General features: G+C 45.0%; 1 protein-coding gene across 3 annotated transcripts; it reads left to right on the plus strand.

Moving 5' to 3' along the window:
• The first annotated feature begins 14,567 nt into the window (after nucleotides 1–14,567).
• LOC144791336 (telomerase protein component 1-like) lies at nucleotides 14,568–93,361 on the plus strand. 3 transcript variants are annotated; one of them, XM_078666009.1, is made up of 15 exons: nucleotides 14,568–15,202; nucleotides 15,514–15,687; nucleotides 30,235–30,419; nucleotides 31,562–31,889; nucleotides 32,890–33,017; nucleotides 38,748–39,339; nucleotides 39,482–39,590; nucleotides 39,949–40,082; nucleotides 42,874–43,065; nucleotides 44,564–44,773; nucleotides 45,517–45,717; nucleotides 75,354–75,575; nucleotides 76,544–76,639; nucleotides 76,981–77,069; nucleotides 91,987–93,361. In XM_078666009.1, exons 1-15 carry the CDS (start codon nucleotides 15,095–15,097, stop codon nucleotides 92,105–92,107), a joined length of 2,889 nt encoding a protein of 962 aa, XP_078522135.1. In that variant the 5' UTR covers nucleotides 14,568–15,094; the 3' UTR covers nucleotides 92,108–93,361. The 3 variants fall into 3 exon arrangements, 2 of the variants coding, with proteins under 2 accessions (XP_078522135.1, XP_078522136.1); XM_078666010.1 differs by lacking the exons at nucleotides 44,564–44,773; nucleotides 45,517–45,717; XR_013602363.1 differs by lacking the exons at nucleotides 76,544–76,639; nucleotides 76,981–77,069; nucleotides 91,987–93,361 and having other exon boundaries at nucleotides 45,517–45,974; nucleotides 75,354–75,461.
• Nucleotides 93,362–144,179: the final 50,818 nt, after the last annotated feature.

A 144,179-nucleotide genomic window follows, 5' to 3' on the forward strand; every position in this document is an offset into this window, starting at 1 on the left:
GACTTAAAGCAATCTTTAACAGCTAGAGTATTAGGTTCGGGTGGTAATTGGGTCAAACACTCGTATGGGGTGCAGCAAGTCCTTAATAATTTCCCAAGAAGTCCTTTAGTGGGTGGCACTCCTTATGAGGTCCTATTTGGAACGAGAATGTGGGCACTTGATCTCGATTATGAAAGCACAGTGGTGGATAAAAAAACATTTGACATCAATAAACGTTTGACTGTTTTTTACAGGATCTAACTTAATCCCCGGCACTTCTAAGGCAAGTGCAGGTCAAACGCACGCCACTTGGGAAGTCAAATCAGTCACGGCAGCACCTGCCTGGATCCCAAAAGTCTGGGATCTGGTCAGAGAAAAGATCGAGGACAAGAAAGAATTTGGGCCAACATACAGAAAGCCTGTACCTGTCCTGACTGTCGAAGGAACAAGAACAGTACTTCTTCTGCCTCTTGATTGAAAAAAAAGGAAAGAGATTTCTTTCCATTGATCTGATCAAACAACACTATGTGGCTGATAATAAATAGCAGGCTTCGTGGGCTCCTGGGTAGCCAACACTCTTCTCTCGCTACCATACAGGAAGTTCAGACAGAAAGACTCATAACATTCGAAGAGTCACCAATACAAAATGATAGAATTTCCAACAATTAAATGGACCTCGTTTCTCTGGAAACAGAACTACAAATGAAAGACAAATTTCAATTCAGCCTACCAACAGTTTCTACATCAATATGCATCAAATTTGGATGAAGAAGCATTGTCCTTTGTAGATGATATTTATCTGATGGATGATGATTTACAAGATCACTTGACCAGGGTGAGCACCATCATTTTGCGGTTCGCCTCTGAGGGCTACAAATTCAAATTTAAAAAAATCTAAAACAGCCCACTTCAATGTGCTATTTTTAGGATACAAGTTATCAAGTGAAGGAAAAAGCCTGGCAGCTAACTTTTTAGGAAAGCGGGCACTGCTCCAACCTCCCAAATCTTTGAAAGACTTACAATCCATTTTAGAGTACTCAAAAAGATGCAAAACCTTTCTACAACTTAATCAGACCTGATTTCTCAGTTAGGCATTGGACACAGGAACACACAAATGTCCTTTGTTCCCTACAAGCTGACATGTTAGCTTCAAAACACTTGCAGACACGCATTAACGTACTTGATCCGTGTTATAGAGGGTCAATCTGGGTACACTTACCTAACCTTCAATGAAGGCGAAACGGTACCCATAGCATACAAATCACATTTGTACACACAAGCTGAAATGCACTTTGCTTCTACAGAAAAAATACTGACAGTAGTACAGACCGCTGTAGTAAGAGAAAGAGCACTGGCTCAGGGGAAACAAATAATTGTCGTAACTCCAGTACCAGACTTAGAGGCAGCTACAAAGGCAAGCGTTCCTAATGCTAAAGCCTTACATTCCAGATGGATGCAATGGGCTAATTCTTTCACTGCAATGGATGTAGAACACAGATATGACCCAAGGCTAAAAACACAAGCATTACTGCAATATGAACAAGACTATCCTCTACCAAATGAAATTATGCCTCTAGATCAGTATGAATACATTAGTTACATTGATGGATCTGCTCAGCCGGCCATAGGAAGTAAACCACAATACAGTGCTGCATGTGTTATTGTAAAGGGTAGTATGCAGGATTTCAAGTTCCATCCCAGCAATATGAAGACAGTCTCTAGGAGACTGCACGGCTCAGCTGGCAGAAATTAAAGCCCTTTTATTGGCACTTATAAATACAGATCGGGAATTCCCCACACTCATCGAGTGCGATACCTTTGACTGTGTCCAGTCATACAACGAATATCTCCATTGCTTGGTTCAGAATGATTTTAAAGACTCAATAGGTGGCACAATTAAGCATAAAATGCTATGGGAACAGGTAGCCGAGTTGAAAAACGAACTACCAAGAGCTCACATGATATACACGCTGAGTCATCAACGTGATGGCGTTCACGTTGAAGGGAATTTATTGGCCGATGAAGCCACAAAGGGGGCAGTACGTACTGCTGCCGTAGCTGCAATTACTTGTTCGAAAACAAGACTAGACGGACAGATAATGGTAGCTGACATTGCTTCACGCAAAAACAGTCCAGCCTTACCGAAAGGTTTTCCACTCAAGTACTCCTACAAGTTAGATGCAAACAACATTCCGTATTCTCAGGTTCCAGGAGTGGGGGATAGAGTAATACCAAACATGGATCGCAGATTAGGCTTAATACTAGCGGCACACAAGGGTCTAGGTTCTGCACATACAGGGATTACAGCAACGGTTTCATTAGTGAAACAACGGTATTGGTGGCCCGGTTTAACTAAACAGACAAAGAATGTTGTCTTAAATCGCGACATCTGCCAGCAAATGAAGGGTTCCACTGTTGTGCGTCCAGCACAGACACCGCTACTGATATCAGACAGACCACTTGCATGTGTCTATTTGGATCACTGCAGCCCCCTATAATCAGATGGGGCTTACAAGTATATCATGGTGGCAGTGGATTCATGCTCGAGATTCCTATGGGTATGGCCTTAGCGCTCAGCTGACGCTCGAACTGTTATAAAAGATTTGCAAGTCTTTATGGGGACATTCGCAGTTGGCACATTACATTCTGACTGTGGCCCCGCATTTAGCTCTAGGGCTTACAAGAAAGCCATGTAAGGTTTGGGTTTAGCATTGGGGTACTCCTCTCCGTAACATCCCACGGGAAATTTGGTTGTGGAGAGGAAAACCGGGACTTAAAACAATCTTTAACAGTTAGAGTATTAGGTTTGGTAGTATTTAGATCAATCACTTATATGGGGTGCAGCGAGCCCTTAATAAATTGCCAAGATGTTCTTTAGGGGGTGTCACTCCTTACGAGGTGCTATTTGGGACAAGAATGTGGGTACCTGATTTTGATTATGAAAGCAATGTGGCAGATGGAAAACAATTTGACATCAATATATGTTTGGCTGTTTTACAGGATCTAAATGAGTCCTGGACACTACTAAGCAATGTGCTGGTCAAACACACCGCCACTGGGGAAGCCAAATCAGTCACAGCAAGAACTGTTTGGGTCCCAAAAGTCGGGGATTTGGTCAGAGAAAAGATCGAGAACAAAAAATAATATGGGCCATCATACAGAAAGCCTGTACCTGTCCTGGCTCTCGAAGGAACAAAAACAGTACTTTTGTCCGCCTCTTGCCGGAAAAAAAGGCAATGTTTGTCTCCATTGAGCTGATCAAACCACACTATGTGGCCGATACTGAATAGTAGGTCTCATGGGCTACTGGGTAGCCGACGCTCTCCTCTCGCTACCATACAGGAAGTTCAGACAGAAAGACTCATAACATTCGAAGAGTCACTAATACGAAATGATGGAATTTCCAACAATAACTTATTCCTCTGGAAACAGAACCTGAAACTACAAATGAAAGACAAATTTCAATTCGACCTACCAGCGATGTCTACATCAATATGCCTGATCAAGGGACACCTGCCAGTTCTACACAACCTGCCACGCTAGCAAAGATTGATCGAACTGCATCTGGCTACTTCATCGATTTTGATACCTTCTCTCTTGATCCCAGTGAACCCGAGACTACGCCAGCTCCAGTTTCCCATAAGCAAGCAATTAGTGAATTCTACACCTTTCTGAAAAAGACTTACTTAGCCTCACTTTGGCTCCAGCTCTGGATAATATCCGCAATGTTGTTTTTTCTGTTCTGGATTGGCCTGGTGACTGTCTTTTGCCTGCTAATAAATGGAAAATAATATCTCAGAAACGCTCTGCATTACCAAATGTGAACTTGGTCCTAAAACATCATACATCATTTCATCCTGAACAAAGAGACTTGTTTTCCAGAAACGTTACAGCTGTTCCAATTCCTGATGGTATAGTTCGGGACAATGTTGATTGTGATGTATTTGGCCCAACTGAACCTTTGAAAATACCACATTGATTTAAAATTTCTGTAAATGATATCATTACCTCCAGTGCATTTTCTGATGATTGGGATTTTGAAACTGTAAATAATATGTTGTCTGATTCGGAAAAATCCGCTGCATTTTCAAACAATGACATGTTAGAGGATGCATCTGACTTTGATAGCTTGTACTGATACCATCATTATGGTCATCACTTTTTACACAATCCAGTATCCCACATAATGTTTTCAGATACCACCAATGGGAACATTGCCTGACATGACCAAAAGTTAGTTCGAAGATATTTTCACAGCAATTCTCATATTTTTCAGGGTTTAACACTTCTGACCCGGCCTCATATTACTATAAGGTTGCACCTGCACAGAAAAATATGCTAAGTAACACCAAACAGATTTTTTCTGCAACCTTTACTTCCCAACTGTCTGTTCAGGGTTTTGACTTATAGAAGGGCCCTTTAGACACAAAATCAGCCTGGGGTTCTAAAAAATGTCAAGTTCAGGAGGCAGAAGCACTATTTAGCCTCATTCCTCATCAAATAATATTTCTGAATGAAACTATGCAACAGACTTTCTTGGACTAGCCAAAAACAAGGATTTCAACACGCCTCGTGTTCCTACACTTTCACACAACAATTTTACATCACGCAGAGGGGATACAATAGATGACATCATGCAGTACCATACTTCAGACCCCAATTAGAAGGGATGGTTAGTTTAGCCCACAGACACCAACAGATATCAATCAAGATTCAAGGGTACAACCGAAGGGTTTAGTATCCATAGGCCGCCCCACGATATGTACAAAGAGAACATTCGGGGATAGTGACATCATACACTGTTGGGAAGTTGTGCCTTGATTGGATAAAAACCTCAACACTGTCCTAGGTGAAACAGCATTTATCCTTACTCTCAGATGAGGTGAATCTAAGTGATTTTTTATTGGGTTCCCGAAAGTCACATCAGAAACGTTTCTATTATGCTGTTTATAAAGAAATCTGGAAAATCACTCAACAAGCAGCTGCAGAGAGACTTCGTGAAATAGATAAGATTAACCAAGATAAGGTATTAGCAGTATTTGACAACGGTCTGACTACATTAACATCCAGGCTTTATTCACTGGGCAACATTGTATCTTCTTCCATAGATATACAAGAAGACTTGTCCATACTACAGCACTAACAATTGCAGTTACGTTCTATTATGCTTTTAAGCTGGACGCTGCAATCATTGTTCTCCGATTATGTTCCTTGGCGGTTTATCAACAGTAAGTCACTCTTTTCAGCATATAATCTAACATAAAAACAGATAAAAATGGCAAAAAGAGGTGCTACATCCACCCAATCTTTTTACACTCATTAGGAACAGTTGATATTAATGAATTTCGTTTTATTTATTTTATTGTTCCTTTGTCTTCTTTCAACTGTATGAGTTGGATGAAAAGAGGCACCAGTATATGCTTCTCCATCTGGGGCACATGCAAGTAGGCCAACTCCACCTCTTGATGTTTGTTTTATGTCCTGTTTTGTGACCAATGACGAGTGCCAGACCTGACACCACTGACTAAATAGTGACATTTACATGCAATAGGAAACGAGGATCAACAATCCACCCCGATGAAAGCCTGGGGTCCTGTAGAGGCCATGAGGAAGGGATGATACATGTTGACATAGTATGAGGGTATCAGGTATTAACCCTTCCCTTAATTTACCTGAGCAATTTATTCATATTTTAACCATACCAGTAGCACCCAAAATAAGGGAAAATAGGGGAGACCACTAGGTATTTAATATTTATATTCCTCTGCAAGATTACGACATCAAAGTGCTCCCTGGACCATGGTTGACCTCTCCCTAGGTTGTAGGGGCCAGGGTGCAACCCAGTGATGAACCATAACACCAAGAAGGCATGAAGGTCCAAAATAAAAAAAAAATATATATATTTTTTCGGGTCAGGAGGACAAAGTTACAATATACTATTACAAGTAGGATACCTGTTGTCAAGGGAATTCTAGATAGGGAGATGGTATCCTGCATTTCTCCACATGAAAATGTCTCCTCTTCCCACATGGCTGTGTGAATTGTGGTTGCACGTACAAGAAGAAACATAAATCCAAGCAGGACTTTGCTACTGCTACTGTTCCTCTTCAGAGAAGGTGCAAGGGCATCATCATGTCTCAATGTCTGTAATGGTCACATTACACTGAGGAGCTAGTTCCGTCCTTAGTCTTATGCATCCAGAGTTTCCAGAGACATTGCAGCAGGTCGAATCTTTTGAAAGGCCAACCTACTCATCTTTGACATGCTTCTTGCTCTCACTGGTGCACCTGCGGGCAGTAAGGATTCGCAGGGGCCTTCAATCGGTTTACTGTTGGTAGATCCATCCTCGCAACCATCTGTGCCCTTTAAACATGCTTTGAGTTTTGCACTGGCATCACTGCTGACTTTGGGTCCAGCGTGCCAGCCCCTCAAACACAGACACCTGCACTAACACCGCTGGTGACACAGGCGGAGCCTCAACCCATTGTGGTTGCTGATTATGTCTCGACCACGGCCACACCAGGATCCTGATGTGGCACAGCCAATACTCAGTTAATCAGATCTCGGATACTATTCCACTGCTTTGCAGCAGCGCAGAGTCAGCCATATGGATACAACAGTGGTGGGGGTGTGGAAAAGTTTGCCCCACCTTATGATGAGGACAGTCGGTACATGGACCTACAAGATGCCAGCAGGTTGGACATCTCGCCTTATACTGGGTTGGTCACCCCTGGACCAGAAATGGAGGAAAGTATGCCTTTGACTACTGTGATTAGGAGCTTTGGTGAGGTCCTTAATCTCCACCTTCCTTCTAGAGAGCTGAAAAGAAATGAGCTTGTGGAGGTTCTTCAGCCTTGTCAACCATACCTCTCCTGCTCTTCAACAAGGGCCTCACGCACTTGGGCTAAACCATGCTTTGGAGCCCTGTCAATCAACAAGTCTCCTGCTGCCAGTGGTGGGCTCAGCTGGGCGCAGTGTACAGATCACATGAAACCTTTAAACTCGTCTAATCTGTGAACCTGGCTCCAGTGAAAGCAAAAGCTGGTCAAGAACACTTGGAAGAGTGATTGAAATATTTGAATAAAGGCGATGCTCTGTTGGCTGTGGTGGCCTAACTTTGCCACCAGAGGAGCTTAAGTAATACTCCCTCCCACCACCACCAGGTTGTTGATTCCCAACATAGGATTTTTTGTGGGTCACCCTTTATTTTCATCTTCATTATTAAACACTTGGCAGCTACAGGCATCAGCCCACTGAGCTATCAAGTGTAGTACCCAAGGTTGGACAAATACCAGATTTGGCCCTAAGTCCCTGCTTCTGTATCCCTTGCACAAACACGAATCGCTTGTAGGAGAAGAGCTCTTGGAATAGATTTGAGAACTGCATTTTTCAAACAGCGCCTGAATGGGCACATCAGTCAGTGTTGCAGAAAATCTAGTGCGTAATGGAACTACAATAACATTTGGGGTTGTATCACGGTCTAGTTAGGCGCAAGCACATTTTGGTTTTATTGTTTCCATTTTGCTTTACTTAGATCTACTGGTTAATAAAGATTGTTCTCTTCTCATACTACATTACCTGACTGAACACTGAAGTTATTGATGGGTATTATTTACTATGCAATATTCTATCTGTATTTCTACCCCTTTTACCTCCCGGAATAATTGCTCACTTTTACTACCTTGAGCGCCTGGACGCCCCTTTGTAGGCCTGCGGTTTATAAATCTTTCTTATCCATTTATTTGTTTATTGATGACGTAACTTGGTTATCCAGTTGTAGTTCAATAGGATTGTGGTCTTGGGACATCTGAAATGAAATACAGCACCCCCACAAGATACTGCTCAGTAGCCTCTGATTGCCCAATGATACCAAAACAATGCCTCATCATAGTGTGCCCATGTGCAAGCTGGAAGGAGGCTGTGTGATTAGGACTAAAGGGTGGGTAGTGTGGTAGCTAGGAAGGTTGTGACTAGGGGGGCTGTCAATACAGGGTCTGGTATTGATGGGAAGGAATCGGTGACCGCTGGTGAGCCATATGGCAAAATGTTCCAATGGGCTAAATGGGAGTGTCTGCTGATAAGCTCCATCATATTTGCTGGGCAGTAAGGATGATTTTGGCAACATGATGTAGTGCAACCTAGCAGGCAGTACAGGCCTGTAGTACTGGCCAATGGCTGCTGGTAGGTTGTGTGGACAGTAGCTTAACGAGAAAGCGAAATAATACCCCCCCCACGGTTGCCTCCTCCCCCTCCTCAGAGGTTGCAGAGGACTGTATTACGCAACTGAACGTCGATGATGCTGGTTGGACACTGGAGGTGTGATGCACACTTTGCACAGAATCTGTATGTGTGCAGATATGGAGTGTGGCCTCAACGCCCCTTGCTTGGCTTAATTATTGGTTTGTAGGAATGTCTACCGGTGGAGGTGGACAGTAATTGTAACGGTCTAGTGTTTCGCGGGTCTCGGCTGAGACCCGGAAACACTCTCACAAAATGTAACACCTTCTGGCCAGGCGTGGCCAGAAGCCTTTAAATAAAGGGACGGAGGTCGCTCGAGGCTTCCGGTCCAACCCAGCAACCAAGTGTGTGGTCTCCCATTATTTCATACCTGTAGCCCCCACGTGTAGACATAATCCACTCCCCTACACTGGCGACGAGGGCGGTGAAGGTGATCAGGCGATCATTTCAGGACCCGGACGGTGGAGTGGAAGTATCCCTGCTGGTGTCGGTGCTCCGGTCCGGTGTGCGTGCTGGGAAGCGGCAGGCCTTCCGCGAGTGAAGCAGGTACCAGCGGTGCATTCCGAGGATGAACAGCGCGAGGTGCGCTGCGTGGGAGCTGGTTTGCAGTGAGACCGTGTGAGGCGAGGTGTCGCTGTCTCCCTCCGTGCTGCGTGTGGGCCCGGCTGTTCGCATGGTGGTGTGCGCGCATGCGCATTGCTCGAAGCCGGCCCCGGCGAGGGAAGTCGAGTGAAGAGGCCCCGATCCCGCTGAGCGAGAGCTGCGATCTCCGCGGAAGGAGAAGGTTTCCTGGGGCGCCTGTGGTGACGGCGTGCAGCAGGTGGTGGGGGATGCACGAGCGAGTAAGCGCCTCAGTGTGATGAGACAGGACATAATCAAGCATTGCTACCTGCAAAGAGAAAAAAAAACATCTGGTCTGAAATACAGGTGGTGGAAGGACAATCACAAGCAGAGTAACACAATCCGTTTGGCTTCACAAGCACGCATGCAGAAGGACACTATTTCATGACCAAGTGCGTTAGGAAGAGGACAGTGTCACGCACACACACGGCCAACAGGAAGTAGCCGGCGACAGCGCGCGAGAGTCACGCGCCAAACTCCAAGCTGACCACGTGGTGGGTCGGAGACCGCCAAGGACGACACAGTGATGTCGGTGGTGCAAGATGCCACGGGGGCGGGAGGAACTCAGCAAGCAGCAGCCCCACAACAAGGAGCAGGACCGGCAGGAATACAAGTAGTTGGCACAGTGGTACAACAGTCGCCACACTCACAGATCAACCCAATCCCGCCATTCAGTGCGCTGGCGGACCCAGGTACGGCGGCGCCTCGCTGGGCAGTGTGGCTGAGTCGCCTGAATAACTACTTTACGGCAACGAGGGAAAAGGACAATGAGGTGAAACGGTCTTTGCTACTTCACTTTGGTGGTGATGAACTGTACAAGCTATTCTTACATCTACCAAATACCGGAGCAGCTACAGATTACAATGCCGCGGTGCAAGCACTAAACGCACACTTTGATCCACAACTAAATCCACATTATGAGAGGTTCAAGTTCAGACAGTCCCGACAAAGGGACGGGGAAACGATGGACGCTTTTCATGCTCGGCTGAGGGAGCTGATAAGCACGTGCCCGGATGATGATCAAGAGAAGGAGGTAACGGCACAATTGATTCAGGGGTGCAAGAACAAACATCTCAGGACACTGATCTTGAGACATCCCCGCATAACGCTGGACGAAATATTGATGCTAGCCAGGTCACATGAGCTGTCCGATGCGCGAGCCACAGCCATGGAGTCAGCCATCAACCCATCGTCGAGCACTGAAGCAATTGTGAAGACGGAAAGAGTGGATGCCATGAGGACCAGTAACCGCGGAGGCAGAGGAAGAGGGCCAACCAGAACACAGCAGCGGGCACAGTGCGGCTCCTGTGGGTATGAAGAGCACAACCGAGACAGCTGCCCTGCACATGGCAAGACATGTGACAAATGTGGGGGAGCGAATCATTTCGCCAGCGTATGCAGAGGAGGTGCGAGAGGAAATTCACGAGGACAAGGTTCGGCGGGGAAGAAAACACCCACCAAAGCGGTGAGGCAGCTGGCCTTGAAGACACACGGCACACGTACCAGTCGAGAGGGAACAGGACGCCATCCCGCCACCCACAACGGCTGGATGACTCGTCGACGGACGATGAGGAAGAATGCTATTATGTCTCCTTTGTAAGCGAGCTCAAAAGGCGGAGAAGGCCGCAACCAAAGTGTCAAATCCAAATTGATGGATCAACAGTCACCGGAGTCATAGACACTGGAGCTACGATCAATGTCATGGGCATCCAGCATTATAAGGCACTACGACCAAGACCCCAACTCGTACCATCCAAAGCTCGCATCCTCACCTATGGCAGCCAAACTCCACTACCCCTGAGAGGAAAGATGACGGTGCAGGTAAAGGCCGAAGATCAGGAGCTAACGACAACGTTTCATGTGATTGACAAAGAAGCAGACTTGCTAGTCGGCAGCCATACGGCGGAGGACCTAAAGTTAATTGCATTCGCAAATGCAGTCAAGGCACTACACACGGAGGAAATCCTTCAGCTATTCCCATCGTTATTCCAGGGATTAGGTACTATCAAAAGACCACCTGTCAAATTACACATTGACAAAGCAATACAACCTATTGCGTTAAGGCATCGAAGGATACCATTTCATCTACGATCGGCAGTTGAGCAGGAACTAATCAAACTAGAGGAACAGGGAGTTATAGAAAAAGTGACAGGACCGACACCAGGGGTGTCCCCGATGGTGATCCCTGAGAAGCCTCGGCAACCTGGCAAGATTCGAATATGCATTGACATGAGGATGCCCAATAAAGCAATCAAGAGGGAGAGGCATCTCACACCCACGGTGGATGACATACTCACGGATTTGAACGGAGCACAATGGTTCTCCAAATTGGACCTAAATGCTGGTTACCATCAATTAAAATTAGCGGAAGAGAGCCGGTACATCACCACATTTTCTACTCATTTAGGTCTGAGGAGATATAAAAGGCTCAACTTTGGCATCACGTCGGCGGCCGAAATCTTTCAGAACACTATCAAAGAGATTCTGTCGGGACTGAGTGGTGTATTGAATGTCAGCGATGACATACTCATCCATGCCAGAACCAGTGAGGAACATCATAAGAGACTGAAAGCCACCCTCAGAAGGTTGGCAGAATTTGGGGTCACACTCCATAAAGAGAAGTGTCAGTTCTTCAAACAATCAATAGAGTTCTTTGGATATGTGTTCGGGTCAGAAGGAGTCAAGGTAGACCCTCGGAAATCAACGGCTATCAAGAATGCCCCAGCCCCAACAACCGCATCAGAGGTGAGAAGTTTCATGGGCATGGCCCAGTACTGTGCCCGGTTTATTCCACAGCTCGCCACCATAGCAGAACCGCTGCGGAACTTGACCAAAAAGGAGAACCCATGGAAGTTGTCCCGGGCGGAAGCGGAGGCTTTCGACAAAATAAAGACAGCACTGCTGGACAGCACGACGATGGCGTACTTCGATACAGCACGACAAACGGAAATACTGGTGGACGCTAGTCCAGTGGGGCTAGGTGCGTTACTGATGCAGGAGGCGGAACCTGGAGTGTGGGTGCCCTGGCCTTTGCAAGTAAGGCACTCACCGCAACGGAAGCCAGGTATTCACAGATTGAGAGGGAGGCGCTGGCTGTGAAGTGGGCCTGTAATCATTTCCACTTATACATCACCGGACAACCCTTCAGAATGGTCACAGACCATTAGCCTCTAGTACCTTTGTTCAAAGGCACAGCCCCACACCGACCGCCGCGGATTGAAAGATGGGCCATTCAAGTCCAGCACTACCAGATGGATCTAGTCTACAGGCCTGGAGCGAAAAACCCGGCGGATTTTCTGTCACGGCATCCCCAGGAGGAGATAAAGGCAACCCCAGATCAGGAAACTCGGACTGAGGAATTCATAGACATGGTGTCCCTGCTGTCGTGTCCCCAAGCACTGGCTCCGGAAGACATTGTAGCCCAGTATGGGGATGATGCTGTCATCACGAGGGTCAAGGTGGCGATAGACACTGGATCTTGGGAAAACTTCCTGCGAAACGTGAGTGACTGGGACGAAAATGACAGGGTTCGGTTGTCCCAGTTCTGGAAGGTACGCCATGAGCTCAGTAGAGCGAACAATGGGCTCATACTTCGGGGGTCAAGAGTGGTGATTCCCCACAATCTCCAGGACCGTGCAACGTCCCTGGCTCATGAAGGGCACCAAGGCACAAAGCGGATGAAAGCACGGATGAGGGAAAAGGTGTGGTTTCCTCACATGGACGAAAAGGTGGATGCGCTGGTAAAGAACTGCCGAGCCTGCCAGTTGACCAGTCTTCCGGAAACGCCGGCATCCATCATCACGGAAGAGCCATCCCCAGCGCCCTGGACATGGATCAGTCTAGACTTTGGGAGCTTTCCAGATGGGAGGGTGACTGTAGTACTGGTAGACAGCTACACGAAATACCCAGTGGTGGAAGTGGCTCCATCCACCAGCTTTTCAAACATCCAGCCGATCCTCAGCAAGGTGTTTGCGATGTTTGGTATTCCCAGAGTGATGAAAACGGACAATGGGCCACCGTTTCAGGGACATGAATTTAAAGAATTCTTACAGGGACTCGGAATAAAACACCAGCGGATCACGCCTCAATGGCCCCAGGCGAACGGAGAGGCGGAGAGATTTATGAGGACTGTCAATAAGGTTCTGAGGATCGCATTAGTAGAGGGGGCAGACCCAGAGGCAGCGTTACAACTGTTTCTGCGGGAGTACAGGAGCACCCCCCACAGTACCACTCAAAGATCTCCGTGGTCGCTGATGTTTGCAAGACCACGGCATGACCTACTGCCAACAGCAGAACACTGGAGGCCTGAACCGTATTCATCGGCTGCCACCCAAGAGAGAAGGAGAAGAACGAACGAGAAGGCAAGCCATAAGAGGCGGGCACGAGACAGAATGTTAGTCCCGGGGGACGCAGTGCTGGTGAGGACACGCAGGCCAGGAGGAAAGTTCAAAACTCCCTACGAGGTTGAACCATGGACAATCAAGGCTACTAACGGTACAGCAGTAACGGCACAAAGGGGTGGAGAACAAATCACCAGAAATGTGTCGTGGTTCAAGCGTATCCCATCTAGACATGAGACACAAGAAGCATGCGACGGGCCCGTCGCAGAAGTTGCTAGCCAACCTGACAATGAGGACGAGCCTGTTGAGACTAATGACACTGCCACCCCGTCATCCTCTCCTAGGCGAAGAGAACCTGAACCGATGCTTACCAGAGGTCGAGGAGCTCACAACCTTCGACCGAATCCCCGACCCAGTCAGAGGTTAGCTGATTTTGCTTGTTGACTGATTAAGACTATTATGAAGGAAAGAGAAACAAATACCAACTTGGGATGGGATGTAACGGTCTAGTGTTTCGCGGGTCTCGGCTGAGACCCGGAAACACTCTCACAAAATGTAACTCCTTCTGGCCCGGCGTGGCCAGAAGCCTTTAACCGCATGCGTGCGGGCGGAATTCCGCTCGTACGCTGAGTTTTCCGAAACCGCATGTTACGTGACGAGCTGGGCTCGTCATGAGCGTGCGAGGAGGCTACCTCATGACGAGCCCAGCTCGTCATCAGCGTCGAAGGGGTTAAATAAAGGGACGGAGGTCGCTCGAGGCTTCCGGTCCAACCCAGCAACCAAGTGTGTGGTCTCCCATTATTTCATACCTGTAGCCCTCACGTGTAGACATAACCCACTCCCCTACAGTAATGATGCCTACAAGTAGATAGTTTGATGGCCGGCAGCCCTGCCCAGTGTTTGCAGTGGGTAGAACGAGGAAGTGCTGATAGCAGTATTGTGACCGCTGGTGGGTACTGGGGGGGGGGGGGGCGGGGGGGGGGGGGGCGAGTGTATATTACTGCTGACAGAGGAAAAAATGTTACTCTGTCCGTTGACTTGTGCTGTAGTAATGGATATTATTGGAGGAAGGTGGTAAAAATATGATTAACATAAATTGTTGTGGTTGAATAATCTTATCTCCTCTTAGTGGTGGGCTTTTCTTTTGAATGTTTGAGTACAATCATAGTCGCGTGCTGGTGGGCGCTGTGATGAGGACAAATGCTGGCAATGTATGACGGCTGCGGGCTCTCCAAACACTGACGCACCTGCTCTCAAATTTCTTTTCCGGGTTTTGCATAACCGGTATCGCGCCGTCTCTATGGGAACCCGTGTAGCTGCCCTACCCATGCTGCTGGCCGAACCCTTCCCTTCACTGCAGACCGTACCCCCTCGCAGGAGACAGTCTATCCAGCTTCCTTTCACTTGCGTCTTCTCTCTGGCTCCTCCGCGCAGCCTGTGCTCACTGCGCACCTGACGTTGCCAACTGCTGTTTCCCCTCATACTTCCGTGGTTTTGTCTGAATACTTAGAGGAACAAAGTAACTGTATAAGCCCTTATCGCCTGTCTTTCTTCGGTTCAGACGGAAAAGCCCTCAGTCTGTCCTTCCTCACTTTCCCACTAAGAAGCATGGAGTCTGTCTTTCCTCAGAACAGTCTACTCAGTTCACAGCCTCTTCTCTGTTACTGCCCGCCTGGAATGATTTGACTCCTGCAATGCATTGCAGGCTGTTCAGTTTTGACATCTCACTTCCATGCACTTCCTCACCTGTCGCACCGCTGTCGGTCCATCCCCACAGCCACATTTTACGTTGTTACATAGAACTCAGTGCTTCCCAGTCTTACTATATTGCCACTAGTCTTTTCTCAAATTGGAGTGAAAACTCTCAGAACTGTTATTGGCCATTTTCTTTGCCTGTTTAATCCTCCCTCTCTACCATGGGGTTCATGATTTCTCGGCTTGTCAGAGCTGCCCAGGTGAGCGGCCTGGCCCAGCCAGTAAATGAAAGAACCAGAAAAGATGGAAAATCAGGCTGCAGTGGACAGGTAAATAATCTTGGAGTGGGTACCAAGGCTGGTAAATGACCTAAAACCATATGGCCTATACTTAAGAGAGTCTAGGGCCTGTATCTCAGCTCTTTCTAGAAACAAAGTTTGATGGGCCACACTGATGGGCATACAGCAAATGTGTTAGGCAAGCCATATCCCTAAGCATCGCATAGACTTAATTTTTCTCTGTTCCTTCACTGTCCAGCCTGCTCTCACACTGTAATGGTACTGTATTTTTCAGGTATCTTTCTATCTGGAATGTTTACTCCGAGCTTCCTACTGATGATACCCAATGATTTGTGTCTCAGGGTTTCACTCCAGATTTTGCTCACATGTGGAAGATGGTGGACACCTTTCCCCTAGATCATCCGTCACCCCAACATCCCGATACATCACTCCCTGGAGAATGGAAGACTGTCCGAGTCTTTGTGTCTTCCACCTTTGATGATTTCTACTCGGAACGAGAAGTTTTGGTGAAAAAGGTAGGGGGATTTGATTGCAATGTTTTCTCTCACAGACTACTAATCCCAAATGTTGACTGCGTTAAAGAACGTATAATGGTGTGTCTCCATCTCTTGCTAAGGTCTTACTATTACTCAGCAAGGTGTGATGCACCCATGGATGTCTACCTGTTTCTTTTATAACTGTGACCATGGCTTGGCCATCACACCATCAGTGATGTATTGTGAAGCACCGATATGTTCTCGTTGTCATTCTGTGGCTATTATTTGATTGAGTTCTGTGAAGCTCCTGGATAATTCTCATTGATCAGTGACAACTAAATTCCATCTTGGCCATCACTCCATCATTGTTTTTTGTGTGAAGCTCTCCGCTTCTTGTCGTCACCCATTGATGTGTAATGCTATCTTTTCCATCACTAAGGTGTTCTAAAGCCCCAATACTCTCTCCCCCCTTATTTGAGTAGTCTAATGCTCCCTTGGTCATCACTTCATCACCAAGGTGAGGCATAGCAGTCTATTGGCCATCAACTGAAGTTTTATTGAAGCTCTAAGAGCCAGAGTTACTAACTTTTGTGGCGGATCCATGAAGCAAAATACTGATAGATATTTACAAAGCCACACAAGGTATTTCCTTGTAACTCAGACACCCTACACAATGGTGCAGGGGTGCCTGCTTTGGAGCTAGGCTGCCTGAAGTGTATCAGTGCAATGAGAGATCAGAAGTGCACCATATCTTGATAGATATGGTGCATTTCTGCTCTCTCATTTTCAAGCAACGCAGCACAGCACGTTGTGTTGTAAATCTGGCCTTTAGTTTCTCGTCCTCAACAACATGTACTTTTTTTTGGCCATTACTTCATTGTTGAGATGCTGTGAAGTTCTCAGCTTCTTGTCACTCAGATGTACAATGCTTTCTTGTCCATCACTCATGTAACGAAGTTATTTGACGCTTCTAGATTATCGTTGGCACTCACTGATAAGAAGCTCTGCCTTGGCCATAACTCATTAATTGAGATTACATGAAACTCCATTAGCTTCTCCACATTTCTCAGAATGGTGTAATGCTCCTTTGGCCATCGCTACATTGTTAAGGTGACATGAAGCTCTCATAAATTCAAATTGCCATTCTACGAGGAATCACTTCATTGTTGAGGTTGTGGGAAGCTCTCTTTCTCATTTCTCTGATAATGATGTAAAGTGCGGCTTGCTTCTCTGAACATGTGCAGATAGTAAAGAAGGAACAATGCACTCACCTGTATGATAACTGAAGTCTGCTCCTCTCCTCCCCATAGGCTGGGATATACCTGCACATCTTGATTAGACCAAAAACCATAAGTAAAAGTTACAGGGGTTAATCGTTTTCCCATATACCAAGGTTACTGTAGGTCCCTTTTCAGAATTAGAGGAAGACACCAGAAACCCCAAACTGTTCCTTGCAAGTGTAATGACCAACGGTGCCTACTCTGCTGTCCTCAGCAAGTGTCAGGTGGAAAGAGACGAAATAGAAGTGTATTCAGAAAGTAGAGAGAGTCCAAGCTGAACTGGAACTTCCCAGCTCGAGAGTGGAGCTTTGGCCTGTGCAGGCTTCTCATATGAAAGAGGAGGTGACAAGTTGGATATCCCCTGTACAAGCTTGGGTCCTTTTTTTGTAGTTTTATTTCTATATAGCGGGAACTTGAGCCAAAGGTATTGGAGCGCTTTACATGAGCACCAGTTACGTTACACAAGGACGCATTCCTTTTTCGGTAGGCACGTGTGATTTACCCAGAATCACAGGTTGTTGATCCGACGCCAAGACTCGAACCGGGATCCCCACTCCCTAAGTTGGCAGCTCTGGCAGTTACCCACATCCTCTTCCCAGCAATAGCTAGTTCTCGGTTTGAACGCTGCGTTTAACATTCATTCCAGGCCTTGCACACACCCCAGAACTAAACAATGCCTTTCAAAGACACAATTGCCTTTTATTGAGCCAGGGAACAGCCAACGTCATCACTTAAGCAGGGTAAGCAAAGCGATCGACTCTGCAGCAGGACTTGTGGCGGAACCGAAATCATATGTGCCTCCGTGTGCTTCTCAGGTCTGGTGTGAGTTATCATACATCCTGAGCTGCCATCGAGAGTGCACATCTATTCCAAGTTTAGCGTCACGACTAGTTAGACAAACACAATCTCGTGACCTCAGAGACACCTAACTTAATTTCTGACACACCAATCATGTCTGTCAATTTTGAGGATCGAGGCCTTGCCAGGGACTTAAGACGGTTCCACTAATGGCTAAACCTATTCATATTCTAAAGTAGGAGGGAGATTGGAGGGGTAGGGGTTGCTTATTGTGAGTTCCAATGGTCAAGACATACCGACATAACCTCCCAGGTGGGCGAGACCCTCAAGTTCCACGGCCAAGACATGCACCCCACTTTCCCTTGTGCTCACAGATTACGCAATTCGGTCGTGTTGCAAAAAGGCCTCAGCTTTTATTTACATCCATACAAAACAAGCAGTCTATTTGAAACCAGTCATGTTTATTCCCATCTCCTTGCTTGGAGTTCAAGTCCATCCTTAAACCTTAACAGCACAGCCCTTGTGTCAGCGACCTAAGCGAATGTCCCATCTCAGCAGGCCTAGCACTTTTCTTGCGGCCTCTAAGCTACACTTTGCTGCCAAATGCTGTTGGTGTCCTTCCTGCCTGACCCGGCTGCAAGTGCTCTATCCGCCATGTTATGTTATGTTATGTATGTATTTTTGTAAAGCGCACAAATCACCGGGGGGCATCTCGGCGCTGTATACCGCTGGGGAACCTGTCCTAGCTTTCCCTGTGGGATGGTCCCTGCTGGGAATCCCCAAGGTGGAGCCAAGCATCCCCAGCGTTGGGGGGGGGGGGGGCATGTGGAGATTAGGCAAGCTAATGCCCAGAGTTGCCGAGTGGGACCCCTGGTTAGAGTGGGCACCGAGGCGAGAATTATCGAGTCCGCTGACCCTGGTCCGAGACCCTGCCGCGTCAGGAATCGAACCCTGGTCCCGGCCGACTTCTGCTCCCGGGTCTGCCGCCTCTAACCAGTGAGCCACACCACTCCATCTGCTGACCTGCAGCCTGCTCCCTGCCCCTCCGCCAGGCATCCCAAGGGCACTGGTTTGAGCGGCTCCCCTTTGGCTATTGTGCTCTGTCTGCTGTCCCTCTGTGCTGTCCCCACCGGACTCTCCTGGACTTCTTTACTTTTTCTTTTGTCCTGGCTGCCATTTTGCTGCTGCTCTCGGCCGCTTTTCCCTGGACCCTGACCCGCCATCTTGTCCATTCCCTCGTCCTTTAACCCTTTCCCCTTGTTTCCCCCTTGACGATCCTCAAATGTTTCTTCCCTTTTCTGATTTGCCTTGTAACCCTCCCTTGGTGCTGAGACGGCATCCCCCCTCCGACCCCACTTAATGGAACTCTGCTTTTCTGGGTTTTTTTTTGTGGGTCTTGACCTGAGAAAATCTACTATGTGTTTATATGTATATAGAGATAACTCTAATCACTAGTATATGCAGTAGACCTTTGTACTCTACTATTCCTATGTGACTCTTAGAGTATATCCATTCGTATCCCTTCCTTATGTATATAGAGATAACTCTAATCACTAGTTTATGCAGTAGACCTTTGTACTCTCTACCATTTCTATGCGACTCTTATAGTATATCCATTAGTATCGCTTCCTTATGTATATAGTGATAACTCTAATCACTCTTATATACAGTAGACGTTTGTACTCTACTATTCCTATGTGACTCTTAGAGTATATCCATTCGTATTCCTTCCTTATGTATATAGAGAAACTCTAATCACTAGTTTATGCAGTACACCTTTGTACTCTCTACCATTCCCTTGTGACTCTTAGAGTATATCCATTTGTATCTCTTCCTTGAGTGACTTTACTATTTGTACTTTTGCAATTTTTCTTTCTGTTTGTATCTCTTCCTTGTGTGACTTTACATCTTGTACATTTGCAATTTTTTTCTGTTTGAATCTTTTATGTAACACATGTAATCCTAAGTCCCTATGTTTTGCAACTGGTTCTTATGTAATGCGCTCTGACACCTTCGGGTAAAGTTTGCGCTATATAAAATCGCATTAAATAAAAAAAATAAAAAAATTGCCTGAGCCCCTCTGCTACCTACGGCTGCGACTCCCGCATTACAGGTGTGGGTGGGTGGGTCAACGGCGAAGGCACATGTTCTGGGGGGATGGGGCCCACGCCCTTAAATCCTGGTGCACACCCAGGTGGACTCCGCCTATTGAGCACTTTAAAACACGCCGCCCAATCCGTACCCAGTGATTTCCCTTGCTTGGCTGTTTCTTGCTGATCGGCTTCTCCTGCGCACCCCCCCACCGCCGCAGGGGTTTGTCGCGGCCCCTCAACGGTCCGGCTTCGCCTCTCCGACCGGTGTGCTAAATGGTTCCCAGTTCGTAGACAACAGAAGTCGGCATACATGTCTAGGAGTATGCCAACAGACCCGATTCAGGCGGGAGACTTCCGATTTTCAAGCCAAAAATTGCTTTCTTTTAGCTGTCTGCTGCCTGAAATTGCATTTTTTATAATAAAAGTCAATGGGGAAATTTCATTCTCCCTATTTTTTATTTTAAATCTTCCATGTCCCTGTCGCAAAATGTTGGTATGTATGTTGCAGACTTATGCATTTTAAAAAACACAGTCCTGGCAGCAGCTCTGTGAGTGAGCATGTTCAGGATGTGTCCGTGTAGAGCAGTGAGACTGGACATCTGTAAAGTGTTTTCCCCTGCCTAAGCTTCAGCCAGCTGCCTGAACCCACAATCGCCAGGTTTGTGCCAATTTCCAGCTGGGTTCTGGCCATACAAATGGCTGCTGCAGCCAAGTGTGTGAGGGTCAAAGGCAGACTCTGGGCTCTCTTGGGATGAAACCTAGATGTCATAAAAATACTGTAGCTATGTATATCATACCTCACCTACCAATGTACCTCCCCTCCACGTTCACCGATCACCCTGGATCTAAACGCAGGGATGATAGGACTGAAACACACTGCCTGCATACAACTCATGTCCAGAGAGCAGGTCGTGCATTTGTTCTCGACTGTAGACTGAGTCCTGTATAAAGTGAGTGTGGAGAAGATCAGGTGCCAGAGTGGCAGCCATTGGGATCTGTATGCTCCACAATCTATGAGATTCAAGCAGCAGAGGAGAAAGTACAAACAACATCTATCCGGGGTCATCTTTGCGTGAGACTGATTTGGAGTGCATAACTTTATTTTAAGGCATGGCACAGGGCACGAGAATGTTACTCAGATGTCTGACCTTGGGCCTTCGGTAGGTGGCACTGACCAGATCAGCCTCAGTTGTTACATAGTGAAACGTTTCACAATGTAAAACAAGCATTGGCAAATACAATAAGTTTTGCCTGTGCCAAAGCTATTGGCTTTCTCAATGTATTTTAGCCATGTTGTACACCAGTGTGGCCGCTGTTCAGCTTGGCTAATAGTTAGTGTTTTTGAGGAAAGTGGCATGGAGTGTCATAGAGTTGAGTGGTGTAGAGTGAACAGGAGTAGTGATGCATAGAGTGGAGTGGTGTGGCGAAGAATGGAGTAGATTGGTGTAGAGTTGAGGAGAGTGTGATAAGGCCTGAGTCACAAAGGTAAACTTACACTCTTGTGTCAATTTGAGAATTCTTGAAATTCACAAAGGAATTTTATGAGCAGTACCTTTACAACTGCAGAGTCTCCGCACTTGTGGTGGAGACTCTGCACATAAAAAGATATACAGTTATAAAGATACTGTTGGTAAAAGTGCTTTGTGAATTGCAAAAAGTCATAAACTTACTAAAACGTGTAAGTTTACTTTTGTGAATCAGGACCATAGAGTGGTGTGGAGTGGCATAGAGTGGATTAGACAGTCATAGACTGGAATGGAGTAGAGTGTCATAGAGTGAAGAGTGTTGAATAGTGTTGTAAACGGATGTAGAGTGTTGTATAGTGTTGTGGAGTAAAGTGGAGTGACACAAAGTGTAGTACAGTGGAGTGGTGTAGATTGTTGTGGAGTGTTGTAGAGTGAAGTGCCATATAGTGGAGTAGTGACATGGAGTGGTGTAAAGAGGAGTGGCTTGGAGTAGAGTGGCGTAGAGTGGAGTGGAATAATCTGTGTCGTAAAGTGGCATGGAGTGAAGTAAAGTGGCGTAGAGTGGAGTGGATTGTCGTGCAGTGGAGTGGCACGTCATGGAGTGGCGTGTCATAGAGCGGCATGCCATAGTGTGGGGTGTTGTAGTGAGGCTTGTCGTAGATTGACATGTCGTAGAGTGGCGTGGTGTCGTAGAGTGGAGTAAAGTGTTGTGGAGTGGCATGAAGTGGAATAGCTTAGAGTGGAGTAGAGTGGTGTAGTGTGTCATAAAGTCGAGTGGCGTAGAGTGGAAGGACATAGAGGGAAGTAGAGTAGACTGGAGTGGTGTAGAGTGAAGTGTGCATGGTGTAGTAGCACACTGCCATTACATATAACACATTTTCAGTTGAAATTACTATTACATTTGTACGGACATACAGTTTAATAGTTTACTTTTTTACTAATAAAACTATACAGCACACAAACGATAATGCGTGGATATCGACATCACCTATTTGATTTGTTATGATCGTATTAAAATATTTGTTTCTCCCACACATCAAATTACAAAAAATGCTTCATTTGTGCTTTCCTAATTCCAGGGGCGGCTGCCTCACTGCTTTCTTGCAGTGCGAGAAGCAGCAACATAAAATTGTAATAACTTTTAGTTATTACAATTTTATGTTTGCGTTGCGGTCGGGCAGGCGGGGCTGCTCTGCTCTCCGAGCCGGGCAGGGGAGCACTGTTGAGCCCACTCCTGAGTGCGCAAAGACTGTTTGGTCAGCCCTCTCGGGCTTCCCAAACAAGTCATACGCACTATGCCCTTCTCTACATGCCCACCCCATAAGCCCCTGGCTGGGCGCCGTCCCGACCAATCACAACACTGCATACATCGTTGTGATTAGCTTAGGGGAGGGAGCCTGGCTGCCTGCTTCCTGTTCCTGTTGGAGGCAGGAGAGCAGGAGCCTAGAAGATGTAGCCCCAGCCTCAAGGTAAGTTTAATGTTTCCTTTGTTTAAATTAACCCCCGCGTAATCCCCCACCCTCCCAGCTCAACCCCATCTCGCTTTCCCACCCACGAGTCATGCCGGCTGCGACTGTCTAATTCTGATATATATTCTGAAATATTTGTACAATTCATTACTGGTATTTACATTTTGTGTGCTAGAAAAAAATAACATCCTACAGTCTTTCTCACTGCCGGTACCCGGCAAGATTGTCACATAAATCCTCTGAATTTGCAGTCAGAGAAAGAAAAGTAAACACCAACCTTCCTCAGAAGACAAAGCCTAACATCTTTAAAAACACAGTAAATGTGGCAAGCTAAAATAAAAATGTATAGGCCTGTGATTTTCTCATTCACTTCTGAACACCAGCATGGTTATTTTGGGGGTGCTTCAGAACCACCAATCTCCTATATCCAGCGCCTGTGTCATGGGCGTGAAATTAAAGAGGAGGAATGTCTACATTATGCGATTAGTAAAGAGCTCTGACCAGAATAAAGAAGCTCATAGACAGAACATAGTTCCCCATAGGCATGACAGATTGATGTACAGGCACAGATAAGCAAAATCAGCCAAGCAGCAAGATAGGAGGCAGGAAACCTATTCAAAGAAATAAAGCACGCTTACTGCTTCTTGAACTATCATATAAGGTACTCTCTTGGAGTGCTTAAAAAAGAAAAAAAGAGCAAGCTCTGATGGAAGAATACAAGGAGCCAGTCAGAAGGGTGGTAAACGAGCTATGTTCCACAGGAGGGACAAAGACATGCTAGACACCCTAAAACAAATAAAGGCAGCAAATAGAAGGTAAGCAAATTTGAGTTTCAAAACACAAAGCAAATGGTAAGCAACGGGAATGCATTCCTAGGGAAGCTTTTGGCATGTCCCCAATATGTATTTGCAGCCAGACAGCTGCGCTGTCAGGTAGGCTTCAACCTAAAAATCCTCTTTCCAGCCATCCTCAGTAGCAGGGCTACTACTTAGGCCCACACATTCTCCATATACACCATATTGGCTATGTCCATATGTGACAAATTAATTTACTTACACAGGAGTAACAAAAGCTCTAACAAACTGCTCAGCACCACGAGAGGTTTCAGTGCCTCTGGTTTGTTCAGGGCTTGCTTGCATTTGGTTTTACTTGTTTTAAATAATAACGTTTCTAAAGAAGGATTTTTAGTGTTGGCTTTAAAAGTTTTTTTCCGTTCATGTCAAATGATTTAGAAGTATAATAACAAGGGATTCTGGGGCTGCAACAACTCCCAGAAGCGTAGACTGTGATTAGTGTTTAGCTTGAGAGGAATGCAAGATTGTATCAGGGCAATTTTGAAAAAATAAAATAAGTTGCTGTGCTCTCACAGTGGCCACAGGGGGGCAGGCACGTGCCGTAATTGCTTACAAACATTTTACAGCATGCCCGACTGACTGAAAGAAGAAAGGGGCGTGTTTTTGTTCCGAAAGCACAGCAAATGTTTCCTGAAATGGGGGTTCGTTGCAGCACAATTAAATCATTGCCTTTTAAACCTGTCTGTTATCGATCCTCTCCTATACCAATGATTAGTATATTTTTTGCTACTACCATTTCTCACTACAGAAGAGAGATTGAGAAACAAACGAAAATATTTACCTGTAGTTTGTAGTGTTATTAAAATACAAGCTAACTACATCTAAAACTGATTAACACATTATATCTATTAAATGCTGCTAAAGATAAATAGGGCAAATTGTAAACATCATAAGCACCTAATGTAGGATTTTCAGGCGTCCATCTATCGGCCTCAGTCAGTCTGCCCATATGTGCATTGCTCATCACGTCCAGTCTAGCTTTTTGTACACTGATTGTTGGTTGATCAGTGTACACATACACATGTATCTGTGTTTCTGTGTGTGCATGGATATCTGCATGTGTGTCAGTGTGGGTTGATCTCTGCATACGCATGTCAGTATGCATGGGTCCTAAGTTGGTTTCCTGTGCGTGTATACTTTATGCTAAGTCGGCCTGGGAAAAGCACTACGCTACGCTCGCGTAGTTTGCGCTACTTCGCACTACGCGAACTGCATGTAGCACAGTGCAAACACGCGTAGCGTAGCGTAGTGCAGCTGTCATTTTTTGCTTGCTCGCGGTCCTCAACGTCAAGTTGGTGACCGCGAGCAAGCAAAATGACATCCCGGCGAGACACTTTCCTCGTTTGCGATCAGCAGCATCAAGTTGCTGACCGCGAGCGTGAAAAATAAACCTCCCAGCGAGATTCTCAACGCGAGGAGGTCAGGTTTCTCATTGCGAGTGGTCGCGTATGCTCGCGACAACTCGCGAAGAGAAACTACCAGTCCGCGTTGAGAAAGCTGCCGCTCGAGTAAAAATCTACTCGAGCAGCAGAAAACTACAGCTCGCACTGTGCAAGAGGCCGTTTTCAATGATTGCTTGTCTGCACTGTGCAATAATTGAAAACGGCATCTTGCACAGTGCGAACATGCTACTACGCAGTTCGCATTAGTGCTACGTGCAGCTCGCGAAGTGCACTTTGCGTAGCTTCGCGAAGCGCTACTTCGTAAACTACGCCCAGCCCTAAGGATAACCCCCCTCTGGGCTTTGTCAATCCGCGTTCCTATATTGGACTCGAAGTAGAACAAACTATTCTAAAAGTGGCCTTGGGGGTTTGTGCCATTGTGTAAGATCTCTCTAAAGCTCTCTGTGGAGCATCGGCTGTATGTAATACATTATTCACATTCTGTTGCGAGCTAAATACATTATACTTAGGTGGTAAGTTGACTATGTTTTTATGCAAATCATCTTATCTGCCGCCAAACATATAACCGTGTTCCAACATTCACTATAAGTGAACTAAATAACATTCTGGTCTGTTTCAGAACAGACTTTTAAAACGTTTGCCTAGGAAAAGCAGTGTATGCACGCGCACCATAGGGAGAACCCTCATATACTGTGAGCATGTAAAAAATGTATGTATATGATGTTTGGAACATAGGAGCACCATAGATATATACACATTTTAATTTGAGTTACACACATGGGCAAATATAGGAAGTTGAACCAAAGAAAAGCTGTTACAGCACACCCTATAGTACAAATAATCCATAATCAACAAAGTCTGTTTCCAAATGTAGTCCTTGGCAGGAATTCACATCAATAATCTAAAGAGACCACAGGTGTAAAGAACATGGGAAAAATCCAAAAGACGTCATCTATTGATTTTCAATAACTCTTAATGATTTTTTCCAAAAACATTTTTTTCCTCCCAGCACACGATATAGCCGACATGTGTTTCGTCTCCTCTTAGACTTTTTCAAGGCTGGAAAAAGTAAACATCATATATTCAGTTGTATACAAAGATACAAAAGTTAAAAAGAAGAAGACCTATTAAAAATGAATGAGTTATTACTGGGCATTCAGTTTTGTATAACCAATTCAAGTATGACAATGGAGAAAAGATACTTAATAACACATGAAATCTTCATGTAGATGTGACAATCGGTGTATTTCTCATGTTTTTTTCTCTTCCCCTTTTTTCTTCTTTTTCTATTTTTTAATAAAAATAGACTCAAATGATTTATGTACATGGTTGTATTAGATTTGTTATTAAGTATTTGTCCTCCATTGTCATACTTGAATTGGTTATACAAACTGAACGACCAGTAAGAACTCATTCATTTTTAATAGGTCTTCTTCTTTTTAACTTTTATATCTTTGTATACCACTGAATATATGATGTTTACTTTTTGCAGCCTTGAAAAAGTCTAAGAGTAGACGAAATACGTGTCGGCTATATCGTGTGCTGAGAGGAAAAAAAATGTTTTTGGAAAAAACAATAACGACATATTGAAAATCAACAGATTACGTCTTTTGGATCGTTCCCATGTTCTTTACACCTGAGGTCTCTTTAGATTATTGATGTGAATTCCTGCCAAGGACGACCTTTGGAAACAGACTTTGTTGATTATTGATTCAATATTTGATTTTTTACATGTACTATAGGGTGTGCTGTAACAGCTTCTCTTTGGTTCATTTGTATGCATATTAGATCTTAATATGCTAATAGCACCTTTAGGTAGTAGGCGTATTAAGCTTCTTCAGCACCCCTACCAAACTCTAGTGATCTAATTACTCACACTGAATTGTGGTTAGGTATTCAACTTAAGTCAATTGTGAGTGTGCAGTACTTTTCCCTCATAGGGAACATTACTACCCATTCTTTTCAGTTTAGATATAGAAAGGTATCTAAGGGATGACCTAGGAAATGGAGTACCACCTGCAAAGTAGCGACGTTTTTGGTATTCACATACTTTTACAAATGCGTTACCTACACTTATCTTCGCATCTATTTTTTTAATCAAGTGGTTCAGAAAGTGTAGCAAAAGAGACCTTAGTCTGTCCAGTTTTACAGGATTTATGCTGGACGGGGTGCTACGTGTATATTTATAAGGCACTGAGCGGTACCCCTTTTAAGCCAAAGGACTAAACACTGAAAATATAACCAGCAAGACTTGGTTAAATGACTCCAATAGTCACACAGACTCACCAATCTGGAAATGGTCCTGACATCCACTCAAACCACTCACACGCCAACTATTTTGTTCACGCAGTGCGAATAGAAAACTAAACCCAAACTAAGAAGGGATTGCTTTGATAAGTTTCTAGGTGTTTGTAAATCAGGAGAGTCGCAAAATACAGTCTTGATAAAGATGGTGCAATAATCCTTTTCCATCGAAATGCGTCAACGCTTTCTCACACAATCCGTGGACTTGCTGTAACCACAGATTATTAATCAATTAGAATATCGGGTTCTAGTCGGCGTTTATTGCTTCACCACGGTTGTGGATGTTATGACAAAGTCTGTTGTCTTCTTTTATGTGTACTCTCTTTGTATAATTTGTGTTTTACTTTTTCTCACCATACATGATTGAGTTTTTATTCAATTAATTTTGTCTTTGTTATTTAATACGCATTTCTAAATAAAATGATGCATTGTGTTTTTAAACAAACTTGTGTTTTTCTAGTTTGGGTTTAGCTTTTAATTCGCACTGCATGAACAAAATAGGTGGCGTGTGAGTGGTTTGAGTGGATGTCAGGACCATTTCCAGATTGGTGAGTCTGTGTGACTATTGGAGTGATTTAACCAAGTCTTGCTGGTTATATTTTCAGTGTTTAGTCCAAAGGACATTTTCTTGTTGACATTACTGAGCTACGAGTATAAACAAATACATTATTTTAAAAAACAGTGCATAAAAACAAAAATAATTCAAAACTTTTAACAATCATACACTTGTGAATTGCAAGCACTGTATGCAGTACCCCAGAGCAGGGTTATCGAAGCAGTGGTATGTCACAATTTCGTATACATTCCGTACAAATATATGTAACATGAATACTTCGGAATGAGTTGCATAGGAAGAGATGTGAATACCATAAGTAGTAAACTACAAGTATGTGTAAAGTAAACAGTTTTAAGTTTATAACTGGAGACCATGTCAAACTGGCCCTTTGTTCGCAACTTTTGCATTAGTTTCCCACCCTTGCTTAATAGTAAGCATAAATACTTTACCAATGGTTGAAAGTCTTCTAGCCCCTCGAAGCCTTCTAGGTGTTCTGGGAGCATATGGTTCAATTGATGTGTTAGTTCATACTTATCAGAACTCACAGATAATGTGTTCGTCTAGCGTTTGAGTAAAAGTAATGTCGACCAAGCCATGTCTGCATTGAAGTCTACCTCTCATTGGAGAACTTTTAGCCCAAAGAAAATATCTAGTGGGATCTTACTCTGATTGTATAGGCAATGTACAATATTTCCTGTTTGTCATCTGGTGGAGTTACTGGCTGCGGAGGAAACAGAGAGTGAAATTGTTGGTGAAACAGTAGGGATTGCTGAAAAGTTTGTGCAGTTCGACTTCACCCCATTATGTGTTAGTCGAATGACAAAGCACTTGTTACCCATTCAATAGATGTCTAATTAAAAAAAATACTATTTTCTTTCTCTTTCTGGTAACGAGTTGTGCTCTCACTGCAAAGTTGGGGTAATTTCAGAGCATCCGACCTAGGCACATTCCCCTATGGCCCATGCTTGCTTTTTAACGCCCATTAGCAAATGGCCTCCGAGATGTTGTTGAGCCCAGTGCCTTGGCCAGAACGTATGTACTGTCCTTACAGCGGGAATTCCATATACAGTTTATTGCTTTAGATAAAAAGCCATACTATATAAACGCATTCAAATAAAACACGAGAAAACATAAAAACATACCTAACTAGTGACATTATGTTAAAACAGTTATGACTTGTTTAGTTTATAAACATTCCTGGGCCTTATTCAGACCTTAAGGATTAATACAAAAAGAGTGACTCATGACTGCATTTTCCTTCCTAGTTGTCATGTTGACTAAATATATGTTACTACACGACTATATACAGATGGAAGATCAGTCCTGAAGCACAATGACAAGACATCCTTGAAACCTGTGATATCAAAGACCTTAAACCGGGGCCGAAACCACCTCCAAAGAAGTCTACTCATTTTTGTGCAAAGGAACAAAAAATACATCCCAGTTTAAGTTCCAAACATCTCACATATGCATATCAGTTAAGGATATTTATCATAGTTCATACAGTGCACTAGCACCCCTCATGATAGTAACCTCGACCCTCGTTCCTATTGGATACAATCTTGAGATGTACCTTGGTCTCATACCAGATATTTACTGCTCTGTTACTGCTGTACCAGCGCACGCGCACACACAAACACACTCTCTCTCTCTCTATCCATCCATCCACCCATCTCTATGGAGTTTCCTCCTGACTGGGGTCTGTTGCATCTTGAAACCCATCCATGACAGAATCTCTATGGCTGCTCATTGATTTGTCTCTCATTGACCATGTCATGTTCGCATGAACTGGGTTTAAATCTTCATGGTACAGTTGTTTCACTTAATTTTATCTCCCACCTGAGTGAAATACTGCTGGGACACTGCTAGCTGGGAAGTTACGTTCAAGAGGGTCATTTATTGACTATAACACTGGAGTGAAGAAATAGAAATCACAGTCTCCGTGGAACTTTAATTCATTAACAGATCCAATTGTTGAAGTTTCTGACTTTCTGGTCTAGGTGATTGGAGCAGATGGGGTGAGGGGTGTTAAGGACATTGATCCATTTGTCTTTTAAAACTTTGCTCCATCCATTCTTCCAAGGCAGCAGTATTCAAATACTGACAGTTCCAAGCATAAATGTGACTGTAGGTCCGCAATGGGACTTAAACTTGTGGCGAATTTATCAGATTGTAAAAGTCCAGCTCAATAATCTGTTTTGTAAACCAAGAACTTTGACATCTTAACCTGGAAGTAGAAAAAGCTTCTGTGTGAGTTGAAGATGACAAATTCAAGGGACGTACAGTAACCCGGAAGCCCTTGGTGTGCTTGTTACTTTTGGCAGATCAATGGTGGTCGGGTTTAACTGCTATCTTCTCTTTAGGTGTTTCCAGACCTGAGGGAGTGGTGTGAGGCGCGGGGGCTTTCTCTCGTGGAATGTGACCTCCGCTGGGGCGTGCCCAAGGATTCCTCTTCCACCACCATCATCGCAACATGCCTGGAAGAACTGGACCGCTGTCAGCAGGACACACATGGAAACCCACTAATGCTGGTCATGGTTGGAAGCCGGTATGTGACCATAGGAACTGGAAGCTCTTTGTCTCTGCCCCCTCATCTTCTTTCTTAAGTAGCCTTTTAAGCAGTCTGTCTCTTCTCAAGGCTGAGAGACAACAGTCTACAAGACCCTCACTCCCTCTGAGATATATGAGGTCCACTCTTAGGGCTCAGACCCTGCCCTCCAGGCCACTCACTCCCATGAATAAATGATGGTGGCCAGCAAGGGTCAGGAGAGCCCAGAACGCAGACCCCCGTTCTAGGGAGTTCACTCTGAGGGCCAAGGGGCATCCTGCCATCCTGGTCGTTCAGTCCCTTCATTAGACAGGATGTCATGTTTTAGTGTCTGACAGAATACTCAGCAGTGGTACTCCCCACCTATCCAAACGTATCTGTGTGCCAATGAGCCTGTCCCCTAGGATGCTTTCAGGCCTGGTCGGCTGCTTGTGAGCAGACCGTGGAAAAAAATCAAGTTGTTTGACTGTGAGATGCCTTGTATTTAACGCTTCGGGGTGGGGTGGGGGGAGTGGCGTGAATAGAGTCTGCCAGGACAGCATGTTGTAGGGCCTTAGGACTTCCGCGTTCCTATCACCAGGGTGTTTGTGAAAGTGACATTGCATGGCAGGTCACTGGGATGAGAAGCATTGAGTTTTTGTGTGTCTCATAAAGGAAAGGTGCCAGTGAGTGGGGTGTGGCCAGGAGATTGTATATGGTACCTGGATATTCCTTGTATCGTACCCCTGGTTTGATAGTGACTACAGTCTGACGTAGCACCAGTCTGAGAAGCCTTGAGATTTCATGCGCAATGTCAAGGGTCACCTCTAGGATGCCTTTGAGTGGAGTGTGACAGGACATTGTGTAAGTTGTTGACATTTTATGTGTCCCACCTGTAGCTAGCCTGGTGGAAAGGCAGTCACATGGCATCAGAATGAGAGGCATTGCCATTTCAAGCACCTCACGCACAGGGTGCCCATTGAAGGGCAGCCTGGCATCAGTGTAAGCTGTTTTGAGGTTATATAGGTCTCCTCTTTACGGTACCTGTGAGCGGCAGAGAGTCCTTTTCACATATCTCATGTCTATGGTGCCTACTAGTGAGCTATGTCCATGTATCACGATATAGCATTAATCTAAATTCCTCTTCCCATTGACCTCTTTAGGGTGGGCTGGGTTCCAACAGCTGAGGATGTTTCGATGGAGATCCGTGAACAGTACCAGTGGGTACCAGGGATGTCTGTCACTGGCATGGAGATCGTGCATGGAGCTTACCGCAGCTGCAACCCCAACGCGCTCTTCTGCTTCCGTGACCCCTCGTTTATCGAGGAGCTGCCAGCAGACATGCTGACGCGCTTTCAAGATGGCAGCACCAGAAGCCAGGAATTCCTGCATGCTCTGAAGGAAAAGGTGTGCTGCCGGTTCCCCAAGGAACAAACACTACTTTATCAGTGCCACGTGAAGGGCACTGACGAAAGCTCAGGAATGCAAAAGGTGAGTAGGGGGTTAGATTGAAACCTGTGATTCAACAAACATATGAGCATGACTAGTTACCATGATTTAGATTGTCTCAAGCAATCTACACATTCTATGAAGCACATGTAGAAGGAGGCATTCCCGGCACTGCTAGGAGGAAGCTAATATTGATGGAGAATACCTAAGGTCCTAGGGATGTAGAGGAGGGGCGGTGAGGTAGGACTGAGCTTGCTGGTGCCCATCCACATAAGAATGGCATCAATGGGGAACGTCCCACATTGTTGAAGTCCTACAGACAGAGTGGGCACTAGGGGAGGAGACCATCACATGTGGAGTGCTTACAGTACACTGGCTATTGTTAAGGGGAGCTAACACCACAGAAATCCCGGGGACCAGCCTTTACACTGCCAGAGGAACCCCTCATTGTCAATCTACATGGCACACAGGCCAATGTTAGGGGTAAAGGCACGCAGAGGTCCTACAGAGTAGGGTGGACACTGCTGGAGGATGCCCTCACTGCTGGAGTTATACGGAGTACACAGGCCAATGTTTGGGGAAACTCACACTGCAAAAATCCTAGCGTGTAGGGTGGGCACTGCCAGAGTAAGCCCATACTGATGGAGTGCTACAGAGTACACAGGCCAAGGTTTGGGGAAAGTCACACTGCATGAATCCTAAAGTGTAGAGTGGACACTGCCAGAGGAAGCCCTCATTGCTGGAGAGCTAAAGAGTATCCAGGCCAATTTTAGGGGTTAACACAAAACCGAAGCCCTGCTGAGGAGGGCAGACACTCCTGGAAGGAGTCTTGATAACTGAGTCCCCATCCTCTCCCAATCCAGTGATGTAGAGATCTACATACATTTCATGGCACCTCCTAAGTATCTCAAAAGGGACTGATCTGCCCCACAGTAAAAAGTGCTGCATATTCATGGTACTCACATGCTCGCAAAATCATGTCTTAGGTAAGCTGTTTCCTCTGGATGCTCTTGCCCTTACTTACACATGCTCTCTCCTGCAGGTACAGCTCGATGGTTTGGAACATTTTTCCTCCTCAGTGCTCCAGTTCTTGGAGAAAAGAATTTCCGAGACCTTCCCAGGATATCAGCAAGTTCTGGCTCAACGAGCTGGTCAATCCCAGCCCTCTTGGTAAGATCCAGTATTGGAATTGTGTGAGAAGCTGGCCTGGCGTATGATGTCCACTTATGTAAGTGGGCGCCTTGCACCAGTCAGCCCTTATGGTAATTTAAGAGGTCTTAGACAACCTTAGAAAGCTCTCTAAGTGGTAGCTGTGGAGAACAGTCTTCAGGCTTAGTACAGAAGGAGTGTAAAGCAGCTTGTTTTACAAGAATTCAATCTTATAGTATAGATTAAGTGAAAAAGAACCACACATGGTATTTATAAAAATATGTATTTATTATATAATACTCTCTAATATGTTTAGATATCTCCTACATGGGGATAAACACAATTCACACAATAATTTGCATAGAAATACAGTAAATAGCACAAAATACACAGTAGACCCTAGGGGGGACCAACCGATTTACTAAGAAAGTGGTATAAGAACCGCGAATCGGGTCAAGACAATGTTGAGAGGACTTAGAAGTGTTGGGGACCCAAGGAAGCACCCATGGTGAGTGACTAAGAACCCCATGGAGAGCGTGTGCAGTGTGGCAACAAGACTGCGTGCTCCGTACAACTCTACAGGTAAGTCACAGTCTGGATTTTTAAAGATTAAGGACCCTTCCCAGTGGATCCTGAAGAAGCCCTGTGGAATACAGAAGGTTAGAGAGCCACCCCACCCGTGGATACCCTAGTACCCACGTTACCTACACCAGGGAAGTTGGGTGCATATGTGTGAAGTGGTGTCAGAAACCAACGTCAAATCCAATGGATGGATTTCATTGAAGTGCCGCTGCTGGAGAAGGAGAAAGTGTCCGGTGGAATCCGAAGATGGATTCTAGTTGAGAGGTTACCTGTAAGCAGATGGGACGAAGTCTATGTCACTCTTGAGTGACCAGGAGATATGTCGGGAGCTGTAGGAGTGTTGACGGTGACCTTGACTCTGCAGCTGTGAGGACCAGGCGATGCTGAGGAATACCAGGAGCCATGTATGAGCTGTCCCACGAAAGGATGTTGAGTGCTGAGGGGGTCGATGTCTGGCGGGAGCACTAACAAGCCTTGGCAAATGCAACCAATGCGAGAGTTGAAGAAGGAGCAACGTCAGGACTAGCAAGGTCCAGGGGACTCACCACAAGCAGGGGAGTCAGGGCACGCCCGAGCAATTGGGGGAGCCCAAAAGAAACAAGTGTGACTCTCAAATGGATCCACAGGCCAGAGGCACTGGAGTCGCGAGAGGACCTCGAGGAGCTCACCAAACGATGTCGGCCACAGTGTACACGATGCGATGTGGACAAAGACTTTGGTCATTGGAGGTGCTTGAGGTTGGGGTTACTTGGCGCCCGAAGATCTTCTTGGAAAGAAGCCAACAAGCTTTTGCAACTGCAAGTTGACGCTGTGCACAAGGATTCAGTTATTGCAACCCTCACGAGGGATACTGGCCACAAACTTGGTGAGAGGGTAGGGCAGGCCTCTTGAGTTATGAATAACCACCTCCTGTGTTGCAGAACCTTACGGAGTCCGGAGGAGCTCAGGATCAGCAGACTGGTTGACTTAGTTGCGGCGCCTGTGAATGCAGGGGAGTGACTCCTTCACTCCAAGGGAGATTCCTTCAGGTGTCTTTGATGCCCACAGGCCTTGGAAAGTTTGTGTATGGTGCACAGGCACAGATGATGCAGCAGACTGAAGGGGAGACAAAGTCTAGTCCAAACGAAGTCCATTGAAATCCAGAGTGCCCAGACTGTAAAAGAAGAAGTGGTGTCTGATCTGAATCTTGTCCCACTACGAATCTAGGGACCTATACCCAGGTAAGCCCTTAAGAACCCTAAGGAAAGGGTTGGGACGATTCAGGGAATCCTCCCAGGGGAGGGTCTGGACAGGAGAGAGGTTACTCCCTTGTCGTTTGTCCAATTTCGCGCATGAGCTGGAGCCAACGGCTCCCAGGACTGGTTTGAACTGGACTATGCACGGGGACACCAAATGTGCCCCTCGTGCAGACTGAGTGGCGCTGGCCAGCGCACCCACCCTACCTCAATACACCAAATCCTGTCTGTGAGGTGGTCAGACCTCCCTGTGACAGTATGCCCATTGTTGTGACTTCCCCTGCTCGAGCTTGGCTCAGCAGCAGGAGGGCATAATTTTGTCTCTGGTCAGCAGCAACCATTTTGTGCTGTACGGGTCAAGAAGGCTGGTACCGGGAACACTGAGAGCCTAACGGAGGGCTCTTCCAGTACATGTTTGATACCAAACATGATAGGATTCGTTGCAGCCAGTTTCGAGATGGTCATAGCGTATTTACGCGGTGCCCCTCTAAATAGTATATGGCTGCTTCACTGACAACCCGGGAGAATGGACTCCGTAGGCTGTGTGTCCTGCTCATGCAGGGGCATCCTCTCACTTAGAACTAAGTACCCTACCTTTCAGAATTGCAAAGGAATGCTAGAGGGGTGACTTATAGGTTTTAATTGCTGTGACCCTAGATGTTGAAAACCTATATATTTAGTAAGTGGTGCAAGCACAAACTTACACAGGCTGCAATGGCAGGCCTGTAGTTACATTTTCAATGGTCTCTCATGGGTGGCATAATACATGCTTCAGCCCATGGAAGACCTCCTGGGTACATGGGTACCATATACTAGGGACTTATAAGGGTACCCCAGTATCCAATCCAATCTGCTTTATTCAACAGATATGTCATCAAAGCACAATAACATAAATAAAATATTCTATAAGTCACATGTATAAGCACAGTTAAAAGATCATTTTTTCTTTTCTAAAAACGTATAAAAACTTTCCTCCAACATGATAAAATACAGTTATTAAAATTTAAAATAGTTGTTAATATTAATACTTATAAAACCTTTCATGCACTATACAATTCATTGTGTTACATAATACTGGGGCCCCAGTATCCAATCTGGGGTGTACTTAAGTACTGAATATAACTGTTAGGGAGAAAGCAGATAGAGTAGGGTAATGATTAGCAGGATCCCAGTCAGACTAGTCAAATACAGCTTAGCACCAGGCAAAACCTGGGGCAACAATACAAGCAGATCCTACTTTCCTACAAATAGATACTGTCACTCTGCATTACCTATTCCCAATCCGCCAAGTAAGATGAAGGCTAGAGGATCTGATGCAATGCGCCACCCTTCATGCGACTATTGACAATCTACGTGCCACCTTACCTCACTTTCAGGGTTCCAGAGAGTTCTTGGTTTTGTGGCATGTTGAGATGCTAAGGGACTTATCAGCCATGCCATTGTACAATATTACACTGTTTTTCAACTTGGTTTTAAATGTAATATGTTTTTATTGATTTCTGTAGGATAGACAATACTAAAATACTCAAATGATTATTTGTGGCAATTCACATCCGTGTCAAAATCTAAGTTGTAACTTAAAATAACGTTACTTTACAGCTTAAAACTGTGAGTGTGGTGGACCCTTATGTCTTCTTAAAAAGACTTCAGGATTCAACCAGGGCTTTAAGTGGGCAGGGTCTCAAGGGGTCTGAGCACCGGCAGTTTTTTAAAGGGGGCCTCGAAACGGGTCTCTATCGGGCTCTGTTTTGAGTCCTGGCACAGGCGGTCCGTTTTTTTCCGGACTGCAGTGACAGCAGTTTCCTGTCACTGCAGTCCTGAAAAAAGTGCCAGGGCGCAAAACAGAGACCTGTTTCGAGACAGCAGGCACATCGATGTGCGCTGCGTGTACTGCTCACTTCTCACTAGTGGAGAAGATACGGCATGACGTCATGCCAGGTGTGCGTTGTAGGAGAAGGGAAATCCTTAAAGAGAGTCATTTTCTCACTGGATTTCCCTTGTCTTTCTGAAACGCAAGAGCAGCAACATTGTCGTGGTGTCACCAGGGCTTTAATTGGAAGCTTTTTCAATATTTTATGTAACTAGCCATTGTTGCAGCTTATTTATTTTATACAACCATTGACAAAGCCAATAGTCCTTACTTGTTATTGGTAGGGTGTTACTTGTATCACATATCTGGATGCAATGACTGAAACAGCAAAATACGAGTCGGGCGGCACACTATGCCAAATGCAGATTTTTAGCGTAAGTGTTTTAAAGCCACACCCTAATTAAATCGGCCACGCCCCTTTGAGAGACACCCAGTTTTTTCATTCCCACTTAAAGCCCTGGATTAAACTTACTCATGATAATAACTGGCCATCGATGTGCTGGCTGGCTCTTTACTCTTTTCACTTGAGCTACAAGCTTTTCTAATACATCACTTCTGCTCCTGGCATCAGCACTGGTATTGGCAGCTTCTTCCAGATTAACACTATTGACTGAAAATGAAAACCTTATATCCCAACAGTGAAAGAGGGAAAAAATAACTCTGGTCTGGGTTTGTGTGGGCCTCAGAGTTAGCAGTACACGCAGGGAACAGAGGCCACGAATGCTAACCTTCCTAAGTCCAATAACTAACCTAAGTTATAGTTCTGATGTGGGTCAGGAATACCAAGCATGGATACCATGCTAATTTAATATGCGCCAAATATCGAGAAAACATGCATGGTCTGGTAAGTGTGCATGAACCAGTGAACCAGAGGCATGGGCCTGAGTCTTATACCTGAATCAATTAAAGGTGATAATCAGTATTCAGGCCTAGGTAATTAAAAAAGACGGAATAGGGCGTTGTAACTGAAGTGTCTAATAGGTCACTCAATCTGTTCTTTGTCACAAACTGTTATTTTGATTAGAAGCTGGTAGAGCTTAGATGTGCTTCCGATTAGGGCAGATGATCATGGGCTGGTCATGTGTCACTATTGTTTATACTCGAAGCAGGCATTTAAACATTCCCATCATGCCTCGCTGCTTGACACAGTCAATTGTAAAATAGCACACGTGCAGCTGCTTAGGGTTGCTTCCCTTGGACATGAAGTAAGAGTAAAGCACTAGAGGGCTGACCAGCGTCTGTGCTGATGCTCCTGCACCATTCTGCCCATTTAGCAGAGTTCAATGACTCAAAAGGGGATTTCAAGATAAGCAGAAGTCATTGTAATCCCTCCATTAATATTGGAATTACCCACATCACTGAAATGACCCATCGCCCAGAGGGCAGTGAGCGGGGTGAGAAAGACAAAGGAAATGAGGGCGAGGAGGACGAGGATGCTAGTACAAAGAAGTGGCTGCTTTTTAGGCCATCTACATTTTAAAATGATTAATATCTAGTAGAAGTATAGACAGCACTGTGTGTCTCAGTATTATATTTGATATAAAAGGCCTCCTTTGGCCAGGCTCCGGGCCAGAGCTTGAGTTAGAGAAGTGGATTACTGGCCCATAATCTAATGCAACTGAAGCGCCAAGTAGGATCCTGCGCTGTAAATCACAGTGAAGGTGGAAAGGGCTCTGTCATGTCATAGTAGCTATTCTCAGCCTTATATACTCCGATCCTGTACTGAGCTGCAGGATGTCACTGTCACCCTTACTACCCATTCCGAGCCCACCCGGCAATGCCTTGCACCCACGGAGTTTGAAGTGGTAGTGTGATTTTTAAGAGACAGGTGATATACCTATTGCTTCTTCCTCCTTATAAGCAGGTATTTTCTACTCTAATGATGACCATCGTACTGGGTTTAGAGTTGAAAATTCCTGGCTCTGACCCCTGGCTCTCTACTGACATACCGTGATCTATGGAAGGGAGGTTGTCCCTGAGTTTGCTTTGCATCAGCTGTTCTCTTCCTGTTTCATGATGCTGAATATTTGCCTTGTACATGGTGTATCCACCTTCATTCCACAGGCAGCAGGTGGAAGAGGCTCAGCATAGACTGTATCTTCAACAGAAGTGCCAACTGGTCCTCGGGCGGCAGCAAGAGGTAGATGCTGTGCTGGCGTACCTTCAGGCATCCACGGAGGATTTGCAGGACAGGCAGGAAAGCTGGAGAGACTCCATCAGAGGCAAGCAGGGACATGAACAAGACGACAGAACAGCACCCCTACAATCTGAGGACATTGAGACACAGAAGGACACTTACACCATGGAATCACCAGACTCACACAGCAGCAAAGAACAGGTGAAAGGCGAAACCAGGAAAGTACCGGGTAGCAACAAGACACCAGTGCAAGATGGTATTGGGGAAGTACCTAGGTCAGCCAGCGGTGACGCGCAAGTGGAAGAGCATTACAGCGAACAAGTAGGTTCCAGGTACAGTGAGGCCGGGAGACCAGAGGAATCTGAGAAAACTCAGGACTATCTGAGCAGCAGCATGCAGAAAAAAAATGGCGGGGCTGAGCACCCCGCTGTGCAGCGCATCTTTCCATTTATGATCACTGCGCAGCCAGGAATGGGGAAGTCTGCACTGATGGCGATGTGCATCACAGAAGCTCTAAAGGTGAGTGAAAACAGCCTTAGTTTGCGTTTTTGGAAATGATTGTAGGGACGGTGTGGTAGTACTAGCAGCATTCTGGGGTCTCAAAGCCAGGGCGTGCCTCCTCCATCACATTCTGCCTGTAACTTACTGTTCTCTATTTCAGCTGCCAAACGTCTCTGTGTTCTTCCATTTTGTTGGGTGCAGTCCTTCATCCGTGGAGCTTATAAACCTGGCGCAGAGGCTCTGCTGTCATCTGATCCTGGACAAGCAAGGTAATGGCCCCCGATGGCACCATGACCTCAAGGGGAGGGACCAGCATTAGCCAGAGAAGGTTCATCACAAGGTCTCTATGCTGAGGGAATTGAACCATTAGCCTGCTGGAACTTCTCTGCATTTAGCTATTACTCAAGATGGCCGCCCTAAGTGTACTGTAGGGTTACCCATCTTTCTTTTTAAATATTGCTGACCCCCTCTCATACTTACTCCTACGAATGAAGTTCTCAGTCTGCCTGTGTTGATCCCAGTGACCGCTCACCCACTTACAACGATCCCCCATTCTCTTGGCTTTAGTTTAACAAATGAACTCCTTGTTAGTTACTTCTACATCCCTTAAACTTTCTCCATTGTTAGCCCGAGAAGATGTCCTCGAAAAGTTGAAAGAGGCTGCGAGCAAAGAACTCCTGCGGGAGATCCTAAGGGAACAACTGAAAGATGTCTTGAGCCGAAGCACCTTCCCGGTGATTTTCATTGATGCCATAAACCAGGTAAGAGCATTTTATCAGGGAGAGTGAGATGGAAGTCATTTGCAAAAAAAAAACAGGGTAGGAGAGGAAGAGATGCTTGTTACAGAAGTATGCAAAAGACACACAAATGATGGATGGATTGCGGAACACATCAAACATTCACCCCCCGTTACATCGATCTTTTGCTCACCATGCCACCCCAGTTTAGACCCAGCCATATGCAAATCAGTCTTGACCCTGCTACTCATGGGAACAGTCTAGTCCAAACTGCCAAGCCAGGTCCTGTCTGGACCAGAAACAAGCATACTAGGACCGGTTTCAGGGTATCACCCCTCATCAGCCAGGCTAGCTTGAATGCAGTGGCACAGTAAGCTGGAACCCATGTCTTACTGGATAAATATGTCATAAAATGCTCAAAAATAAATTGAAAATATAAGCTGCGGACACCCTTGCGACACATAAATGGTAACCACAATTCTTCCCATAGTAAAATCTGTGTGTCAGAACACTTCCTGAAGAACCTGAATATATTATTAATTGGAAATAATGCATTTTAATAATGTCTTGTCTTGCCCTCCTGGAGTAAGCCTTGACTCTTCAAGCTTGCTACCCCCTGAAAGTCAAAGCCCAAAGAGGACATTGGCAATGCACTGAGGTTGCTGTAGTATCTGGCTCATTTAGTTGCAGGGGCAACAATAATTCTTAAGACAAGATTACCTAAAAGCCCTTGAGTCCTACAGGTCGCAGAGAACAGAGTCCGCCTGCAGGCCATCCAGCTAGTTTTCTTGCACATGGTTGTGCTCCGGTCTTTGTGGATTGGGACTGGAGCTGGACCGTGGTGAATGGATCCTTTCCCAGTACATTGGGCAGGCTCCTCAGCCCCTCTAATTCCTGCAGTGACTGGGGGTTGGAGAGTTCCCCATTCCATGGTAGGGCTGCAGACCAAGCCCTGCCAACATTCCTGTAGCGCTGGGATTACAGTCTAGTCCTCCTTCAGAGCGATGCCACAGCTAAAACAGTCCCCATAGGGTCCTCTAAGGTCCCTTTGTAAAGGGCCATCTTTACATATGAGACTTGCGGGGCTGGCAAAGAACCAGGAAACAGATTCCACCTTTTTTTAGTTCTTAAAATATCTTTCATTTACTTAGTTTAGTACAAAGGTAAGTCAGTTTTACAGTGGCATTTCGGAAAGCCAGCTTGTATATCGGGAGATCTTTTTTCTCTCTATCCAGTGTTTAATTTGAGCCGGTGTTTGCAGGAGAGGCCCACCAGCACTTATTGGTGGGGACCGGCCCTTAACTTTGCTCAACAGGCTCTGATCCAGGGCTTTGAAAGAAAAACACAGAAAGGTGAAGGCAAGGAAAAGAGAAAGACAGGGGAGGTACGAAAGGATGAAAAAGAACCTGCAAGAGTGAATGTGGAACCAAAACTACACATCCTGGGTAGTCGGCAACCCCGACCTTCAATAGCACCAGCTACAGTCTTCTGAACAAGATTTTGGGCACCAGCACTTATTCTTTTAGAAATTAAGCACTGACTCCACCTATTTATTCAATTATTTTATTATCCATGTTGAAAACTTTGCTGGAAAAAACGAAACCAGCGACAGACCAATAGCTTGGTTTTTCTGGTCGCCTTTTAAACTGTCAGAAGTAAAAAGGCAGATTAACACTTGGGTCGTCTTTCCCCCTTTCAAACAATTGTCTGTCTTAGAAGTCGTCTGTTGTCCCACGTTGCTGTCAGGTACGTTTGTTTTCCAACAAGGAGACAGGTAGAGAATGGTTTCCAGGCTGGGCAGGTTTGCATGTGACTGTTCCTGAAGAAACACCATAGAGTCTCTGCACTTCAAGTAGGTGACCGAGGTGTCTGGTCTGACAGACATCTTCAGTGATATTCTGCATGTGTGGAGGGACAGGAAGACTGTTTGTTGGTGTCAAATGATACGATGGATGGTATTTGGGGATGAAGTTCATACCTTTATTTAGTTAGGTTCTAAGAGTCTGAAAAACAAATCCTGTCCAGAAGTTACAATAAGCAGGAGATGCAAACGCAGTGGTGGATGGCGACAGACACCAATATTTAGGATTGAGTTTGATGAGTGACAATTGCAAGATGATAATAGGAGTTACATTGAACACTACACATTTGAGTCCAGGGAGTGATCATAAAGCACTTATATCATGTGATGTTGACCCTGGCACTAGTGTGGTCGAGGAAACTCCTTGAGTTGCTACAGGAGGTTTATGATGGTCTTGTAGAGTATGGATAGGCAGAAAAAAGACCTCCAGTTGAATCGAAGAGTGTTCAAGAGAAAAAAACTCAGAAGAAAAATAACAGACTGTTGAGGACTAGCCGGTAAATTCAGGGCAGTGAAACAGGTTTGGATTTCTGACTCAACAGTGGAGAGACTGAATTCAGAGAGACATGTTCAGTCAAGGTAGGGAACGAAGCAATGGGCTGATTTAAACTCCAGAATGATAAGCTGGTATAGGGGACCTGCTGTGTACTGTGAACAAATCTGCCTAAATGCGCCTTGTGATGGATGCATCATGCGTTAGCATTGGCATCTCAGATTTACGTCTGTGCAAAGACAGCGCCAAGTTCCTGTTGCAATGCCTGGCAGAAGAATAGACAGTGTTATGCAATGGTGATGTGTGTTCTACATGTGTTTAGTGAAAATGTTGTCTCTCCTGTTCGAAGGGTGGGTCAACGTCTTGTGGGGCCAGTTAATGATACCAGGATATAGCCCTGCACCCTCTTTGGTGAAATGTAACTACAGGTGTAAGTTAATTTATGATGGTTCTTTCAACAGCTCTCAATGCCTTCAGATGCAACTGAGGTTCTGGACTGGCTTTCGGAGGAGGACTTTCTTCCACCCACCTGTAGGAGTATTGTTAGCACAACTGATCTCACTGTGGTGTCGCCCTTCATCCAGCGGTTGGAGCCTCTTTCTGCAGAGTCTGCTCAAAACCTGGCCACCACTTACCTTGCACGCTTCAACAAGGTAAACATCTTGTGCACATCTTCAAACTTCCTATTACTTGATTTTTATCAAGTGTTGTTTCTTCATTCACTTATAAACAGCAAGACAGGGCTCCCAGTTCTGATAGAAATACCTACCTAAGGATACTTTTTATCATGGGAATAGCATAGACCAAGTATGGTATAGCAAAAAGGTGTTAGACACAGGCTTTGTTGGTGATATGTGACCACCACACTCTAGTTCATCAGCAGTGCTTGAAATGGAAAAATAGAAGTTCTGAGAAGTGCTGGTACTCTTCAATTAAAAGTATTAGGTCTCTCTTGAGACGTGCTGGTACTCTCCCTCTCAAAATAAAAAAGTGTTGTTACTCTGTACCGGACAGTACTGGCCCATTTAAAGCGCTGGTCATCAGGCACAGCGTTAAGGGGTTTGATTCCGGAACTTTTACCTACAAATTATTTCTATCAGGTTTGTTGGTCTAGTTAGTTCAGTAGAAGCAAACTCTGATTACCATGCCAGATGGCATTGCAGTGATGTGGAAATTCTCGTAATCTGCTTTCTCATAATTACGCACAAATTCTGGAAAATGAAGCAATATTATGTGGAACTATTTATATTACGAATTAGGCATTTAGTGCTCTTTTGTAGTGTGAATTTTGAAATGCATTTTCGTGTCTATTATGGACTCCTATCTTACTCCTGAATTCGTGGAGTACACATAACTTACTCATGAAATTCGAGAATAAGCTTTAACAAATAGACACTACAAGAGCAGGTCACAGCAAAATATTGGTGACTCGGGCCTAAAAAATGTATTACAAGGGTAACATGGACATTTGTGGCTATGGGAATGAAAAATATATTTCAACCAAAGGGAAGTTAGATGTTAGGTTTAATTTCACCCCCACCCCCAAAGGTATTTAAATCACGAGAAGCCACGAAAGGTGCCTCGATGTAGAATGTATCGCATGTTGTATATAGATATTGCATTACAATGTGTGAATTATTTTGAGATGTGTTGACAGTGTACTGTGATTTATTTGGTGTCCATTGTTATGAGATGGAGCAAAGCCAGTGTATTTTGATGTCCGGTATTAGTAGTGGTGAAAGAACAACAAGTGTCTTGTATGGATCTAGAATAATGGAGCAACTGTCCAATGCACAGAGTATGTAGGCATGTAGATCACATAGTAAATGTGCTACAGTGCCACAACAGTTGTAGTTGGCGCTACCCAGACAGATAATGAGTTTCGAAGCCAAGAGAATTAATTTTGGCACCATACAATTGCAATTAACTTAGCATATAGCAGGACTACTGTGACCTGTGGGTAGTGTGTTGTGATACACGGTGTGCAATGAAGGAGGGCACGGTGTGGTGTGATGTTTAAGCATGAGGATGAATGGAGAGACAATGTTGTGTGAAGCAGAAGCAGCAAGGGCAGAAGCCCCGTGCGTCATACGTCAAGGGGTTTAAGTTGACAGTTGGCTTCTGTCTGTCTATACCACCTCCCTCTATCAGCGGCTGAGTCCCGACCAGCTGCAGCTTTTGATGCTGAAGAGCTCCTCCCAGAATCCCCTGTGGCTGACGCTGGCGTGCGAGGAGCTGAGGGTCTTTGGAGTGTTCGAGAGGGTGACTCAGCTCATCGAGGGGTTTCCTGACGGCCTGCAAGGAATGCTGAGTAATATCGTGAACAGACTGGTGAGAGAGAACACGCCGCTGGTGAAAGAGGTAAGGCCATTTTGTTAAAAGTAGACGTTCTTTACGTATTTCCAGGCAGTAGAGCCACACGACTCATCACTTACAGCCACGGATGGCGCCTGGCTAGCTTGCTCTGTCAGGGCTCTGGCACCGTCCTTGCTACTCATGGTCCTATGGGCCACGTAGCCAGACGTTGGAGGAGAAAGCAAAGGTGTAATCTTGTAGCACTGTTTAACTTACAGTAGTTTCCTATCATGTCCCGATCCCAAGCCCTTGGCAGCAAAAGGAGGCAATTGAGGGTCTAAGGGTGGGATAAAGAGTTCAACCCACGTCGTCAACCGTGGCCAAAAGAACATGTTCAACTTTTTTGCTATCCATGCATGGATGTTGAGTCAACCTACAGAAGCGCTAGGCTCCTAGTGAAAACATGGACTGCAAAAGCTCAGTTTACATAAACATAAACTCCAAAATACACACAACCAAAATCTTCACCTTGCATAAATACCTCATTTTCCTAATTTGAATTTCGTCATTATTTCCTCACTTTTTAATAACAATTCATATTGCTGGACCTTCCTTTGTGTGCTTCCACTGTCTTTGTCATTTCCCGACTCTCCCAATAGGTCTATTGTTTCTCTGTTATTATTATTAAAACATTTTTTTTTTACACTCCCGCACTGCAAAATCATTTGTTTGTAAAAACTATCCCAGTTATTGCAAATGTAAATGTCAAAGTAAGTCAAGGTGTAACATTTTACTCTCATTTGTTCCAGCTTCTGTGTCTTCTCTGCTTTTGCTTCAGTGGAGTTCTTGAGAAGGACGTTCAGCAAGTAATGGCCCAAAGGAGTGGTTCAGAACACTTACCAATGATGCACTGGGCCGAGGTGCGCAGGGCTGTAAAATCTCTCCTGCGATTTGGCCGCAATGCCAAAGGAATGGACACTCTTGCATTCTTTCATTCCTGCGTCACAGAGGTAATTCCATCCTGGCTTGGCCTGTCTCAGACAGGCGTGAAGAGGCTCTTCAGCAAGATAGCAAGAATATTGAAATTCAAGTGTTGGGGACAAGAAGTCAGTTTAAATATCAGATAATTTCCAGTGAGGAGCTGGCAAAACAAATACTATCAAATCATGAGGAGCATAGGCAATTAGAATACAAGATCAGTAAATGGAGAGAGCGACCAGGAGAGCTATCCGTCATATATGCAGAGTCTTGAGGGAAGAATTCACAGGTGAGCAAGGAGAAGGCAGAGTGATCAAACATCAATGGAGATATTGCCTTTACCTTAATATTTACTTCCCCATACCTTTCTTCTGGGTCTTTTCCTCAACCTACCTTTATTTCTCCCACCTATCCTTAAGATTGAAATGATTTTTGCTTCTCCCGCTTATTTTATTTTTACAGTCACTTCGATTCCTATTCCTAATTTTAAATCTTCCAGTAAAGCTAACTAATCCCATAATCTTATTCTTGATTTAATTACATGAAATGTTATAAAAAATAACCTCTAATTTAACCTTAAACTGGTTTAAATTACATTTTTTATTTAAAGTAATGTTAACCTATTCTAATGCTAAGTTCATATTCTAATGCTAAGTTTCCATTCTAAACCTAAATTAACGCTATATAAAAGACTTTGGGGCATATGTAGGAAGGCGTTTGCGAATGGCAAACGGCCATTTGGTATGTAGGTGCCACATAGCAAAATAAGGAATCGCAAAAATTGCGATTCCTTATTTTGCTCAAGCATTTAAGGAATCGCAATTTTGCGAGTCCTTAAATGCTATGTAGGGGTGACTTTTAAAATTCGATTTTGGCTTAAGGAATCGCAAAATACCACCTACTCCAAGTAGATGGTATTATGCGATTTCCTTTCAAAATGCATTTTTTTTAAATTCAAAGTGACATGTGGCGCACAGACATGCTATTAGGGCATGTATGTGCGCCACATGTACTTAGAGGCGCATTACAGGGGTGCAACAGGTGTCCTTTGAACACCCTGGCACCCTTGGAATTGCGATTTTCTCATAGAAAATCGCAATTTGAGAATGTATCCCCCTTCATTCCTATGGGCCTATTGGCCCATAGGAATGAATGGGACACTCATTCCTTAATTGCGATTCGCAACTTGCTAATCGCAATTAAGGAATTTTAGGTATTCGCAAAAAAATTGCGATTTGTTACCTACATTCCATTTTGCTATTCTCAAATAGTGATTCCTTACATTTGAGAATAGCAAAATGTAAATTACCTACATATGCCCCTAGATATTTAAAAACACTAGGAGTAATTCTAATCCTAACTCTATTTTCAAATCAATTAAATAAAATTAAACAGATTTGACCTTAATTGTAATCAAAACACTAACTCTAATCCTCTAATTAAATCCATGTAAATATTTTAAATCCGTTTAAATTAACTTTCATTGTAGAAAATTCATTCTTACACTAACCCTAATTTAAACTAATGTATTTTGTTAAATACCTTTAACTGTAATATAATTTAATTATTTTAATACTAACTTTAACCATACATTTGAAAATGTTATTGATTTATTTTAATTTAAATAATATTAACAAATTAATTGCAGCAATTCTGACTCTACTCCCAAATAAATCAAATGTTTACAAATAAAAAAGAATCAGTAATATTTGTGTGATTAATTTTTTAAACCCTATTAATAAATGATGCTTTCCTTAGAAGACATTTTCCTGATACTTTGGCAAAATTGGTGGTGTAACTCAGTAAACACAGACAAATGAAAGTTGCTGTCAGAGTAATTGTAGACCAATTAAAGGGGCTGAAGAAAAGAATAAACATGGATGGAGAGAACCATGGAAAAGGGAATTACCAAGCAACATGCATAGTTCAAATAGTCACTTTAATCCAAATAATGCAGAAGGGATATTGTGTACTAAGTATCAAGAGAACACCGGAGAGAAATCTGTACTGCAGACACATGCAGAGCAGATGGAAGAAGATGCAGAGGGGAGGAATACTTCATGTGTGTGAACAGTAGTGCAGTGGGATTCAAGTCATCAATTACAGATCGGAATGTAATTGCTAAGTTCAATAGAGAATAGTAGGATTTGACGAGAGGCTTGGAGTGGTTGGTAATAGAAAAGGCGCACCACACAGTACTTGTTATAGGGAGTGGAGGAAGACCAGACATCTACCCAACCATCTCACTATATGCAAATTCTTAAAAATATGACGAATTGTGCATTTTCACCCTGTTGCCTCACCTAACTGCTCTTGGTGGCTCTGTTTACTGGACAAGAGAGAGAATGGAAGGCCACAGCAGGAGTGAATATCATGCAACGCGGGTGAAAAGAGTAGATCAAAAGCAAGGAATGGTAGGAGCTGCTAATACTAGATTGAATCAGTTTATAGTCCACGATTTATTGCTCGGCATTGACACAGTTAGGCCCCACTCACAGGGAAACAAAGAGTTTGCGCCTAAAGCTATTTTTCAAAACATCAACCTATTAGGCTACTATGACTCAGCTTGTTTCCCAGTTTAGTTTTTCAAATGCTACCCCTGCCAGTACCCTAGTGACTATGGAATTAGGAGTTTCTGCTTGAACGTTGGTCTTCAGAGTTGTTTCATTTATGCGCCTTATGTAGTGCATCCACTGTAAATGCCTCTGCTTAGTCCTACAATTCACCAGATACAGCATAGTTTTTCATCTCTTTCCCGGCCATGCCAAGCAGGCCGGGGTTGCTTACCATTCAGGGTTACGATTTGTTTGTGATCATTACTTGTTTGCCATTATCGTTCCTGAGCAATGTCTGACATCCCCATTTCCCTAAAATGTTTTTTGATTTCACGTGTCCTTCACTAGACGTCTTCCAGCTTCATTGGGTACGAGCATTTGAGCTATCCACTGAAATTCTGTAGTTTTCTTGTTGCTCCTGTTCTTCCTCAGCTAGCTCTGCCAGCTCCCAGGGGTGTGGTGCATTTGAGCCCTACACTGCCTTCCCTAAATATTATTGTTTGCTAGTGTCAATCTGGAGCTAGATCTGCCAGCTACCCAAAGTGTGATGCATTTGAACCTGGCACAGCATTTCTATAGTTGTTTTTTGTTTTGCTGTGTCCTTCCAAAGCCGTATCTACCAGCTTCCTGGAAAGCTCTGTGTAGCTTTTTCGTAGTTGTGTTCTTTGTTGCCAATGCCTTTCCAGAGGTAGATCTGTCAGCTCCCTAGGGTATGATGCATTTGAACTCTTTGTTACCTTTACTTGTTGTTTGATAGTGTTTTTGAGATGGATCAACTCTTTTTCTTCTTTTAGAATGTGTACTTTACAGTATTTTGCTGTGAGGGAGATTTTGTATTGATATTCATTTGAGTACCAGTTGTAGGTGTATTCACTTGGGTTAGCAATGTTTTTTTTTTCTTTGAACACATTGATGATGGTGTTTAAGTACAACTACAAGGAAGATTTATCTTGACATGGAGAGTATAAAAACAGTTGGAGTTAGCGACAAAGATTTTTCCAAGCTGATAGGGCAAGTGACCATAGGAGATAAACCCATACTAATGGGCAAATTATTCAATCACATGATAATTTCATGTTAGACTACTTGAAAGCGGGTATAATTCCAATGGGTTTGAGAGTGAGAAATGTTCCGGGATTATCTGCGATAATGTGGAGGTTCTTAGAAAAATGGTCGCTGATTTCAAATGGCTGTTTACCCGACTGGATGATTCTCATTATCAAGACAGCTAGGGAGGTGGTGGTAATCCTCAATAAGGAGATTGAAGAATTGGAGGGGAAACTTAAGAGAGTCAACATGATAGATGAAGCAACGAAGAAACCTGAAGAGATCAATACAGGCCTAGATTACTTTGATAATTATTTCAGATAGAAGACAGATAACTGAAAGAAGGGTATTAAATATTGTTCTCAGGGACGGGTTAACCCTAACCTCTTGGATAACTATTACAATATTCCCAATGACCAAACCAGGTGATCAGGGAATCAAGGTTGGAATAACTGGAAAGTAATAACGTTTTCAGATACATCTGAATGAGAGGACGAGGAGAGTTCAAACCAATTTGATAAATATGGAGATAGACGTGCACATTATGATAGTCAAAACCCCAATATCGCTTTTTTAGAACTCAGAAGGTGGAACTTCAGTGGAGAAGTTCAAAATCAAACAAGACAAACACAAGGAGATAACGGACGAAGCGCTGAAACTTTTCAGACACACCCCCAGTCGCAGATCTGGGTTGATTGCATCATCATTCTTTAGCTCACTTCTCCACCTCAGTTCAGACCCAGCTGTATGCAAATCTGTCTTGACAATGTGCCTCATGGGAACAGTCCAGCCCGAACTACCAAGCCATGTCTACCCTAAACCGGAAACAAGCATCCTGGGACTGGTTTCATTTTAACACCCCTCATCAGCCAGGCTAGCTTGAATCCAGTGGCAAAGTGAGCAAGGGACCCACGTCTGGGCATACCCTGCCAACTTAGGGCAAACAAAGCACACACAAGGAGATAATGGACAGAGTGCTGAAACTTTTCAGACACTCACCCCCCGTCACAGATCTGGGTTGAATCCATCATCATTCTTTAGCTCACTTCGCCACCTCAGTTCAGACCCAGCTATATGCAAATCAGTCTTGACCCTTGGCCTCATGGGAACAGTCCAGCCCAAACTGCCAAGCCAGGTTTTCCCTGAACTGGAAACAAGAATCCTGGGACCGGTTTCGGGGTAATACCTCTCATAATCCAAGCTAACTTGAATCCAGTGGCAACATGAGCAAGGGACCCATGTCTGGGCATAACCTGCCAACGTAGGGCGAACAAAGCAAACACAAGGAGATAATGGACGGAGCGTTGAAACTTTTCAGACACTCACCCCCAGTCACAGATCTCGGTTGAATCCATCATCATCAATCGAAAAAGAGACAGATACAGGAAGGCAGACTTGTCTCACCACTGTTTACAAACATGGAGCCAACAGTATTGGTTGAATTTGATAAAATTCCCATATTCCTGCTCTCTACTATGGAAAAGGATGAAACTACTGAGAGTTTACTTTCTAAGGGACTGGCATTTGTACTAAGCAAATGTGCAGACAAGTTTGAACTGGCCTGGCATCTTCATGCTTTTTTTCACAGATAATCCTAAGAAAGCTTTCAAGAGTAAAGATAATATTGTGGAGAACAACAGGTATGAATTTACTGTCTACCTTTATTCCCAAACTGGACCACTTAGGGCCAGAAGTTGATATTTTTGAAAAATCTGTTCTATCAAAAATATAGCAAATCATATGCTATCGTATATTCGGAAACTTTTACAAAACCTTCCCTATGAAGAGAATCTGGCCTTGAAGAAACTCCAACAGAATAAGCAGATCACTGTTAAACATTGTGGTAAGGGTGGGGGGATTGTCCTTTTTGACATTGACCAAAACAAACAAAAGATGAAGACCATGTTGGCTATATCAGAACATTATCAGAAAATCAAAGGTGATCCGCAAAAGAGAATTATTAGTAAAATCAGAAAAATAAGTAAAGATGCTCTGGAAGCTGGTACCTTGTGTAAAAAAGAGTTTGAGTATTTGAATCAGTCCAATACTCGTATATACCAGTTATGTATGACGTACCCAAGAACATCATAAATTCCCCCCTTTTGTCCTATTGTATCCACTATTGAAGCAGCTATAGAGCCGCTATCCACATGTATTGATACATTTTTAAAGACCTTTGTTTACTGTTTAGGCTCTTATGTTAAAGAAACTGGGCACACGATTGGTAGACTTGAAGAGGGTTGAATTTCATCAGGACAGAGAAATATTGGCCCTATATACAGAAGTACCCACAAAATGGAGGCTTTTGAAGCAGTCAGTAATATATTGGAACATCTTACAATGTTTTCAAATTGTACTGAGAAATAATTCTTTGTAATTTGTTAATGAATTGTAAAAACAAGTAAAAGGAGTCTGTATGGAAGAAGCATGTGCCTCCGGTGTAGCCAACACCTATATGGTTAAAAAATATAGAATACTGGTCACGATTCATTGATTGCATCTTTTACGTCTGGCACGATGAAGAACAGCTCCTAGAGTTCTGTTCTTGGATTAATCTTTGTGATGATAATTTGAAATTCTCACCTAATGCCAGCAGGGATAAGGTGGAGTTCCTTGAACATTTGGATTCAGCATCACAACTAGAAGGTTGTGGTTTCATTGTATACGAAGCCCCTGGCTAGCAACACTCTACTGCACTTTCAAGTTTTCATCTTTTGTGCCAAAAACAAGGAATACCTTTTAGCCAATCCCTTTGCATTAGATCTAACTCTTCCAACATGCAGGATTTTGTAAGAAATGTGGAGGTATTAAGGGAAAGTTGATGAGGAGAGGATATCGTAAACGAGTGGTCTATGATTCATTTACGAGAGTTAAATATTATAATAGAGATGCCATGTTCCAAGAAAGACCTAAAAACAGAATGATCATTTACTATGTGCTCCACAGCATTCTAATTTGGACTAAAAGGTTAGACAAATTTTTCAATGGCACTTAGGGAATATCAATGAGAATGAAACCAAATTACCTAAACCTGTATTCACCTTCTGTAGGAATTGTAATTTTGGAAGTAATCTGTTAAAATCGAGAATTGAGAGTGGGGGTGATTATTGTCAAAAGTCTATCACTGGCCAAAATATAGTGTGTGGCATTCATAAATGTTGTCGCTACCATGGCTGTTACTGAGCCATAGGATACCCCACGATTGATTATAAAGGAATACGGGTTATCTATAAGCAAATGACAAACTCCTGCACATCTAATGTGATGTACTTGGTTGTTTGTCCATGTGGCTTAGACGGGGCGTGAATTTCATGTAAGATGTAGTGTGCATAAATCAGCAAGTCATAATAATAAAACTTCGGCTCCCTTATTACAACCTTGGACACAATTTGGATATTCTGAAAGCAGCCTTAAATGGGTTAACTTGGAGAGGAATGTATCAGGTCAGAGAGAGCGATGATAGCAGCTATCATAGGAAAAGCAAAGTGTTTTGGATGTTTACCTTGGAACATATGAAGAAGGCCTTCATGAAGTAATTTCTTGGGAAAATGCCATCCATAAGTACTGGAATCATTAAAAAAAATATTTTGTTCTTACCGGTATTTTGGGTATATTGGGGGTAGTTTGCCTCTAACTAGGATTTTGCTATTCTCTGTATTGATTATGGTTGTTAATTTGTTTCAGTGTAGGTGGAAAGAAAGGCCCTTTAATAGTGTAATATATGCCTCTATTGTTCTATATAGTGTGAGAAGCTATTATGTTCAGTTGGGAGCTTATCTCTTTGAGATTCTTGTGAGCAATTTGATATGATTGGAACCCGGAGCATGCCACTGTGGTGAATTGATATTGAAGAAATTCTTTTTATTGTGGCGTTCCAGGCTACAGGTAGGTTGAAATCATTTTGGGGGTTTATCTAGAGCTATTGTAAAAGAGCACAGCCCAATCCGTATTCTATTATTGTGATGAATTAATATTAGGAAGCCATTTCAAGATGATGTTCTAGATGAACAGGTGGTTTGCAATACCTGTGTAGTGCACGCATTAAGACGGAGAGTATCACATGACCAGCATCGAGTTAAATATATTTGACAACGTCGGCTCTTCCCATGTCTATAGTTGGAGTTAAATATATTGGAAGACGTTGGTGCTTCCCGTTCCTTCATTTGAACATTATGGAGCTATTGGATGGATCATAGCCCGTTTTATGGTATGCAACTGTGGGGAATTAACACTAGGGAGCCACTCTAAGATTGTGATCGGGGTGATCGGGGTGAACAGGTGATTTAGGAGACTAGCATAGTGTATGTGCGATGACCCATAGCATCATGTGGCTGGCATTGAGACCAAGGCGGCTACTGCCAAAATTAACTGGTTGGGCAGCGTGCGGGGGACAAATAATAATAATAAAACACTTACTTCATGCTGCTGCTCCTGCCGCTAGCCGCCTTGGTGAAGAAGTATGAGGAAATCGATGTTCCACTCCCACCCAATCCGGATGCTGCTCTCAACATGAGAGAAGCACCAGTATTTGTCTGACTGGCCTGACTAGGCACTTGGTAAGTGACTTGCATCCTTAAAAGTTTTTCCACCCAGCTGTACAATATAGCTGGGTTGGAGTGCTAGGACTGGTCTGTTTAATTATAACAAGGGAACCCAAATGATGCCTTCGGACCATGGGCAGACAATCTATTCTAGAGAACAAAGGTCCTTAGGATAATGTAATGGCATCTACAATGAGATATATAGACCTGAATCAGTACTATATCTGGTCATTCCAGTACCCAGCCGGGTCTGGAAATTTTTATTCAATATATACAGGAATTAAGGAGACCATGAAGAAGGTCAAATACAACATTTGATAGGGTACAAGCCTGTACCTATCCGAGAGTAAGCATGACAAACAGTTCCAGAAAAAGAATAAGGAAAGAAGGAAAGCAAACAATATCAGGCAAGAAAGACGTGGGAGCCAACTGTCCCTTGCATCTGAATCAATTATAGAGCAAGTTTGGACCTACAATTACTACAATAAGATAGTCACAATCGATATACTGCAGAATTGTTTCGATTGTCAGGACTTGGAATTAAGTTGCCTGTTTTGTTATTGAAGCGCCTGTGGAAATCCGTTTCTTAACATGGAAGCATGGATATTTATATGGTCGCGAACCTGGTTGGGGGTGAGTACCTCAGGCTTCGAGATAAACAATTGGACTGTGATCCACGGACATTCAAATGTGGAGTCCTCTAGTTTGGCGGAGAACGGTGCTCCAAGTGCAAACGAGTGCCGAGGCTGGCAGATTTTTCGAAGCACGCTAATTACAACATCGGTGTGGCTCCAAGGTCGAGCAGTATACTGGGAGTCGGAGGGCTCAATGGCCAATGCATCCGACCGCACGAGAATCCGGAATTCCGGATTCTCGTGCGGTCGGATGCACAACTTAATTCCAAGTCCTGATGATGATCCCGGTTCATTAGGAGCCAGGGGATCGAAACGTCGTCGACAATCGAAACAATTCTGCAGTATATCGATTGTAACTATCTTATTGCAGTAATTGTAGGTCCAAACTTGCTCTATAATTGATTCAGATGCAAGGGACAGTTGGCTCCCACGTCTTTCTTGCCTGATATTGTTTGCTTTCCTTCTTTCCTTATTCTTTTTCTGGAACTGTTTGTCATGCTTACTCTCGGATAGGTACAGGCTTGTACCCTATCAAATGTTGTATTTGACCTTCTTCATGGTCTCCTTAATTCCTGTATATATTGAATACAAATTTCCAGACCCGGCTGGGTACTGGAATGACCAGATATAGTACTGATTCAGGTCTATATATCTAATTGTAGATGCCATTACATTATCCTAAGGACCTTTGTTCTCTAGAATAGGACTGGTCTGAGCAGCCTGGTCAGGTTCTCAGTAAGTGATTGGTAGCCTTTACCGTTTCTCCACCCATCTGTACAATACAGCTGGGTTGGAGAATCAAAGTGCTCATGATGGTGCTAAGACAGGCGGCAAAACCATCATGCGCACTTCCAGTGCCCAGCAACTCCTCCTCCCCCTGCTGGCTGTCACTCAGGATGCCTGGGCCACCTTGCCCTTGACTTGGCAGCATTTGAAGTCAGAGAAAAATAAAACAATAATAAATTAATTTTATGATAGTTTTATTTTTCTTCTGCAGTGAGCGGGGCAACGCTCCTCTGCCATTGCAGGGGAGCCGCCGATGATCGAGAGGGATAATGGAGAGCAATAGTGTCTCCTGTTCCTTCTCACAAACAGCATGGAAACTGTGGCATGTGGTACTCCCAGGAATTACTGAGAGGTAATAGCTTTGTTTGATCTGTAAAAGGCTCCAGTATTGGTGTTTTTTTGGCGGTGCTTGTATTTGATTTCACAACCCCGAGGGTGGCATTCTGTGATTGTTACGTTAGTATGAAATGAGGTTTGAGTTGACTATAGGATAGTTCTTAGAGGATCGGTTTTGATTCCCTTTTTGCCTCTGATCTTGGCAACTTCACATGGATTTTTTTTATAGTGATATTCCTTATAGCTAGACTTGTGATTGATGTAATACTATCCATTTTTAGGTCTCGCGTGGCGTTACAGCGCAAAGCGCTGCTCGTCTTGGCGAGAGATTTTGTGAGAGAGGGATTTCAGAAGGGGGCTTGAAGCCCCACTCCTCATTTCCATTGGCTGGCGACGGTGGCCTGCCATTGGAAATGAGGGTATTTGGTTGACACCCTTTCTCCTCCGATCCTACTGGGTTGCCTGCATTGCTGCTGTCGCAAAGCACTTTCTTATCTTTATGGGGCCATGTGTTTCTTATTAGAAACACATGGCCCCATAAAGCTACGAGATTGATGCTTGTTCAGTTGCGATGCCAGCATTACTGAAAAAAACATTGACAAAGTCATGACAGGTCTAATTTTTCTGACCTATTGGCGTTGCCAATGCTTGTTCAAGAAGTGTGACCATGAGAACTACAGTGAGCCAAATAGAGAGGGGCGGGCTGCGTTAGGAAGAGAGAGAGGCTGTTTGCCATGTTCAAAGGAAATCCCTAGGTGAATGGCGATTGAGAGACTCCACGGGTGAGGAAAACCTGTTTACCGAGGCATCCTGACTGCCCCTCAACCTCTGAGAGAGACAGACGCCTTTTTTAGTCCCTTTCGTCCCCTCAGTGCCCTTTCATCCCAGGGGGAGGGCCTCACCTGCCACAATGCGTGAGTGTCCTCCAACGTGGAAACGCGCGGCAGCGCCTCACTTGAAGCACCAAAGTTTTCTCAGCTCCGTCCTGCCTTTTACTGTCATAAATATTTTATTTACCTGCCTTCAAAGGGCGTATTATGATGAAAACTTGGAGAGGCGGGGGTGCAAACAGGATTCACAATACCTCATTATGCGGTAACGTTCAGTCCTGCTTGTGGCTGCTTCATAATGTCTCTCGTGACATTCTCTGATTAAATACTGCAGCGATTATAGGGTATTATAGAACCGAGCAGTGAGCCATTCCCAGCTCACAAAGCAACCGCTACAGTGCGTGACTTCCACCAGTCCAGCTCTCAAGTATCATCCATGACAGCGCCCCCTACTAGGGTAAGCGGAGCCTCGAGTACACATACCCTACATAGAATACCACACTGCACCCAATGCTGTTGGCCTTCGGTGTCTGCCGCTGAAAAGCCTAGACTGTTAAGCACATTACCTCGCCACATTTAGCACTTAGAAACAGTATAACACATTGTCTCCCACTGGCTTCTCACGGCTAGACGGCTGACTGTGGAGCTGGGAAACCAAGGTTCGAGCCTCGGGGTCGACTCCACATCCTGTGATTCTCGGAAAATCACGTAATATCCCCGTGCCTACCAAAAAAAAGTAATAATAATGTGTCCTTGTGCAACGTAACTGCCGCTCATCATGTAAAGCACTCCAATACCTTTGGGTCAAGTTCGCCATATATAAATCGGCAAAAAAACCCACTGAAAGACACAAGAGATGACCATAGCAATCCTCCGTCATTATTATGTCTCCCAAATTGTAAAGCATAGGCTATTGGGCACATTCACACACTCACTCAGCTGGTCCTGATGCACTACATGAAGGTGCCACCCAGTGGAGGAAGTAGAGACCTTAGGTCATGATTTCAAGTGTCAGGGGCTCACGTACCCCACCCAACTCACAGAGGGCACACTGCATCCAACCTTACACCACCCAACCAAAAATGCAGGCACGCCTCTACCCGCTCCAGAAAGTTGTGGTACTAAAATGTCACACCAGTGGCAGTTGTGCGAAATACGAAAGCTAGCTAATTTAAATTGAACTCACCACAGCTAGGGCTAATGCATCATAACTGGGTTCATTGTGCCTTTCTCTGTGAAAAGCCGAGACTTTGAACTTCCCGCACGTTACCTCACCATGTGGTGCCTCCCACACGGAGAAGCCCTGAATGAAGGACAAAAGCTCTTCGCTGCTAGCAGTGATGCGCAGATTACAGTATTGCCATGGCTCACACTGGCAACTGCAAAAATTGCTGGACATGTGCACTCATGGCATTTAATCCATAAATACCACAGCATATGGTGCCTTCCGCTGGAGGAAACAGCGGTGGCTGGAGATGCTAGTGCTTGTTCTCCACACCTGGGCAACTGGAATTATGCGTCAAAGAAGGACCAAATTATATGGCAGTGTTGAGTAAACTATTCAGCAAGAAAAATCAAATTGTGTGCCATAATGCGGCACAATTTGGGATAGTATTACCTAATTATTTTATCGTTTTAGCCCTTTTTAACACGATCTGGGCAAAGGTTTCAACTCATTAGTACTAGTTGACACCCCAAAAGAGCTATAAATATCAGAACGTTTACGAGTCACACTTAGCAAACGGCCTTCCACTGCGCGACACAAAGTGTTGCTACGTTTTGAGTGACTTTTTCGCAGTTGGAGCAGTTTTTTTTTTACAAAAAATGAAAAAATATGCAGCAGCTAATGGATTATGTGGCAAATGCGGCAAATCAGTAATTATGCGATCACGATTGTAGTGGTGGGCCTGATCATACATCTGTCAGCCTCCTACTGTGAAAAGCAGACACTGCAAAACTTATGAACTATCCTTTTTTTTAAAATAATTTTTTATTGACAAACCGATGAAAGGAAACATGCCAAATTATATTGTCATAACTTATTACATTTTCATATTCAGTTTCTAGCTTCCACGTAAAGTAAATTAAGTAGAATAATTCATATTAAACATGAAAAATTGATAAGCAAAGCAATCAGAGTTTTAACCAGATAAGCAACATTACAATTGTTGTATATATATCATATAAAGTTTCCCCATGTTTTCTCAAATTTTTTTTGTGAACGTGCTCCTCTTAATTTTGCCAGAGCTGACTCCATAGAGTGTATTTCTAATACTAAAGACCACCATTCCGAGATATTAGGAGGGTTGGGGCAAGTCCAGGCTCTGGCCAATGTCAGTTTAGCACAAGATAAGAGAATCGTAACCAGAGCTGGGTAAAGTGGAGGGGAAGAGTGTACATCAAGTAGAGCTGTAACCGCAGTGATGTGAGGTAGATAGATCTTCTTAGTTTCTAGAACTTTATGTACTTCCCCCCCAAAAATCCCTCAGAGTAGGACAAGTAAAAACATGTGTTTCAAATCAGCTGCGTACTCTGAACATTTAGGGCATTTAGTACGATCGCCATAGCTGTTATTGGGAGGCCATTTCGAAATCTTCTCTGGGGTGGAATATAGCATACATGTTGTTCTGAACTGTTGCAACCTCAAGCTAGATGATCTGACCGAGTTGTTAATGTTAGATAAAGATTGGGTTATCTGTTTTGGAGTGATATTTAAGCCAGTTTTAATACTCCATTTCCTTGCCAATTTTGGACAGTCATCAGATATAAAGGCGCAGAGAGTTCTGTACGTATCACTTATTATGGATTTGTTTTTGGTTGTATAAACATCATCAAACCAACAATGACCTAGGTCGCTTATGGGCATTCAGTTTTGACCGAGAAGGTGTACTGCTTATCACACTTTTTTCCTCAGCAGAACAAACCTCCCACTTCTCATTATTCAAGGGAAGGTAATACACCAGTCAGTAACCCATCTTAAAAACAAGCCTGTTCCCTATCCAGACAGTAAAAGAAGCCCACACCCATAAAGTGATGAAAAAAATGTGAGAAAGCGCGATAACACCTCACGGGCGCACCACCAATGGGACCCCTGGTAGGTACTCACCAGGACGGCCCAGTTATCATCATCGGTGTTATCGGGCTCTAAGAAAAAGTGTCCAAGTGAAACACAACTGTGTTATAAGTGCAGTGGAAACAATACAGTGATGTCACAAAACATACACACATATGAACAACTACCAGCACGAACCCACAGTTTTATTCTTGTTCATTTATGCTGCTAGTGTATATTAAAAAAGTGAAAATGGCTACTACCTATAGAGGCAGATTCTCCTTGCCCATTTGGTTGTATAAAGACAATTCCAGATATCACAGTCTAATATGTTGTGTATTTGTTTTTTTCGAACCAGAAAATCGCGAATTTGAAGATATTTAAACCTACACGTTTTCGGTAGACCATACATAATTTTAAGTATGTGAAAATCTAGGAACCCTTGTGCACCGTATAAGTCCCCCAGAGCTTTAACTCCATGCGTAGCCCATCTTAAAGCTGCTCCGTCACTAAAGATTCCGGGAAGACCCGGATTACCCCATAATTGTAATTTCGAATGAAATATTGTGGTCCTACAGAATGCTAATATATTTGTCCAAATTCTCACTATGTCCCTTGCAGTCTTAAATTTAACCCTTTTGTAGTAGTTGGGGTCATTTACTCGAAATAAAAACAAATTTGAGTCAGCTTTTAACATAAATGAGTGAAAAAAAAGTGTTTTCTCTGTTAAGCAGAGAATGGATACGCCTAATAAACGAGGACCAAAAATATAACTTTACATCAGGAAAATTAAGCCCGCCCTTGTCAGTTCCGTTCTTGAGAAATTTAAACGATCTTCTAGATTTTTTATAACCCCAGATAAAACTGCTGAATATTCCATCCAATTGTTTGAAAAAAAGATTATTTAGTGCCAAAGGAATAGAGCGAAATAAATACAAAAATTTGGGAAGTACCTTTATTTTAATTAAATTAATTCTGCCGATTAAGTTCAAGGGGAGTCTATGCCATTTCTTCAAAATTGCAGTGGTGGATTTAATCAATTCACTATAATTAATGTTGTTAATTTCCCGTATTTTAGAAGTTATTTTTACGCCTAGATAAGTAGCGACTTTACAGATCTCGGGAGTCGCTACAGCCGGTGCGTAGTTAGCTATAATTTGCGTCTTATTTATGTTTAACCTATAGCCGGATACTGTCCCGAATTTGCAAGCCTCAAGAAGAATTCCCCTCAATGCCTCTGTGACATCGGATGAATAAATGGCGATGTCGTCGGCATAGGCTGTAATTTTCAGTATCTGTGTGTTAGACATAAAAGGTAGAATTCGTGATTGTACCTGAAGTGCATGAAGGAAAGGCTCGAGTGATAGGGCAAATAATAAAGGTGAGAGGGGGCATCCTTGACGGGTGCCCCGGGAGATCAAAAAGTCTGACGACGTCAGCCCCCCATAACTGATACAGGCACAAGGGTTGTCATACAGTGCCTGTATCCCCTTTAAAAAATGCCCACCAAACCCCATTTTTGACATAGCCGGCCAGAGATAGTCCCACCCCACTCGGTCAAAAGCATTTTCCGCATCCAGCAGAATCATAGCGAGTGGGGTGGACTCTGTCTCAGCCACGTCAAAAGCGGTTATGGCCATATTGACATGGGTAGTTGTATCTCTCCCAGTCACAAACCCGTGTTGCTGGGGGTTCACAATTTTAGGCACCAGAGGAGCCAGCCTTGTGAACTATCCACAGAAAGCAGTTGTGCGCCATTACCTAAGGAGCAAAACAGAGTCAGACTCCTGGCACACGTGCACCATTCCATATGATGACTGCTATTAAGAAAAGCACAGGCTACAGGCCATGCTATCACTCACTACACAATCACTTACAGTGCCTTCAACTGTGAGAATCAGACATTGCAAAACGTGTGGATTCTCTATAGGGTGACCCTGTGCACAATTGCCTACAGAGCCTGCTACTTGGAAACAGAGACTGTTGGTGACATGAAGCCTTGCATTCAAGCACCAAACCAAGGTATGCCTACCACTGAGGGAAGCTGAGACTGCAGGACATGGGAACAACCACAGCTAGTCCTTGTGCGCATTACTCAGGTAGAACTGGCTCCATGCGTACAGGATATTCAAAAGTAGTGGCACCATTGACTAAACTATGCAGTAAGAAAATGCTAATTATGCAGCGTAATGCAACACATTTAATAGCTTTACTTCATTATCTTCATTATTTTGTCATTTGTACACATGTTAACATCGTGTGGGCAAGGGTTTAACCTCACCAGTACCAGTTTAACACCCAAATACAGCGATAAGCAACTGCACCATCCTTTGTGCAGGGCTTTCCACTCCTCAGCAAAATGTGCTGCTTCATTTTTCAGTAGCTTTTGATCTGTTTGAGCTAAAAAACATTTTTTTGTTGAAATCTGTAGATTGTGCAGCAGATAATGAATTATGTTGCAACACTTCAAATTCATAATTATACAGAAAATGCCACAGCTACAGAATCCCAGAATCACAGAGGCTCTGACTTTACTATACTGTATGGTGACTCTTGCTTGTGGAAGCAGAGACTGCAGGACATATGAACTCCCACAAGCTAATACTCTTGAACTATAATTTATGCTGCCACCTATTGGTTGAAGGAGAGAATGCAGGGCACCTAAACACGCTAAAGTGAGCTCTTCCACACAATCAATAACATAAGATAATAAAACATAACATTGGTTTCATCATTATTGTTGTGAGCTGGGTGTGTTATTTTTGTTGATTAGGTTATGACATGTTACACTCAATTGTAAAGTGCATTCCTGGCACTTGTAGGACCTGCTAGCGTTTCAGAAATACTGCACCCGTTTCACATGGTTCCAAGAGTTTTCTTTGCTCTGTCCTTAGTCCTTGTGGTCGCCTGTGAGTGAGACAGGTTAGTGAAAGTCGATCAGTTTGATGATCAGAAGGGGTTCACTTCTGGAAGAAACTTCATCTTTAAAAGGATCCTCGTCGATTATAAAAAACAACCATTTTCAATGCAATAGGTCTCGCATTTACGCGAGTTTAAGCTAGTGGCATTGTAAATGACAATGCTTTTTATCTATGTTTTAAAAACAAAAATAAAAGACATTGTTAATTGCCATGTCAATAGCTCAAACTCGCGTAAATGCGAGACCCATTGCATTGAAAATGCTTGTTGATATAGTCATAGTCTTTTTATATACAGAATCGACAGTTGTAAGGGTATTGGCCAATCTATTTTGAACATATGACCTGTAAAAAACTATACTGACAAACAATTCATTAGATCTTTCTCATTAAGGCAATATTTTCTGGATTTAGAATCTTTGTTTTGCAAGAAAAAAATGTGACGATGATAAAGGTATAGGTTTGGGTATGTAAATGTAAATGTTTTTGAGCTTGTAAAGCGCACTGCTACCCGTTCATAGGTCTCCTGGCGCTGTATAACTCTGGGGAACCCGTCCTGGCTTTCCCTGCGGGATGGTCCCATGCTGGGAGTCTCCAAGGTGGAGGCAGGCATCCCCAGAATTGGTGGGGCCGTTGTGGAGATTAGGCAAGCTAATGCCCAGAGTTGCCAAGTGGAACCCCTGATTAGAGTAAGCACCAAAGTGAGAATTATCGAGTCCGCTGACCAAGGTCCATGACCCTGCCGCGTCGGGAATTGAACCCTGGTCCCAGGCCGACTTCTGCTCTCGCGCCTGCTGCCTCTAACCAGTGAGCCACACTACTCCACTTAACCTATAGCCTATAACCTGAGAATATTATCTATACATCAGGCAGTATTTTGGACAGACTTTTGTTTATTTGTTATTTGTTCTTAGTAACTTGCTGGAAGTTCATTCTACAGCTTTATATTTATATTTGTGGAGTTTGTCTCCTTGCAGATCGATGTTTGGCCTTTAATATATCTGGTTATGGTCATGGTTGCTTGAATGATGTCAATAATGGAATAACCTTTAAGAATTAGAAATGTTGGCCTACGTCTTTCGCAATTTTATCAACAATAAGTTTATTTATGATTCAGTGAGGTTGATGATGGGTGGCACTAGGGTGTTATTATGTGTTTTCATGGTGGTGGATTTTAGTGCACCTTCGGATTTATTTAGATTGAGTACACACACAATATAAAATGCGGAGAGTTTTGTCTGTATTCATTAAATCCCTATTTTTGTATAAACCCTCAAGACTTATTAGAGAAAATATTCATTCATTGTTGTACGTTGTCCCTGCCCTCTCCAAAGTCCTGTTTGTATCTATTAGAATGTGGGATTTGCTTAGTGTGCCCTCAGGAAGGTGTATGACGGGAGAGGAATCTCACACGGAAACACGCATCGGCACTGTACTGGACACCCAGCGAAACGTCATTTTTTAATGAAAATGAATAGAAAAAATGTCTTCTAAAGTATTGAGAAGAAGACAATTTGTAGAGTATATAAATGTTGAAGAAAATGTATGTATGAACAATTTAAGGTTGAGCATATATCTATTGCACCATTTGTTAGGCCCAGCAACTTTAGGCCCAACAACTTTATCCTCTATTGTAGGTTTTTAGTTTGGTGAGATGTATTGAGTATTTGTAGTATGATTGTAGTATGAATGAGAGAGATTGAAGAGTATATTGAGATTTTAATGAATTTTGTGCTATTGGGCTTGAGGGGATGAAGGTGGGTTAGTTGGTTTGTGAGTCATTGGTGAAGTAGAGAAATTTAAGGTTTTTATGTGTATGTGTAATAATTAATTTGATAGATAAAAGGCTATAATATCATAAAGAAAAGTATTTTGTATAAATCAAATAAAGTTGGATTAGTATATCCAATCTGTGGCTTAACATTGTTACTTTTTTGATACTATGTACTGTAAGCGTATGCGCAATTTTTAAGTAGTGTGGGATAGGCAGAATCAATTTTGTTTGTAGAGTGGACAGATCAACTAGCTCCATTGGTTAAGGTGCATTTGATCTGTGCACTGTTTTTCTTGTTTGCTATTTTCCTTGTAGGCCTACATCTGGCAGCTCTCTGAGTTACGACACATTTGAGCTCTGTGCTCCTTTTCCTTAGTTTTTAGGTCTCGCCTGTCGATGCGCATGCGCATCGAGCTTGCGAGCCTATTGCGGCCTAACCACGCTTTAACTAACAAGCAAGGAATCGTGGCGATTCCTTGCAGTGCCCGTGACTTTTAAGCTCAATGCGCATGTGCATTGAGCTTAAAAGCGCGTGCACAGCCGCCCGCATTCCTCCGACACCTTTGAAGTGAAGCTTAGCTTCACTTCAAAGGCCCGGCTTCTTCACACCCACATGCCGCTCTCGCTCTCCCCGCTCCGCCCCCTCCCCTGCCCGCCGTGTGACCTCGGCTTACACTCACCCCTCCTTTCTCCCCTTTAGGCTGCTTTCGGATGCTTTGTTCGCAGCTTGTTCTCGATCTTATTCGTTTTGCACTTTTCACGCATCCACTTGCAGTAGGAATTCAACACTGTATGTCAATCTCTTAAGTACTGCCCATTCTTCAAATACAGCTGCAAGCGCATTTGTCTTTTTGTGTTTTTGTTGCCATCATTTTTCATATGAGCTGATCTGGTGTAGCTAATTTTGTTTTCGTATCCCTCCTGCAAGCATGAAGGACATTGGGAACCACCTTAAAGTCTATCTGATTACATTTCATGAAAATCTCCACTTAACAAATCTGTTCTTTCCTCGAGGACATTCTTCAGAAGAAAACCCTCCCGTTTTTAATTGTATTTTATTTCGGAGCAGGTGACAATTTTTTCAATGCTTTACTTTGTGAAACTTGAAAATGTTTGTTTAATGTTTTTTTGTAAACACATCAATGACTCCTCTTCGTCCATATCCCTGGCCCAGCTCACAAAGGTATACAGAATTTCATAGTTCACTTTCACAATAAAGATTGCTTCCTTTTAAAAGTTAAAACTTTAAAAAGCTTTTGTAGCATGCTGTATCGTAATTGATTTTTTGGCCCGGCTTCTTCACACCCACATGCCGCTCTCGCTCTCCCCGCTCCGCCCCCTCCCCTGCCCGCCGTGTGACCTCGGCTTACACTCACCCCTCCTTTCTCCCCTTTAGGCTGCTTTCGGATGCTTTGTTCGCAGCTTGTTCTCGATCTTATTCGTTTTGCACTTTTCACGCATCCACTTGCAGTAGGAATTCAACACTGTATGTCAATCTCTTAAGTACTGCCCATTCTTCAAATACAGCTGCAAGCGCATTTGTCTTTGTGTGTTTTTGTTGCCATCATTTTTCATATGAGCTGATCTGGTGTAGCTAATTTTGTTTTCGTATCCCTCCTGCAAGCATGAAGGACATTGGGAACCACCTTAAAGTCTATCTGATTACATTTCATGAAAATCTCCACTTAACAAATCTGTTCTTTCCTCGAGGACATTCTTCAGAAGAAAACCCTCCCGTTTTTAATTGTATTTTATTTCGGAGCAGGTGACAATTTTTTCAATGCTTTACTTTGTGAAACTTGAAAATGTTTGTTTAATGTTTTTTTGTAAACACATCAATGACTCCTCTTCGTCCATATCCCTGGCCCAGCTCACAAAGGTATACAGAATTTCATAGTTCACTTTCACAATAAAGATTGCTTCCTTTTAAAAGTTAAAACTTTAAAAAGCTTTTGTAGCATGCTGTATCGTAATTGATTTTTTATGTCTAAAACTTGTAAGTGTTGTGTGTATTCTTGGTAAATGTCACGGCTGTGCTTTGACTTTCCTGTAAAGAGAAGCTAATGTTACTGGGAAGATGAGTGGGGAGTGCCTTGTCAGCCTGAACACGTTGGCCTTAACAGGTGCCCTTCAACACACGTGCTTCATGCTCTCGTAGTGGGGAAAGTGCGCTCGTTTCATGTGCATTAGACATTTTCTTACTTGGGAAGTGAAGAGGGCCTTTTAAAACTGCTTCCAGATGAACATAGCTTAACTACTCAATATGAATTGAATCACCTTTGGAATGAGTCGACTTCACACAGGAAATGTCATTGCAGGTGGGGTCAAGTTAATGTTTCAAAACCATTACTTTGGGCCGCTTCCGTGTACTGCATGAGCAGTCCCTGTAACTTCTGCAGGCCAGCTGCTGCTGAGACGCTGACACTCTCCCGCTTTCTGCTTGGCGCCACCAGCCCTTCCTCCCCTCCTCCCCGGACGACCACCGTCTCACACCCCATCCCCATATGCTCCTTCCCTCCCACTCGCTGGCTCCCCCTCCCCCCCCCCCCCACCAGGCTCTCAATGCTTGTTTTAAACCAAGGCAGCGGGGGCTCTTCAGCGTGTCCGACTCAACATTTATCCAGTGACTCAACAAAACAACATTTAATCAAGAAAACTGCACTCAAATCATCGTAGGTTCCCAGCTTGACAAAATGTGTGATCGTTGTCAAATGACTTTGCTTCACCGTGCATCGGTTTACTCGAGAGTCGAATCCGAGACCTCTTGTGGACACTACGTTTAGAATGTGTGCAATATAATAAATAACACCCACCAGGCTCTCAATGCTTGTTTTAAACCAAGGCAGCGGGGGCTCTTCAGCGTCTCCTTTGACTAAAACTCACATGGTCGCTCTTGGATTTATTTTTATTGGCCATTAACTCTGTGGTTTGCGCACTCTGTCAATTTTTTACAAACAATTTTTTATATTCTCCCACTGGGCAAAGTAACATTTGCTGTGGGCTTAAAAATATCAGCATTCGTTAATCACTCGTGCATGGCTTACTTTTTTTGGTATCACTTGTTCTCTCTCTCTCTCTCCCTCCCGTAACTCTCTCTCTCTCTCTCTCCCATAACTCTCTCTCTCTCTCTCTCTCTCTCCCTTCTCTCTCTTTCTCTCTCTCTCTCTCCCCCTTCTCTTTCTTTCTCTCTCTCTCTCCCTCCCATAACTCTCTCTCTCTCTCTCTCTCCCTCCCATAACTCTCTCTCTCTCTCCCTCCCATAACTCTCTCTCTCTCCCTTCTCTCTCTTTCTCTCTCTCTCTCTCTCCCTCCCTTAACTCTCTCTCTCTCTTTCGCTTCCCTTCATTTACTCGCCCACGCAATGCCACTCGCCCACGCAACGCCACTCGCCCACGCAACGCCACTCGCCCACGCAACGCCACTCGCCCACGCAACGCCACTCGCCCACGCAACGCCACTCGCCCACGCAACACCACTCATCCATGCAACGCCACTCATCCATTTGCAAAACGGAAAATGTTAAACTCTTCTATTGCGAGACCTATTGCATTTTCAATGCTTGTTTTTCTTGTTCACTGGTGCCCTCCTGAGCTCCATCTGCCAGCATCCTGCGATATGATGTATTTCAGCTCTGCTTGTTTCATTAGTTGTTTTCTTGTTTGCTAAAGTCAGTTTAGAGTTAGATCTACCAGATCTCTGGGGTGTGATGCATCTGAGCTCAGTGTTGCTTTTCCTTACTTCTTTTCTTGTTGCTAGTGTCCTTCTGGAGTTAGATCTGCGAGGCCCCCAGCAACATGATACATTTGTGTTCTGTGCTTTTTTCCTTAGGGATTTCATTCTTTGCTAGTGTCAATATGGAGTTAGAGGCGGCAGTTCACTGGGGTGTGATGCATTTGAGCTTGACACTGCTTTTCCTTAGTTATTTTCCTGGGTGCATTTAATGTCCTTCCAGAGCTAGATCTGTCAACTTATTTATTTATTTTATTTAAAGAGTTTTATGTCTGGCTCTGTTGGCTAGAGAGAGAGGTACCCTCAAGAGTGGAGGCAGCTCTCTACAGCCTTAAGTGACGACAGGTCTCAGATGTCTCAACCTGTTAGAAATTCTCCCAAGGGATAGGAAAACAGATAGCAGTGATGCCAATGGAGCTGACACCAGACCAGCAGAATGATGAGTAAAATTTCATGTTCATGTTTCATGTTTGTACAATGTGAGTGTATGTTGTTGGTAATTCATTTTCACCAATCCATAATGCACTTCTGCACGTATCTCCAACAGTAATGTCAGTGAAATGATGATAAATCCCTCTGGGGAATGGTTATTAGCCGGAACAAGTGTAAGTCTGTGTAACAATCAAAGGAGAACCCCTAACAATACCTCCACTGATCAGTAGTTGGATTCAACATAATGGCCTGCAGAATAGAGGTCCAAATCAAGGAGAAAAAATAATCAAATCATTTCTCCATAAAGACGATGTTAAGTAAGAGGAACAGAACAAGATTCATGCATAGTCTATATTCCTCGAAATACCTAACCGGGCAAGGCTGGAAAGCAGGAGCAGGAATGGTCTATCGGTGCAGCTGTAGTCGGCCATTTCTTGTACTGCGTAAGTTGCTGAGACATTGTTCTTCTGTGGATGTGCCTTTTGATACACCTTTCACTGGTGGGCAATTATTTTCTTGTATGATGACTCTGGCTGTATGTGTATCAGATAGGGAGACTGGGTGTGCCGCGGGCCCCACCCTAGTGAGTTAGACTATAACAGCAGAGCTTGCTTGCCAGTGGTTTCAAACTCCCTACAATGGTGTTGGTGTAGCCACAGTCTCCATTGTGCTTTTCTTCACTGTTGCAATCCACATATGTCCGCCCTCCCCCTGTGACCAGACCTTCTGGGTGAGTGTTAATGTGGAGACTCCCCCACGGGGGACAATCGTAGGACAAGCACAAAATCGATAGTTTAAACTCGGTGTTGGTTTTCCTTAGTTGGATAGAACACATTTTGGGATTGTTTTCCTTGGTGGGTTTCTTATTTGCCAGACATTCCAGGGTAGGTTTGCTTGTTTTCTTTTACACAATACATTTGAGCCGTGCACTCCTCTTTCTTAGTTGTGCTCACAGTGGCTGTTTGTGTAGATAACCCACTCCCTTGTGTTCTGATTTTTTTCTGCGTAGCTCTTTGGGGCTTATTTGAAGAGTCCACCCCTTGTTTTCACTCTTTCTATTTTAGGAAATCAGCAGTGTTCAAGTTAAAGTTCAGAAATTTATATAGCGCACTACTCACCCAGAGGGTCTTAAGGCGCTTGGGGAGGCGGGTGCATTTACTTATCGAATATCCAGGTTTTTAGTTACTTTCTGAAGGAGAGGTGGTTCTGAGTAAGTCGGAGGTGGGTGGGGAGAGAATTCCAGGTCTTGGCCGCTAGGTAGGAGAAGGATCTTCCTCCCATGGTGGATCTGTTGATGCGCAGAATTGCGGCGAGGGCTTGATTGGATGATCGTAGTTGGCGGGTGGGGGTGTAGAAGGACACTCTCGTGTTGAGGCATTCGGGTCCTAGGTTATAGAGGGCTTTGTGTGTGTGGGTGAGGAGACGGAACGTTATTCTCTTGTTGACGGGGAGCCAGTGGAGATCTCTCAGATGGTCGGAAATGTGAGCATGGCGAGGGATGTCCAGTATGAGTCTAGCTGATGCGTTTTGGATGCGTTGAAGTTTATTCTGTAGTTTGGCTGTGGTTCTGGCGTAGTGGGTGTTTCCGTAATCCAGTCGGCTGGTGACCAGTGCGTGGGTGACCGTCTTTCTTGTTTCAGTGGGGATCCAACGGAAGACTTTTTTGAGCATGCGTAGGATGTTGAAGCAGGATGATGAGACTGCATTGGCTTGTCTGGTCATCGAGAGGGAGGAGTCCAGGATGAAGCCCAGGTTGCGTGCGTGATCCGTTGGTGTGAGTGCGGATCCCAGGGCTGGTGGCCACCAAGAGTCATCCCAGGCCGAGGGGGATGAGCCTAAGATGAGGACTTCCGTTTTGTCCGAGTTCAGTTTCGAGCGGCTGTTCTTCATCCACTCGGCTACTTCTTTCATTCCTTCGTGTAGGTTGGTTGGCGGTGTTCGGGTCTTTGGTGAGGGAGAGGATCAGTTGGGTGTCGTCTGCGTAGGAGATGATGTTGAGGTTGTGTTGGCGCACGATGGATGCGAGGGGACTCATGTATACGTTGAAGAGGGTGGGACTGAGTGATGATCCTTGAGGTACGCCGCAGATGACTTTGGTGGCCTCTGATTTGAAGGGGGGGAGGCGGACTCTCTGGGTTCTTCCGGCAAGGAACGATATGATCCATTCCAATGCTTTTCCTTGTATTCCGACGTTGCTGAGTCATTGTATGAGGGTGCTATGGCAGACTGTGTCGAAGGCTGCGGAGAGTTCAAGTAAGATAAGGGCAACTGTTTCTCCGTTGTCCAGTAGTGTTCGGATGTCGTCTGTTGCTGCGATGAGGGCGGTTTCGGTGCTGTGTTTGGCTCGGAAGCCGGATTGTGAAGGATCGAGGGATTTGTTGTATTCGAGGAAGGCTGCGAGCTGACTATTGACGGCTTTCTCAATGACTTTGGCGGGGAATGGGAGGAGCGAGATGGGGCGGTAGTTCTTAAGTTCGGAGGGGTCTGCCGTGGGTTTCTTCAGAAGGGCGCTGAGTTCGGCATGTTTCCAGATTTCCGGGAAGGTAGCGGAGTTGAGGGAGCAGTTGATGACGTCTCGGAGATGGGGAGCAATGATGGAGCCTGCTTTGTTGAAAATGTGGTGAGGACATGGGTCGGTTGGCGATCCTGAGTGGATGGAGTTCATCAGACGGATGGTGTCTTCGGTGGTGATTGGGTTCCAGGCGTAAAGGTTGTTAGAGGGCGGTGTTGGTTCGGGAATGGGAGGAGTGGACTGGTCTTCGGACTGGATTTCAAAGCTGTTATGAATTTCGGCGATTTTGTTGTGGAAGAATGAGGATAGAGAGTCGCAGAGGTCTTGGGAGGGAGAAATGTCGTTGGTGCTGGCGGTGGGGTTAGTAAATTCTTTGACAATGTTGAATAGTTCCTTGCTGTTTTGGGCATTGTTGTGCAGTCGATCCTTGAATGCTGATTTCTTGGTAGATCGGATTAGTTGGTGGTGTTTGCGGGTAGCGTTCTTGAAGGTGGCTAGGTTATCAGAGGTTGGGTTTTTTCTCCAGGTTTTCTCGAGAGTACGGCAGGACTTCTTGGATTTCTTGAGGTCATCGTTGAACCAGGGGGCTTTTTTGCTACCTTGCTTGATAAGCTGGTTTTTCAAGGGTGCAAGTTCGTCGGCGCTATGGGTGATCCATTGGGTGAGGTTAGTGGCTGCTTGGTTTGGGTCCAATGATTTGGCAGGAGGGTTTTGTTGAAGTGACGTGAAGAGGTGTTCGGTGGTGATTTTGTTCCAATTTCTTCGCGGAATAGGATGTGGGGGGTTGTGGGTCGTGGATTTTTTGTAGTTGAAGTGAACGCAGCTGTGGTCCGTCCAATGGAGAGCTGTGGTGTGATCGAAGGAGATGTGTTTGCTGGAGGTGAAGATAGGGTCGAGCGTGTGTCCGGCATAGTGGGTGGTTTGACATCTGGTCCTCTTGAATATTGAAAATATCTTGGCCTCAGAAAATGTTCATGTCAAAGGATTCTGATCATCATTTTCCCATGCTGAGAGAGTTAGTCGTTGTTCTGTGCACTTTGCAGAATTCTATTCATTCGGTTCCTTACTGTGTAATATATGGAATGAATGTCTGTTTCTTCGTCATAGCTCCTCTATCCGATCATAATGCCACAAAAGGAAAAACTATACAAATATACGACCCCAAAGCTTAGTCTCCTACAAATACCTCATAAACCTCACATGCACAAAAAATGCTTGTAGTCTATATTCACGAAAGGACTGGGGATGAAGTCATTCTGTGTTCCTCAATCTATTTTTCTGATAGATACTTCTAACCGCCGTTTCCTCACCTTTTGAATTTTCCCCAGGAGTCAGACAAGATCCGGAAATGTATCAAGTAGTGCTCCCGTGCCGGCAGACAGTGTTATGAGCTTCACGCCAACATCGTTCCACTCCGGAAGTGATGTGCAGTGATGCATATAAGCACCATCCTTGCACACTGATGTCAGTTCCTGTCTTTCTGCGCCATCAGAGGTGATCCAGAGCTACTCATTCGTCTCTGACAAGACAACTTTCTCTCAAAATTAACTAACTATACCTGTGGTCATAAGGAACGATCTCACCCCCGAAAACCACATTTTTCAAACCTTGAAGGAACTATTGTAAACAGATGTCTGTGATGGATCCCCAAGAGACGTACCTTTGGTGCTTGGGGCAACAACACTACTACGGCGCCTAGACCACAGTGCTCAGATGAACGAAGGTTAAATGGACCATGAGACAACACTATGTCACCAAATATCGAAAAGATTCCACACCATGATCGGTTGAGGCTGAAAGGAAGTCTCTGTTGACACTCCTGAAGTTGTCCCGCTACAGATTATCATCACGGTCAAAGTCATTGAGCAAGTGAAAAAAAGAAACAAAAGTAATCCAAGTGGGACTTGGCCCCTTCCCGCCACTCTTGAACTCGGAGAAAGTGCGGGGGCGTCAATGTGCCTCTTGGTCTCACTTGCAATCTCATACTCCTTCAGAGCCAATTCAAAGTCTGATCCTGATACAAGAAATCTGGGATCCATCAGCAATGCCTACTGCGAGGCCATGCTGCACCTTTTCGGCACATTATGAGCTCCTCTTGTGCCCCTTTGGGCCCCTAGGAGCCAGGAGGATCTCCACCTGGAATTCTGCTCACTGATCTGTCCTCAGCATAAGCTGGAATCATTTATTCTGTTTGGAGTTATGCACCTGCTTTGGTGCCGACTTCAGACCCAGCTCAACGACCTGCATCAGGCCCTCATGCATCAACATTGATGCCGGAAGAAGATGCACAGCCTATTGTGCTCTGTGACCTGAAGCCAAACTAGTCTTGACTTTTACCGAGGCCAAGCCCTGATCCCACTGGACCACTCCTCTCCTACAAACCATAAGACTCGGACACTTTACCCTTTCCCTATGGCAGGGCCCAAGTTAATCATAATTGTTTCGGCACAGATTCTGACGAAAACTATCATGAAGGGGATGAGTTTATCCATCAATATTTTGAGGACAATTGGCATGAGGAATTACAAAATGCCAGTGGTTTGGACACTTCCCCAGACACTGGTCTAGTCTCATCCCTAGTCCTGCTACCGAAAATGATGTCTTCTTCGCTGTTATTATGCGAAAGGCAGCTGAAGTATTTGATTCCTATTTGCCAACTACGGAGGTAAAAACCAACATCCTAACCGAAGTTGACACACACTGATCCATTGCTGCAGACTCCATCTAGCATGCCTCCCAGCCATTTTGTGGCTGTGGATTCCATAGACAATGTCTAGGACAGAATGGGCAATGTGCAGCTCAGTCCCCACCCCCCACCTGCCACAGCCCCCAAATTGCTTTAGAGCGTCCTTCCAGACACATAGACGTTGTCGGAGACAGGACCCAACATCTAAGGGTGGCGAGCAATCACTCTGAACAAGCGGGTGCTGCAAATTGTCCACTGCGGCTACGGCCTTCCATTTATTTCTACTCTGCCACACTTTCCTCTGCCTTCAGGGCAACTGATGGAAAACATCTGTCCTGTTTGCAGTTGAAAGTGCTGGCCCATGTGGCCAAAGGTGCTACAGAGAGGTTTCCAACTCGGAAGTAGGAGCTTGGTGTTACTTCTGCTACCTCCTGGTCCTAAAGAAGGACGGAGGCCTTCATTCTGTTTTAGACCTTTGCCCTCTAAAAGCCTTACTACAAAAAAACAAATTCAAAGACAAATTTAAGATGTTCACCGTAGCCCGGGTCTTGTCTGCCAACTGTCCTGGAGACTGGAGGGTAGCATTGAACCTGTAGGATGCTTATTTCGACATCCTGCAGGCCCACAACCACTATCTGTGGTTCACAATAGGGCAGGAGCATTTTCAGTTTGCAGTGCTGATTTTTGGCCTCTTGAGTGTTCCTTGGGTGTTAATGAAAGTGATGGTGGTAGTTGCAACACATCTTCACAATTCAGGGGTTCCATTCTTCCCCCAGCTCGATGACTGATTGTTGGAGGCGGGCTTCCTGAGGCAGTCATCAACCACCAGCAGACGATGGCAAATCTTCTAACTTAATAACATCATTGGGGTTCAATATCTACATGCCAAACTCCCTCACCATTCATTGTATTTGGTTTATTACTGTGTAATTGTGCACAGTTGTGGCATACTTTTTTGCCTGCTTGGTATTCATTTGTTGATACCACACAGGTGTACATGCAGTGATTTTTAGTTGTACAGCAGAAAATGGCTTTGTGAATTGGGCGTCGCCTGCAACGAATACTTCTTTTCTCATACTGTCCTTATAGGTATGCTATTCTTTGTATTATGAGAACTGTTGTTTATCAATTTTCCTGTGCTAGAAATCAGCAGGCTGTCTTACTAACTTCTCACTGTTTAGGATACTAGTGTTTCTGTTCATTTTGTTGCGTCTCAAGGGTTGACTGCCATTTCCTACTCTCGGGCGCACAGTGAGTTTGCTTATGCTTTTTAGCTAGTTTTTTGCTGGTGGCCACTTTTATAGGCATGGGAGTAGTTTATTTTTTCCCCACAGCTTATTTTCCTTTTTTTCTTTTCTCCAGGCAAGTGTACAGACACTCCCTCCCCTTTATGGAATAGTCTTGTTTTGTAAATTTTACTTTTGATTCACTTTATTAGTTTTTCTAATCCGGACTTCTGTGCAGCTGGATCTGGTAACATCCTAAGTATTTCGCAATAGGATCATTTTGTTCATGCTTAAAGTTAGTTTTCTTTTGTTTTTCACTGATATGACTCTGCAAGTGCCTTTCCCGTTTGTGAAGGGGATTTGTCTGTAGTGTTTTGGATCTGTTCATAACATTTTAAAATGTCGCTTAATTCGCTTGTTTGTGGTCATCACTGTCTTCCTTTGCTGTTCTCTCTGGAGCAAAAACATCGGGTTCCCCTTTCTATGGTACGGTATGAACTTACTTAAAACCAGTGTTGTATTTCATGTGCTGTTCTTCTCAAAGCTGCTCCTTGCATTAACATATTCTTAGGCAAGGGGTAACATTTTTTGGTCTCCTTCAACTTTTAGGCTGTGAAACAAAGCTTACTGGTGGAGAAGGAAATTCAGCAGAAGTATCTCCTGAGCCTTGCAGATTATTTTGAGTACCGATGTGCTGATGAGGCGACTGTAGTCATGGAGGTACCGAGGTTACTAAAAGAAGGATGCTTTAATGCCAGACTGGTGAACTTCCTGCGAAAAGACCAGAGGTCCAGATTCCTCCCTGCTAATGTCAAATACAAATATCTCAAGGTAAGCACTAATGAAAATCATGTCTGCTTCGTGTAATGTCCCCCACGATAAAATACTTTTTGAAGTAATTGAGTTTCAATACACAGACAAAGGTATCTGCAGCTCATTTGAATTCCCAACACCTTGCAGAGACACCCACCTCGGATCAAGCCCTCATGGCTTTCTTTTCCCAAGCCCCAATTGTCTATAAACGCCAATACTGTGGATCGTAGTATCTCTGAGTAATATGTTGTGTTGTGCTTGGTTTGCATGATTTAGAATGGATGAGAATGAAGAAGATGGCCCTTGTTGCACACTTGACATATCTAAAATTCAACTGCATTGGCTTAGAATGAAAATAAAGAGCATAGAGTTGAAACTCGTGCCCTGTGGAATAACAAGCTAAAAATAAGTGTCTTGTAGAGGTCATGATTGAGTTAGTTGGACAGAAGTAATCCGCTGCAACTAGAAAGTCCATTGTAGAAGGTTAAAGTTAGGATCTGTCAGTTGGAAGTGGGTCAGATGGAAGTGGAACATCAGGAGTATAATCACATCATAACTCCTTTAGTTTGTAGAGCCACACTGTGTGCTCATGTTGCATCCATAAAAGCGTGGGATACTTGTCTCCTGTATCAATCCTATAAAGTGTAACAAAGGTGATATGGAGTAGGTCAGCTGGGCTCAGGAGTAGGTGTGGATAGGTTAAGTACAGACATTTTGAGAGAGGATACTTGATAAGTCATGTGTTGGTGGAAACAAGATTGACTGGTATAGACTGGGTCATTTATGTGTCAAGACAGTTTTGGTTTAGCAAGTGTATGAGAATGTTTGTCATGTGATGAAGTGGTGTAGTTCAGGTGGTGCTGGCACAGATGGAGTGGGTTAAGTTTAGGTACTGGGTGGAGCTGCCATCTGCCATGGTAAATTGCGGTTGCTACAAGTGACAATAGCTGTCCCAAGCTCAGATAATATTGTGTTCTCCGTTGTAGGATCTTCGCTGTACTCAACCCACTCGGCCGGGGTTTATGAGGCAGCCTGCCCTCATCTGCTCAATGTGTGCGGTTCGGTCAGGAGCCTTTGGACAGGTGAGCGCATTACAAGACCCTCAGCCAACATAAATGTTCTGGCTATAGAATTAAAATGACCTCTTCTCTTTCCTAGCATTTATTTAAATACACTCTCTTCTCCTAGATTGCTGCCTTCACTCCATCTAGACTTCACAGTTTGCCTATTACGTGCTCCTTAAGCGGCATGTTAAACATCTTTCACTTTTATTATTCCCCACCCATCCCACTCAAACACTTATGTCATCTGCGCCTCTTTCTTTCTGTTCTTAACTTTATCTTTCTACGGACTTTATTCTCAAATCATCCTCTAAAGTTGGGCACTATGATGACATTTTACCAAGCGTGTCTTACCTTTATAGCTGTTCCTGAATGGCAAGAGCTGTGTGATGTGTGGACAGACGGTCCTAGCGCTTGGAAAGGAGGCCTATGTTTGTCATCTGCACTACAGGTAACCGCCGAAATACAAAGCCTAGAATAAAGACATTGACCTAAAAACCATTCTGATGCCACTTGGCTAACACTGCCGTCCATGACACGATGTAATGTGTTGTCTCTCCAGACGCAGCAGTTTCTTAAAGTTTTATTCCAAGTAAACAGGTTATGATACGGTGTGTCACTAGTGTTTGTGTAGCACACGTTCTGCTATGCACCTGGAACAGCTGCTCTGACACACGTATACATACAGAGCTGAGGCTTCCATTCATGCCAGAGTCTGAGTGGTCTTATGGTGATGTTATGGACCCTGTGTCCTGGGTCTATCTGTAGCTTGGGTAGCAATTGTTCATAACGCTGTGGGTGCCTGAGTTCGGGATTAGAAAATGTGACCGGAGGATTTCACCAATTGCTTAATTTTCCTTGCCTGTATATGTGTCTGTTGTGCATAGTTTAATGGGCACAATAGGAGTCTGCTGTGAAAATGATGCAGTAATACCACATAGGAAATAAAAGATACCAGAGGGTACAGTAGTTCTCCAGGTGGCAGTGCCACATCATTAAAAGTATTGGATTTCTTTGTGGGGCATAAATTGCAGTTTCAGAGTTTTCATACCCTACTCCTACTTGCTTTGCCTCTTTCTGATACCTTTTTCGAAATCAAAGTTAGTCAAGTTTTTCTCATTGAATTGTGCTTAGTGAAAGCTACTTGGAATTGCGACAATTTTGCAAAATGTATAAATCAGAGGTTGGCATAAACTTCTTTTTTGCCCAAATAGTTTTTAAAACCGTGTGATTACGGCCCACAACGTGACGATGTAGCACTTGACAGCAAGGAAAGTTAATTTTCAAACTGTAATAGAAGCAAACGTATTATATAGCAGAAGCTTATATACAGGATGGTATATGATAATATAAAAATTAGTAGGAGACAAGTGTGTTAGAAACTAAACATAATATGTACACCTCTCTCTCTCTCTCTCTCCCTCTCTCTCTCTCTCTATGTATATATATACATATAAATCTCTCTCTCTCTCTCTCTCTCTCTCTCTCCCCCTCTCTCTCTCCCCCTCTCTCCCTCTCTCTCTCTCTCTCTCTCTCTCTCTCTCTCTTGTATTTCTGTGAGAAAAAAAAAAAAAAAAAATATATATATATATATATATATATATATATATTCTCACAGAAATACAATCCAAAAAACAAGCAATACACTTGATAATGCTTAATAAAAAGATGAAGGTTCGTGTAAATAAGGTAGGGAAACTGTAGAAACATGGGTTCGTACGGTAACAAAGCAGAAAGGTAATGTGATCCAGCTCAGTGTACTTTGAGTCCTAACTATTGCCGGGACGTCAGCACTACAGAGGTGTTCTAACCTGTTTTTTCGAAGGATTCCTACAAAAAGGATGCAGGCGCCTCACTCATGCAAAGAGAGTTTAACTAGAGGCGAAGAAACGATTTGAAGAACGTTGGTAGTTCTTTCCTGTTTTCGAAGGGGTTAGGGCCATCTCTAAAACTGTGTAGTGGTTGGCCAATTATTTTTATTATTTCTCTTTGAATGCCATAAAAAATGACCCTGTGCCATTAGAACCCGGTATGGGTGTAGCAATAAGCTTAGTCTACATTTAATTCCTATCTAGGTGAGCTGCATTCATCAGAACTATTGTGACCTTATAGTAATTCTACATTACGTAAGGTCTGAACTCTACATTCCTGCTGTCTTTTTAGAAGGGAATGCCATTTTTAACCCACTGGCAGCTCCAGCAACTCACTACTCCAACTGTGGTTGTTTTCCAAGTTTGGTGATAATAAACACCTTGGATGGGTTATTCAAGATACATGTATTAAATACTGGAAGCAACACAGCAAAATTCCTACAATAGTTTTATACAAAAAGCATAACAACCTGATAAGAATATAATGCAAAACAGTCAAATATGGATTAAAAGAACTGAAAGATATGAATTCTTTAAATTTTAAAAACCATCAAGAAACTGCTAAGTGTCAATGTAAGTCTATGTGCATTACCAAAATCAGGCCCTAGAGGCCATCCTTGTGCAACAAAAAGAACTGTTCTGCTTCACCCAGGATGGAGAGTAGGGCCAGTTGCTGTGCCCACTGGTACAACCAAATAGCTCCAGATCTCTTAGGTTACTGAATATCTTCCTCCTGGTCACTCATAAAGCTACCAGACTTCTAGGGTAACCAGCAACCATCAACAGTGGGAGACAGGGTCAAACACGCAATCCATCTCAGTTGCTGAGCAAGCTGGTCCTTCTAAAATGCCTTGCTTTTTCCGTCCATGAGCCTAAAGGAGGCAAGTTGCGCTGATTGTTGAGAATCACTTCCAGTCCTTGGGTACAGGTGCAATCAGGCCCACCTTCAGTCCTTCCCTCAGGTAGACACGGGGAGCAGATCATTTATCTCTGTTCTTCTTCAAGTTCAGTTGTGTTCTGAGAAGCTTTCCTTTCTATGGTCACACGATAGAAATTGGTTTCAAGGCATAATATAATCCTTAAAAGGATGTTGCTTCACTTCAGATTGTATTGCTGCAAATCCAAATCTCTCCTGTAGTCAAAAGAGAAAGCCAGGTCGAGAGCAGGCAGCTTCAATGTACATATAATTAGCTAGTGTCATTATATTATCATGGGGTTTCCTATCGGAGCCTTGTGATGTACCTCTGCAGTTCCTGTTCAACCCCTTCCTGTCGCATTCCAAGATAGGTGGGGTAGACGACCAGTGATTAACTACTCTGTGCATTCCTCCCATAAACCCTTTTGGTAGGCACATGCCTATGTTCCTTCCCACAGAAAGGTATTTCATGCTTCTTCAAAGTCACTGGGGAAGAGACAGTGTGGCCAAATGGAATTATTTAATGCCTAGGCTCTCAGGTAGAGATAAACTTATTTTTCAAACCCACTCATGCTGTATATTTATGTAAAATCCATAGTCACCATTAAATTGGACTTTTGATAAATTACATTGGTGTGCCAATCATCTCTGTAATCTTTCATTGTTACCACTCAGCATTGCTTTCTTCAGTTAGGGGAATACTGTTTGATTGAAGGACGTGGGCGCTTCCAGTATCCAAAGACAAGGTCAAAGGCTTTGGAGTATACATATGATGCCTTGTAAATCCCCTCCTATTTCTGATAGATACATCTGCCGTGTGGATTCCTCACCTTGTGAATATCCCCCTTGCGTCAGCAATGTTTGGAATTTTTCTTCGTAGCACGCCGGCGTAGACGACGTCATAGGAGCACGGCATCGCGCGCGACTTCATCTGACGTCACCGACTCCTTATTAGACCCACGTCGGCGTGATGACGTCAGTTCCCTTTTTTCCGCGTCGTCAACGCTAACGGTTTCTGGGATCTTCTGCGACACATAGTATCTTCTTTCTATTTCGTGTTACTATTACTCTGTTGAGTGTTTCTTCTTCGTCGAGGATGTCGTCGAGGAAGACGGGGTTCAAACAGTGTGGGTCATGCGCTCGCATGATGTCGATCACCGATCCACATGGCGATTGTTTGTGGTGTCTTGGATCGGACCATGACGTTAAAAACTGTCGATCCTGCTTCAAAATGAACCCTAAGGCCTTACGAGAACGTGAGGCTAAACTTCTTCTAGCAAAGGTAAAAGGAAGAGAAGCTCGTAGATCATCGAGATCGACGTCCAGACGTTCGAAGTCGAGACAGAAGTCGCGATCAAAGTTGAGGTCGAGGTCGGCTTCGAGATCGAGGTCCAGAGCGAGGTCCAGAGAAAGATCGAGATCCAGATCCAAGTCGGCTTCGGGTCATGCTTCTGGTTCTTCGAAGAAGAAGCACAAGAGGAGAAAACATAGCTCGAGACATCACTCTGGTAAAGACTCTTCAGACTCGAAGAAAAAGTCTCGAAGACATCATAAGGACTTCGTATCTCCTTCTCCTTTACAGTCTCTTAAAGATTCCCCGACTCCGGAACAAGAACCTGATCCGGAATTACACCATTCTTCGGATCATGAAGGAGAAGAAGAAGTTCCTCAGACTCTGTCTCCGGTAGAAGTCCCTGTAAATCCGGAAGGCCAGGATGAACCGATGCCGGAGCAACCTCCTTCGGAACAACCAATTGGTTCATACCCTCCCTTTCCTGGTCCGGGACAGGACCCCTTGCATTTTCTTAATGCGATGTTTGGAGTCTATTCTAGAGCAATGTGCTCCACTGGTGCACAGGCTGGTCCCATGGGTCCATTGTCTTACAACTTGGGCATTCCTCAAGCTTACGCCCCGGCTCCTTTTATGCCGTTTATGCCGGCGTCTTATACACCTTGGCTCGGTACGGCTCCGCCGAGGTCGTCGACTCCGCCGGCTCTGGATCGACCTCGTGAATCTAATCGAGGTACCACGCCGGTTCGTGAATCTCATCCTCCAGCTGCCCCGGCTCCTCGCTCGACGCCGGATCCGACTCCGTCGGAGTCGTTACCGGATCCGTCGACTTCGATTCGTATGGAATGGTCGAGGCTTAGAGCTCAGCGCCTCTTGGAAGAAAAGGAGTATGAAGATCCTGAAGTGGAGGAAGGTGAACTTCTGGATCAAGGGGATTGTTTTGACGACCTTCATAGTGCCAGTGGCCTGGAACTTTCTCCTGAGTGGGGTTTGCCATCAGTTTCTGATGCACCATCAAAAGACGTGACACCTTACCATATTGTGATTAGAAAGGCTGCGGATCTACTTAATCTGACCTTGCCTACTGTTGAATACAAACCTAACATTCTCACAGAGGTTTTGCATTCACCCTCATCCATAATAGAGCCTACACTTCCATTCACTGAGGCTTTAACTGAACCAATAATGGAGGTTTGGAAGAGACCATTGACTGCTCCTGCGGTTTCCAGGTCTGTAGCAAGACGTTACAGAGTGGCACCTGGTGACCCCGAGTTTCTCTCTTCACATCCTTCTCCTGAAAGCTTGGTGGTACAGGCCGCTTGTTCCAATAGATCGGCAGGTTCATTTCCTCAAGTACCAGCAGACAAGGACTAAAAAAAATTGGACCAGTCTGCTAAAAAGATTTTCTCCTCAAGTAGCATGGCTCTAAAATCTACTAATGCTACTTGTCTACTAGGGAGATATGTACATGCTTTGATGGACTCTGTGAAGCAATTGTCATCTAAGCTTCCTGAGGATGATAGAAAAAACTTTAATGAAGTAGTCTCCGACACTCAAGCTGCAGCCCGCTTAGTTATTCAGAGTGGCATGGACACGGCGGACTCTGTTGCCAGAATTATGGGTTCTACTGTTGCCACCAGAAGGGCTGCATGGCTAAAATCTTCTGATTTTTCAGCAGACGTTCAATCCATTTTAATGGACTTGCCTTTTGATGGGACAGGCCTCTTTGGAAAGAAAGCGGATATGGCTTTGGAGAGATTCAAAGATAGCCGGGCTACAGCAAGATCTTTGGGTCTTCAGGCTAGAGGTTCTGCCACTCGGAAGTTTAGGGGATTTGGTAGATCCACTTTTCGTTCCTATAAGCAAGGCCAGCAGCAACAACAGCAGCAGAACCCTTTGTATAAATCATACAGAGGTAAACAAAGGGTACGTGCTCGTGGACGCCAAGCCTCCTCCTCCTCTACTTCCTCCAATAATACCCACCCCCCACCTACAACAGCAAAGCAGCCCTAGATCCACCATTCTGGATCATGCGGGTCCGGTAGGGGGTCGGCTTACTCATTTTCTACGGGATTGGGAATCGGTTACATCAGATCTTTGGGTTCTCAATCTTGTAGAAAATGGGTATGCTCTTCCTTTCCAGGAGTTCCCTCCCAATTACCCTCCTTGCCAAGGAGGTTACTGTTCGGAGGACCACCTGCTTCTCCTGCAGGAAGAAGTTCTGGCACTGTTTCGAAAAGGTGCGATAGAGGTGGTTCCAGAGCAGGAAAGGGGTCAGGGGTGCTACTCCCGGTATTTCCTGATCCCCAAGAAGGATGGCAGGTTACGTCCAATCCTGGACCTCAGGATTTTGAACCTCTATCTCAAGCAGGAGAGGTTCAAAATGCTCACACTTGCACAGGTTCTTCAAGCGCTGTTGGAAGAAGACTGGATGGTGTCGATTGACTTGCAGGATGCGTATTTTCACATCCCCATTCTGAAGTCGCACAGAAAGTATCTCCGTTTTACGGTGGGATCGCAGCACTACCAGTTTGCAGTTCTTTCTTTTGGACTTACTACTGCGCCTCGAGTTTTCACCAAGGTGATGGCAGTGGTGGCTGCGCATCTCAGAAGGTCGGGGATTCCTGTGTTCCCCTGTCTGGACGACTGGCTGATCAAAGCAGAGTCGCCAGAGAAGGTGCTCCATCATCTGCAAGAGACAACTCAGTTGTTGCACAGGTTGGGTTTTTCGAGAAACGTACCCAAGTCTCACCTGGTGCCCTCCCAGTGCAACCTGTTCATAGGTGCGGTACTGGACACTACTGTATGTCGTGCATTCCCTCCACCTCAAAGGATTCGCGACATACAGGAGATGATTCCTTTATTCTACAATGGAGCGGTTGTTCCTGAAGGTCCTTCGTTTGCTCGGTCTGATGGCTTCTTGCATTCTGTTGGTCAACCATGCACGCTGGCACATGAGGGCACTCCAGTGGTGCCTCCGCAGGCAGTGGTTTCAACACAACGGAGATCTCGGGGAGTCAGTGAGGATCTCCAGAGAAACTGCAGCGGATCTGTCTTGGTGGAGCATGGAAGTCAATCTGTCTCAGGGAAAGCCTTTCCATCTTCCTCCTTCTGTTGCCACAGTGATAACAGATGTGTCCACTCTCGGGTGGGGTGCTCATCTGGGGGATCTGGAGATCAAAGGTCTTTGGTCACCGGAGGAGAGGTTGTTTCATATCAACCTTCTAGAGTTGCGGGCGATACGTCTGGCGCTCAAGGCCTTCCTCCCTTCCCTTCGCGGTCAGTCGGTTCAGGTCCTGACGGACAACACGACCGCGATGTGGTACATCAACAAGCAGGGAGGAGTAGGGTCGCAGTGTCTCTGCAGAGAGGCTCTGCGTCTCTGGTCCTGGGTTCAGGATCATCAGATTTGTCTGATGGCAAATCATCTGGCCGGAGTTCAGAACGTTCGTGCAGACGTTCTCAGTCGGCAGTTCTCTGCCGACCATGAGTGGAGGCTCCACCCGGAGGTTGTTCACGACATCTTTCAGATGTGGGGGACTCCTCGGGTGGACCTGTTTGCCACTCGCGAGAATGCTCACTGCCTGTCATTCTGCAGTCTCCAGTATCCAATGCAAGGAGCTCTGGGGCATGCGTTTGAGTTGATTTGGGAAAATCAGCTCCTTTACGCGTTTCCCCCCATACCCTTGATTGCTCGGGTTCTGAGGAAGATTCGCCAAGACCGGGCCCAAGTCATATTGGTCACCCCGGATTGGCCAAGAAGGGTGTGGTACACGGACCTTCTCCACCTCTCCTCTCACCCGCCGCTCCGTCTCCCTTTCAGGGCAGACCTCCTCTCTCAGATGGAGGGGCAAGTTCTACACCCCCACCTCCGGACATTACACCTTCATGCCTGGAGATTGAACGGGGCAACTTGAATTCCTTTTCTCTCCCTCACGATGTGGTGGATGTCATTCTCTCTGCCAGGCGTGACTCCACTAAGTCCATCTATTCGTATAGGTGGTCTAAATTTGTCTCTTGGTGTAGGGAGAGGGATTTTGAAGGCTCATTTGTCTGACATTTTGCAGTTTGCTCTTTCTCTGGCGCAGCAGGGTTTTGCTGTTGCCACGGTCAAGGGGTATCTTTCAGCCTTATCGGCATTTCTCTGTTTGCCGGATCAGCCCTCTCTTTTTAAGTCTCCAGAGGTTTTAAGATTTTTGAAGGGTCTCACTAATAAGTTCCCTCCTTCTCCGTTTGTTGTTCCTCATTGGGATTTGAATCTTGTGTTAACCTTTTTGATGGGTTCTCCCTTCGAACCCTTGCACAAGTGTCCATTGAGGCTTCTTTCTTTTAAAACGGTCTTTTTGGTTGCGATTACCTCGGCAAGGAGGGTAAGTGAGCTTCAGGCTCTTAGTTCCAAGCCCCCATTCTTGACCATTCATGCTGAAAGAATGGTTCTCAGGACCAGGGCTGCTTTTCTTCCTAAGGTGGTGACTCCCTTCCACCTAGGTCAATCCATTACCCTTCCTACCTTCTATCCTCCCCCACACCCTTCCAAGGAAGAGGAGAGGCTTCGTCGCTTGGACCCTAAGGGCCAGATGTAGGAGCCAAAATACCGGTCGGTAACGGCCGATTTCGGCCGTTACCGACCGGTATTTAAGATTTGGCATGTAGGGGGCATATTTTACCGATTCAGTAAATTTACCGAATCGGTAAATTTACCGAATTGGTAAAATACCGAATCGGTATTTTTACCGATTCGGAATCTTCCATATGTAGGTGGGACTCTTCAGAGTCCCAAAGCCATTACAGATTCGGTATTTTACCACCCAATCCAATTGGGTGGTAAAATACCGAATCCAGGTGTGCATGCACATGTGTGCATGCACACCTGTGCCATATTATTTATTATTTATTTAAAATCTTATATAGCGCGCAGCTACCCTTGGGCATCCCGGCGCTTTCCAGACAACATCCGATGGTAATGGGGACAAAGTTGACGCATTATACAGGAAACAGAAAGGTTTTAAGACCTTTACGGAAACGCAGTGTGCAGGGCTCAGCACGTAGTTTTAGAGGAAGCGAGTTCCAGAGCTTTGCCGTATTAAATGAGAATCTTCTCCCGCCCGTACGGGCCTTTTTAACTCTAGGAACTAGTAAAAGATGTTTCCCTTCTGATCGCAGCGTTCTGCTTGCTTTGTATGGGGTAACTAGGTTTTTTAAAATGAGGGGGCCTTTACCTGCGAGGATTTTATGGGCAGTACAAAGTGCCTTAAAGGTCACTCTCTCCCGCACAGGGAGCCAATGCAGCGCCTTCAATGCCGGTTTCGCTGATTGCGTCCTTGGAATGTCCATAAGCAGCCTTGCCGCTGCATTTTGGACCTGTTGAAGAGTCTTGAAGGTCGATTCAGGGGCGCCCAAAAAAATGGCGTTGCTATAATCGAGTCTAGATGTTATAAGACCCTGAATCAGCAGCTTCCTCGATGTTGACGGTAGGAGAGGAAAGATTTTACGTGCCGACCTAAGCAGGGCATAACACACTCCTGCTGTTTTCTTAGCTTGAGTGCGAAATGACAAGTCTGGTTCTAGCCAGACTCCAAGGCTCTTGATCGCTTCTTTGGGGGCTGGGGGATCACCCATACATCCCGGCCAGCTGAGCGACGGGAGAAGGGTGGTTTTACTTCCCAGCAGCAGTATTTCCGTCTTTGAGCCGTTTAACTTGAGGGAGGATTCTCCCATCCAGGTGTGAACATCTGCCAAGCAGAAGTTCAAGGTGTCCGGATTGTCGGCCAGGTGGGATAAGGAAACCACTAGCTGCGTGTCGTCAGCGTAGCTCACGATTTTGATGTCATATGGGGATACTACGTCCTCCAGGGGGGCCATATAAACATTAAATAAAGTAGGGCTCAGCGAAGAGCCCTGTGGCACTCCACACTGGAGGGGAATAGATTTGGACCTCTCAGAGCCATCCCAAACCTGGTAAGTTCGATTCGAGAGAAAATATCTCAGCCACTGCAGGGCCACCCCAGACACCCCTACCTCAGCCAGCCGTCGAATCAACACCTGATGGCTCACGGTGTCAAACGCCGCGCTGAGGTCCAGGAGGATCACTGCCACTGACCCTCCTGAGTCCAGAATACGTCTCGCTTCATCAACGACCGCCAAGAGGGCCGTGTCTGTGCCCTGACCTGGGCGGAATCCAGTTTGTGATGGCCGAAGGAGTCCATTCGACTCCAAAAAGGCTGACAGCTGCTTGTTGACTAACCGCTCAGCAATTTTGCAGAGGCCCGGCAGCAACGAAATGGGCCTAAAGTTCGACAGGTCAGTGGGGTCCAAATTGTTTTTTTTTAAAAGAGCCTTAACAACAGCCATTTTCCAAGTGGGTGGCACCACACCCTGGATAAAAGAGGCATTCATTAGGTCTGTCACGGGAGCTGCAATGGACGCGGTTACCTGTTTGAGGAACTTCATGGGGACTGGGTCCATGGGGGAGCCACTTTTAATCGACGATAGGGTTTTGGTGACATCGCTCACTGATACTGGGCCAAAGGTGTCGATATCCAAAGCGGTCTTTCTGGCCTGAGTTCCCACGACCTGCTTGCCCTTGTCCTGAGATAGACCAGGCTGGTGCAGGGAGTTTAAGATCTTCTCAATTTTTGTGTGGAAGAACTCAGCTAGTTCCGTGCTTTTTTGTTTGTCATGCGTAACAGCCGGCTCCGGAACTTTAAGCAGTTCTTTAACCACTTTAAAGCTCTCCCTAGAAGAACTAGAGGCAGATTTGATGCGGTCTTCGAAGAATAGGGCTTTCGCGCGTCGCAAGGCGGACTTGTAGCCCCTCATTGCCGCACGGTATTCTTCTTTCCTGGAGACTTCCCAGTTCTTCCTCCATAGCCTCTCCATCCTTTTACATCCCTTCCTAAGGGTGCGAAGATCTAGGGAGTACCACGGAGCTGAGCCAACTCGTTTCTCCCTCTTTTGAACTCTCTTTTTAGGAATCAGAGCGTCCAAAGAAGCGGATAGCCAGTTGTTGATGTTAGCATCGGCCTTAACTGGGTCCGACTCAGGAAGAGGGGGCGTGTCTTCCAGTTTCGCGGTCCAGTTATCAACCGATAATCTGGACCAGGCTCTATCCACTAGGAAGGCCTGTTTGGTACTTGTAGGTGGTAGGTCAGTTTGCCAAAGTGCTGATACCAAAAAATGGTCTGACCATGGAAGGGGAAGGGCCGGCCTAGCTGTAAAGCGGGGAATGTTCGAAAACATCGGGTCGAGCAGGTGTCCCTTTTCGTGAGTGGGCCCGAAGTTAATTAGGTCCAACTCACACTCTTTTAAATCGCTCTGGAGGTCCAGAGCCGTTTGGTCAGTGGGCTCGTTGAAGTGAAAATTGAGATCACCCAACACCATGAAATTGGCTGTGGATGCGGCCAGGACCGTCACTGATTCTACAAGGGAACTCACGAAATTACCCAGTGCGCCTGGGGGCCGGTAGATCAACAAACCTGATATTGACACTGTCGGGGATATCCTGAGAGCGAAATGGCAGCTCTCACAGTCCGAGAGTTGGCCATGCTGTGCCCTGCAAACAAACAGGCTCCTATATATAATAGCAAGGCCGCCCACTCGCCCCTCTGGTCTATCCACCTGACAGATAAGGTAGCCCGGCGGAAGAGCTTCCACAATGTCCGCATCGGAACTAGGAGTTAACCAAGTTTCCGTTAAAAACAAGAGATCTAGAGCAGAGTCCTGGATAAGTAGATTGACTTCTGTCGAATGACGTGGGAGGGATCTACAATTAAGTAGACCTACCACTAGGTCGTTTTTCCCTTTAATAGCGGAGTGATTCCTCTCTGGCCCCCCAGCTGAAGGGGGAGATGAGCATTGCATAGAAGGATCATCGCTATGAGACAATGAGTGCCGAAGAGCCATGAGTTCGTCGCGCTCATAAGCGCGCCTCATGGGAATAGGTTTCGACAGCGTATCAGGCCCTAAGCCCGTCTGGGCCCGGGCGGGCACAGACGGGCTGGACTCTGGCGTGACTCCGGCGCTGCGACGGCGCTTCCGCTGCGCGTCACCGCTGCGCGTCTTCATGGAAGCTTTAAGTAGGGGCCTCGCCTCCTGTGTCTCCAACTAGAGCGCTCGCGGAAGTGGCGCCTGTACAGAGTCCCTAAACTACCCCCAAAATGGCGGCGATGCAAATTACCAGACTAAAGACCCGCGAAAAGCGCGGTGAGGGGCCCAGATTAAAATGCAAGTAAGTGCTACTCTCAAAATTATTGTCTAAACAAGGATACAACAATTAAATAATTAAAACAATATTTTGAAAAAACGGGCACTCGGTTAAAAAACGCGCTGCTAATTCCACGCGCTGTGCTGGCCTGATGGGAAAGCTCCTACGCTCGAAAATGCAGGTGATTAGTGCTGTCCGCTGCCAAATAGGTAGGACGATGTCAAGGAGTGAGCTGCCTGCTCCACTCACCTTAAGTAGGGGCCTCGCCTCCTGTGTCTCCAACTAGAGCGCTCGCGGAAGTGGCGCCTGTACAGAGTCCCTAAACTACCCCCAAAATGGCGGCGATGCAAATTACCAGACTAAAGACCCGCGAAAAGCGCGGTGAGGGGCCCAGATTAAAATGCAAGTAAGTGCTACTCTCAAAATTATTGTCTAAACAAGGATACAACAATTAAATAATTAAAACAATATTTTGAAAAAACGGGCACTCGGTTAAAAAACGCGCTGCTAATTCCACGCGCTGTGCTGGCCTGATGGGAAAGCTCCTACGCTCGAAAATGCAGGTGATTAGTGCTGTCCGCTGCCAAATAGGTAGGACGATGTCAAGGAGTGAGCTGCCTGCTCCACTCACCTTAAGTAGGGGCCTCGCCTCCTGTGTCTCCAACTAGAGCGCTCGCGGAAGTGGCGCCTGTACAGAGTCCCTAAACTACCCCCAAAATGGCGGCGATGCAAATTACCAGACTAAAGACCCGCGAAAAGCGCGGTGAGGGGCCCAGATTAAAATGCAAGTAAGTGCTACTCTCAAAATTATTGTCTAAACAAGGATACAACAATTAAATAATTAAAACAATATTTTGAAAAAACGGGCACTCGGTTAAAAAACGCGCTGCTAATTCCACGCGCTGTGCTGGCCTGATGGGAAAGCTCCTACGCTCGAAAATGCAGGTGATTAGTGCTGTCCGCTGCCAAATAGGTAGGACGATGTCAAGGAGTGAGCTGCCTGCTCCACTCACCTTAAGTAGGGGCCTCGCCTCCTGTGTCTCCAACTAGAGCGCTCGCGGAAGTGGCGCCTGTACAGAGTCCCTAAACTACCCCCAAAATGGCGGCGATGCAAATTACCAGACTAAAGACCCGCGAAAAGCGCGGTGAGGGGCCCAGATTAAAATGCAAGTAAGTGCTACTCTCAAAATTATTGTCTAAACAAGGATACAACAATTAAATAATTAAAACAATATTTTGAAAAAACGGGCACTCGGTTAAAAAACGCGCTGCTAATTCCACGCGCTGTGCTGGCCTGATGGGAAAGCTCCTACGCTCGAAAATGCAGGTGATTAGTGCTGTCCGCTGCCAAATAGGTAGGACGATGTCAAGGAGGCCCTTAGGGCATGTCTGTCTGCCACATGGCACACATGACTTTATTGGGGGTGCTAGAGGGTGTCAAAGTGACACCCCCTGCACCCTTGCAAAAATCGGTATTTACCGATTCGGTAATTACCGAATTGGTATTTCCCATTGATTCCTATGGGCTTCAAAGCCCATAGGAATCAATGGGAAATACTGATTCTGTAATTACAGAATCGGTAAATACCGATTTTTACAGAATCGGTATTTCAAATACCGATTTTACCTACATCTCCCACCTTCTATTTTACCGATTCATAAATACCGAATCGGTAAAATGCGGCATTTATGAGTCGGTAAAATAGAATTACCTACATCTGGCCCTAAGAGAGCAGTTAGTTTCTATCTTGATAGGACTAAAGACTATCGTATTGACGATCAGCTCTTCGTGGGTTTTGCTGGCTGCAAGAAGGGCAGAGCGGTGCACAAGCGCACACTTTCCAGGTGGATAATCCTGTGCATCAAGATTTGCTACTCCCTGGCGGGTAAGGACCCTCCTGAGGGTATTAGAGCACATTCAACTAGAGCAAAGTCTGCAACTTCTGCTTTGCCTAGAGGTGTTCCTGTTGAGGACATTTGCAGAGCAGCGACTTGGGCCTCCCTCCACACTTTCGCGAAGCACTACTGCTTGGATACCGATACCGATACTTTGCGCGCTCTGTCCTCCAAGATTTCCTGGTATAGCAGAGTGGACACCCTCCTCCGGGAGTGGGGACTGCTGTGGGACTCTATTCACAAGGTGAGGAATCCACACGGCAGATGTATCTATCAGAAGAACAAGTTACTTACCTTCGGTAACGCTATTTCTGGTAGATACAGTATCTGCCTGTGGATTCCTGACATGCCCACCCGCCTCCCCGTTGTCCGCTCTGCTATACCTGGTTTTATGTATTTATATTTTCTGGTTTTTGATGCTTTTGCTACGCACTTTGTGTGCAGTTTTGATTTGTGTACACTGTATATATGTATTTTTACTGTCGTTGGTCCGTCCGGGTGCCTCGAAGGCCCGGAAAAAAGGGCGAAACTGACGTCATCACGCCGACGTGGGTCTAATAAGGAGTCGGTCACGTCAGACGGAGTCACGCGCGATGCCGTGCTCCTATGACGTCGTCCATGCCGGCATGCTACGAAGAAAAATTCCGAACGTTGCTGACGCAAGGGGGATATTCACAAGGTGAGGAATCCACAGGCAGATACAGACCAGGGCCCTGAGCTGCAGGGGGCCCCCTCAACACAGTACTCTGGTCTGAGAGCTCTTGATTGAGTCTGGAGGGGGAGGCTCCATGTGCCTTGCAGGGCCCCCGGAAGTTTTGTTACACCACTGGGCTTAGTTAACCATCCTTTGGGATGGTTGTTCATCAACTTATGCTGTTTAGATGAATCTCTGATCTACTTAAATCTAGACTGGCAGTGTATGTGCAACCCTTCCTTGATATGTTCCACCTGAATTATCTCCATGATCAGTCTGGGATGCTTAACCAACTCTACTATGTGTTAAATGTCTTGGCTTGGACAATGCGTGCCATGAAATGGATCTGCTTAGTTGTGTAATGATGCTGTGGTTGATAATGTTGTCTTGCATCCTGAAGCAGCAGATGCATGTGCTCTCGGTATTTCACTCTGTGATGCACATGATGGGAGTGACATGGTGTATAGATCTGATTGTCTGTTTTTATTCTTTCCTAGGTTCGGGATGACTGAATGCTTTGTCTGCAAATCCCACATTCATCTCCCCAAATCTGCAGTTCCCGCTCTGCTATGTCACTACTGTGCTATTTTCTCCTGGTGCGCTGTAATAAAGGTGTGAGTTATCTATTCCTATGCACAACTCACATTTGTGCCTTCCATCTGATTGAGTATTTCACCTCACTCCATGTCCTCTCTTACTCATCCCTGCCATAGCATTCTGCTTCTCCTGCCCCATTGTCCAAGCACTCCACGTTCTGCCTCTTCACCCATCTCTGTGGTATAGCACTTTATGCCCTGCCTCCTCTTCCACATTCTATTTATAACACTCCATGCTCTGCTTCCTTGCCACTCCACTGTCTTAGCACATCACACAGTTCCACTACTCCTTTCTCCTCCGTGTATCACTTTATTCATGGCTTTCTCTCTTTTCTCATTGTGTTTGCAATCCATGATCTAACTCCTCTACTACCTCATTTTCATAGCACTTCATTGTCAGCCCCATACCCATCTCCCTGTCCCAGCGCTCCATGCTCTACTTCCTCAATCAACTCATTGGAATAACAACCCACACTCTGCCTCCTCTCCCACCTCTCCCACACTGTATGTTCTGCCTCTTTTTCGACCTCCATGATCTGTTTCCTCTCCCACCTCATTGATGTATCACTTCATTCCAGGCTGCTTTCGCTGCTGCCTCATTATCTTAGTAATCAATGATCTGCCTCTCCTAAGACCTCTTTTTCATAGCACCCTGTGCTCTGCAACTTCTCACATCATTGTAGATGGACTCTATGATAACTTCCACTCTCGGGTGATTGTCAAAGCCCTCCTAGCTCCCTCCTCGGGTCATTTTCAAAGCACTCTTTCCTCCCGCCTCCTTCATAGGCTAAAGCAACCTACCATCTAGGCTTAAGGAAACACTGTCCAATACAAAATTATTGCAACATGTTCAATAATTCCTTGCAGAGAAGACCTTTTAGAGACAGGTAGACCATTGGTATCCTGAACCAGTAATTAGTCTATGGGAGCTGCTGGCAAGGGGAAGGATCAACAACTCAAATAGCAATACAGTAAGCATTGAGACTGTAAGGTCCAAACACGTTTCATAAAAGGGAACTAAATTGGCTTAGTGCCAAAAAGATTTAAAAGAAAATTGACAAACAGGAAAAATGTTTTTTATCATGTCAACGCAAGATGATTATATTATGTCAACACAACACAAGTGTTGTCGTTTGATGAACTGTTAATAAAGAAAATAACTATGCTCTGAAGTAGGAGATGGTCACAAGTTAAATCGACATGTAAATGATTATGCATGCTGTTCGATTGGGCTGTGAGGCACGGCCCAGTCAACAAAGTTACTTTATATCTGATGAACTTCATGAACCATGCAGAGGAACCTTACAGTTGGTGGTATAAAAATGTCTTACTGTCAATATTTTGAATGTAGGCATGATTCTTGAGAACTAAGCCAACGCCATTGTTCAATAATATAACTCAACTTCTGATGGATACATCTGGCAGTGGATTCCTCACCGTGTGAATATCCCCTTGCGTCAGCAACATTCGGAAATTCTTTTCGTAGCTTCGTGCCGACGTGGGCGACGTCACAGAAGCACGGTATCGCGCGCGGCTCCGCTGACGTCACCGACTCCATAATAGGCCCCGTCGGCGTGATGACATCAGTTCCCTTTTTTCCGCGTCGTCGACGCTAACGGTTTTTGAGGGATCCTCTGTAGCTGTTTAGTAACTTTGTTACTGTTCGTTTTCTATTAGTGTCTTCCTCTTTCTTTGACTCCTGTCGAGATGTCCACGAAGAAGACCGGGTTTAAGCTGTGCGGAGAATGTGGGAAGATGATGTTGATCACGGACCCGAATGAGGATTGCATTTGATGCCTGAGGTCGGACCATGATGTTCAAGGCTGCTCTTCCTGCAAGAAGATGAACCCTAAGGCCTTTCATGAAAGAGAGGCGAAGCTTCTGATTGCCAAGTTGAAAGGTAAAAAAGAGAAGAAGACTTCGAGGTCGCGTTCGAGGTGGCCGAGGTCGAGGTCTCGCACGGCGTCGCCTTCGAGGTCATCGTCGGGGCATGCGTCTAGATCAGCAAAAAAGAAGCACAAGAAGAGAAGGTACGGATCTCGACATCACTCTGGGAAAGATTCGGAGTTGAGACCGAAAATGCCAGGTAGGAGACGTCGTAAAGAGATATCTCCTTCTCCAGTTGTGGATCCGGTAGGTGAGGTTTCGCCGGAGCATTCACCGGCTCCGGTGTCGAATCCCTCTCCGGCGCCATCTCGATCTCCTGTTCGAGATGAAGAAGAGGCTCCCTTGCCTGAGGCTTCGATGACTCCAGCTCACCAACCTGAAGAAGAGGAGACGAATCTGGTACCTCCTCGAGGGCAGCCTGTGGGTCCATACCCTCCTTTTCCGGGCCCAGGACAAGACCCTACACAGTTTTTAAACACGATGTATGGTGTCTATTCGAGAGCTATGTACCCCTCTGGAGCACCGGCAGGTCCCATGGGTCCTTTGGCATACAACCTGGGAGTCCCCCAGTCTTATGCTCCAGCTCTGTTTATGCCATTTATGCCGGCGCTGACTACGCCTTGGCATTTCTCGACGCCGCCGAGGCCTTCGACGCTGTTACCTTTGTCACCGGCCCCGACTCAACCTCGAGAGCATCGCCCTGTGCCTCCGGATCTGATCACGACGCAGGCTCTGGCTCCGTCGGAGTCGATCGCGGATCCGTCGACGCCGTTCTTGAAGGAGAGGTCGAGACGTGATGCTCAGTGTCTTCTCGAAGAACGAAGGTACAGAGAAGCTGAAGTCGAAGAAGGTGAGCTGCAGAAGGATGATTACTTTGATGACCTGAGGGAGGCTAGCGGATTGGAACTATCTCCAGACTGGGAGATAACCTTTGTCTCGGATGCCCCTTCAAAGGACGTTGCACCAAACCATGTGGTCATCAGAAAGGCAGCAGAACTTTTACATTTAACTCTGCCTACTGCTGAGTTCAAGTCTAATTTGTTAACAGAAGTCCTCCATTCCCCGTCTTCTGTTGTGAAACCTATGCTTCCTTTCAATGAGGCTTTGACGGAACCTATTTTGGAAGTATGGAATAGACCTCTCACAGCTCCTGCTGTTGCTAAAGGTGTTGCAAGGAGATACAGGGTGGCGCCTGGTGACCCAGACTTTTTATCATCGCACCCTTTACCGGAGAGCTTGGTAATACAGGCAGCCTGTTCAAAGAAATCTGTGGGGGGTTTCCCTCAGGTGCCTGGGGGCAAGAAGTCAAAAAAGCAGCATCAAACTGCGAAGAAAGTGTTTTCATCGGCGAGTATGGCTCTAAAGTGAACTAATGCCACATGCCTCTTGGGGAGGTACATACATGCCTTGATGGACTCTGTAAAACAGTTGGCTCCTAAGATTCCAGAGGAGGACAGGAAAAATGTTAATTAGGTGCTGGCTGACACGCAGGCTACTGCTCGTCAAGACATACAAAGTGGTCTAGATACTGCTGACTCGGTAGCGAGAGTTATCGGATCTTCAATTGCCACCAGAAGAGCAGCCTGGTTGAAGTCTTCCGAGTTCTCTACGGATGTCCAAGCTGCTTTGTTAGACCTTCCATTTGATGGCTCGGGCCTTTTTGGAAAAAAAGCTGATGCGGCTTTGGAAAGATTTAAAGACAGCAGGGCTACAGCCAGATCTTTGGGTCTTCAGTCCAGAGGAACTGTGAACAAAAGATATAGGGGTTTTGGAAGGTCCCCTGTATAAGTCATACAGGGGTAGACAAAAAGCTCGTCCTCGAGGACGGCAAGCCTCCTCCTCCTCCTCCTCCTCTTCCTCTTCCCTCCCTCCTCCATCAACAGCAAAGCAGCCCTAGATCCGCCATTCCGGATCATGCGGGTCCTGTAGGGGGTCGGCTTACCTATTTCTACGGGATTGGGAATCGGTCACATCGGACCTTTGGGTTCTCAATCTCGTGAAGAATGGGTATGCACTTCCCTTTCGGGAATTCCCTCTGAATTACCCTCCTTGTCAAGGGTTTTGCTCAGAGAACCACCTGCTACTCCTACAGGAGGAAGTCCTGGCGTTGTTAAGAAAGGGTGCGATAGAGGTGGTTCCGGAGCAGGAAAGGGGACAGGGATGCTACTCCCGAAATTTCCTGATCCCCAAGAAGGATAGCAGACTTCGTCCAATCCTGGATCTCAGGATCTTGAACCTTTACCTGAAGCAGGAGAAGTTCAAGATGCTCACCCTTGGGCAGGTTCTTCAAGCGCTGCTGGAATAAGACTGGATGGTGTCGATCGACTTACAGGATGCGTATTTTCACATCCCTATCCTGAAGTCGCACAGGAAGTATCTCTGTTTCACGGTGGGATCGCAACATTACCAGTTTGCGGTCCTTCCGTTTGGTCTTACTACCGCGCCTCGAGTCTTCACCAAGGTGATGGCTGTGGTGGCTGCACATCACAGAAGGTCAGGGATTCCAGTATTCCCTAATCTAGACGGTTGGCTGATCAAAGCAGAATCGCCAGAGAAGGTGCTTCATCATCTGCAAGTCACAACTCAGTTGTTGTACAGAATTGGCTTTTTGATAAATTTACCCAAATCTCACCTGGTGCCCTCCCAGCGCAACCTGTTCATAGGTGCTGTACTGGACACAACTGTATGTTGTGCATTCCCTCCTCCTCAAAGGATTCGCTACATACAGGAAATTATTCCTTTATTTTATAATGGAGCGGTCGTTCCAGTCCTGAAGGTCCTTTGTCTGCTCGGTCTGATGGCTTCCTGTATTCTGTTGGTCAACCATGCACGCTGGCACAGAAGGGCGCTCCAGTGGTGCCTCCGCAGGCAGCGCTATCAGCACAACGGAGATCTCACGGAGTCTGTGAGGATCTCCAGAGAAACTGCAGCGGATCTGTCTTGGTGGAGCGTGGAGGGCAATCTGTTTCAAAGAAAGCCTTTCCATCTGCCTCCATCAGTTGCCACAGTGATAATGGATGCATCCACCCTAGGGTGGGGTGCTCATCTGGGGGATCTGGAGATCAAGGGTCTTTGGTCTCCAGAGGAAAGGTTGCTTCACATCAACCTTCTAGAGTTGCGGGCGATACGTCTGGCGCTCAAGACCTTCCTCCCTTCCATTCGGGGTCAGTCGGTTCAGGTCCTGACGGACAACACTACAGCGAAGTGGTATGTCAACAAGCAGGGAGGAGTGGGGTCGTAGTGTCTCTGCAGAGAGGCTCTGTGCCTCTGGTCCTGGGCACAGGACCATCAGATTTGTCTGATGGCAAATCATCTGGCCGGAGTTCTGAATGTACGTGCAGACAGTCTCAGTCGGCAGTTCTCAGCCGACCACGAGTGGAGGCTTCATCCAGAGGTAGTACGTCACGCCTTTCGGACATGGGGGACTCCTCAGGTGGACCTGTTCGCCACTCACGAGAACACTCACTGCATGTCATTCTGCAGTCTCCAGTATCCGATTCAGGGAGCGTTGGGGGATGCCTTTCAGTTGAGTTGGGACTCAAGACTCCTTTACGCGTTTCCTCCCATACCCTTGATTCCTCGGGTTCTGAGGAAGATTCGCCAAGACCGGGCCCAAGTCATTTTGATCGCCCCGGATTGGCCAAGAAGGGTGTGGTACACAGATCTTCACCACCTCTCCTCGTGCCCGCGACGCTCCGTCTCCCTCTCAGGGCCGATCTCCTCTCTCAGATGGAAGGGGAGATTCTACACCACCACCTCCAGACCTTACACCTTCATGCCTGGAGATTGAACGGAGCAACCTGAATTCCTTTTCTCTCCCACATGATGTGGTGGATGTCATCTTATCGGCCAGGCGTGACTCCACCAAGTCTATCTACTCTTATAGGTGGTCTAAATGTGTTACTTGGTGTGGAGAGAAGTCAATCAATCCTTTGAGGGCTCGTTTATCTGACATACTTCAATTTGCGCTTTCTTTGGCTCAGCAGGGGTTTGCTGTAGCTACAGTCAAAGGTTATCAATCGGCATTGTCGGCATTTCTCTGATTGCCGGATCAGCCGTCTTTATTTAAATCTCCTGTCGTTTTGAGGTTTCAAAAAGGCTTACAAATAAATGTCCTCCTACTCCCTTTATTGTACCTCAATGGGACATGAATCTTCAGCTCACTTTCTTGATGGGTTCACCTTTTGAACCTTTGCACAAGTGTCCCTTGAGGCTGTTGTCTTTTAAAACAGTCTTCCTGATTGCAATTACCTCGGCAAGGAGGGTAAGTGAACTTCAAGCTCTTAGTTCAAAGCCTCCATTCTTGATCATTCATGCTGAACGAATGGTACTCAGGACCAGGACTGCTTTTCTGCCTAAGGTGGTAACTCCCTTCCATCTAGGGCAGTCCATTACCCTCCCTACCTTCTATCCTCCCCCTCACCCTTCCAAGGAGGAGGAGAGACTTCACTGCTTGGACCCGAAGAGGCCGGTGAGCTTCTACCTGGACAGAACCAGAGAGTTCATAGTGGATGACTGTAGGAAGGTAGATCCCTGACTATGGTTGCCCCCAACTTTTTGCCTGGTGTTTTGCTGGTTTTCTGACTTAGTTGACCTGGGACCCTGCTATTCAGGGCCCCAGGCCTACTGCTCTCTCTGTAAAATGGATTCCATGTACCTTAGGTACATATCTAATTGGATACTGAGATACCTTATCAGTCCCTGTACAGTGTACCTTAGGTACCCAGGGCATAGGTGTACCCAGGGCCTACCAGGGGCTGCAGCATGTATTATGCCACCCCTGGCTGGCCATCCAAATCTGACACAACTGGCTGCACGACAGCTGGGGCAAGGTGGTGTAATCACCCTTTGCTTTAGATATAGTATACCTATATCTAACCCTAAAATGGACACATGTATTCCTATCAGTCACTCCTATGGCAGGCCTTAACAATCCTGATGGCAGAGTGCGTGGAATAATGTGAAATGGTGCTCTGGTATGAGCTGAGCCCGTTTGCAGCTTGCGGAACCAAGTCCTAATAGCTGTTCCATGATAACGCATACCATATACTCTTAAGTGCATTATAATCCTCGCGGTTATATGCCAACTCTGGTATCGCTTTATCAAAACATGTCGAGTAAGGTGTCATACGAATTGGAATACTAACCCCTCGCCAATTCTGGTGACGGGGTTAGCATTCCACCCTTCTAGAGGGACACGACATGTATGTAACCTGTAACCCCGGTTAAAGTCAGACATAGCCTTAGCTCCACAAAATGGATGCTGCCACTGAGACACAAGTCTGCCCTCCTGCTGCTGGGAGTCCTCCCAGAGCAGGAGGCAAGGACAAAGGGTTTCCTGCCAGGGGCGGTGCCAGCACCGTCCCAGACAGGATTTTGTGTATCCTAGGTAGGCAGGGCTTTAGAGGAGGTGACTGCAAGTGGCACCCCAGTGCTCACTATGCATAGGCCGGCTGGAACCAGTTCCAGGGGCACTCCAGCCCCTGACCTGGGGAAAGCCCGCCAAAGGAGAGGGGTGTAACCACCCCCCTCCTGGTCCCACCCATAGGGCAGGACTTAGTCGCTTGCCAGCCCACTTTTTCAGGATAAAGGTAGGAACTGGCCCCCTTCCAAATTAGATCAATCTTTGAATCCTGAACCGACCTTCTACACAAAGAACTCAAGACTCTTCTCAAGATTTCTCCCTTGTGACTAAGGAGTAGACACCCTGCAGCAGCAGGCACCAACCAAGCATCGCGGTTTGTTGCCAGTCTCTCCTCCGGATCAAGACTGCTCCAGCACGACGAGAACCAGCTTCCCTGGCACCTCTGACCTCAACCTACATCATCAGCCCAGCTGTGATCCGTGGGTGCGACGAGACCTCGAGGGACCGGCCATCTTCAGAACTGCACGACGCTTGTCCAGCACGACCACCGAGTGACCCTCGACTGAGTGCTTTGGGGTAAGAGAAGCCCCGACCCTGAGCAGCTCCAACACCGAAGTTCAGCCCCCCTGCATCCACGAGATCTGCGTGGGGCCCTTCTGCTCTTTGCTGCTCACCGCGTTGTCCAGGTCGCTTGCCCGTTGGCTAGTGGCCCTTTCACGACGCTCCACAACGACCAACACCGCTGGTCTGGTTGCTCCAGACTGGCCCTTGCTTCCCTCCTTCAGAGAAGCACCCTGGACCCTCCTGGTCCACTCAAGACGCCATTTTAGGTCCACCGCGTGGGCCTTGCATTTGCCAAGACTTGTTGCCCAATCCTGGGTCCAGCGACGTCAGCAGCAGATACCTTCGTGGGACAGCTCGCACCTCCATCCTGGTCGCCGACAACGCCTCCTGGTCCGAGAGACTGCAGAGCCCAGCAGCGCCCACTCACCTGGTCGAGGTGACTTCGTCCGGTGCCACTCTGGTGCCCACCTAAATCACTGGCTAGTGATTCAGAACTTGGTCCCCTCTGCTTTCAGGTCTTCTTCTTCCCTGATCCAGGCTTGGATCACCACGAACTCTCTTCACTGGCCGCCTGCCAGCAACTTCTTTCTTCAGGCTCCTGGTTCTTCAACGAGGGTTTCCGACGTAACTTCAACCCTATGCAGCCGCAGCCCCTGGGCTAGGTAAACCAAGTACTCCGGTGCTTCAGCATAGTCCAACACTCTAAGTGTTCGGATCCACCCTTGTTTTCGACCCACCTAGTCGGGTTCGCCCGAGAACAGTAACTTTGTGACTACTAGCCTCCATAGACTTTTTCCCGCCTTACGTGTGAGAGTTCCCACTCTGCACACGACGTCCACAGGCCTCCTGCAACTAATCTAAGTGTTTAGCATTGTAGGACCAGCGTTTCTAAAGTCTATGAGAATAGTTACTTACCTGCTAGTAGTTCGCATTCCACTTTTGTAATATATGGTTTTTCGTGCCCCTCGGGCATTTGTGTAAATTGTGCGACTTAAAGTATTTTCTTAAGAGTTTTGTTGTGTGCTTAGCTCCCTGTCTCATAAAGAGCCAGGGTAGTCTTGTTAGAAATAAATATACGTTTATTTTCATAACAACTTGTGTGGTGTCCTTTCACTTGGTGTTCAAGGGGTAATGTGATGGTAAAACAGCTGGCTTAACACGCCCTCTAGAGTATTAGCCTTAGACTGCTCGTATCCATGCTACTAGGATAGCTGGTCTATAAGGTTGACTTACAACCATCATCAATAAGGGTTGTTTGGACTGATACAAAGTGCTCACTAGAATAGTGAACATTATATATCAGGCCAACTTCTCACATTGGTGAGCAGCGGTTGGGATTTGAGCTTGCTGTTGTTTTACCACACATATCCTAAGAATATCATTTGAAAGATCACATAAGTACTAAAGGTACATATAACTTAGCTTAGAATACTCTGAGTTCTACAGAACCAGCTGTTGTAGCTCCTAGGGCCTAGCACACCCTAAACTACAACTCTAGCAAGGGATCAGTAGGCAAACAAATAGTGTAGGTAGGTGCACCACTTACACCTCACTAGAAAAGCATGTCTAACCATGGAGAGTCCACTGAGACTCCCCTGGTAAGCATTGACCCTCCACAGGTCACTTCAAGATATGCAGCTCTCAGTTTCCAGGAGATGAGACAAGTGTGTACCTCCAGGAAACTGAAACAGGGGTCTAACCCCACCATTCCCTTTCTGATAGGTCTCTTAGAAACCTATGATGCGAGAAAGATTTCTCAGCTAGATGGGAATATGCCAGCCTTAGAGGGTACCACTGGGGATCCAGACCTCCACAACACTGACAATGCAGTTGAGGAGGAGGATCTTGAGGAACTCTCTGGGGATGAGGCAGACAAAGGTCTTGAGGTAGTCAGAAGGCTAACTAGGGCCAACTTAGACTTACTTGGGCTAGGATCTGGGGGACCCCCAGTACTGACCCTAAGTAGGCCTAACCTTGGAGTTAGGAGAGATAGATCTCTTTCTAGGGACTCCAATAGATCTCTGCACTCTAATGCCTCTTCTCAGAGGAGGAGGAACTCTCCCCAGAGGAGATTGACTTCCCCTCAGAGAATGGAGCATGAAGCTAGGATAAGACAGGCTACTCTGAGGATTGAAAGGGAAGAACTTGCCCTGGCCAAATAAAAGCTTGCCTTTGCTAGAGAGCAGCAGATGAGTGGGTTAGCTCCCACTGGTGGCAGCAATCTCCCAAGAGAAAAAGAGAAGGGTTTAGATACTAAACACCTGACAAAGATAGTGCCCCCCTTTAAATAAGGGGATGACATCCAGAAATGGATGGCTGCTTTGGAGAGGGCCTGCACTGTACAGTGCATCCCCCAAAGTCAGTGGGCAGCTATACTGTGGCTCTCCTTTGATGGCAAAGGTAGAGATAAGCTCCTCACTACTAGAGTTGAGGATGCTAACAATTACCAAGTCCTGAAAAATACACTGGTTGATGGGTTTGGCTTAACCACTGAGCAGTACAGGTTGCTATTCAGAGACACCCAGAAAACTTAGTCTCAGGACTGGTCTGACTTTGTTGATTGTGCCACTAAGGCTTTGGAAGGCTGGCTACTGGGTAGCAATGTTACTGACTTCACAGGATTGTATAATCTTATTATGAGAGAGCAAGTCTTAAATAATTGTCAGAACCAGTTATTACACCAGTACCTGGTAGACTCTGATCTGACCTCTCCACAAGAATTGGGTAAGAGGGCAGACAAATGGGTCAGAACCAGGATTAGGCCTAAGAACCAAGGTGGTGACCAGAAAAAGGAATCAACCAAGCCTCAAGAGAAGGGTGGGGATAAATCTACAGAGAAAACTTCCCTAGGGCCCCAAAACTCCAAGAATGGGGGTGGGTCCCAAGACACTTCCTCTACCCAGAAGAAACCTTATTGTTATCCCTGTAAACAGGTGGGTCATTTGAAAACTGACAGCAGTTGCCCAAAGAATAACAATAAGGAAAACATACTCCCAAGTAACATTCCCAAACCTCCTGTTACTACTAGTAGTAATCCCCCAGGTGGTGGGAGTGCCCCCAAGAATGTGGGTGCATTTACTTTGGGAGTTCCTGGGGACACTGGCCTAACCAGGTCCCCTGACTTAGATACTTTTGTCTGTGAAAATGGCATGGGGTTTGCCAACTTCACTACTTGTCCCAACACTTTGAGCAAGTACAGACAGGAGCCCCTCATCAATGGTATAAAAGTTGAGGCCTATAGAGATACAGGGGCTAGCATCACCATGGTGACTGAGAGTCCAGTCCCCTCAAGGCAACTTTTACCTGGTGCCACATACCAGGTGACCAATATTGATGGAGTACAGAGAAATCATCCCATGGCAGTGGTAAATCTCAGCTGGGGAGGTGTCACTGGCCACAAGAGAGTGGCCGTGTGTCACGATCGCTCTAGGCGCCATGGTGGGAGGAAAAAGAAAGGGCAAATTAGCGCGATCTCTACACAAGGACTACATGCCCCAGAAGGCTAAGCGACTCTGGAGAGCAGGAAAGAAGGCTGAGCCTATATAGCTCCTCCTCTCTAGCGGGTCGCTGCTTGACAATTGTTATGGTGGTTTAGGTATTGGCGGATGGTGTTTTCCCCGCCGGAGATATACCGAGAAGAAACCCTGCGCAGACGAAGAGCCTGCGTGTTCAGAGTCCAGACAAGCCTACGCCGACGAAGAGCCTGCGTGTTCAGAGTCCAGACAAGCCTACGCCGAAGAAAAGCCTGCGAGATCAGAGGAGTGGAGTCAACTTCCGACAAATCGCAAGTATCACGAAAGAAGAACAGGATCGTTCTTCTTCCCCAGCACATTTTCTTTCTTTCTGAAAGTCCCGAGTCACACGCATCTTGGGTTTACTTCTTTCCCCTGAAGATATCACGTCCAGTATGACAAGAGTTTTTCTTCTTTTGTGTTCAGGATTATGGTAACTTATTACGTCATTGTTATTCTCAAGAAGTATTGAGCATAAGAGACTGAGAGGTACAAAACCTTCAATTAGCCGAGAGAAGCCTAGTCCCATCGGATACATAGCCATTAAGGAAGTGACAATAACTTTCTTTTCACCGCTCCGGTTATCACGGATTGAGGAACTGCTTGTTAGCATTCAAAGACGAGAGAGTTGTGTCTCTGGTAAGTGTCATTCTTTGGGGCCAAGGGAGGGAAGCGGCATCGAAGAGACCAGACGCTTATGCCTGTTCCTTGTCTCTCCACGCTGCAGCCCGTCCCTCAATCGAGTAGTGCGGATTACCCCGACCCAGAAGGCAACAGCCCACAGCTCTTCCACCAAACCCTTCTTACCTCCCGGCTTCTTGCAATACTCCCTCAGAAGGTGATTTTCCACGTCACCTCTGGGGGTGGTGTTTAGACAAGTCGTGGGGATTTTCGCCTCATCGTTCCTGTTGGCCAGATTCCTCAGGTTAGTGGCGCGCGACTGTAATTGCGCCGCTTGCAATCCCGACAGATTGTCAAGCCCACGAATACTCACCAGCCCGAACGATGGATGTAGATGCTACTCTCGCTTCCCTGATGGAAAGTTTCACTGAACTCTGTCAGGAGGTCCTTACTTCCCGAGTCGAGAACCAATCCTTGTACCAGGAGGTTACCCAAATGCGCAAGGAATTGTCTGACTTAGCACTCAAAGAACCAGTGGTTAGACCCCTACTCAAACCAGCCACCTTACCCCCTCCTGTTTCATCCCGGACCGGGAGTTATTTTTTGCCTTTATCTACTCCTGCTACAACCACGGATACCTTACCGACTGTTCAAATCATTCAGAACACGGGGATACCTCTGGCCCCACCGGAGAGGTTTTATGGGGATCCTCGTAAGTTCGAAACATTTCTCAATCAGTGCCGACTTCATTTTATGTGTAAACCCGCAGTCTTCCAGGAGGAAGCGTCTAAAACGTCGTTTATGATGTCTTACATGGGAGGGAACGCGTCAAGTTGGACCATACCCTTGTTGGAACGTAACGACCCTGTGTTACATAACTTTTCTGATTTTTGTCTTGAGTTGAGGAAATTATTCGATAGGAAATCCCACATGTTAACTCTTGATAGGGAAATCATGACACTTCGACAGGGTACACAGGATCTGTTATCTTACATTACCACCTTTAATCGCCTGTTAGTGGAAACGGATTGGCCGGTGGAAAAAAGGATTTCCCTCTTTTATCAGGGTTTGAGAGGAGAATTAAAAGACGTGTTGGCCCAAGTGGTGCAATTACCCACAACGGTATCGGAATTCATCGATCTAACTGTCCAGTTAGATCACCGTCTGCTAGAAAGAAAAGGAGAAAGACCCAGAGGAGACAATCGCTTCTACTATCCTGTTCCCCGCCCCAGAACCGGAGGTGATGAGAAATCTAAGACGGCTGATGAGTCGGAGCCCATGCAGATCGGAGGGGTTAGAGGCCCCCTTACGCCCGAAGAAAAAGACAAAAGAAGACGTCTGAAACGTTGCCTTTATTGTGGGAAAGGTGGACATTTTATAAAGGAATGTCGAGCCCGGAATTACATTCCCGGACGCTCCACCCTTCCTCGAGTCCAAGCTACTCAGAGGAACGTCGAACCGTCGGAAAACTGAAGATCTCGAATCAGACGGAGGTCTCTGATTTGAGATGCCAACGCCCTATGATCTCCCCCGTGCTGGCGAACACTCTTCATCCTGCAGTGGCCCACATGAACGTCAGTGTAACTCTCTGGATCGCCTCACAAAAGACACTACAGATTGATGCCCTGCTGGACTCCGGGGCCACCGGTAATTATATCGACCAGGATTTTGCGTTTCGAATGGGCATCCCGTGCGAAAAGAAGCAGCGACCCGAAACAGTAAAAGCCGTGGACGGCACCATTCTTTCATCAGGTCCAGTGGTGTACAATACCCTGTCACTGTTGATGGAATTTGGCGAGGACCATCAAGAACATATCCAATTTGACCTGATTGATGCCCCACAGTTCCGGCTCATCCTGGGTATGCCATGGCTTACGCTGCATGATCCTTTTGTGAGTTGGTCATCCCGCACGATCAGTATGACCTCCCCCTATTGTAAGGAGCATTGTAAGAATCATGAGCTGCTACCTACATTCGCGGCACCCTCACCTGCCACCTGTCTGGCTAACGCCTGTACATCCGAGAAGTTCTGTTGCGCCACGGTGCTTCCTGATGAATACCAGGAGTTTAAGGCTCTGTTCGACAAACAAAAAGCAGCCCAGCTACCACCCCATAGGGCCTACGATTGTCGTGTTGATCTGATCCCGGGGGCGGATATCCCCTGTAGCAGAGTATATGCTTTGACGGAAAAAGAAACCCAATACTTAAAAACATACATTGAAGAGAATCTAGCAACCGGGTTTATCAGACACTCCACCTCCCCTGCATCATCGCCGATGTTTTTTATAGCTAAAAAGGATTGCGATGAGTTAAGACCATGCATCGATTACCGTGCTATAAACAAAGTAACGATAAAAAATCGTTATCCTCTTCCTCTGATTCCGGTCCTGATGGACCAATTGAAAGGAGCACGATATTTTACAAAACTCGATCTTCGGGGGGCCTACCACCTTGTGCAAGTGCAAAAAGGGGATGAGTGGAAGACAGCTTTCAGAACCAAATTCGGTTTATTCGAATACCGGGTAATGCCCTTTGGTCTCTGCAACGCCCCCGCCGCCTTCCAATTCTTCATGGACGAAGTACTGAGAGGATGTCTGGAATCGTTCTGTGTGGTTTACATTGACGACATTTTGATCTATTCAACAACATTATCCGAGCATGTCGTGCATGTCAAGACGGTCTTGCGGAAGCTCCAATAAAACCTGTTGTATGCTAAATTAGAGAAATGTCTCTTCCATGTGCAGGAGGTAGCTTTCTTGGGGTACATCATAGACGCCCAAGGGTTCCGGATGGATACGAGCAAGATCGAAGTAATCCTTAATTGGAAAACACCACAGAATGTGAAGGCTGTGCAAAGTTTTCTTGGCTTTGCCAACTATTATCGGCGCTTTATTCGTGATTTCTCAAAAACCATCCATCCCATCACCTCCCTCCTACGGAAAAATGTTCCGTTCATATGGGGAACCGCAGCAGAACAGGCTTTTCAACTTCTCAAAGACAGGTTTACCCAGGCACCGATTCTCAGACATCCGAATCCACAACTACCATACATCCTCGAGACGGACGCCTCCCAATACGCCCTTGGGGGAATCCTATCCCAAAGACACCCTAACACTGGGCAATTGCACCCAGTGGCATACTATTCAAGGAAGCTCACACCCTGTGAAATCAACTACACCATCACCGATAAGGAACTCCTTGCGATAAAAAGGGCTTGTGAGGAGTGGCGGCATTATCTCCTAGGTGCCTTACACACGGTGGAGATTATCACGGATCACCGAAACCTGTTGTTTCTCAAAATGGCTAAAGCCTTGACGCCAAGGCAACTTAGATGGTCTTTGTTTTTCTCAGACTATGATTTCGTAATCAAATACAGGCCTGGGTCACGTAATGGGAAAGCGGACGCATTATCCCGGCTAGGAGAAGAAGGAGAAACTGTGAGACCTGAGGAACCCCCACTTATCCTTCAAGAGACAGACTGTTCCTCTACATCGCTTGCCCTGGTCACATCAGAGGACTTTCTGGACGACGTGAAGGTGGCCCTCGCAGATCATGACATCACCTCGTGGATACAGGAAGAACCGGAGCATCGGTGTCTAAAAAACGACCTGGCATACCACTTCCATGCGTTGTACATACCTCAGTCACAGTTGCAAAAACAGGTTATGGAATGGGCGCATGATTCTGTATTAGGTGGACACATGGGCATCTACAAGACCACAGCCACTGTGGAACGTTCCTTTTGGTGGAAAGAGGTGCGAGCCGACGTCAAAGAATACGTAAAGACTTGCGCGATTTGTGCTCAGAGCAAATCGGTTCATACTAAACCTTCAGGCCTTCTTCGTCCTTTGCCCATTCCTCCAAAGCCGTGGCATACATTGTCCATGGACTTTATCGTGGAGATGCCTCCTTGTGTCAATCAGACAGTTATTCTGGTGATAGTCGACCACCTCACAAAAATGGGTCACTTTATTTCGTTACCGAGTTTACCTTCGTCTGTTGAGCTGGCTAAAGTATTCCTCCAACACGTTGTACGGGCGCATGGATTGCCCAGTGTGCTGATAACTGACCGCGGCACGCAATTCACGTCACATTTCTGGAAAGCTCTCTGTGCGATCTTGCAGATCGATGCAAGGTTATCGTCCAGCTATCATCCCCAGACGGATGGCAAAACCGAACGTCTCAACCAGACGCTGGAACAATATCTCAGGTGTTTTACCATGCAGAATGCCGCGGAGTGGACTACTCTTTTGTGGTTGGCGGAGTTCGCCTATAATAATGCTGTCCATACCACCTTGGGGTGCTCTCCCTTTTTCTGCCTTTACGGATTCCATCCGAACATGCTTCCGTTCGATTGGCCTGCGGAATCTATGGTTCCTTCCATACATGAACATCATGCTCACTTGAGAGCGATCCGTATCGATGCTAGAAACTGTTTGGAAACGGCGCAAGCAGCTCATAAACGGTTTGCGGACCGGAAGAGGTCTGAGGAACCAGCGTACAAGGTAGGGGATAAGGTGTGGCTTTCCACACGCAACATACATCTGAAAGGGGTGAATAAACTGAAACCTAAGTTCATTGGACCTTATGGTATCTGTGGTGAATCCTGTGGCCATGAGACTGTTCCTGCCGGAGTCGTGGTCTATCCATCCGGTGTTCCACGTGTCCCTTCTCCGGCCTTGTCCAGTGAGTATGCGCTTGCCGGAGCGTCCCCCATCCCTGGAGGTGGAAGGCCGAGAGGAATTTGAGGTGCAACAGGTTCTGGACTCTCGTATGGTGCGTGGCAGGATCCAGTATCTGGTCGATTGGAAAGGGTATGGGCCCGAAGACAGAACATGGGAACCGGTGGATCATCTGCATTGCCCGGACCTGGTTGCCGCCTTTCACGAGCGTTGCCCTGGCAAACCGGGCCGACCGCCGGGACGGCTGTCCTCGAGAGGGGGTCCTGTCACGATCGCTCTAGGCGCCATGGTGGGAGGAAAAAGAAAGGGCAAATTAGCGCGATCTCTACACAAGGACTACATGTCCCAGAAGGCTAAGCGACTCTGGAGAGCAGGAAAGAAGGCTGAGCCTATATAGCTCCTCCTCTCTAGCGGGTCGCTGCTTGACAATTGTTATGGTGGTTTAGGTATTGGCGGATGGTGTTTTCCCCGCCGGAGATATACCGAGAAGAAACCCTGCGCAGACGAAGAGCCTGCGTGTTCAGAGTCCAGACAAGCCTACGCCGACGAAGAGCCTGCGTGTTCAGAGTCCAGACAAGCCTACGCCGAAGAAAAGCCTGCGAGGTCAGAGGAGTGGAGTCAACTTCCGACAAATCGCAAGTATCACGAAAGAAGAACAGGATCGTTCTTCTTCCCCAGCACATTTTCTTTCTTTCTGAAAGTCCCGAGTCACACGCATCTTGGGTTTACTTCTTTCCCCTGAAGATATCACGTCCAGTATGACAAGAGTTTTTCTTCTTTTGTGTTCAGGATTATGGTAACTTATTACGTCATTGTTATTCTCAAGAAGTATTGAGCATAAGAGACTGAGAGGTACAAAACCTTCAATTAGCCGAGAGAAGCCTAGTCCCATCGGATACATAGCCATTAAGGAAGTGACAATAACTTTCTTTTCACCGCTCCGGTTATCACGGATTGAGGAACTGCTTGTTAGCATTCAAAGACGAGAGAGTTGTGTCTCTGGTAAGTGTCATTCTTTGGGGCCAAGGGAGGGAAGCGGCATCGAAGAGACCAGACGCTTATGCCTGTTCCTTGTCTCTCCACGCTGCAGCCCGTCCCTCAATCGAGTAGTGCGGATTACCCCGACCCAGAAGGCAACAGCCCACAGCTCTTCCACCAAACACTTCTTACCTCCCGGCTTCTTGCAATACTCCCTCAGAAGGTGATTTTCCACGTCACCTCTGGGGGTGGTGTTTAGACAAGTCGTGGGGATTTTCGCCTCATCGTTCCTGTTGGCCAGATTCCTCAGGTTAGTGGCGCGCGGCTGTAATTGCGCCGCTTGCAATCCCGACACCGTGTCACCAAACTTGCCTGTAGATTGCCTACTGGGGAATGATTTAGAGCTCTCAGCCTGGGCTGAGGTAGAGCAAGAAACCCATTTTAAAATGGTGGACCTCCATGGTAAGGTTAGTGGGGCAGTGATAGCCACAGCCCCAGTCCAAGATGTCCTCCCTGAACAGGTCAGGAGGGCTGTGCCAGTCACAGCCCAATCTCAGACAGCTTCCTTCCCAGAAAAGGTTAGCAGGGCTGTGATGGTCACAGCCCATACCCAAACTGAGTCCCTTCCTGAAAAGGTTGGTAGAGTTGTGATGGCCACAGCTCAAACTCAGACAGATAATAGTGTTGTGAAGCCTGAAACAATGGATCACTCCACTCAGACAGAGAGCATTGAGGAGGAAGAGAAATCTCCCTCCCACCAGACTTTAGGAAAGGATCAGCCTCGTCAGGGAACTGATCTGACCCCTTGTGAAGAAACTGCCCCAGAGGTAGTCAGGCCTAGCCTGGCAGAACCCCTGATGTCAGTGGACACTTCCAAGGTGGGACCCAGTCTGGAGCAGGTAACCTGCCCCTCTCTACCCTGCCTCAGTCAGCCCAGGGCTGTAGAGGTCAGGGAGGCCAGGGTTGGACCCCAAAGGGCCCCCTGTCCAAAAGAATTCCCCAATCAACAGATTAAGGGCACTGAAGCTAGTAGTCCTAGCCAAGTGAAAATAAAACAAACTCCTGAGGGATCCCCCTTAAATTTAGTTAGGGACCTCCCACAGATGGACACTGTTGGGCACAGCCAAACCTGGGACCTTAGGGCCCCAAACCTGACCTGTCCCTCCAGTAAGCCAAACAGAGGGACCCAACCTCCAGCTGTAGGTAGCCAGAGGTTGACCCTGAGAGCTCAAAACAACTCAGTCTTGGAAAGAAAGGCCTCTATGGTGGAAAATGATTGGAGGAAGCTGAGCCCAAAATTAGTGGAGCCTCACTTCAGTACTCCATTTCAGCACCAGCCTTTTAATTTGCCAAAACACACCACAGGTAGAGATTCCCTATGGTGGAGACCCTCAGATACCCTTAGGGTGGGGGATTGCTTAGTGGACCATGACATAGGGGGTAACCATGCCAGTGCTGGTACTTCCTTATATGGCCACTTAGGCAATATAGGCTTACCTGTCAAGGATAGCCTTATCTCCTTTAGTTTGGGGGGGGGTTATGTAGGAAGGTAGATCCCTGACTATGGTTGCCCCCAACTTTTTGCCTGGTGTTTTGCTGGTGTTCTGACTTAGTTGACCTGGGACCCTGCTATTCAGGGCCCCAGGCCTACTGCTCTCTCTATAAAATGGATTCCATGTACCTTAGGTACATATCTAATTGGATACTGAGACACCTTATCAGTCCCTGTACAGTGTACCTTAGGTACCCAGGGCATAGGTGTACCCAGGGCCTACCAGGGGCTGCAGCATGTATTATGCCACCCCTGGCTGGCCATCCAAATCTGACACAACTGGCTGCACGACAGCTGGGGCAAGGTGGTGTAATCACCCTTTGCTTTAGATATAGTATACCTATATCTAACCCTAAAATGGACACATGTATTCCTATCAGTCACTCCTATGGCAGGCCTTAACAATCCTGAAGGCAGAGTGCGTGGAATAATGTGAAATGGTGCTCTGGCATGAGCTGAGCCCGTTTGCAGCTTGCGGAACCAAGTCCTAATAGCTGTTCCATGATAACGCATACCATATACTCTTAAGTGCATTATAATCCTCGCGGTTATATGCCAACTCTGGTATCGCTTTATCAAAACATGTCGAGTAAGGTGTCATACGAATTGGAATACTAACCCCTCGCCAATTCTGGCGACGGGGTTAGCATTCCACCCTTCTAGAGGGACACGACATGTATGTAACCTGTAACCCCGGTTAAAGTCAGACATAGCCTTAGCTCCACAAAATGGATGCTGCCACTGAGACACAAGTCTGCCCTCCTGCTGCTGGGAGTCCTCCCAGAGCAGGAGGCAAGGACAAAGGGTTTCCTGCCAGGGGCGGTGCCAGCACCGTCCCAGACAGGATTTTGTGTATCCTAGGTAGGCAGGGCTTTAGAGGAAGGTGACTGCAAGTGGCACCCCGGTGCTCACTATGCATAGGCCGGCTGGAACCAGTTGCAGGGGCACTCCAGCCCCTGACCTGGGGAAAGCCCGCCAAAGGAGAGGGGTGTAACCACCCCCCTCCTGGTCCCACCCGTAGGGCAGGACTTAGTCGCGTGCCAGCCCCCTTTTTCAGGATAAAGGTAGGAACTGGCCCCCTTCCAAATTAGATCAATCTTTGAATCCTGAATCGACCTTCTACACGAAGAACTCAAGACTCTTCTCAAGATTTCTCCCTTGTGACTAAGGAGTAGTCACCCTGCAGCAGCAGGCACCAACCAAGCATCGCGGTTTGTTGCCAGTCTCTCCTCCGGATCAAGACTGCTCCAGCACGACGAGAACCGGCTTCCCTGGCACCTCTGACCTCAACCTACATCATCAGCCCAGCTGTGATCCGTGGGTGCGACGAGACCTCGAGGGACCGGCCATCTTCAGAACTGCACGACGCTTGTCCAGCCCGACCACCGAGTGACCCTCGACTGAGTGCTTTGGGGTAAGAGAAGCCCCGACCCTGAGCAGCTCCAACACCGAAGTTCAGCCCCCCTGCATCCACGAGATCTGCGTGGGGCCCTTCTGCTCTTTGCTGCTCACCGCGTTGTCCAGGTCGCTTGCCCGTTGGCTAGTGGCCCTTTCACGACGCTCCACAATGACCAACACCGCTGGTCTGGTTGCTCCAGACTGGCCCTTGCTTCCCTCCTTCAGAGAAGCACCCTGGACCCTCCTGGTCCACTCAAGACGCCATTTTAGGTCCACCGCGTGGGCCTTGCATTTGCCAAGACTTGTTGCCCAATCCTGGGTCCAGCGACGTCAGCAGCAGATACCTTCGTGGGACAGCTCGCACCTCCATCCTGGTCACCGACAACGCCTCCTGGTCCGAGAGACTGCAGAGCCCAGCAGCGCCCACTCACCTGGTCGAGGTGACTTCGTCCGGTGCCACTCTGGTGCCCACCTAAATCACTGGCTAGTGATTCAGAACTTGGTCCCCTCTGCTTTCAGGTCTTCTTCTTCCCTGATCCAGGCTTGGATCACCACGAACTCTCTTCACTGGCCGCCTGCCAGCAACTTCTTTCTTCAGGCTCCTGGTTCTTCAACGAGGGTTTCCGACGTAACTTCAACCCTATGGAGCCGCAGCCCCTGGGCTAGGTAAACCAAGTACTCCGGTGCTTCAGCATAGTCCAACACTCTAAGTGTTCGGATCCACCCTTGTTTTCGACCCACCTAGTCGGGTTCGCCCGAGAACAGTAACTTTGTGACTACTAGCCTCCATAGACTTTTTCCCGCCTTACGCGTGAGAGTTCCCACTCTGCACACGACGTCCACAGGCCTCCTGCAACTAATCTAAGTGTTTAGCATTGTAGGACTAGCGTTTCTAAAGTCTATGAGAATAGTTACTTACCTGCTAGTAGTTCGCATTCCACTTTTGTAATATATGGTTTTTCGTGCCCCTCGGGCATTTGTGTAAATTGTGCGACTTAAAGTATTTTCTTATGAGTTTTGTTGTGTGCTTAGCTCCCTGTCTCATAAAGAGCCAGCGTAGTCTTGTTAGAAATAAATATACGTTTATTTTCATAACAACTTGTGTGGTGTCCTTTCACTTGGTGTTCAAGGGGTAATGTGATGGTAAAACAGCTGGCTGAACACGCCCTCTAGAGTATTAGCCTTAGACTGCTCGTATCCATGCTACTAGGATAGCTGGTCTATAAGGTTGACTTACAACCAATCATCAATAAGGGTTGTTTGGACTGATACAAAGTGCTCACTAGAATAGTGAACATTATATATCAGGCCAACTTCTCACAATGACCAGCTCTTTGTGGGTTTTGTTGGAGCCAGAAGAGGCAAAGCGGTGCACAAGCAAACGCTGTCGAGATGGATTGTCTTGTGTATCAAGATATGCTACTCTCTGGTGGGTAAGGAACTTCCTGAAGGTTTAATAGCTTATTCCACTAGAGCAAGGTCTGCTACATGGAGGAGTGTGGCTCAATGGTTAGAGCGGCAGACCCTGATGCAGAGTTCTGGCCAGGGACCAGGGTTCGATTCCCGCCTCGGCGGGGTCTCGGGCTCAATTTCCTCTGACCTGTTAATTCTCGCCTCGGTGCCTATTCTAATCACGGGCCCCACGCTGCAACTCTGGGCAATAGCTTGCTTAGCCTCCACACCGGCCCCAACAGCGCTAAGGATGCCTGGCTTCACCCTGGGGGTGCCCAGAAGTGGACATTTCACAGGGAAAGCCAGGAGGGGTTCCACAGCGGTATGAGTATCAGCGCCAGGAAACCGCATAGGCGACACCGCAAGGTGACCGTCTGGTGACAGTGCGCTCTATAAGTACCATGACATTTATTTACATCTGCTTTGTCTAGGGGTGTGCCTGTAGAGGACATTTGTAGAGCTGCGACTTGGGCTTCCCTCCACACTTTCACGAAGCATTACTGCTTGGATTCCGAAGTGAGGAGGGACGGCCTTTTTGCGCGTTCTGTCCTCCAGGATTTTCTGGTATAGGAGAGTGGACACCCTGCTCCGGGAGTGGGGACTGCTATGGGACTCTATTCACAAGCTGAGGAATTAACTGGCAGATGTATCCATAAGAAGAACAAGTTACTTACCTTTGTTAACGCTTTTTCTGGTGGATACTGTATCTGCCTGTGGATTCCTCACTGACCCACCTGCCTCGCCGTTGTCCACTCTTCTATACCTGATTTAGTGTATTGTAAATATTTTATTGTCAAGGGAAATGTGTTATTATAATTGCTTTCCTGCTTTGACTACACACTGTGTGTGTTATTTTGATTATTTGGTACTGTGTACATTGTGTGTATATCTACTGTTGTTGATCTGTCCGTGTGCCTCGAAGGCACGTTAAAAAAGGCAAAACTGAAGTCATCACGCCGATGTGGGCCTATTATGGAGTCGGTGACGTCAGCTGTGCTTCTGTGACGTCGTCCACGTCGACGCGAAGCTACAAAAAGAATTTCCGAATGTTGCTGATTCAGGGGGATATTCACAAGGTGAGGAATCCACAGGCAGATACTGTGTCCACCAGAAAAAGCATTACCGAAGGTAAGTAACTTGTTCAACTTGAATACTCAGCCTTTCTAAAAAGAAACGGGCAAGTGAGTGTGAAAGATTTTAACAAAATACATCTCTATAATTCTTTTTGTCAAGGCCTTCAAGAAGAGACGATTGATAAAATTCCAATAAGTCTTTGTGCTACATTAAGGCAGATACATGAGCCGACCACAGAACTTGGGATTCTGCATCTGCTGTTCCTAGTTATAGAACGTTTAGCATTTATAGCATACATATAGTGTGGTGAACATAAGGCCTTACAGGACTCTTTGTTGGTCTATATTTTTTTATGAATGATTTAAAACAAAAAACATTAGAGTAATCATCTTAGGTCAACTAATACTTTGTTTCTATAGTTGCATACATTTCCTGTTTAAAACACATGGCAATGGCTGTTCCATCGCAGTAGAGAAAAAACTGATGAATACTTCTGCCAAATATCCAAACCACAAGCACTCTTCTGCTTTTTAGAGGAATAATGATGAAGCATGTTTTTATACTCAGTAGTCTGCTTGGTCTCCCTACCTGACTGTAGATGTTACTGTAAAGATCCACAAGCTTATTCCCGTTGTGCACTATTAGGAGTTCACTCCAGAACTCCAGAGCTGCTGTCTCGGTCATTATTCCAGCCTACCAAAGTACTGTTTTCTCAAATCAAATTTGATCTTCATCTCTTCAATAGCTCCACAACAAAACCACAAAAAAAGTATTGATCAACCTCTCTGTACCTTTGGTGTCTCCCTCTCACTAACGTTTTAGTCTCTTCTTGCCTTCATATCTTTAGAGCTCGCCTTTCTTTCTCTCCCAGTCTTTTCTCGCTATCGACCTTGATCTTTTTTCCCTTCTTTATATTCTGGTCCTATTTCCTCTGGCTTCCAAGACAGAAGGATAGAAGAGATAACCAAATAAAAGAGAATATCATGCATGCGATGCACTGTGATTAAGAGCAACATGTAAATTATATAAACTCATTTTTGTAATTCTGATTTTGAATGGCCTCATTCTGTGATTTACAGAATTTTCTTCTCATTCTCTAGCTATGCGAATCCACAATGTTTCTATTCATTTTTAATATCAAATAATTCCTGATATTAATACACAATTTTCAAGATGTATGCATTGCATGTTTCTAATTTTACATTATGGTTAAAAATATCTACTTAAATTCCTAAGGCAGAAAATGTAGACGCAGATGAATGTTTCTCACTATTCTTATTGTGGTCGCCTTCCTTTAGAAAGGTTTGTTTGTCGTAAGAACGTGCCACATACTGACTTTGTTTGCACATCCTGCCAAGTATGTTGTAAAGAGAGCTCTTAAAGGAGGCAATTTTGTACTATTAAGTGTTGAACCATATAATCCTAAAAAACTATACTACACAGGCAATAGTGGTGATAGGACCTGTGTAGTTATGGGCTGGTCTGGCTTTCCATTGAAAATGCATTTTTATTTTCTTAATTACTTTGGCACAGTTCAAAGAATCTGCACAAATGTTTATTCAATTTGGGTTCGGCATTGCAAGTTTCATGCAAATCTTTCCAACAGCCACCAAATTAAAAAGGAAGGGGGCGGGAGCAAAAAGTGACATTTCCTATTTTAACTCCCATGGGAGTCTTTGTTCTCTGATATAGAAAAAAACACAGCTGAACAGAGTTACACCAATCTTGGCATATAAGTAGAAATTTACTTAAGGACGTTCCTTTGCTTGGTTTGGTGTAAATTTGTTGTAGTTGTGTTAGATGTTTTGGGGGGTAAGTAGAAAGGATTGTTACCGACCTTTATTTTGCATATCCCTCATGGGTGTGCAAATCCTTGTAGAATTCCCTATCCAATTAAAAAAAAGGCATGCCATTGGATGAGAGACCTTTTTTCTCCAATTGTCAGATGTGGATTCACAAATGAACTGTGCTCTGATTGGCTGGCCTTCCCAGAAACATTTCCCATGCAGCAGCTGTTAAGCAACACCAAACAGAATACCGTATTGGTCAATTAAAGCAAAAATGGGACTTTAGAGAAGTTTGAGCCTACCAGAGCCCCAGACCTATGTTGCGGTCCACAAAGTGACTCCATCCTGGAATTTAAAGGGAATTGTATTTTTATCATAGGATTTGTAAATCCTGTGCTGAATTTGTGAATTCTAATTTATGTCCCGCCTGCACTCCTATGGGCTCAGAATTCAAGAACCCTGAAAAAAACTAAATATTTGAGTACACCACAGCTGCATTTGGCCAACAGCCACTAGTGAGGGATGGCACAGAGCTTTCAACTGTGCCCAGTGGTGTGTTGACCAAAGGCCTCTCTTGCGGTCTATGAACCACTGATGTGCATAATCTTTCGCTGTGCAAGCAAGTGTTGGCACATGGGCTCGTTTCTACACATGGCCTGGCTTCAACCCAAGCTGTGTTGAAAACTCCTGCTGTGCATTGCCTTGGACTTGTGTAGTTGGGGTTGGCAACTTTGGGAACTGTTTCATGTGGTAGCTGATAAAAAAATTGAAAGAATAACTGAAAAGCACTAAGGTGAAAATGAAGTTATTGTTTGCTTTAGGTTTAACATATTGCATATGTTTAAAAACAAAACTTACAAATTCACTTAGAAAACCACAATTAGGGTGAAGTTATGGTTACTAATTAAAACTGAAAAGCACTGACCTTTGCAAGTTATGGTTAGGACCACACTTCATATTTCGCAAAACAGACATGAGACAGTAACTTGCATACCAAATGCAATGCTTATGACCGCACAATAGGTACACCAGTACATAACAGCACTTAATTAATAAAAATACATGTTCAAACAAATAATAATACATTTATAGTGATTTCTTTCATTGTGTTCACATCAAGGATGAATTTACGACATTTGCATTTGGTAAGCGATTTGTGATTTGCATATCTGTTGTGCAAGTTATAAATTGTGATCCTAAACTTAACTTGTGAATTTCAGTGGGTCTTATTTAGTTTTAAATCGCAGCTCAAACTTCCACTTTAACTGTGTTTTTAAGTGACATATGTATAGATGGTACGCATACACACATACACACACACAAACACACACACACACACACACACACACATATATATATATATATATATATATATATATATATATATATATATATATATATATATATATATATATATATATATATATATATAACTTTGATTCCTTCCGCCTCCTCTCCTTTCAGCAAGAAAGTCACGGCACCGCAGCAGATAAGTTTTTAATTAAGTTTTATTTTTTAAAACACCATGTGCAAAAGTGCAATATCATATTCTCTGTAGGCTCCTTCAATTCCTTCTTGCCAGACACAGACCACGAAGTAAGTGCTATTTTTGATATATTTATTCTTGATGCCGCCATAACGCGTTTCAACTCTTCAAGATTCTTCATTGTGGTTAAATTTTTTCATTTTTAAAGTGACATAGTGCTTTTGTGATTTGTGCAAAGGGTGAACATATATATAGAAATAGTAGAAATACTTTTCACTACGTTTTTTCACAGCGTGAATGCTTAAGTCGATTTGCCTTGTTGAATTTTCTACATCAGTAGAATGCACAACCTACAAAATCCATATATAAATATACCTTTTCGGTTAAAAAAAGATTGCATTGTATATAAAACCTCCATCTAGAATGCCCATATTATTTTGTTATGTAATATCTTCCTTTGGAGCACAATACTTAATTATTTTCATGGCAATCTACTTTTGTAGTCAATATTCATTAATGATTGCATAATTACATATATAAAAATTGAACATAAGTAGACCATTTTTTTGTGATGTGCAAAATAAAATTTCTTCTAGGCAATCGATTGTGTTCTACAGGCTAATCTTGAAAATGTATTTCATCACTAGCCCTAATGTGCAAAGTAGTGCAAATAAAGTGTCAGTGCTTAAGTGCTTTAAAATGTTTTTTTCTCCTATTGTACGATTGTATTTCTCCATTGTACCTGATGACATTATACCAATAATAATGTTTCAACAGTGGTTGACCCTTTGTAAATCATATGATCTGCTCGTTTAGTAATTTCAGTATGTTATGATAAAATTCATAAAGATGTAAAGTGCCTGCAGTTCAATCTGCTTAATTTATTCTTGTTCCTGGTTCTTTCTCCTTTGTTCTTTTTGTGATTTAATAGCAGCTAAATGTATGTACATTTGGTCACATATGTTTAGATATTAAATATATAAATATCTCAAAAACATTCTGTGTAAAATACATAAAAAGCTGTAAAAAGAATCATTATTACTTGGAGTATACCAGTGGATATTTATTTTAATAAAGGGATTTTAAAGACAGGTGTACATGTCCTCAGTGTTGTTCAACCCTCCTGGAGATTTAGAATCCATTTCAAGGATATATCTTGTCTCAAGTCTCCGTAGCTTAGCCTCCCTAGTGCCTCCTCTTCTACTAGGGGTGACTGAATCTACTAGATAGTATTTTAAATATTGGCTCCTTGAATTGTGGTTTACCTTGAAATGTCTTTTGACTGGGTATGTGTTGTCCTGGATTGTGATTGCTCTGATGTGTTGAAGCACTCGCTTGTGGGCTTGTAGTTTTGTACTTCCTATATAGTGTAGCCCACAAGGACACACTAGAACATATACAACATACTCTGGCTTACAAGTAAGTAATTTGGTTATTTTATTTTCCTCATGGCTGAACTGTGCTGTGTTGTTTATGAGGTCTTGTTGATACCTAATTGACATGCTTTGCATGTATAACACCTGTAAAATCCCTTGTGAGACTTTAGCCAGCCACAGCTTTCAATCAGTTCTGGACTTGTTTTCATTAGCTTGTCCCTCATTGAGGTTGTCCTTCTGTGTGTAATGGCTAAGCTTGTGTGATAGAGTATGCCCTATTATAGGATCACTCAATACCAGTGGGCAGTTACGTGTGATGATGTGACGTAATTCTTTATATTGTCTGCTGTATTCCATGATTGCCCCAGTATTGGAACTTTCATAGATTCCCATGCTTTTGTATCATTCCCCGTCGTCAGAATGGGAGTCTCGTTAACAAAAATAACATAGCAGTAGGTAGGAAAGAGAAAGGAAAGGCCTAGGCCTCATTCCCTTTTGTTGCATATCCGCCTCTTTTTGTAAAAGAGACCAAACTAATTATCAGCCAATCAGAAGAGCCTCACCCCTTAGAACCCTCCTGAAGGAACCTCAGAGCCTCAGATTTTCTACTGCACGTTGTGCTTAGGGAGTCTCCTTTGAGCTCTGCTCAATCTCTACTCTTTTCAAGTATTTTCTTCAGGTTTTTTCTTCAGGATTGTTGGCTGTCCCTTCCAGGATGTCTGATAAGGAGAAGAAGAAGGCTCTTTTCAAGCCATGTTCCACCTGTGGCAAAAAAAGATTGTTTGTTGAGGACAGGCATAAAGATTGTATATATTGCCTGTATCCTGATCATAAGGCTGCGGACTGCAAGATCTGCCGCACCTTTTCTACCAAGACTCTCCGGGACCGCGAGGGTAAGCTTCTCACCTGGCTCCAAAAGCTGAAGTCCAGAAAAGAAACAGTCTCCAGTGACAGTGAAGAGTCTTATTCAGCCTCATCTTCAAGAAGGTTAGTCAAAAGGGGTAGGGCTTCCCCTTCACCTTCTGTGGAGTGTCCTATTAAGGCCTCAAAAAAGACCCCCAGAGAGTCTGAGAGCCAGGGTCCGGTCGAATCTCCTCACCACGGTGTAAAGGAGAGGGAGGGACCATCTACACCATCTTCTGGGATGAAGACTTCTCCAGCCTTCAAGAAGCCATCTTCTCAGCCTTCTGAGAAGTCAGACAGGAGTTCCAAGTCGTCGACGACGCAGCTTAAGGCTTCGTCGACGAAGGCATTGAAGCCCAAAGTTAAAGTGGTACCGTCGACAGGCTCGTCGATGGTACGGTCGGCGTCGACGGGATCGTCGTCGTCAACGGTGGTGGCAACAACGTCGACGAGGATGTCGACGGGAACATCGACGACGGCAGCGACGACGAACATTTTGTCGACGCTGGTGATGACGACAGTTTCGTCGACGAGTGCTTCGACGACGACAACACTTTCGACGACGGCAGCAGGAGTGTCGACGGTCTCTACTCCGTCGATGACGCCGACGGCGGCAGCATTGCCAGATAAAACTCCATCATCGACGGGATCGTCGACGATACTGTCGTCGACAGAGAGGATTACTATTTCTATGAAATGGATTACACCAGACATGACATCTCCAAGGAGGGTTACCCCCTTGCCTCCAGCTCTGCTATTAGAGGAGGATGATGACGACTCAGATGATGAGGATCAGGACTCATATGGATATGCGAACAGTCCATCCCAACTTCTAGTAAAATGTCAAGAGACTGATTCCGAAGGAGAGTACCTGCAGGAAAGTGCATATCAACATTCTGCACGGCCACAGGAGTATACGAGGCAAGAGATGGTATCTGTTCCATCTTCTCTCTTGCAGGATCTCCATAACATGCTGCAGGATTACAAATTCAGGTGTTCACAGCCTGCTGCTATTCCAACTACTCAAGTACTGCCTGTTCCTACGACCCCTGCGATGGTCTCTCCAGAGTTGCCAACTCAGGTGATGTCTAAGCCACAAACACTGGTTCCACAAGTGCCTTCAATGCCACTGGACCATCACGATGATTCCTCGGATGAAGATCAAAACTTTGATGGCAGGCCTAATAAAGGGGTAGAATGGGACGAATACGTCATCCCGGACCCGGCTTCACCATGTCCCGATCCGGTGGACTCACCTCCGGTGGATATCGGGGGGTTCCATAAGTTGATGGAAAGGGTGTCTAGCAGATTCAAGCTACCAATGCCCTCTGTTGCCACCGAGTGTTTTCTATATGACTTTAAGGAGCCATATAAGAAGGTTTCTAGATCTATCCCTATTGTTCAGCATGTTTGGGAGGAAGGCCTTAAGGCAATGAAGAAGCCAGCTACGGTGGTCCCTGTCCTACCGCGCCTGGAGAAGAAATATAAGGCGCCCGAGGATGGTCCGGCGTCTCTGACGGGACACCCAAAACCAGACTCGGTGATTTCACAAGCTGCACAGAGGAAGTCACGCAACCCGTCGGCTCCTTTGACTACTCCAGATAAGGAGGGCAGGAGGTTAGACAACGCTGGGAAGAGATTTTCATCCATGGCTAGTCTTTTGGTGCGGGCAGCAAATGCCTTGGAAATATTGGGCAGGTATGTTCGCCAACTATGGTGTGACGTTTCGCCTCATTTAGATCAACTGCCTCAGGAAACCAAAGGTGTGGCGAAGAAAATTTTGCAGGAAGGGGAGGCAACATCAATGGAGATAATCGATTGTGCCATGGACATCGCCACAACAGCCTTTTGATCGCTAGCTGGTGCAGCAGTTCTTCGTCACCAGGGATAGCTCAGGGCGACTTGGTTCAGACCTGAAATCCAGATTAAGATCTTGGATTTACCCTTTGATGGAGAGGCGTTGTTTGGGAAGCATATCGATGACACTCTCCAGGATATCAAGAAGGATACCAAGACGGCTCAGTCTCTGGGTACACTTCAGTACCGAAAAGCTCAGTTCAGAGGTGCCAGAGGTAAGAGTAGCACATACAGAGGCACATACCAGCAGCAACGGTACTCATCGTACGGATCAGGGTCACAGTAATGCCGCCAGCCTTATCAGCAAAGACAAGGCCAGATCTCGAATTTCTCTCGTTCGAGTAATAGTGGGAAACAGAATCGCCAAGGACATGATACGTCCAAAAGACAAAGTGGCATCCTGGCTCTTCCTACTGTACCCACCTCCCCAAGATCATCAGTGGGAGGAAGGGTATCTCATTATCTTCAGAACTGGTCCAAGATAACATCAGACCGTTGGGTGCTAAACATCACTCGAAAGGGCCATACTTTGGAATTCACACAAATCCCTTCATCAAAGCCCCCGGCCGCCATCCCATCAAAACATCTGCGTCTCGTGCGGCTAGAAGTTCATCAGATGCTCCTGAAAGGTGCTGTAGAGCGGGTCCCCTCCTCTCATAGAGGGGAAGGATTCTATTCCAGGTTTTTCTTGGTAAGGAAGACGCTAGAGAGATGGCACCCCATTTTAGATCTCAGGGAGCTCAACACCTATCTCATTTTCCTATCCGTCCGGATGGTCTCACTTCAAGACATATTACGTCTCATCAATCCAGGGGATTTTATGGCCACGCTCGATCTCGAAGATGCGTATTTTCACATACCCATTCACCCTGCACACAGAGGGTTTCTACGGTTTACAGTAGCCAAGAGCCACTTTCAATTCAGGGTTTTACCCTTTGGACTCCGCTCAGCCCCAAGAATCTTCACCAAGGTGCTGGCACCGGTGGCGGCGTTTCTGTGAAAAAATCACTTTCAGGTCTTCCCTTATCTGGACGACTGGTTGCTGAAGGCTCCGTCCAGGGAGGCTGCGAGGGAAGCAGTCAACGCATGTACAAACCTTTTTCAGAATCAGGGTCTTACTCTCAACAAGGAGAAGTCATCTCTGCTCCCGTCCAGGACTGCACGCTTCCTGGGGGCCATCTTGGACTCAAATCTCAACAAAGCTTTCCCAACCTTAGAAAGGCAGGAAAAACTGCGAACCATGGCACTGTTCTTAAGAAAAAGAAGGTATCTTTCAGTACGCCGTAACAAATCCCTTCTGGGAGTGATCTCCTCATGCATCCCTCTAATTCCTCACTGCAGACTGAGGGTGCGTCCTCTTCAGGAGCAGCTAGACTGTCATTGGAAGCAGATTCACGGTTCATTCGACGACAAAGTGACGATCACCTCGGCAGTGAAAAAAGCTGCCTTGTGGTGGACAAAGCAGGAAAACCTATCCCAGGGTCTATCCTTCGTAAGCAATCCGTCTCCTCAGGTAGTGACAACAGATGCGTCATTGGACGGCTGGGGTGCAGTACTGCAGGATCTTCATGTCAGTGGACATTGGTCACCTCAGCACCGTCTTCTTCATATCAATCTCCTAGAACTCAGGGTTATCAAACTGGCTCTTCAAGCATTTCTCCCTCGACTGCGAGGTTCGAAGGTTCTCATCCGGACGGACAACACCACGGCCATGCATTACATAAACAAAGAAGGAGGAACCAGGTCTGTCCCGTTGTCTCAGGAAGCTCAGGAAATCTGGGAATGGGCTATCCTTCACGAGATTTCGCTGCAAGCGGAGCATCTGCCAGGGGTCCTGAACGAGAATGCCGACAGACTAAGCAGGCTATCCTCAGTCAGTCACGAGTGGGAACTGAACCAAATGGTTCTGGACGAAATCTTCCAACAGTGGGGCAAGCCTTTGATAGATCTATTTGCCACCCCGACCAACAAGAAATGCCGGTCTTCTGCAAGCAGGCTTCACCATCGAGGATCATTGAGGAATGCGCTTTCGATAGCTTGGTCAAGGGCATTTGTTTACACCTTTCCCCCCATTTCAATGATCCCGAGGCTTATCAGGAAGATCAAAGTGGAACCATGCAAGATGATCTTGATAGCTCCTGCTTGGCCGAGACAGTTCTGGTTCACGGAACTCCATCTGCTGTCGCTCGTCCCTCCTCTTCCCTTGCGGATCATTCCGGACCTTCTTACGATGTCCCAGGGGCAGATTTGGCATCCGGATCCAGCTTCATTGCACCTGACAGCATGGCTCCTGAGCAGCAAGAATTCATGAACCTTCCACTATCGAATGAAATAAAACAGGTTCTCTCCCAGGCTAGAGCCCCTTCCACGAATAAGACTTACCGTTTTAAATGGAGAAGATTTTGCATTTGGGCAGGAAAGAAGGCGTTGATCCTTTCTCTTCTCAACCTCATCAACTTCTGCCTTATCTTTTGTCCTTAGCTAAGACAGGACTGGCGCATTCATCCATAAAGGTTCACTTACCAGCAATTTCTAGATACAGACGTTCGGCATCTGGACCTTCTCTCTGGTCTTCAAGAATAATTAAACAGTTTCTCAAAGGATTGTTTCGAGTCTATCCCCTAGTGAGGCCTCCGCCTCCTACTTGGCAGCTGAATTTTGTTCTCACACAACTCATGAAAGCTCCTTTTGAACCTATACATCGAACAGACTTGAAATTCCTTTCATGGAAGTTGGCTCTCCTTCTTGCCCTCACATCAGCAAGACGCATTGGGGAGTTACAGGCTCTCACGATTCAGGAGCCGTTTCTCCAATTCAAGAGGAATACTGTAATCTTAAGGACTAATTCGAGGTTCATACCTAATGTACCTTCGGATTTTCACCTGAATGAACCAGTGATTCTTAAATCTTTCTTTCCTCACACTTCCACACCAGCAGAGAGGTCACTGCATTCTCTGGACGTAAAAAGGTGCTTAAAATTGTATTTGGATCGCACCAAGGAATTTCGTAAATCTTCACAACTATTCATTGCTTTTGGTGGTCCTCGCAAGGGCCTCCCCCTTTCAAAACAAAGTGTTGCGAGATGGATTTCCAGTGCCATTCTATATTGCCATTCGACAGCGGGTAAGCCACTGACCAGCAGAATTAGAGCACATTCCACAAGATCTGTGGCTTCGTAGACAGCTCTCTTCGCGGGAGTACACATCAGAGACATTTGCAGGGCTGCAACGTGGAGCAGCATTCACACCTTTACGAAGCATTACTGCTTGGAATCCTTGGCACAAGAGGACACAGCTGTGGGCCAGGCAGTCCTGAGGAACCTCTTCCAATGATTGGTGAGCTTTCCTTTCTATCCCTCCTTCCTTTTTCTTTATGCACATTTTGTATCTCCGAAGTTCTGATGGCTGTTGCAATGTACGTTTATGCCACAAAATGTGCTTTATTGCATACTGCTTGCTACTCTGATACAAAAGCATGGGAATCTATTAAAGTTTCAATACTGGGGCAAGAAAACAAGTTACTTACCTGTAACTTTTGTTCCCCAGTATTGGTAACTTTCATAGATTCCCATGCGCCCACCCTCCTCCCCGAGGAAAGCTCAACCTCCAGCAGATATGAACGGCTGCGAAAATCTGAGGCTCTGAGGTTCCTTCAGGAGGGTTCTGAGGGGTGAGGCTCTTCTGACTGGCTGATGATTAGTTTGGTCTCTTTTACAAAAAGAGGCGGATATGCTACAAAATGGAATGAGGCCTAGGCCTTTCCTTTCTCTTTTGTACCTACTGCTATGTTATTTTTGTTACCGAGACTCCCATTCCGACGACGGGGAATGATACAAAAGCATGGGAATCTATGAAAGTTACCAATACTGGGGAACCAAAGTTACAGGTAAGTAACTTGTTTTCCTATTCTGAACTCCTCAGTTTTGGATTCAGTTTGAGGAGTCAGAATCACCTGTTGATATCGCTGATTTATAGGTATTACAGGTTTGGGTTTAATCAATTCTATTCTATCTGGAATCATGGATTTAGTTATTGCCCCTTCAATGGTTTTGAGTGAATAACCCGTGCTAGGAATCTGGCTTAGGATTCTTCTTGTGCCTCTTTCAATGATTCCTGATTGCTGTTTACCCTCCTCAACCTCAGCATTTCCCCATAGGTGATGCTGTTTAACAGATGTCTTGGGTGGGCACTGCTGGCATGCAAGGTTGAATTGCCCTCTGTTTCCTTGCTGTACAATTTTGTCTCTATCCTGTTGTACTGGATGTATACCTTGGGATCTAAAAAATTGACTGTCGTTTCACTTATAGTGGCAGTAAAGGGTACATTAAGTAAATTCTCATTGATAGACTTGACAAATTCCTGATCTTCCCTTTGGGTGCCTTTCCAGATGATGAATAGGTTGTCAATAAACCGTAGCCATAAAATTATATGGTGTTGTACATTTTCACGATATATATATATTTTTTTTTTACAAGAACTAGCTCCTCCCACTAGCCCATGTGTAAATATGCATAGCTGGGGGAGAAGCTGGCTCCCATGGCTACTCCTCGTGTTTACTGATAGTGTAGAATGTTAAACATAAATACATTGTTTGTTAAACAATATTCTACCATTTGAATCATCATCTTACTATGATCTGTCAAACTTTCTGATTGCGCAGTTAAAAAGTGTTGCAACGCCCTGCGCAGTTAAAAAGTGTTGCAACGCCCTGATACCATCAGCATGTCTAATGCTGGTATACAATGACGTAACGTCTAGCTCCATTAATAAATAATCACTTTGCCATTCACAGTCTTTCAGTTTGTATAAAAAGTCACTGGTATCTCGTACATATGATGGTAAGGATTGTATATGTCCTTGTAAATAAAAATCCACATATTGTGACGTATGTTCCAAGAGTCCCCCACGCGCCGAAAGAATAAGTCTGCCCGGTGGTTTCTTTGCGTCCTTATGGATTTAGGTACGAAATATATATTGATGGTGTGATAGGATAGTAATTTTTTAAGAACTTGTATTCCTCCATAGTTATTACCCCCTTTGCTTTCCATGATGACAATTTGGTGTAGCTTGGTTTGGTGTAAATTAGTTGTAGTTGTGTTAAATGTTTTGGGGGGGTGAGTAAAAGGATTGTTCCTGACCTTTATTTTGCCTATCCATCATGGGTGTGCAAATCCATATGGAATTCCCTATCCAATTAAAAAATGTCATTGGATGAGAGACCTTTTTCTCCAATTGTCCATTGTGGATTCACAAATCAACTGTGCTCTGATTGGATGGCCTTCCCAGAAAAATGTCCCATGCAGCAGCTCTTAAGCAACACAGAACAGAATACCGTATTTGTCAATTAAACAAAAATGGGACTTTAGAGCAGTTTGAGCCTACTCTGCACCCATCAATTGTTCGGCTGGACTGTTCCCATTGGGTGCAGTGTCAAGACTGGTTTGCACATGGCTGGGTTCAAACTGGAATGGCATGGTGAGCAAAAAAACGATGGATTTAGGCCCAGATCTCTGTACTGGGGTGAATGTATGACATTGTTCTGCATTCTGTCCATCAATTGTTCTTTTTGTATATGTCACCCCGAGTGGGACAGGTATGCCCAGACGTGGGTCCCTTGCTCTCCATTCCACTGGAGTCAAGCTATCCTGGCTGATGAGGGCTGAAAGCCCGAAACCGGTCCTAGGATGCTTGTTTCCAGTCCAGGGAGGACCTGACCTGGCAGTTCGGGCTGGACTGTTCCCATTGGGCGCTGTGTCAATACTGATTTGCATATGGCTAGGTTCAAACTGGAATGGCATGTTGAGCCAAAAAAGGATGGATTTAGGCCCAGATCTCTGTACAGGGGTGAATGTATGACATTTTCCTGCATTCTGTCCATCAACTGTTCTTTTTGTGTGTAATTGTGCCAACCCTCGAAGTGTGTAAGCGAGGAAATCTGAGGCGTGTTCAAGTCCTTGATCTTAGATAGCCCAAGACAGGAAGTCTGTTGCACTGTATCATTCAGGAAGATCATCTGATGCAGTATGAGGCATGCTCTAAATAAGGCCTCAGTTCCCTGAATTTGTCAATCTTTAATCCCCCAGACAGATTTTGTGTCTATAGTGTCTTTCCAAAAGTCGAAACCATGTACAGACAGAGTGGCAATAAAGGAAGCAGAGTATATCAACTTAGTGTTAGGGAGCAAGCCTATTGTAATAAGAGTCCGGGTCTGAAGTGTTAAATCCAGTAAAATAAGCAAACGTTTGTGCAAAGGTGGTTGAACTACCTTTCGGCGGTGATGGACAATGTTCCCATTGATGGTAAGCGAAAACATTACGTTATGTGACCATAGTGTTGGTAACAAAACATGGCGTCAAAATTAGATGTACTATCATACAATTCATCATTTTAAAATGCAGCAAATTGTTCTAAATCAGCTAGCATAGAATGCACATTTTAAATGTCCAATCATCAGAGAGAGTACTAGAGGTGATGATATCACTAAGAGAGATTTTGAATAAATGTGGTATTCTAAAGAGTTCAGTTGGACCATACACATTATAAAAAAAATATTCCTTCAGGAATTGGAACTGCTGTAATGTTCACTTAGGACAGGTCCATCTGTTCACAGTGTGATGATGCCTGGGGTTTCAGGACCAAGTTCACTTGTTGTACTGCAGAGCGTTCTAGGAGGTAATGTCCATTCGGGAGCAGGAAAAAGACAGTCACTATACCAATCCAAAGGACCAGAAACAGTAGACCAATTGCAATCCAGAGCTGTAGCCAGGATAAAACAAAGTAAGTATTTTTCAGCCAAAGGTAGAAATCGTGAATTCGTTGTTTATGGGGGGAACAGGTGGTGGCTGTAATTCAGGTTCACTTGGATCTGATGAGAAATCGTCGTCAAAATCTATAAAGTAGACAGACGCAGTCCAATCTATCTTTGTTAACTCTTCAGGTTTTGTGAAACTGGCAGATGTCTCTGTTCGAGACATATTCACATAGAGGTCAGTGTTTGGCCGAATTGAGATCTGTGTTTCATTTGTAGTTTGATATTGTTCAGTTTTACCAGGTACAATTTGCATTCCATTGTTGGTAACTCCTTCACTTCGTGAAGTGAAGCCTTTAAACATTATTAATCTTTCCATCTGAACTTCCTGTATAGTAGCGAGGAGATCAGTAGCTCCCCAGGAGCCCACGCGGCCTACCCTTGAGTATGGACCACATAGTGTGGTTTGATCAGATCAATTGAGACAAATCTCGTCTTTAACATATGCATGTGAAGTGCACTGCCCAATCAGTGTTCCACAAAAATCAGTCCAACCCTTTCATATGATGTCAAAGGTTATACAATATTTGTCTGAAGAAGAAATGCGAGCTGCGGATCATCAAGGTTCATCAAATTGAGGAAAACGGCATGCAATTTAATCAACAATGATGATGATATATGACCACCCCCAAACATATGGGGACCTGTTGAATTGAAGTACAATTTTTATACCGGAAATGTGATAAACTTGATGATCCGCAGCTCGCTTTTCTTCTTCAGTCAAAATGTATGCCCTGATGATGTTCACATTTAGTGAATGAAACGCGTTGGCTGTTCTGTTCCATTACAAAGAAAAATAAAGATAACCTTGGATGTCATATGAAAAAGGATTGGACTGACTTTTGTGGAACACTGATTGGGCGGTGCACTTCCAATGCATATGTTGAACTTTTCTGATCCTTTGGGGTCGTTCCTTTTGAAACACCAAGTGCAGTGGATGTGCACGCAATGCTGCTTTCTACCCTAGAGATTGGATGAAGTTGGGGATAAGATGTGAGGTGTGAGTTTTGTGCTGGCTCGCTGTTTCAAAATCTCTTGTCTTTGCAACTGCCAAGGGGTGGCAGAAGACAGGTACAGACTAGATGGCCCAAATTATTTTTTGTCCACAATCTTTTCTCTGACTGGGTCCCCAATCTGCGGGACCCAGGCAGGTATTGCCGGTACCGCTTACACTACTCCAGTGGCAGTGCGTTTTACTTGGACGTTGCTTTGTATTATCAGGAATTCATTGAGTTCCTGTAAAACAGCCAAACGATCATTGATCTCAAATGGTTTTTTCAACCACCACTGTGCTGCTACAGTCGAGGTCAGGTACCCACATCCTAATCCCAAACAGGATTTCATATGGAGTATGTTCCCCCCCCCCCCAGGGAACTTCTTGGCTTGGCATGTTATTTAGTGCCCTCTGGTCCAGGTCCAATCACACGACCCCCTTGCTTCAGTCCCTCCACTGGCTCCCTGTGAGGGAGAGGGCGCTCTTCAAGCTGGGCTGCATTACCTACCAGGCCAGATCTGGGACCGCCCCCACCTTCTTGTGCGAAGCTATCTCTCCATATCTTCCGTCCAGAGAACTTCGCTCCACTCACCTGGCCCTTCTGTCAGTTCCTCGTTTTAGGAAACAGAAGGCCGGGGGGGCCAGATTTGCTGTGCTGGCTCCATCCTTTTGGAACTCACTTCCACCTGCCCTCAGGTTGTCTCCCTCCTATCTGGAGTTCCGTAAGCAATTGAAGACCTTCTTGTTCTCCAGATCCGTCGCAGCTTAATCCGCTTCCCACTGATCCTCGGCTATCTAGCGCCATGAAACCGTTTTCGGTATAAGAGCGCTCTATAAATATTTTAAAATTCAAATTCAAATTCTGGTCCCCATATAGTTGATTGACCCAACTCCGACCTGAGCTTAATACCAGAGCTTTTATGGATTGCTTTAAGTCCCGGTTTTTCCTCTCCACAATCGAATTTCCCTTGGGATGATACAAGGAGGAGTACCGCAAGATTACACCCAAAATTCCCATGGCTTCTTTGTAAACAAGAGAGCTAAATGCAGTGCCACAGTCAGAATATAATGTGCCAAATGTGTATGTCCCTATGAAGACTCGCAAATCCTTCATAACAGTTCTGGCATCAGCCGAGCGCTGAGGCCAAACCCACAGGAAGCTAGAGCATGAATCCACTGCCACAAGATGTACTTGTAAGCCCCGTCAGATTTTATAGGGGCCGCAGTGGTCCAAATAAACACATGCGAGAGGTCTGTCTGATATCAGTAGTGGTGTTTGAGGTGGACGTGCTACAGTGGAACCTTTCATCTGCTGACATATATCACATTTGAGGACAAAACCCTTGGTCTGTTTAGTAAGACCTGGCCATCAATAACGCTGCCTTAGTAGTGAAACAGTCACAGCAATACCTGCGTGTGCTGAACCCAGATCCTCATGTGCAGCTAGAATTATTTAATTAATTAATCCTAATCTGCGATCCATGTTTGGTATTCCTCTATCCCCCAATCCTAGAATTTGAGCATACAGAATGTTTTGCGCATCTAACTTGTAGGAGTACTTGAGTGGAAAACCTTTTGGCAATGCTGAGCTGTGGCGCGTAGCGTTCACAGCTATCATTACCTGTCCGTCTATCCTCATGCTAGCAGAGTGATTGATTGCAGCGGTAGAAGTTCGCACTGTCGCCCCCATCACCAATGAATTCCCTTCAAAGTGCATGCCAACACGCTGATGACTCAATGTTTGAATTACATGAGCCTGGGGCAAGCATTTTTCCAGCTCTGCCATCTGCTCCCAAATCAACTTGTGCTTTATTGTGCAACCTTTGGAATCTATAAACCCATTGTCGCCCTAATAGTTAAGATATTCATTGTATGACTTGATACAATAAAATAAATTGCACACAATGAGTGTGGGGAATCCCCGATCCGTATTTTTTAGTGCCAGTATCATTTCTGCCAGCTGTGCATTGCAATCTCCTAGAGTCTGCACCTGTGTATTGCTAGGATGAAACTTACCGTCCTGCATAATCCCTTCACAATTGCACACGCTGCGCTGTATTGCTGTTTACTTCCTACGGCAGGATGGGCAGATCTGTAAGTATAAATGATGTATTCATACTGGTCTAGAGGCATTATTTCATTCATGAGAGGATATTCTTGTTCGTACTACAGGAATGCCTGTTGCAGTGATGATGCACTGCTTTTATGTTTGCAACGCTTGCTTTGGTAACAACCTCTAAGGTTGGTACTGGAGTCACAACAATTATGTGTATCCCTTGTGCTAGTGCTCTTTCTCTCACTACAGCAGTCTGTACTGCTTTCAGTATCTTTTCCGTGGATGCAAAACACATTTCACCGTTTGTGTACAAATGTAATTTGTATGCTATAGGTACGGTTTCTCCTTCATTTAAGGTGATGTAAGTGTACGCTGATTGACTACACGGATCACCAAATTAGTGGTATTTACACTTGTGTGTGTGTTTGGAAACTATCATGTCAGCTTGTGTGGAATGGAGAATTTCTGTGTGTTCCTGTGTCCAATGTTGGGCTGAAAAAGCAGATCTGATTAGGTCTTAGATAGGTTTAACCCTTTCTGAGAAATCCAAAATGTATGTTACGACAACATTTGGGAATCCTAAAATGGATTGTAAATCAGAGCTTTCAGAGATTGGAGAAGCGCACATTTTCAAAAAGAATAAGCTGACAGGCTTTTGCCTCCACCTGATAGCTCAGATCCTAAAAATAGGACATAAGGTGGCCAATTTTTGATTTTCTAAAAGTTACATGTGTGGCCTACATTGACAAACCTCCAGAATTATGTTCCAATAACTCTTCGGGCATCAGATAAATATCATCAACTTAGGACAATGCCTCGTCATTACAATTTTGAAGTAACTCTGTTACTCTTGCTGAGAACAACCCGGGGCTACTCTTATACCCTTAGGGCAGTCTACAGAATTAGCATTGAGAACCAAAAGCCGAGAATGCTGTCAAATATCTGCTTCCAGGCGCTATATTTTGGCAGAAGAAACCATTTGAGATATCTAGTGTTGTTTTCTGCACTATATTATTCATTAATGCGGCACTATGTGCATTATGTACTGTAAATGTTCATGTGTTCAAATGCCTGTTGTCTAAAACCAGACGGTATGAATTGTTGTGTTTTATTATGGGAACAAATGATTATTCATTGAAGAGGTGCAGTTTTCAATCACAGCTTGGTACTCAAGTTGTTCTAAGCTCTCTCTGACTTGTTTCTTTACATCATGTTGTATTGGATACTGCCTCTATGGTGTAGGAGTAGATATTAATGGGATCTCATTGTGAGATGACTCAGCATCCCACCCTGCATGATTGCGGTAAAGTGCGGGAGCTAGTGCTAACGCCCACTCCTGTGCGTATGAATGTTTAAGTGACTATGGAACGAGGTCGGAGAAAGCTTACAAAATTACATCTTTCCATAACGAATTTAGGCAGCCAAAAGGATGTTGTATCCATATGTCAGGCTCTCCCAAAAGATATTTTTCACTTTCCTGGGTATGTTCCCCTCCATTTGGAGCGTAATTTCGTCTAAACTATGTGGGACTCATACCCTTGTATCCGGTGTCTTCTCCGTGATATGTTCATTCAACACTGCTGTCACCAGAAATTCCATCAGGTTCTGGTGAGCTATTGTTACTTCTGCTAAGCTGTCTAGCATCGTCAGAGCCCCTTCCCCGTTCAGAAGCAGTCCTCAGTAGACTGAGCATTTCTTATTTTAAGGGCAGCTACCTTCTTCTTTTTAAATTGAGGTTTAATTTTGGGTTTATCTTCTTGTTTGATAATGTAATCCGAAGTGCGACGTGTGCCTTTAGGCTTGAATCTCTCTTCTGATCTGTTTTTTGACTGTCCTTCCCTCTCCAAGTTTTTTGATGAACTCTGAAAGGAACAAGAGGAACCCGTATCAGTATCCTGATACCTGTCAGGTTTTTTAATATTATCACAGTTCCTAAGATTGTATTTTTTCTCAGAGGGCTCCCATGATGTATTCTGCTTATTATTTTTTTGATTGTTTGTTATCCCATTTCTTTTTAGAAGAATTGGGTGCTTGCTTTGAGTTATCTTTTTCAGAATTACTTGTTATTTGTGGTTTCCCAGGTCTAGCTCCCAAGTTTTCTCTATGCAGTAAAGCAAAGGTTTCTTCGATAGTCTTAGGTAGTTCTTGCTCCTGTTGTGCAGGAGTGACTTTCCTCAGGCATTGACGTATAGCCACCGCTGCTGCTTCCCCTTATGTTACCTAACATAATTGCTGATACCTGGACAAAATTACCCAGCAGTTTCATCCCTAAGTCCAGGGCAGATTCTGTCCCGTACTCATTCTGTATTTGTTTCAGTACATCTGGTATAACATCTATTGAGGGGGTACCATGAGTTCTGGTATAAACTGCAGCGAAAACTGTACCCCTAATGGTACGATCCTCTATCGGGAAAGCTATTCCCATTGGCAAGCAAATTGTTAGTATTCTGTGTTTTTCCTGCGGGCCCATATGGGGAAATACTGCTTCAAGCTGCGTCATTTTCTGTGCTATCCAGAACTGCATTTGTTCACGTTTAGTGGGAATTCTTTCCATAATCACGTTCAGCGTTTGTGGGCTAATATTTGTCATAGTCATTTGAGGTTGATGAGCTTGAGTAATCAATGCAGGTTGAATTGTAAGTGTTCACATTATGAACTGTGTAAGTTTCTGTATCGTTTTACATTGTCTCTGTAAAGTGTATGTAATTTTGCTGCTTGCAATGTACTAATCTCTGGAAGTGGTGTGCAAGCAGCTAGAATCGGCCAGGTTGCTCCTTCTCTTCTGAGCGGACCAAGTCTCACATTTGTTGTGGTGTGTGGAAGGGCGCCTTTAAACCAATTAATATGCTCTTGGTATGTTAACAGGACTTCTACGTCCATGTATGGAAAGTATTCTTCAGGTGTCTCGTCTTCAGTGTATGTATGAAACAAATGTGTGCATGCATCTGCAGGTGGGAATTTGACCCAGGAATATAATACCTCTGTTCTGAATGCATTGTGTGCCTCAATCACGAAGTTAGCACTACCACCCATTGCCGGGAGGCTATATTACATTAATTTTATAGTAACTGCATTTCTGTAATGTTAAGAGCACCTTCATCCTCTTCTTCCCCTGCATACGCAACACCGTCTCCAATGTCAGACAGTGTGTGAGGAAGTAATAAGGAAAAGAGATAATTTTTTGCACAATGTGGTGAACTATAATCCTTCAAGCTTGAAAAACCTACACCCAATACATTGGCTATACATACTCAGCTACAGAGGATTTTCCTTCCCACTCCAGACGTCTCTGGGTAAATGTGAGTATGAGTCTCTGAGAAAGCACAACTGTACTACTCAGATTTGACCGTTAAGTAATAACCAAACCAACACTGGGTGCCATGTCATGTAGTTCCTACAAATACATAGGATCTGTGCGTTTACTAAGGGCTTGGTGCCAAGACTGGCTCAGGCACCCCCAAAGGATATGTCCGCCTATAGACCAGCTAGCTCACAGTGCCACCATAAGCTCCTAGCCTTACCTAGGAGCAAATAGTTTCTGGCAACCATTGAACATGACATGTGGAAACAGTACAGTACTTTTCACTCAGTTAATTGTACTCACTTAGTCTCAGAGAGCTACAAAGAATAAACATCGGGGACGTTTTCAATAAGCATTTATTGAACCAGCATCATTCTAGTATAAAATATGTTTGCTGCGACAATCATTAGACAGAAGAAAATGTAAATTATTACAAGCACCAACAGAGTAAATAGAAGGTAGAAGTCTACCAGGGTGCTAAAACAATGAATATATGCAGGCATATAAACATGACAGTAATCAAGCGTACTCCTACGATGTGGACCTGAGTGTACCTAGCATGTTTGTGGGTGTAAAACAGGAATCCCCTAGGATAGAGCCAACCCCATCACCTGATGGGAGAGAATGAATGACCTCATCATGGTCACGAGTTGGACACCCCTCCAGGGATGTCAGACTGCTGCAAGTTGAAGCTTCAGCAGCCAGGGACATCAGTGTCTTGTGTCAGTGACTCCTCTAGTTACCTAGTTTAAATGCGGTTCTTTGATACCACAAACATAGCTTCTGGGTTCCTACCACAATCGATATGTTATGAGTATGTAAATGAGCCTAAATGATTAATTGAAATTATGCAAAGCAGCTCTGTCGCCCTAGGATGAAGATAGCTATGACTTTCATACAGAGTATGTTAATCCCGTTATGCACGTTGTGCAGGGGATTTTACTAAGAATCCTCATGCATTATAAGTAAGGCTCGTTTCAAGGAAACCAATCAACATTTATTCAGCACATCATTGGGTAAAAGGTCAGCGCTAGAACCGTATGCAGAGCGAGGTAGGACAAATGTAGGTAAAAGGTCACTTTGCTACTTAGGCCTAGGTTGGGAAACATAACACCATAGAGATCTGGAACATCAGCACCTTCCTCACCTCCAAATTCATCTTCCTCACCAAGTCCTGGCTAAACCCCGCATCCATGCCTGACATTCTCAGCAATGCCCAACGGCTACAAAATAGACGTGTATTTAACAAGGACCCCCTGATTGTATTAATTTTGTAGTTCCTAGGTCAGGGAAAATACATTCGAAAGATAACAACCTAAGCAACTAAATTCTCAAACACATTGGTAGTGAATTGAATGAACAATTGGCTGAGACTGACTGTAAAACTTAAATGTTTTTATTTAACACTTACACAGTTAATAAATCATTATTAAAACACAATCATAAAAGTTAAAAATTCATACAAGATTTCTAAAAAACAAATGAAAACATAAATAAATTTATCAATAATGAATCTGTGGCGAGAAATGAGTCTCTACGCGCGTTTCGGCGTCCAGCGCCTTCTTCATGGAGTAGCCACACAATTTCTAAAGAGTGAAAATATACACAAATTATATATACATAATGACACAATATATGCAATTTAAACAAGTTTAATATTATCCTCACTTATAATCTCTACAGCCATTTTGTCCAGTTTATATATAACAATCTTTGCAGACAACAGTAATTTCCATTGTTCATTCTTATTTTTTGTCATTTCCTTACAAATTCTCTCTGTGTCCAAAAAAGCATCTGTCTTAACATGGGACTCGAAAGCGATGGGATACAAGATTACGAGATAAATTACCATATTTTAGTGAAAGATTTCCTACTTCAGTGGCTTGGAGAGCATTTGATTTCAGACAACAAATACCTAACTTGGTTTGGAAAGCATTTGGTATGCTATAGTCAACGTATAGCCACTCGATTTGTATATGTAAAGATACCTGGCTAATTATCATATTTCATAATGATGAAATTAGACAAAACAATGACAAGAGAATTGATGTAATTTAACTAGTTATAGCCAAGTCAAGTTGATTGTTTCTCTTATTTGATAGGTGCTTTTCTTAGATAGTGGTTTAATATTTACATCTGTGATACTTACAAAAGAGATCACTTATTTGGTACTGGTCTAGACGGTTCTATACTTGTTTGGTCGAATCGTTTCGGATCCAGTATTACAGGAGCTTGGGTATAGAATTATTTCCATTATTATTTTTAATCCTATTTCTGATGAGAGCGTCAGTTTGCAGGTATTAATTAAAAATGTTTTTACCTGATTTACCGGAACCAACGTGGTGAATTCCCGCTGGCCGGAGCCCTTTCAAGTGAAGAGATGCCAGATAAAATTCCTTGGGTCGGAATCACCTTCAATGGAGTCTAGTATCTGTTTTCAAAGAGGGTTTAAAGCCAGAATTGTGTCTAGTGGTTACGATCTTTGTAATGCCATGATTGCCTTCAGTTTACCTCCCCTTAAAATCATGCGCGTTGTAAATAATTAAACTGCTATTTAAACCCACGATAGACTTTGAAAGCACTTAAAATTGCCTCGAGGTTATATTTACCTCCCAAAATATCAAAATGAAGTCCACCTTCACTTGCAAGCGCGTATATAACTATCTATATGCACTCTTATCATGGATTCACTTTCCTGTAGAATCAGAGGTTCCGTAAATACATTAATCACTGCATCCACAAGATCCACTTGTTAGTACATTAGCGGAGTCTGGCGGTTTACATAAACAAGCGCGTCCCGCCATAAGAAAAACTACAGATTGAAGTCCCTCCTCGCTTCCTATATACTTAAACAGAAAAACGCCTCACGTCCAATCACTGAAGTGAGTTAAACCCCCGTCAGAGGTTGACAATGGAAACCCCTCCCATATAAGATCCACTTGGTAGTACATTAACGGAGTATGGCGCTTTTTATAAATACTAAACAACATAAACAAGCGCGTCCCGCCGTAATAAAAACTACAGATCGAAGTCCCTCTTCGCTTTTTATATACCTAAACAGAAAGACGCCTCACGCCCAATCATTGAAGTGAATCAAACCATCGTCATAGGTTGACAATGGACACTCCTCCCATGCCGACTGCGCCTGCAACACCCCACGGAGATACAACAGAGCTGTAGGTAATTAGCGCTAATTATCTAACATATATAAACACCTCCCAAAGCCGGGCAGTTTATCAGTCTCTACTCGTCCCACCACATCGCTAGACGGACTATCCCGCTGCCGCCGGACATATTGAGCCCTGCCGATCATCGTGAGGTAAGATGCTGCAAGAAACTGCTAGGATTAAACAGCAGTACCCCTCTCCCCCAATAATCTATTAGAATATAACTTAATATACCTCCCCCTTTATGTCCACAGGCAGGGAGATCTTTTAACTTCACCCCCCAATCCTGCTACCACTTTGGAACATCTTGATAATACCATTCACGCATTCTGAAGTAGAAGACCCTATAAATACTGGTAAGACTAAAAAAGTCAGAGAAATATTTTAGCCTGATTGATCTAAAGACATAGATACGACTTAGGCATCCTCTTTTTCCTCTTTCCTTTTCTTTGGATCCTCAGAATATCACGTTTTAATTTGAAAGTAGCCCTTGATCAAATCCAAAGATCAACAAGTGGGCTCAGGACAAAGAATTCAAGACTCACAGACATCCTAGGTAAGATTAGAAATCATGTCTAGATAAACTAAGTCCACCACTGTGTAAAAAACTGAACGCAATCATGGCATTACAAAGATCGTAACCACTAGACACAATTCTGGCTTTAAACCCTCTTTGAAAACAGATACTAGACTCCATTGAAGGTGATTCCGACCCAAGGAATTTTATCTGGCATCTCTTCACTTGAAAGGGCTCCGGCCAGCGGGAATTCACCACGTTGGTTCCGGTAAATCAGGTAAAAACATTTTTAATTAATACCTGCAAACTGACGCTCTCATCAGAAATAGGATTAAAAATAATAATGGAAATAATTCTATACCCAAGCTCCTGTAATACTGGATCCGAAACGATTCGACCAAACAAGTATAGAACCGTCTAGACCAGTGCCAAATAAGTGATCTCTTTTGTAAGTATCACAGATGTAAATATTAAACCACTATCTAAGAAAAGCACCTATCAAATAAGAGAAACAATCAACTTGACTTGGCTATAACTAGTTAAATTACATCAATTCTCTTGTCATTGTTTTGTCTAATTTCATCATTATGAAATATGATAATTAGCCAGGTATCTTTACATATACAAATCGAGTGGCTATACGTTGACTATAGCATACCAAATGCTTTCCAAACCAAGTTAGGTATTTGTTGTCTGAAATCAAATACTCTCCAAGCCACTGAAGTAGGAAATCTTTCACTAAAATATGGTAATTTATCTCGTAATCTTGTATCCCATCGCTTTCGAGTCCCATGTTAAGACAGATGCTTTTTTGGACACAGAGAGAATTTGTAAGGAAATGACAAAAAATAAGAATGAACAATGGAAATTACTGTTGTCTGCAAAGATTGTTATATATAAACTGGACAAAATGGCTGTAGAGATTATAAGTGAGGATAATATTAAACTTGTTTAAATTGCATATATTGTGTCATTATGTATATATAATTTGTGTATATTTTCACTCTTTAGAAATTGTGTGGCTACTCCATGAAGAAGGCGCTGGACGCCGAAACGCGCGTAGAGACTCATTTCTCGCCACAGATTCATTATTGATAAATTAATTTATGTTTTCATTTGTTTTTTTAGAAATCTTGTATGAATTTTTAACTTTTATGATTGTGTTTTAATAATGATTTATTAACTGTGTAAGTGTTAAATAAAAACATTTAAGTTTTACAGTCAGTCTCAGCCAATTGTTCATTCAATTCACTACCAATGTGTTTGAGAATTTAGTTGCTTAGGTTGTTATCTTTCGAATATACAACGGCTACAAAATAGCACACCAAGACCACATGAACAAAGACAGAGGTGGAATCGCCATTTTCCACAACAAAGCCATTCACTACACCACTACCGCAGATGACACCACCCCGATGATGGAACACCTCAACTTCCAACCCCAAACCAATGGCAAAACCACCAACAGAGACACCCTTGCCTACAGACCCCTAGGATATTGCCCCAGCTTCTGTGATGCCATCCCCAAACTCATCGCCCCACTCGCCATTGACTCAAAGCCCTACCTCTTCCTCAGAGACCTACATTTTCATCTCAACTGCCTCAACAACACAAACACAGTCAACCTCCTCGAAAAAATGAACAACATCGGCCTCACCTAACTAGCCACCAATCCCACACACATCGCAGGACACACGCTCAACCCCATCTTCACGGCCAGTGACAGAGTCAAGAACAGCCATGTCACCGAGCTTACTGGGTCAGACCACGCCATTACCCACTTCACCATTACAGGATCCCCAGGCACCACGACCAAGGGCGAAGCTTACGTTGTTTCACTCCGTGGAATTCCGCGGAGTAACCTGAAAACTGTGCAGAATTTGCAAAGTTCCCTGTGTAGGTGAAGCTATTGCCTACTTCTAGGACAATCACATTTTGCATGTGCAAACCTTACCAATTGACTCTCCTGCTTCATCCGGCCATTTTGTGTGTTTTGCTAATGCACAATTTAACCATGTGGCTCAAATGTATTAATGGTTTTACCCGTGTGACTGTCTACTGGATTGCCTGCCACGGTACACTGTACGTGTCCCGATGTGCTGCTTGTCCCCACACTTGTCTCTGCACACCTGTTCTGTCTACAATGCATGAAGGAAAGGGAGAAGTGCCTCCCTCCTACTGCATTATGAATCCTGTGCACCAGTGATGGAAATGTAGAGCGTCCTGAGCGGGCGCTACCATTTTGACCAGTGCATCATTACTGTTCTCACTCAATTCGGATCGCACCTCCGCAACTTACCAGCCCTCTCATCGCTCGATATCTTCACTCGGACCAACTGCGACTTTCTACCACATTTTGGCTTACTGCAGTGGAGCCATAGTGCCAGCTCGTCCCTTCGTCGCTTCTCAGCTCTTCCATTTCTTCATAAATAAAACACCAGCCTTACAGACACACTGGAAGAGATCGCCTGTGGCACAGGAACATGTAGCCCAGCCGCACTTGAGTCGGTACTAGGAATTGTGTGCCCAAATCCGTACAGTCGTCTGTTGGGAAGAATGGCATGCATGTAGACTTATGCTTGGAGACAAGTTCCACTCCCAGCAGAAAGGCAGTGGCAGCAAAGCATGGGACTGGCAGTGCCCTATTAGCCACTGGGGTCTTGCAGGTTCTTTCTCCAGCCAGTCAAGTATGATGGGGGACATGAAAATAACTTCAGGGTGCAGGCGTTGTAGAAGGACGGCTTTGGTGAGCCAGAAGCCCCTCTCAGACATTCAATTTAAAACAGTCCCAGCAGCTTTTCTCTTTATTATTTGGCAATCTATTTTGGATGAATCCTGAGGGGAATGCTGCTGTGCAGCACAAAATTGGGCCATGTGAAGAACCGGGTTTTCAAGTACCCAGCGGCGTCAGGGACACGCCCAGAGTCCTCTAGGTTCCCTTGCCTTGGTATACAGAGACACAGAATACTTCTAGGTGGCGTCAGAGATCAAATTTATTAGCTGCAGCTAGTAGCAGAAATCCCAGTAATACAGCACGATGTACAACTCAAGAAACTGCTCAATTTTACTAAGGCGAGACATCCCTATTTATACACAAAAAGGTACATTTAAAATGCACACCCCTGCACCAAAATTCAACCAATAGAAAGTACATGACATCACACAGCATCATACAGTAAAGCTCAATTTACAGTGTCCCAACCCACAAGTTAATATTAAGGCATATCTAAAATATTAATCTAACCTTTAATTGAAAGCGTAACCCATGAAATGAAGGCGAAAATAAAGAAAAGTAGTTTCAGATAATGTGCAAGATTAACAGAGACGTAAAGAAATTTAAAAGTTAACAAATGTCTTGAATAGTAATTGGAAAAAGTAAATAACGATCTTGCAGGGAAATTGGCTTGGCAGGGTCAATTCCTAGGTGAAAGGCCAGCTTCTAAAATTTACTCCAGCGCACGAAGAAATCCCTGGTTAATGTGTATATGTGATTCACAACAAGTCAGACTGTTTGGCTCACAAACTAACTTCTGAAGCCTACATAAAAAGTAACACTAGATGGCAGTCACGACACATAGCAAAACCCAAGTTTCAGAAAAGAAAGTCTTTGAGGAAAAACAACATTTAGATGTTGTTTAAGATAACACATGCGCAAGGAAACTTAATGGTTAACAAGGTCCTAATCAGTCATTGAAAAACTTAGACAACCATCAGCTAGCGAAACTAGTTTTACAAAAGGTCAGTTCCAGGTGAAAAGTGTTACTCTTTGCAGTTCATTCAGAGACAGAGAAACCCAAATTAATACATGCACGAAAAGCCACTTGTTCGTTGGGCCCACAGCACTGGCCTACGTAAGGGCAAGATTAAAATGCAGACAGGTTTGAGAATTTCAGAACCACAGACCCTCCTTTTGCCATTACGTAGGCAATAACCTAAACTCATGTCAATCTGAATCTAGGTCTATATCTATTCTCATCAGGTCATCAAGGTGTTGCTGTAACATCATCTTATTATCCTTCACTTCTCTCTGAACTGGTCTTCTCACACAGATCATAGCACAAAGACTACAAATGGCGGGACCACACTGGATACATAAACAACAAGAGAAAAGGATAGCTAACGCCATACCAAGGAACGTCAGAATCTTCCATCCCCATTTGGACAACGACTCCCATAACCATCCCGTCAACGACCAGTCTCCTTCGTCCACATGAATAGACTCAGAGATCTTATGTAGTCTAGAGATGGCTTGGTACACTGTCGGGGCATTATCTGGTATGAAAACGCAGCAACTAGATCTAATCAATTTGCATACCCCACCTCTATCTGCAAGTATAATATCTAAAACAAAACGGTTCTGTAATGTCATAAGGCGATCCGCTTGAAGCTCAGCTGTAATATTGCTAAGGGCACCTGCAGTCTCATTTATAGTGGCCTCAACCACTCTCGTAAGCTGACGAATATTCCTACTATTAGCCATAGGACCCCAAAAGGGTAGGAAACCCTTAAAGAAGTCTCCAGCTTCTTGTGTGACAGTATCTTTTGCATCGATTACACCTCTACCATATCTTGTCTTATGGTAGTCGAAAACAGCAGTGTATGTAGGGGGAAGCAAAAATGCCACATAACATGTGCCAGAAAAATCAGATGGCAACCATGTGTATGCTCTATCATGACAAACAAAATACGTGCCTTTAGCTGGCACGAACGGAGGGGATTTCTGGGACGTATAAAAGTATGTGTGAACACACACACTCT

Source organism: Lissotriton helveticus, chromosome 11 (assembly GCF_964261635.1).
Source record: "Lissotriton helveticus chromosome 11, aLisHel1.1, whole genome shotgun sequence".
Classification (NCBI taxonomy): domain Eukaryota; kingdom Metazoa; phylum Chordata; class Amphibia; order Caudata; family Salamandridae; genus Lissotriton; species Lissotriton helveticus.

Bases quoted from the DNA above. Each gene is read 5' to 3' on its own strand.
- LOC144791336 (XM_078666009.1), top strand. From the start codon at position 15,095: ATGGGGTTCATGATTTCTCGGCTTGTCAGAGCTGCCCAGGTGAGCGGC. The intron at 30,420-31,561 runs GTATGTGACCAT...TGACCTCTTTAG, and splicing joins CTGGTCATGGTTGGAAGCCG to GGTGGGCTGGGTTCCAACAG. The intron at 33,018-38,747 runs GTAAGATCCAGT...TTCATTCCACAG, and splicing joins GGTCAATCCCAGCCCTCTTG to GCAGCAGGTGGAAGAGGCTC.